This window comes from Oenanthe melanoleuca, chromosome 5 (assembly GCF_029582105.1).
Source record: "Oenanthe melanoleuca isolate GR-GAL-2019-014 chromosome 5, OMel1.0, whole genome shotgun sequence".
Classification (NCBI taxonomy): Eukaryota; Metazoa; Chordata; class Aves; order Passeriformes; family Muscicapidae; genus Oenanthe; species Oenanthe melanoleuca.
In genome coordinates, this window is record NC_079339.1 from 22,336,268 (window position 1) to 22,479,694 (window position 143,427).

The 143,427-nt window shown below is 43.1% G+C and overlaps 3 protein-coding genes across 6 annotated transcripts; 2 read left to right on the forward strand and 1 right to left on the reverse strand.

Annotated features, from left to right (window-relative positions):
• Positions 1-1,088: 1,088 nt before the first annotated feature.
• PRDM11 (PR/SET domain 11) lies at positions 1,089-49,423 on the forward strand. Of its 4 annotated transcripts, none has more exons than XM_056494017.1 (8): positions 1,089-1,756; positions 18,718-18,836; positions 19,219-19,322; positions 20,211-20,473; positions 21,255-21,322; positions 35,602-35,786; positions 38,877-39,527; positions 40,372-49,423. In XM_056494017.1, exons 1-8 carry the CDS (start codon positions 1,532-1,534, stop codon positions 42,534-42,536), a joined length of 3,780 nt encoding a protein of 1,259 aa, XP_056349992.1. In that variant the 5' UTR covers positions 1,089-1,531; the 3' UTR covers positions 42,537-49,423. The 4 variants fall into 4 exon arrangements, with proteins under 4 accessions (XP_056349992.1, XP_056349993.1, XP_056349994.1 ...); XM_056494018.1 differs by having other exon boundaries at positions 39,264-39,527; XM_056494019.1 differs by lacking the exon at positions 38,877-39,527.
• A 2,909-nt stretch (positions 49,424-52,332) lies between these two features.
• On the reverse strand, positions 52,333-71,921 carry SYT13 (synaptotagmin 13). The gene is made up of 6 exons (XM_056493772.1): positions 71,392-71,921; positions 66,102-66,324; positions 64,164-64,298; positions 62,509-62,822; positions 58,530-58,659; positions 52,333-57,995 (listed from the first exon to the last, which is right to left on the reverse strand). The coding sequence occupies exons 1-6, from the start codon at positions 71,572-71,574 to the stop codon at positions 57,691-57,693; spliced, it is 1,290 nt and encodes a 429-aa protein (XP_056349747.1). The 5' UTR covers positions 71,575-71,921; the 3' UTR covers positions 52,333-57,690.
• A 17,049-nt stretch (positions 71,922-88,970) lies between these two features.
• LOC130254079 (astacin-like metalloendopeptidase) lies at positions 88,971-98,813 on the forward strand. The gene is made up of 13 exons (XM_056493305.1): positions 88,971-89,057; positions 89,274-89,298; positions 91,502-91,518; positions 91,902-91,926; positions 92,757-92,828; positions 93,333-93,467; positions 94,083-94,200; positions 94,956-95,134; positions 95,258-95,342; positions 95,734-95,861; positions 96,814-96,929; positions 97,321-97,546; positions 98,599-98,813. The coding sequence occupies exons 1-13, from the start codon at positions 88,971-88,973 to the stop codon at positions 98,631-98,633; spliced, it is 1,248 nt and encodes a 415-aa protein (XP_056349280.1). The 3' UTR covers positions 98,634-98,813.
• Positions 98,814-143,427: the final 44,614 nt, after the last annotated feature.

A 143,427-nucleotide genomic window follows, 5' to 3' on the forward strand; every position in this document is an offset into this window, starting at 1 on the left:
TAATATTTCTGAGGAGTCTGAAGGTGCTGACAGCTTATGGTCCTTCCAAGGCAAGTGCAAGTGCCTCAAAGTCCATCTATCTGCAATTACTGGAAGGGGTAAAATGACACCGCACGCTTTTCCTCTGAGCAGGAATCATCTTCCCAGAGGTTAGAAATGGGGAACAAAAACCAAACTACAGCTGGAGATCTGATGACTGATACTCACTTGAACTTCTGAATAACCATCTGTGCCACACTGGCTGCTTTTGCAAAGAGAGCTTATTTGGAACCCGGGCTGATTACCTTCCTTGTTGTTTTGCCAGACAATTTAAATTAAGTGATACATCAAGACCTAACCCTGAAGTTCTGCCACCCCACATCACTCAGTGAGAGCAGTGGAAGCAGCTCAAGGATGGCAGAAGCAGGCCTCTGCTTTGCTTAGGCTACACACCTTTGTACTTACTGTCCTCATTCCGTTTTTCTCTTATTTACACCAGCTTTGTACAGTAGGCACTTCAGGGTGCAGATTTATCAACAGAGAATTTATTTCTCAGGACTGCAGAAACTGGTGTTTCTCAGGGCTACAGAAAAAGGAAAGTAGTTCCAAGAATCCAAGCAGGCACATTGTCACCAGAGCCCTGTTTGCATACACGTCCATTGTCAACCGAAGGAACTGGAAAACGATGGCTATTTATCCATTCCTCTCTTTACCCCCCGTTGTGCCTCTTTTGGCAAAGCAGCTGAAGAGTTTGCATTGTCTCAAGTTTAACGCTTGCAGATGGTTTTATTTAGAATTTGTTTTATTGCTGAGACACGCTTCCTCTGTTTATTAAATTGCGCCTACTTTTTGTCATCCCTCACGTTGCCCTCAATTTCTGCTCGGAGCTCGGGGGCAGGGTTTGTTGTTACTGTTGCTGTAGCGGGTTACTTTTTGGGGGTGTAATTCGAAACACGACGGAGCTCCGAGGAAACACGGAAACACGTTTTCCCGGGAGCAGCCGGAGTTGCGGGGTGCTGCGGGGGGACCGGCACACGGCGGGCACGGCGGGCACGGTGACGGCTGGAGCCGAGCCCCGGCGGGGCGGCCCCGAGGGCGGCCGGGTCCGGGCTCGGCGGGCAGGTGTGACCGGGCGGGCCCGGGCCGGGGCTCCCCCGCGCGGTGCTGGCGGCCGCCCGGGCCGGCTCGTCCCGCGACCCCCCCGAGCCCCGGGGCCGATCGCCGGCGGCTCCGCGCGGCTCGCAGGCTCCGGAGCAGGAGGTGGGAACCGCGGGCGGCTCGGGCTTGCTCGGCTTCTTCTGCGCTTGGCTTTTGGTGGTTTTCCCCCCGCTTGCTGTATGCGGCTTTTGGGGTTTGTTTTTTTTTTAATTATTATTTTGTTCCCCCCTCCTCTTCTCCCACCGCGGGTATTCGGAAGCGAAGCGGGAATGCCGCGGCCCCGGGAGAGCCTCGGCGGGCCGGGCCGGGCCGGGCCGGGCGGGCCGGCGGCGCCTCCCCCCGGTTCGGGGGGTCCCCGGGCTCGGCCCCCGAACGCCCCTCTCTTCCGTTCTCCATGTCATTTCCTGTGCTAATAAGATGGTGGTCACGGCCGGGAGGGAGGGAGCCGCCGCCGCCGCCTCCGCCGAGCCCGGCCCGGCCCCGGGAGCCGTCCTCGCCTGGGACTAGCCAGCGGGGCCGGCGGGGTGGGAGGGCGCAGCCAGCCGGGCTCCCCCCGCCCCTCCCGGGCGGAGCGGGCCCCCCGACGCCGAGGCGGGCTCCCCGCGCCCGCAGCGCCGAGGTGAGTCAGCCTCGCTGGTAGCCAAGGTGGCCACGAAAATGGCTGCGGAGCGCGGGGGGGAAACCCGTCCGAGCCCGGGGGGGAGGTCCGGCCGAGGGGTGCCCGCAGCGGGCGGGGCGGCGGCGAAGGCCCGCGGGCGCAGGTATCGCCTTCCCTACCCCCCCCCAGCCCCGTTCCCCGCCCGCGCCGCTTCTCCCCGCTCGGGGCGGGCTGCGCGGGGCCCGGCCCGGCCCCGCCGCTCCCGCCGCGCCGCGGCTGCGCCCGCCCGGCCCCCCCGCCCCGCCGCGACTGACGCGGCCGCCGGCCAATGGGCGCCCAGCGGGGGCGGGCGGGCGCCACATTGGAACGCGGGGCGGGGCCGCGGGCTCCGGGGCGGCGGCACCGGCACCGGGACCGCCACCAGCGCCCGCGGGACACGGGGACCCTGCGGGACACGGGGATCCCCGGGACACGGGGACCCTGCGGGACACGGGCACCCCGGGACATGGGCACCCCGGGACATGGGCACCCGCCTGCAGCATCGCCCGCACCCCGTGCCCAGCGCCAGGCTGAGCTGCCCTTGCGCCGCTCAGCCGGGATGCTCTCTTAACTCGCGCAGAAAAACTCCAGATGTGCGTTCTTGGGTCTTCCCTCTGTGCGTTAGGTTTTCTGGTTTTTTTTGTCTTTGTTTTTGTTTTTCTTGTTTTGTTTTGTTTTTCCCAAGTTACAAAATTTCTCAAGTTTTTTTGCAAGTGGTCGTAATGTATGCGATAGCATATATTTCAGAGTGAAATGGAAGATGCCTCCAGAGTCTCTTTTCAAATCCCTGAAAAAAAAAAAAAAAAAGCTGGCCTGTGGGCAAAACTGTTGGCTCGGTGTTGCTTCCTCTTTTTCCTGTGATTAATGCCTCTCATTAGTGGGAGGAGAACTGGCAGAACCAGCTTAAAAAAGTACCAACCTAACCGTAAGATAGGATTGTTTTCCAGCACTGCAGGTGCGTGCAGCGGTTTGTTGAGCAGCAAAGGAGCCCCAGCCCGAAATATCCAGCATCCCCTTGGATCTGGTCCTGCCAGCAAGGTTTAACTCCCTGTGAGACTGGCAGAGCACAAGCTTGCTGCTGGGCTGGGCTTCATGTCCCCTAAATTTCTGTTTGTCTAGTGACCAAGATTATTAACAGTGAAAGTGGAAAGGGAAATGAGTGTCCTGACTTCCTAATGAATTGTGTATAAACCCCACAGCAGACAAGCATGCCTCATAAGGATGGTGTGCTTTTGCTTTTCAAGTGCAAGCTGCAGTCAGAACAGTGTTGAGATGATGGGTGTTTGCTTCTTGCAAGTGGTGCTTTTGGACCAAAGGTGCTCCTTGCTCTAGAAGGAGTAGTTTAACACAGGGCTGGGTGGCGTGGAGCTCTTGAGTACATGCAGCCTGCAAAGAGTTCAAATGTTGGTGTGGCCAAGGACTGTGTTAGCAGAGGAGGGGTTGGCTGCTGGAGCCACTCACCAGGGGGATTTGAGGTAGCCATGGGAGATGCCAGGGTTTGGCTCTTGGCTAAATGCTGAATTGGCCGGTCTCACTGCAGCATGGATGATCAGGACCAGGGCAAGTCGTGAGGCATGTCAAAGGCTGCTGCTCCTTCCAGCTGTTTGTGAGCATGAAGGAGGTCCTGAGCCTCCTGTCTTGGTTCTGGCTTTGGTGCATCTCTGGTTTTCTGGTTTTGGGATACTGCCCTGTTGTTCCTCTAGCATCTTTGTGGACCATGCATGAAACAATGTGCTCTCTGGTGCAGTTTATGGGGGCTCTCATTGTGAGCCTTGTTGGTCACTGATAGCAATTACTTGTACTTTTTTAACAAGTAAATGAGAAGAGTATTGTGAGGGTAATACCCAATTTTAAATAAGGATGGCAAAAGCAAGGACTTCTTTAAAGCCTGGTTTTCGTGAACTGAAGCAAAGTTCATCTTACTGGGATGGGGGAAGCTTGTTGCTTGTATTCCTTGCTGGAAAGTGATGGAGCTGCTTTAAACTACTAGGAGCAGTGTAAAGGTTGTGAACACTGCAGGAGGGCTCCTGCATTGCAGCAGGCTGGCTTTGTGATCAGGGGATACAGGCATTGTGGTGAGTAGAAGTCGCCACTCTGAGTCAGGAATCAAAGTGTGTATTTTAATGAGAAATACAAGCCCAGGCAAGAGAGGTCTTTGGTCTTTTTATAGAGAGTACTTTATCCTTCTGTGTTGTTTTTTAATACTCTTTTCTTTTCATATATTTTTTTCTCATGCTGGTTAATTCCCAAGTGGAGTTGTGGGGGGTTTTAAGTTGTTATTTGTTTTTTTTTTTCCATGTCCATTTTTGCAAGAGAAGTATATGCTTTTGCCTAGTTCTTTATTCTTAAAGTTGCTGTTAGCAGGGCCTATCTCTTGCTTGTTCATCTATAAATGCTACTAAACCACTTCCAGAGCTCTTAAATTGCTGCCTAATATTTGTGACATTTGGTGCAGTGTATTTAAAATCGTTATTGCCAATTCAGAGGTGTCACATGGATATGAAAATTTGCATGGAGAAACTAAACGTAGTCCCAAAGACAAAATGGTTTGGGTTTGTTTTTTGTTTGATAATCAACTAGTAATGCTGTAGATTAATTTGGGGGCTTCCAGAACAAAGAACAAAGCTGTTAAAACTTGATCTGAAGATACAAGACTGGGTACCAGTGAGAAGTAATGTCTTTTGTTTCCAGTGGAATGAGTGCAGGTAGGAACTTCTCATGCCTCCTCTGCACTGGGAATATATGTATCTGAGACATGTGATTTTCCCAAGTAAAGCCAAAGCAGGCAAATACCACTTTAATTTTTGGTTTACATCACAGCTTTCTGGTGTTTTAAGAAATCTGGAGTCAGCTGGTTGGGCATCAGGGTTTTCTTGATGTATCTTCTTGCATCAGTGCTGAGTTGTCTGATGTGTTCTCTCACCTGGGGCTGAGAGCTGCTTGAGGCACAGGCCTAGCTGGTGAAGGGAGTCAGGATGTGCAGTATCAGCTGGCATTGAGCAGGTGGCAGAATTCCTGCTGGCCTGCAGCTGGGCAGCCCTGCTGTGGGGTGCTGGTTTGCTGTTCCCGTTTCATCCTTGCCACGCTCTGGCGTTTCTCATTGTCAGCGCTCCTGCCTGAGCTCCCTTGCAGAGGGTGAAGTTTCTTGGAGCAGAGCTGCAGACAGTTTTAGTGCCTCCTCTTGCACTGACTCCTCTGCAGTAGTGGAGTAAAGAAGGCTTTAATTTCACAGGGTTTTCTCTTCTCCCTGTGACCTCTTCTTTGCTACCAAAGATGTTTTTAAATAAAACCTCTAGAGAAATGTTCTTTCTAAAGCTGCATAGTAAAATGTGGCTTTTCAGGAATTCCTGCTAGTTAAACTTGTCTGAGCAAGTGGATTCCAGTAGCAAGTTCAACCACCCCAAGAAAAGCAGAGGACAAGGTGAGAGGCTCGTGCTGCCCTGTATGGCATCTTCAGAAAGAAGATGAGGGGAAGTGCTTTGGAAGGGAAGGATTTTTCAGGTACAAGAGACCAAAGAACATTGGAAAATAGAGCTGTCCTGTGGCATCTTTGAAAGGTAGAGGCAGCCATGGTGGATGGAGGAGAAACCTGTTGAGGAGGGCAACACCAGTATTCCGTGTTAGAGAAGTTTTTCTTTATAATGTCCACCACATGAGGGACAATACTGATAGAAAAGAGTGGGAGAATTGAGATGAAAAAATCAGGGGTGAAGGAGAAAAATTTGACTTGGGCAGCTAGAATCACATTTTCCATGTGATATTTTAGAAGTCTGGTCACTGTCCTCAGCACGTAGGCTTTGAAGTTCAGCTAGAAGTGAAGGTGGTACTAGCACAGGCATTTTTCCAACTTCCATCCTGAGCTCTTCACCTAAGTGCAAGAACATATGTTTCTGCAGAGACAGTCAAACAATTACAGATACTGTCACTTGAAGCTTTGCTGTTGTGTTTCTTGGTCATCACTCCATTTGTGGGGGCAGGATGGCTTGTATCCTTCGGAGCTGTTGCTGAAAGGGCACTTCTCTCTGCAAGGCTGGGGGCAGTACTCTGGCAGTTCTGTGGCTCAGAGCAGCTCCTCTGCTGTCAGAAGGTAAAAGCATTATAGATACAGTTTAAGGTTTAAGCTGCAGAAGCTGGCAGCCTCGGGCAGTCCATCAGTAATGCATACTGCAGAACTGTTTCAGTGCAGTCCCTTGCTCGTGGACTGCCGTCGGTAAGGGGCCCGTCAGAAGGGTCTGTCATAAACCAAGTTGTCCAATTTGAGCATGCTCTGATAAATGGCTTCCTTTCACTGCCCCCTTTCTTCTCCCTTCCTTAGGCTTTGGCTTTTCAGCAAGCCTAGTTTTGCTTTGCCTGTAGTGACTTGTCCCAGAGGAGGGACTGCTGTTCCAAAGTCTTGGCATCACGCCCTGCTGGGGCTGCCACTCCCAGCACTCACCTTGCTGCCTGTGCTGCTGTCAGCTGGGGCTGGCTTCTGCCCGTGGAAACCTGGCTGTGGGTAGTGGGGAGATGTCTAAGGACAGAGTGGTAACAGTTCATGGGAGGTGATGAGAGGGATTATCCCACGTGGCAGCTCTGGGGTTGCTGTAATTAGCTTCCCTGAGAGCCAGCAGTGCTCCTGCCCTGCGCAGTGGGGAGCTGAGGCACTGAGCATCCTGTGCTGGTCCCCGGGCCAGGTCATCTCTGTGAGCTGCAGGGACTGGCTCTGGGCTCCTGACCAGGGACCAGGGCATCTGGGGCACACAGCTCCAATGGTCCTCCACTAACACCCTTCCAGAGTGTTGAAGGTCACTAATTGGAGCTGATATTGGTCAGGCCCATCAGTCATTTGCAGGCTGATTATCAATATGAAATATTTTCCTGTGCGTTCCTTTTTTAGTACAATGAAGCTTTGTTTCGAAAATGTATCATATAAACTGCATCATAATAGGCTAGGTGGTCCTTCAAACTGGAAGTCCTGCAGATTCAAAACTAAGTGTTCACAGCATCTTCCTTGAAAGATGTCCTAAGTTTGACCCAGTATATTCCTCTTTACGCTTTTATTTGTACAAACCTTGACTTCCTCATGTCTGTCTGTATTAAGGGGATTTGCTGTTGTTTGGGTTTTTAAATTTCTTTTCTTCTGATGCTGCTGGAGTACTTCATGTGGTCTGCTGCTTTCTTTGACTTGGAGACTCCTTGCTTGGAAATGCTGATGAGAATGCTAAATACACCACAGTTTGCAGAATCCAGTCCTTTTATCAATGCAGGGAAAATTAATGAAAACACTTGGAAACTGACTGACGGAGAAATCAATACTGATGACACAGAAGCAATAAAATATGTTCTGTAGTTGTCATATTTCACACCTAGGCTTGCCAGTTATCTTTTCCAATATCAAATTAGTTTTAATCTGCTTTTGAAGACTAGAAGCTTTTAAATTACTAATTTTCTCTTCCCTTTGTGATTATAAAGACAATATTATTATGGATGGTATGTTTGTAAGTTGCTTTTTTCCTTGAAAATTCTCACTCAGGTAGTCAGGGGCTGCTGTGTGGGTGTAGAGGTGCCTGATCTTCAGTGCCAAGTCCCACCAGGTTATGCTGCATTGCTGTTGCAAAGGTGGTACCTCCAGAACTGCAGATCTGCTGATTGCATCTCCTGGATGTGCTGAGACAGATGCTAATGTGTCCTTTCCAGCTGTAATGGAGTTAACTGGTGATTGGCTGGGTGTTTTTTTTTTTAGCCAAGTCTCATTCCTGGTCAGGTGTTGAGGTGTTGCTTTTTAATTCTTCTAGGATAGTTGGTGAATGTAGTCCCTTAGTGACTTGCACATGTGAAGTCATTCTGATGTGGTCTCTCTGCTTTTTTGGACTGGAATTGAACAAATTCTTGGGCTCTTTCCATGCTAATTCTGCTAATCAGTGTTCTCTAGATATCCATAGTGTAAAGGACCAGGTATTTCTGTGCAACCCAGTATCTTTATGTAGAAGATGCACTTAAGGTTGCACGTATAGACCAGAAGCGCTTGGCCCCTGCTAGAATTTTTCTTCTAGTTAGCTGTGTTGGGATATACAGTGTCTGAACACCCTTCTCTCTGTATGGAAGGGAATGTGCAGATCAGATGTGGTGGTGGTGAATTCAGCACACGGATATCTGGTTTCTTGGCAGATCTGACTCTGGGAGTATCTGGACTGCTGCCTGCCCCAAGGAAAAGGGGGTCGGTGTGACCCATGCTCAACCACTACTCATCCAAGCCATGTAACATGAGTCCCTAACCTGCAGACAGATTTACCAGCTCTGAATAATGTCTGTTGTGCTGTGAGATCTTATCTTCCTAATGGCCTGCAAGAGGGTACAAATGAGGAGAAATAAATACTGCTCTTGCTTTTGCTTCCTCTGCATTTTGTGGAACAGTTGATGTGTTCTCACTTTCCTGCTGTGTTTGTTAGTGCTTTTAAAGGACTGAGCTAGTTTGCCAGAATTTTGGGAACAAGTGAAAGTAAGATCTGCTCCTACCTTCTCATTTTCTCCTACATACTCTTTCCTTTTGCTGAACAAGTAAAAAGAAAGGAGCTGCGTGCTGTATCCTGAAGTCCAAGTAGAGTGAAACCACTGTAACAAACATAGAGGAACAGTCCTGTAACGTCCAGGATAGAAACAGGCACCAACTATATAAATGGTGCCATAGCAGGATTTTAGCTTTATTTTACATCTGTACTCAAAAATCTCAATGGAATGGGGATTCCTGTGCACCTGAAACTGCCTGCCTAGAGTTATTGGTGTTCCAGAGGCTTTACAGTTTTATGTTTGATTCTTGAAGCTTTTGCGTTGGGTAGTGGGAGGGGGCATTGTTCAGTAACCAAGTGCCTCCTTGAAGTCCAGAGGTCTCTTGGAGGAGTGGAAGTTTCTCATGAGCCTTTGGGATAAAGAGCTTTGGGTTGTAATTTGTAAGTAATACAGTCTGCCCAAGAAACTTTCTGTCATGTGACTGTATCAAAAGTGAAATTGTGTTTTGTGATTCCTGGTAGAATTTAGCAGCAGTCTTACAGAAAATTGCTTGTGTCTGTAAGGGCAGACCAGCGCACGGTCATTGCTGTTGAGTGTGGTAAAGGGGAGCTCTGGCAAAATGCACTGAGTTTTTTCTGAGTTGTTGGGGCAGTTTTAGTGCATAGCTTTGCCGTGGCTCACAGACATGTCCATCCATTTGGTCTTCTGACACCACTAAGCACTCACCAGAGGAAGAAAAAGACAGCACACTGCAGGTAATCTTTCTTTTTGAAAGAAAGGAAAAGCTGGAACTTCTGGAAACGTGTTGAGTGAAAGGCTGTCTTGTTAGAAGATGGATGTGCTTTCAGAGGGGCTAATTTTGACACTAAGGAAATACATGTAGAGCTGGTTGCTGGCCAGGTGCCAGTGACTGAAGGGCACTGGAGGCTGAAATGCCAGGTAGTGCTGGCACTTCAGCCCATGACGGTTGGGTTGCATGAATTATCTCTCTGCCTTCCAGCTAATTTTATCCTGTTGATTTTTCATGAATCATTTCCCATCTCTGTGGGTTAGAAATTAAAGTGGAAGTTTGCTAGCCAGAATAGCCACATCTGCTATTTAGAAACTAATGTCTGGGGTTTGCTTCCTGCCCACCCCCACGCCTTCCCTTCCCTTTCCCTTTTCACCTCCATCATTGGTGAAATACATGAATCACTAGTGTTGCTCACTCACAAAAATGTTTAGGCTGACCAGGCTGCACAGGTGTAGGGGAGTTCTGGGTGCACATGCCCCACTGTGGGCAGTGGGGATGGCAGGCAGATGCTCAGTGCTATGTGGCAGGGTCCCAGGTGCACAGTGATGCAGGCAGGACCTGACCAGGGCATCTTGAATTTTCTGCACTTGCTTTATAAAACGTTCAAGGCAATCCAGTGTCTTTTCCCTCTCAACACAGCAGAAGAGCAGGAGTGTGACAGTGGCTCAGCCTGTCGTGTGCCTACCAAGCACTTCTTCTCTCCGGCTTTTTTGTCTGTCCATGAATGAGAATAAAAGGCCATTTGGGCAGTAAATTTACATCTCTGCTTCCCTTTGTTGAGCTGTGTGCCCTTGAGTGCCGTTGTGGCTGACAGCTAGGCCAGCAGCAAGGGAAGGATAAGGTCATTATCCAGAAGTTGAGCACTATACAAGTCGGGATCCAGGGACCCACATGGGAGTTGAGTAGCGTGTGGTCCTGTCAGTGAGCAGTTTTGCTGGCAGCTGTGCTAAGGAAAAAAGCACATTCCCTTGAAATATAGTGAGTGCTAGGTGAATGAGAGGAGGTCTCTAGCTTGCTCATGTTCACTTTTAATCACTCTTGGTGGATCACAGCAAGTGCAAGGGACTGAATGAGTGATTGTGTTGGGACAGTTTTGAAAATTGCTAAGTGCATGGCCCAGGAAAATATAAGCTGGGTAGCATGACTCCAATCCTGGGTTAATGTAAAGTTATTCATGCCTGAAAATTGGTGTCATGGAAAGTCTTCTGTACTTCTTAAAAAGGTCTGTTTTTGTTCTTTGAGAAGCTAACTGTTGGCTTAAAGAGACATCTCTAGATGTGATATATATTTACATATAAAAGGCAGCTAACTCTGTGTATGAGAACCCAATTAATATCCAATGCCAGAGAATATCAATAAAATATATTTGGCTTAGGAAGTGAAGGTAGTGATTGATAGAACCAGCACCCAATAAATAAACTGAAGTGGCATTATAAACAGTAAGGAGGATGAAGGATACTCTAAGCTAAAGGACAGTACTGGCACACTAATAAATCAGCTGTTTGAGGATTAACTTTAAGATGAACGTAGAAAATATCTTTTCAGCATCAAAAGATCACGGTTCTGGCATTGCCACCTTAGACGAGGGCAGCAAATAATCCAGCTATTTTAAGCTGGAGCTTGATCATTTTACAGAAGAGTCTCTGCAACTTGATATGTGGAGGCTGTGTTTTCAAAGTAGACTTGATGACCCTTCTGTTCAGATAAGGGGAAGGGAGAAGCCAGTTCTGCCTGACACTTACTCAGGGATGCAGAAGAAGACATGACTCATCACTGGCAAAATGTGTAGATGAAACATGTTTGTTGAATTGTAGCTGTTGATAGGGGCAGGACGGTGCAATGCAGTTTGTTTGGTAAATGAGGTTATTGAAACTGAATCATTTTCACTCAGACAAGTGGAGATTTATGAAGCTGGAAAGGCATGTCCTGAACGTGATCTGTGAAGGGAGGCCGTGTCCTGAGCCATGTGAGAACATGGGGATCAGAATGGGCAGGCAGCTCTGGGGAGCTTTCTGTGCCAGGTCCTAGCTGGAAAAGACAACCATGATTTTGGACACAAACAGGGTGCTGATGAATCAGGGTGAGGAGGTCATTTTGTGTCTGTAAACCTTATATTTACTTCAGACTCAGTCTTACATCAGTGTGGGTTTCTAGTGCCAGCATCTTGAAGTAATACAGAGAAAATTGGAAGAGTTACACAGAAGAATGATACAAATTGTTGGAAAGCTGAGAAGATACTGCATGGGTAGATATCCAGGGCTCTGCTATGTATGTGGTTTTATTCAGTGCTTATCACTGTTGCTATCCAAACACCTTTCACTAGTGCCTTAAGAAAGAAGGCTTACAGCTGCCACTTAGTTGTACTCTTATTCTGTCCTTAGGGAGAAAAATGGTGAAATAACATCTAGTTTTAGTACTGGGGTTTTGTGTCTGTTTGTTTTAACTTTATAAATGTAGGTATATATTTATGTTGAAGCCAAAGGCAAAGAAGGGCAACTGGCAGTTCTGACCAAAGATGGTGAGGTTTATTGCAGCCATTAACCTGGGAAGCAATTCTTTCCAGTTGCTCAATGTCTCAGCATGCTGGGTATTTCAGCCTTTCCCATCAGATTCCAGGACCCTTTGAAAGAACTGTTGCCTGGTGCCCAGAACTAAAAAGAATCACATATGACTTGCCTGTGGTGGGGATTAACAACTGACATGAACTCATGAAATGTTGGCTTCTCTTCCTCTTGCTAATCTCAGATGGAGGTTTTGTCCTTTTTGTAGGCTAAAAGAAAAGGAGTGGATCGTACAGGATGTCAGATGGTCCTAATTTTCATTTCTACCCTTAAACTGTGAATCTGTGAGATCAATGCAGGGAGCTGATTACAGGAAAAATGAGAAGTTTCCTTGTATTTTAAAATGCAAGTCACCTTTCAGCTGCAGTAAGTACCTGCCTTGGTTCTGTGGCATGTTACACTGTTTCAGAGGCTTTTAAGCTGCTACATTGTCAACATCCTGCTTGTTTGAGTCCTTATTCAACACTTAACATGGAGAGGTTGGATCGAGTAATACCTGCTTTGCATAGGCTGTGCTTGATCCATGACAGTGCATAGACCAGCACATGGATCCTTTCCTGCTCTGAGATCAACAGAGGGCAAATCCTGAGACCACAACACAGAGTTTTATGACGAGTCTTGTAGTGTTATCAGTATGTTCCATCTTCACTAGAAGCCATCATAAGACAAACTTAAGACTGGTTCAGGGGTTATTTCAGAGGTTTTCTGTCTTCTTTCTACTCTGAAACGTGTCTGTCATGAAGCAGATCATGGAGGGTTTAACATGTTGTACCAATGAACCGTGTAAGAATGATAGTGTAAACTCATCTCACATCCATTTGAGACTACAGGAGGAGTTCCAGGTTGGCAAACTGGAATTTCCCTGTTCCCAACTTGTCTGCAGTGAGGATGGCAGTGGGAATTTGATGAAGTGGTGCCCCATCCTGTTTGTCATGTCATTTGTTGGTCTTGGGCAAGTTGAAACCACTGGTAACTCTCAGCCCTCCCTGCTGTAAAACAAGTTTAAATCTTGTGATTTTGAAGCTTGCTCTCCAAGCTTCTTCAGAAAGCTGCAGAAAAACTGGCGGTATTTCCAGGTATCGTTCTTGTAGTCCTGACCTTCTTCATTGTTTTCAGAATTTGAAACTCAAGCAAAATATTTCATACTTCTGGTGAATTTATGGCTGGTGAGTGTAGTGGGGTAACTGACAATGAGTTAAACAAGTCCTGGTCACATCTGCTCAATGCGTGTCATATAATTCTCACTAATTGAGTTGGAATTTGTGACTGCTTCAGCTTGTTGCCAGGTGTGCTGGCTGCGTTCAGCCTTGCTCTTTGGCCATCAGAGGAGAGCCCTGGCCTTGCAGCAGGCTGGGAGGCAGGTCATGGGGGCTTGTCCTGCTGCCACCAGCCTTTGCTGTGCTGGGACACTGCTCCACTGCTTCGTGCACAGAAATGTACTTTGTGGAGAAAGTGCTGTGGCAAAGCAATTATCCCAGTGGAGCATTGGCTTCTATCTGACTGTGGGCAGTGCTCCTCCTCTGAGCAAAGTGGCTCTCCCTCTTATTTGTGGGCTCTTGGATCTCTCAGAGTTTGTGCTGGCTGTAAGCATGAGCTGCATAGCCAGCTGATACTTATTGAAGTGACCTGAAGTGGTTGGCATGGCCGAGGACCTTGGTAAGGGCATTCACCTCAGGGAGAATGGTCAGCCTGGGTCTTCCATGGCAGTATGGGGGGCAGCTCAGAGCCTTGAATGCTGTGCTTTATGCCCTGTTCTCAGTTGTCAGTAGCTGACTGTTCTGGATTACTATTTCTGGTAATAATATGCAACTGTAGAAAAAGTGTATGAACTCATGTCCGTCTTTCACCATGGGCCTGCGCTTGAAATTGTGGTACAAGCTATGCAAGATCTGCTTTAAAAGAAGAGGGGATGACCTCCAGAAGGCCAGCAGTGAGAAGCTGAGTGAAGGAGCTGTGTGCTGAGGAGGGGATGGATTCCTATATGGCTGTTTCACATGAAGGAATGTCCCAGTCTGGGAAGCCTGCCAGTAAAATGTAAAATTAAAGCTCTGTTTTGGAGGCTGATCCATGCAGATAAGAGCCTGTGACTGTTAACTAATAACTACAAGAGGGGCAGTGATAAAGGCAGCATACTTGAGGACAGGAATTCACAGGTTCGTTCATGCTTAACCCCATTTGGAGTTTAGTTCCTGCATTGGAGATTAACAGCTCAGATGTTCTTGTGTTTTCTACTTCCCTGATTTTGAGCAATATGACAAAGCCACTGGAGATCTCAACATGTGTCATGCACAAACGGGACAGGTCCTTGCCTACCCAGAAGAGGTTATGTGGCACTGCATGTGAACCCAGGGATGATCCAGGGATGCCTTTTGGGCTTTGTAGCAGTCGTGCTGATGTCCTGGATTTGCTGAGGACCACTGTGCACAACTGCCTTTGCTGTCCAAAGCACTTGGTGTTGTGTGCAAACAGTGCCTGGGCCATCACAGCGTCCCTCTCAGCGAGGGATTGGCCTTGCTGACATGCTGCTGGGACATTGCAGTAGGCTGTGTGCCCACTGAACATAACATTGGGAGGCTAAATGTCCTGTTGGGCACAGGGACACACACAGGTGAGGCCAAGTACCCCCTGGGAATTCCCTCAGCAGTAACCAAGGAGCCTGCTGTGCTAATGCTTACATGGTACTTCTCCATATCTTCTGAAATCTTCAGAGGCTCTTCATGTTTAGGTGCTAGAACAAACACAATTATAAAAACTGCCAGAAAGTCTCTAAAACAATGAATTGGAGGGAGTAAAAACTGCAGAATGTAAACTAGACTCTTGTAGCTGTGGAAAGCTAAAGAAGGAGGAGAAATGGCAAGAAAGAGAAACTAATGAGCAGTGAAATTACAAAAAATTAAGCACCACTTTGAATACATCAGAAGCTAAAAGAGTGCTAAAAGCACAGTCATCTGCTGGGGTCTGGAACTGGAGAAATGTCATGTTTCTTTCCTGGAAGGAAAGCTAGAAGGTGGTACTGGTTACAGCAGCAGTGTAATGCTGTCTGTTGTAGCAGTAGCTTGGGAAATTAGCTACTACAGCAGTACATTTTAAAGTTTGCTATTCTGGCTTACTTACGTCCAGGAATTTTAAAAGCCCTGGCTGAGCAGTGCTCTCTGAGCCATAAATGCTAATTTAAAAATAATTTTTAAAAAAAGCATGCATAATGAGTTAGACTTAATAAAATGTTGTGTGTTACTCATAAGCGAGCAGGCCAATTTCAAGTTTAAGTGGGCAAATTAGACTTGGCTACCCACAGTCTGATGTTCACTTCCAGTAAAATAATGTAATAGCTGATATGGATCAGATTGGTCATGATTTAAGGGGGTCTTGTAATAGTCAGTCTGCACAGGTTTTTTTTAAATTGTTCTTTCCTAACATAGTATGATTTTCTGGTGTTGCTATAATTTTACTTGATAAAGGTAAAACTGTTGGTAAGCCTAGCATGTTTAATGCACTGAAGTTGTGCAACAAGTCATGGGAATAAATAGGTGGGATGATTCAGTGTGTCACACATGCACTGTTGGAGTGAGTCCAGATGAGGCAGGGCTGTGAAGATGATCTGGGGGCTGGAGCACCTCTCCTGTGAAGACAGAGACTTAGGATTGTTCAGCCTGGAGATGAGCAGGCTCCAGGGAGACCTGATCGCTGCCTTTCAGTACTTGAAAGGAGCTTTTAGGAAAGCTGGGGATAGACTTTTTAGCTGGGCCTGTGGCAATAGGACAAGGGGGAATGGCTTTAAACTGAAAGAGGGTAGATTTGGATTAGATACTAGAAAAAATTTCTTTACTGTGAGGGTGATATGGCACTGGAACACAGAGAAGGTGTGGCTGCCCCATCTTTGGAAATGTTCAAGGCGAAATTGGATGGTACCTTGAGCAGCTTGGTCCAGGGATGTTGTCTCTGCAGTGGAATTGGAACTAGATGATCTTTAAGGTCCCTGCCAACCCAAGCCATTCTGTGATTCAGTGCACAAAAGGAGACCTGACTAAATAAAGGGTCACAGTGTGACAACAAAAGGACCCCCATTTCTAGTAGTCTCAGCTGGGAATGTTTGGTTTTTTTGGCTCAATGCTAATCAAGAGGCAGAAATCAGTCTCTTCTCTCTATTAACAAGTTATAGGATGAGATGAAATGCCTTCAGGTTGCACCAGGGTAAATTTAGACTGGAAATTGCACAAGAGTTATCAAGCATTAAAACAAATTGCCCAGGGAAATAGCTGAGTCCCCAACCCTGGGAGGTATTTAAAAGACGTGTAGCTATGGCACTTAGACATATGGTTTAGTGGTGGACTTGGCAATGCTAACTTCATGGTTGGACTTGATGATTTTAAAGGTCATTTCCAGCCTAAATTATTCTATGATTTAGTGGTAGACTTGGCAGAGCTAGATTTACGTTGGACACGATGATCTTAAAGGTCATTTGCAGCCTAAATTATTCTCTTGATTCTAAGATTGTTGGTGTCCTGGGTGAAAAAGCAGAAAATTGATTTGGATTATGTTTGTGGGCAACATAAAATCTGGGCAAGTCACAAGTAGTGAAAAGAGGTGAGTTAATGGTGAACTTGGGGTTGTTTGTGTGCTGGGTGAAACAACAAGGAGTTGTGTGACACTCAGAGCAGTCACCTACTCCCAGAGCAGGTGGGAGGGCTGGCAGGATGTGTGGTGGTGGCCTGGGAGCTGCTGCAGGAGCAAGGGCTCTTACAGCAGCATGGTGGTTCACTGAAAACAGAGCCCAGCTGGGCACAGTGACCAGAAAGTAAATGCAGCACTTGGACACAAACACAGCAGTCCTGAGCAGGGGCACGGAGGGCGTTATCTCAGTACAAGGTGCTGCTCCTGCCAGTGTGCTGCACAGGAATGTTGCTGTGATAAGTTGGAGGGAGTTCAGGGAGGACCAGGAGAGGGGAGGGCTGCATAATGTGCTGTACAGTAAAAGCTGTATAGACCTTTGTGTGTAAAGTAAATGCAGTGTTTCTTTCTTTTTTTTCCCCCATCTTGTTTGGAGCTATGCAGTAGCTTAACCAGAACTGAAGGAAGCAGAGTGACCTTCCTTGGCAGGAGGTCAGACTGTGACATTACAGGATTTCTCTCACTCTGTAAGAGATGCTATGGGGCAAGAGTGGGAAAGGAGAAGTCATTTTATCTTTAGAGGCAAATGTATGCATCTCTTCCTACTGAATGATTGGGGGATATGGGTGTTTTAACTTCAGGTGTCCTGTCTGCCAGGCTTCCAGAACAGGTGGTTGTTCTGACTGAGAGCACCTGCCCCCCAGCCAGCATCCACCTTTCCTGTGACAATGCAGCCCCCACAGCTAACCAGCTCTGGGGCAGCACCTATCTCTTCCTGTCTCTTTTTCCCACTCCCCATCTTCAGCTGCTTTACTGCATACTTTGCAGGAAAGACTTTCTTCTCTGAGAAGGGCAGGTAGGCCCTGATTGCAGCACTGGCTGGTGCATGGGTACAGGACTGCAGAGCTTTCCTCTTGCTCCAGAGAGCGCAGACAAGGGACTCAGCCTGCCAAAATAATGAGCCCTTCTTTGGCATTACTATTGCTTTCCTTCTGAATGGCTGTGGTAATTCTAAAAGAAAATGTGCCTTGTTTTGGACATCCTGTAAAGGCTTTAAAGTGCATGTGTTTGCATGTGTCTCGTTGTATTTACACTGAGGCTTTGCTTTCAGACCACTGTATGAGTATTAAGTAACACTTCTTGATAAAGGCTTGATAAACATCCTTCAGGCTGCACATTAGCATGTGAGATTTTCAATTGGAAAAACGAATTGTTTGTCCCCTGGCACAAAGAGGAGCCAGAAAGGTTGGGAATGGCATTCCTTCTTGTGGTAAATAGGGCAGAAATGCACACCAGACTTCCATGGTGTTCAGGCCTGTACAAGCATGTGTGGAATAAGAAAATTCCTGTCTTCAGGGGTTTGTGACATTAGAACATGAATTTAGAAATGCCCTGAGCCAATTCACTATGGGGATGGGCTCTTCTACCAGTTTCCCTGACAGAAGTGGTCTGATGAGCTGCAGAGGCCCCTCTCAGCCCTGCAAGTATGCAGCATAACAGCGTGTCATTGGGCAGTGGACATGGAATCAGGGGATTTGGGGTGAGCAGCTATGAAATCAGTCTGATCTGGTATGGTACCTGTGTGCAGACAGTTTGTGTGCCTTAGAGAAAGTCTAAAGATGAATGCAAATGAAGACATGAGCAGCACTCTTAATTTATTCCTTTTCTCAAGTTGAGATGCTCTTACGCTTAGTGCCCTTCCAAAAATCTAAATTAAATCCATTCCAAATAATTATCACTTGACATATCTATATTTTCTCTTCAGCACCACCCCTGACAGGAGGGGGAAGGAAGCATTGCTGTTTTGGAGCTTGCTGTCCTTAAACATCATTAAGTGATTGATGATTCTGTGAAGTGCCTCCTGGCTCTTGTGTTGGGCAGAGGGAGGTGGGGCTCAGCTCTGGCTGCTGCAAAGGAAGATCATGAGCATGGTTTGTGCAATATTGATGGAGTCCCAAAGGGCACTGTAGGCTTCCAGAGCACATGGAAGGCTCTTTCTGCAGTAGTGCACTGGACTCTGGTCCCAGATGGACACTGCCATATGTAAGGTTTGTAGGTGGGTCCTGGTTCAGTACCCCAGTCTGCATTCCTCTTTCTTGTCCTTCTGCCCCAAAGACTGCTCTGAGGTAGTGTGCTCCTAGTCCCCATAATATATCACACCCATCACTCTTAAATTCCATGTGCAGTTGGAAGTCCCATGTGTGTTTTTAATGGGCTCTGTGAGGCATACTTCAGATTCTCCATGCCTCAGGTTGCTCAGATGTCTCATGCTCTTCACCTGACCTGCAGCTGAACTGCTCTCCCCTCCCCAGTGCAGGAAGAGGTTTCCACATGCACGTGTGGGTGCCCTGGTGCATGGTGGCAGCTCTGGTGCTGGAGGGAGCCTGATCTGCTGCTGCATCCTGGCCTGGGGGAGAAGGCTGTGCTTCCTGGGGGAGCAGGGTTGTCATTTCTCACTACTCATATTTCTGCACCCTTCCTTCATTGTGTTTCAGAACATGAGTGAGAACTTGAAGGACTGTTTGATCCAGACCCAGGCTTCCCTAGGGGACATGGTGACGATAAAAACAGAGGCCTGCTCTCCACACCGAGACCAGGAGTATGGACAGCCTTGGTAGGTGGCTGAGCTTTGGTCTGATGTGCTCTAACCCCTTCTCTCCACCTACCTCCCAGCTTAAAAGTGGTTTTGAGGAATGTCATTGAGCTGCCTGAAGTTACTAAAGCTCTTCCTTGTGAGGTCTGCCTTGGGGTGTTTGACAGGGGTGGGCACCTACTCATGTGCACTTATCTAGCTGAAGCCACCTTCTGCTGTGGGCTTTAGCCTTAAGGATCTGATATATCAGCTTTTGGCAGGTTGGGTTGGCAAGTTTAGTTATTTCTCTGCTACAGTTGTGAGACTGAAGGAGTTGATCCTGCCCCATTGCTTCAGCTTCTCTCTGTGTGCAGGCCCAGCATCTTGCTAGGTTAACATCATCCTTCTGTTGTTCCCTCCTCAGCTCTGGAAGGCCTGACCCACAGTCCATGGAGATGGAACCCAAGAAACTGAAAGGGAAGCGGGATGTAATCATGACCAAGAGCTTTCAGCAAGTGGATTTCTGGTGTAAGTGTCTTGTGAGTGAGGGAAAAGCACCACTGCTGCTTGTGTAGATTTTGGTCTTCCCTGTCAGTTTGGAGCAGGAAGCAGGGGAAAAAAGAGCTGGGGAGAAGAAATACAACACATTGTCACCTGAAAAGACTGGCATGGTTGGTAGGGAAATAGTTGCACAAAAGCAGCTTGTCCATGAAGGGCCTAGTCAGAAGTAGGGAGGTAGGAGGAAAGCAAGTTGTAAACATGAAAATGGGCATTGGAAAACCCCAAGAGTCTGGAAAACCCAACGACTTGAATTCAGAAACTGCAAAGGGAGCATTGGCAGATGACAACTCTTCCCTTCATATTCTGGAAAGACAACTGGTGCCATTTATGTTGGCATACTTACAATTTATCAACTGGTAGACCTGCATCTCTGTGTGGACTCAGGACAGGAGCCTGGGATGCTGTCTCTCTCCCATAGAATGAAGGCTATGTGATGAGGGTATTTGTTTTCAGGAATCCTTGTTTTAGCTCTCCTTTTGTGTGTGGGGAGTCAGGCCTTTTGGCTGGAGGACTTGCTGCTAACCAGGGATGTGCAGGGAGCCTCAGCCTGTGTCTCTGCAGGTGGTGATGGGGCCTTTCTGTGTATGTTCAGCCATCAGTGGCAAATGCATGCAGGGCACCAGGGCTCACACAGGTGCAGGGGAAAGAGCAGGTAGGGCCAGTGTGGTTTGGGGCAGGACCCTTGTTGAGAGGCGTGGCAGAACAAGGGAGCAGCCAGAGAAGCATCTGTGTAGGCTGTAGGGAAGGGGCTCAGCTAGGACAGGGAGCTGTCCTGAGTGCTGTGCAGCCCGTGTGCTGTGTGAGCCTGTGCATCATGTCTGCCCTGCCTAACCCCTGTTTCCTTCACATCTGCAGTCTGTGAGTCCTGCCAGGAGTACTTTGTGGATGAGTGTCCAAACCATGGCCCCCCAGTGTTCGTGTCTGACACGCCAGTGCCCGTTGGCATTCCGGACCGGGCAGCGCTGACCATCCCGCCCGGAATGGAGGTGGTTAGAGAGCCCAGTGGGGAGAACGACGTGCGCTGTATGGGCGAGGTGATCCCCAAAGGTCACATCTTTGGGCCCTATGAGGGGCAGATCTCTAGCCAGGACAGGTCTGCAGGATTCTTCTCGTGGCTGGTGAGTTTCCCCAACTAAGTGACACCTCAGCCTTGCAGCTCAGAGCTGGGGGAGCTACGGGCCTGTGGAACCAAACCTTAGCCGTCCTTCCCCTTCTCTGCTAGCCACATGGGCACTACATCAGCATCGATCTGCTGTAAATATTAGCAGCTGAAGGGTATGCATAGATGATCTAGAGATTACAGAGCTCTCTCGTGGACCTCTAGCACTCCCTCACAACCTGCCTGAGCAGAGGAGGTGGCTAAGAGGCCAGAAAAGAGATCCAGTCCATCAGGCACTGATCTACATTCACATTCCAGCACCAAAACTTTTTTCCCCTCATACTACACGACTTGGTTAGCATATGAGATAGGGAGGTCACTGGATCAACGTGTTAATTATGAGAATTGCAATGTAGGACTTGAGTTATTATTAAGGAAAAAATTGACAGCTGCTGATATGAAATGCTCCTCACACTTTTCCATCTGGAAAATAAATGTGTGTCTCAGTCCTGTCCCAGAAGGGGAGTTAATCTTTTAAATCCCTGGATTGTTAATGATTTTGTCAGCTGCATCCATAGTTACAGATATTTGTACATAGAAAAATGGCTGTCAGTCAGTTCAGAGTAGTCTCTATGTGCTCCAGGTCAGCAGCCTGTAGTACCAGGAGAGCTGAGATTCACAGCATAGGGTTTCACACCATGACTTAGAGCCAGAACTGAAGCAGTGATTTGAGATTCATAGACCTTCTCCTGCCTGGACCAGCTGGTTGACTGTGCTGCATCCCTTCTCTTGTTCCACAGATCGTTGATAAGAACAACCGCTACAAATCCATTGATGGGACAGATGAAACCAAAGCAAACTGGATGAGGTGAGTCCAGTTCTCTTCTGCCTTCCCTCCAGGGATTCTGTCTTCCAGAGAGAGGCCATCAAATACTCCTTATTGTTTGCTGTGTTGGAAATCCAAACCAAAATGTCACCTCCCATTTTGCAAATGCTGTGCTTGTACTCTTTCAGTATTTATTGTAATATGAGTATCTTTGATGTCAGATTCAAAGAAAGGGTCTAAAAAAGACAAGGATATGTATATGGAGGATTGCTATTTTCTGGAATGAGGATGAATGTTAAAGATGATCCTATTTATCTGCTCTTACAAGCACTGACAGGTCTCTCTCCATTCTTTTACTCATTTTTTTGTGTTATGTTCAAATATTTGCAAAATGCTTTGCATTATCCTTAAGGTAACATTTGATTCTGTTTGAGTTTTTTTTGGGTTTTTTTTTGTCCCTACTCATTTGACAGCTACTGGAAGAGGTGCTTTTTTTCCTTTCTGTGTGGGTTTCATTTGAGGCAGCTGTGGGTGCTGGCTGCGGGTGTGCAGTGCCAGCTGTGCTGTGTGAGGAGCTGGGCGGCTGAAGCAGAGCTGTGTGCTTGTGCTCCCTCTGCCGGCAGCGCTGCTGGCTCTGCTCTGCTCTGCTCTGCTCTGCCCCGGGAGCTGCAGCAGGAAGGGACCCTGGGGGACAGGGGGCAGTGCTCAATTACTGGCATATCTGTATCTGCAAAACGTAGCTCACCAAGCCCTTGTGTGTGTGGTGAGTCATCAGAACAGGGCTTTGCTGCACAGTGAGGCCAGCCCTGCTTCTGCAGGGAGCTTTGGAAGCAGTTGTTATCAAGAAGGCATTTCCTACAGTAAAGCAGCATGGGATTACCTAGTTTGCTGGCCTGGATGTCCTGGATTTTCAGTTGTCCTTCATTAAGGGAATAAAAAGTATAAAGTAGAGGTAAATGCAAGATTAACCTAACTGGTCATATCTGGTTTTGCATCACTTCTGGCCATTTCAGTCTTCACATGGATAGCAGCTGTTTGGCATTTATGTTTATAAAGTTCAGCAAAGGATTTCATTTTTCTGTAAGGATTCCAGCTGTTGCTCACTGCTGGATGAGATAAAATACTAGACCAGGGCTGAGGTTGGAGTCATTGCTTCAAAGAGAAGCAGTGGTACAATGAAGTAGGTAGGCAGACATATATCTAGAAGTAAAGAATGCAGTGTTCAAAAATCTACATAGATCTGGATCTTTGTGATCTACATGGTAGCAAAGCCAGGGCAACACAGTCTTGGAAAGATTCTATGATGAGCTCTTCTTCCTACTGCCATGAACTTGAGCTTGATGTTTGGATTTAAGTGGGTACTACTTGTGGTCCTAACACCAAAGAGCAGAATATTTTTGCCTAATCTTGTATTTGCCATGGTTCAGTCTGAGTGTGAGTGTGGTTTGGGTCATTGTGTACAGCCTTGTAAGTCATGGAGATTACGACTTTGTGGAAAGGGGATGTTTGTGACCCCTCAAGGGAAGGGTGTATCAAAGGGTCTCTGCAGGCTACACTGGTCTTACTGACCTTTCTGATTTTACTCTTGAAAAGTGCTTATGACCAGTAGTATTATGTAGAGTCTGACTGACAGTTCAAGTGGCAATAGAAGTCCTCAAAAAGCCTTGATTTTGTTTATTAGCATTTTTTTAGACTAAGGTGTGCTCAATATTCTGTGCTAGAACATCACCTGACACCGAGATCACACACAGAAACCACTCTTGACTTCCAGGACGCTGTAGACAGCGCTCTTTTTGTTTTTCAGATGGTGCTCTTTGCTATCACTCACAGATGGAGTGCTTTGCAAAGCAGATCTACTCACCTTCTGGGTAGGTGGGTATGGCATGGGAGGGCAGCTTGGGCTGACTCCTCTCTCTTCTTGTAGATCTGGCTATTGTTTTTGTTGTTTGAATACCACATCTGAGTCCATTTTCATGTTGCCTGAGGACACTATGTACACAGCAGCACTTGCTGGTTTAATTTCAAGTGCCTGTTTACTCAAGGCAGTGGATGACAGGGAGGAAGGAGTAACAAGTGCAGCAGATGGCATGGCAATGATAACATCCTCTTGCCTTTCCTCTCATCAGTTAGTCAGTCGAAAGACTCCTGATGCTGGGAGCATGTTCTCCTAAGCTGGCTGCTGGCACGTGGCTAATGCTCCCTTCTTCTCTGTCCAGAGTAAAGCCCTGCAGTTTGCAATACTTCATGAAACTCCATGACTTCAGCATATGCAAACATCTTCCTCTGTTTTTATTTTTCTGGGGGCTGATTACTGTGGATAGCAGCAAGCAAAATTAATGCTTTCTTAGACAAAAGCCATAAATTTCTCCTGGTGGCAGTTCTTGGGGCTTCTGAAGGGTTGCAGAGGACCATCCATTTTCCTGGTAGCTTCTGAGGAAATTCTCTTATTCAGCTGCTGGTATCCTTTAAAAATAATGGATCTCACAAAAACCAGAAAGTAATTCAGAAAGTCCAGGAAAGTCCATCCTTCTGTATATGTATCACTTGGCTCAGAACGAGATGTAGGATAGAAACTGGTGGTGCCTAACTGAACTGTTGAAGTGTAGTGCCTCATATTTGGGGTTTCCAGGATGTTTTGAGCATTTGTAGTCTGTAGCCCTTCTTACATGTGAGTACTTGAATTCTTAGGCTTGTGGCACAGTATAAATTCATCCTTTGCCTTAGCCAATGTGAAAAGGCTGAAGCAAGACTTTCTCACTGCTTTCTACTTTGCCTTTCTTACTGCCCCCTTTCCTCTCCAAACATAGTAACAGAGATCATGGGGAGCCACCCTGTCCTGTAAATCTTCTTGTATCTCCTTATAATGGAGGCATCTCTGTTTTGATTTTCATACAATAATAGAGCTTGGAAGGGAGCTCTGGTCAAGTGTTCCAATAGCCTGCTTAAGCAGGACTAACTTTGACTAGTAGATCTTTTAAGTACGGAGCTGCTGTTCCAACTTTACAGGACTTTCTAAAAATAAGCATTTAAAAAACAGTCAGGGTTACTGTGACTGCCTTTGTGTCTAGGGGGAATAAAAGCCACCAGCCTATGAATGTCATTTTGTGAACATCATAAACTGATTTCTGCTACCTTGCAGCAAGCGGAGCAAATGTTCTTATCAATTAAGTCAAATTTATGCAGAGTGAAGGAATCCTAAATTACTGTGGGACTGTGATCCTTGCAGAAAAAAAAAGCCAAACCAAAAACTACTGCAAAGCCCTGGGAAAAATTACATGTTTGTTTCTTGTAGGCCAAGAAAAGTGGACTTGATTGATATTTTTGTGCCCACTGTTCAATGTGTCTTGCACTTTCAGATTGACCTGGGCTGAGGTGTGAATACACAACCTCACAGCTGGGGCTGCTCTGGAGCCTGCTAAAACCTCATGGCATCACCAGAGAGGTACTTGTAAATATCAGTGACTGCCTCTAGGGACATACGGCATGCTGGAGGAGAAAAAGATCCCTCTGATAGTAATGCTGTCTGCATTTTTATAAGGAGGAGGTTGATGTGCCTGCCTAATATTAATTGAATTTGTGATTAAAACTAGCCAGAGCTCATTACTCAATGTGTGGCAAGGTTGCTATTGGAATATGTAAATTAGATTGTTTTGACCCAAATTGTGCTGGAGCATATGAGTGGAAGCACTGGAATCTGAATATCCAGGCCTGTGCTAAGCTGTCCTAAGTGCAGTTGATGGGATATCCTGTCTGGGAAGAGCAAAGAGGGCTCTAATTCCCCATTGGTGCAGCTGTGATGGTGACAGCAGCTGTGAGTTTGGCAGAGAAGAAGGGACACTGGGTTTTGTGACCCCATGGCTCCAGAGAGTGCTGTTCTGTTCTGCAAGTTCACCCCTACCCACAGCACTTTGCAGAATGCTGTTACTCTTCTTCACCAGAGCAGCTTGTCAGTGGAGGTTTGTTGCCACCTCCTGGAGGCACCGATAACACTGTGAAGCCATGCATACCCGATGAGGAGATACGCCAAGCCCAGTTACACTGAATGCAATAGAAGTCAAACTGTAAATATTCCCTTGCTCAATGTTTTGTGCAGCCTTATCCCTAATTCTTGTGTTCAGCTGTGAGAACTCCTTTCTCCTTTTAAGTTTGAGTTTTTTTGTTGGGGTTTTTTGAGATTCAGGGTAGCAGATGCTTTGCTGGCTCTCCATCATTTCATTACCATCCTCTCTAAATGCTCCTTCTTTCTCTCTATGAATGATGCTCTACCAAGACACTATGTCAATAATTTATGTTTGTTACCATGAAATGCATCTGTGCACTTAGGTCCCAGCTCTCCCTGATGTGGCCTGGATTTGAGCAGCTTCTCCTACTGGTTTTCCAGCTTTAACCAAACTGACACTTGCCCCAATGGCAGAGGTAGTGTCAGTGAGATTGATTAAACAACAGTGTTAATGGCATTAGGAAGGAACTAAAATGACATGGGTCAGTGCCTTTCTGTAGGTTCAGACAATCTCTTTTCTCCTTTTGTATTGAATAGATCTACTACCTTTTTTTTTTTTTTTCCAATAACAAAACATAGTTAAGAGTAATGTTTTGTTTATTTTTATAGTTTGCTTTGACTGTGGCTAGAGAAATTAACACACACCCCCTTTGGAGAAAAGTGCTCGTTCTCAGGGTGGCTGCCTCTGTTTCTCACTGGGCTGAGGCTACAAGTTGTTCATTTGAAGCACCAGAAACTGGGTGCAGGCTCATGTTGGTGGCAGTGACGGAAAGCCTAGCCAGGAAAAACAAGTGGGTGGCCTCATTCCTTTTGAGAACAATGGGAAATGGCAGCCATTTCTGGGTGAAACAAGAGCTTGCTGTGAAGCAGACAGATGCTGGATTTAGAGTATCCCAATGCTGAAAAAAGAGATCTTTTCCTTAGGGAAAGCCAGTTGCAGAAATTACCCACCAGTCTAGTCAAAACCTACCTAACCTAAAAAAGTCCAATTTGATGTAGTATTTTCATGACATCCTGCAAGTTGTAAGAGAAGGGGTGGTGTAAAAGTTTCTGTTGCATGTTGTGCCAGGTAGAAGAGTAAGATACGTTTCAGGCCTCTAAATTTCCAGCAGTGTCACATTAGAAGCTAATTCACCACTGTGATTGCAAGTTTTCACGTTTTTTTGTGTGCACAAACTGTGGCAAGTGATGTGAGGCTGAACTGAAAATCTCCTATGTAAGTCATGGCATCAGACGATGTGTAAAATTTAATTTTAACTTTAAAGCTGAGAAGGCTCCTTCACACTAGTGTTGCTTGGTATTTTTTTTTTTCTTAAGCTTGAAAATTGCCTTCTAAAACCAAAACAGCTGCCTTTTCCTGGTGAGAGGTTGTGGTGGGTCGGGGGAGCTGGATCCCACCAAACTCCTCTGCCCCAGTACTGCACTGGCCAAGTGGTTGGATGCAGGGGGTTGCTTTGAGCTGATTTCCTTTTACCCAATTGTGCTTTGTGGGATGCTCAACCCAAGGAACATGGCTGAACGAAAGAGGAAGCCCAAGTTTTCCAAGGAAGAGCTGGACATTCTGGTCACTGAGGTGACCCGAAATGAAGCTGTGCTGTTTGGGAGGGAGACAGCGCGCCTATGCCATGCTGACAGGGACAAGATCTGGGAAGGCATAGCCAGGCAGATCACATCAGTCAGCCAGGTGCCCAGGTCTGTGAAGGACATTAAGCACAGATGGGACGACATGAAGAGGAGGACCAAGGACAAGCTGGCGTTGATGCAGAGGTCCCTCTCCAGCCCCGGCGGCGCGGGGCGGCCCTCGGCCATCGTCCTGACCGCCCGCGAGAGAGCCATCGAGTCAGCGCTGCACTCCTCCCGCCAGAGGCACGGCTGCCAGAGGGCCAGCCTGGACCTGGCTGACAGCCCATCAGCGAGCTGTGAGTATCACTGCCTTAACACCCTCTGCCTGTGCTTGCATATCTGTTTGACACCCGAAGAGCATGGTGTGTTGTGTGAGATGCTGGGCTGCCTGTCGAGACAGGTCTTTCTGCTGTGGTTGGTTTCTGCTCTGGTGGTTGTGGAGTGTTGAGTTGAGTTGTTTCCAAATTAAGATCATCTTTATCTGTTTATCTAGTTCTTTTCCATACTGTTGTCTGCGGGTAGATAGTGGATTATAAGTATGAATTAATCCTACAAGTGAGAGAGCATCTGTAGTTGAAGTATGACTGCCTCCAGTCTGTGGAAAAACTGCTTGCAAAGGATTAGGAGATATTCACCCTGACAAAACAGCAATGCTGCCAAACTGAGAGGTGTCTGCCTGTCACCAGTGGATCACTTCCAAGAGAGCTTTGGGGGTCTCAGTGATCACTGGTGTTCATTGCTGAGGTTGGGCCACTAATGATTTCTCAGTAGTGGTCTGAAGGATTGGCATGAACACTGTGAAAAAGGTAGACAATAATGACTCCTTCTTCACTGGTTTTAAAGAAACTGCTGGCCCTGCTTTTGAAGTTAATCTTCTTACACCACAAGTCTCAGACACCTTCCAGTGCTAAAACACAAGCTGCTTTGTGCAGGTTCTTTCTACAGTTTTGTACACACAGTTTTCTTCTGTGGAGGGGCAGCTTCTTGTTTGTGAGCTTTTAGGGATACCACGGAGAGAAAGAGGTGATAACTTCTTGGGAAGTGAGTCAACTAACCTCATGGGTGGCGCTGTCCTCCCACACTAGGTCTGATCTCATATCGGAAGTTATTAGTGGAAAAGCAAGGACAAAAGTCTTCCAGAACTGATGAAAGGGACTTGGTCACTCTTTGCATCTGTCTTGGAAGCCAGTTGCACTATTTCAGAGGTAAAAAGAATACAGGCTATGCAAGGAAACAGTGGGCAGCTGCACCAGGTGAAAGCTTGTCTCTTCTTACTCTTCACATGCCCATACCTGTGAACTGGCACATCACTAGATACTTATCAGACTAATAAGAATTTTTCCATGGCATTTTGCTTTAGTTTTGATTTTGCATCAGGTGCATTTGCCTGAATAACATAGAGTCCTGTTACTGCTATGTCTTACTGCCTGATTGTCTTAGTGATGCCAAGCCATGAGTGGCTTTGCAGAGCACACTTTGAGAGCAGCAAATACATCTATGCACTTCTCAGTGCAGAGGATGCAAGAAATGAAATGGATTCATATTCTAGTAATGAACAGTGCTCTGTACAGAATACCTCTCAGGTTTCTCATGGCTGAGCTTGTCACCCAGATGCTAACATTGCTGCACTCGTGCGTTGAGTTACGTGTCAGAAGCTACAGGCTCGTCTGAACTGGCAGACCTGGGGGAGGGGAAAACCCTTTTCCATGTTCTTTGAGAAACCCTGCAACAGAGGCTGGCATTGAGAGGGATTTCACATTACTAACTCATGCTTCCTCTTGTGTTTAAGCTGATGAAGATGAAGAGATGCCAGGCCCTTCCCAGGAGCAGCGCTTCCCCTCTCTGCAGCGGGCCGGCGCCGGTGTCAGCGCGCTCCCCAGGCCCTCCTTGCTGGGCGCCCGGTGCCTGTCGGAGCCCTCGGAAGGCGGCAGCCACAGGCAGGAGCTGCGCTGTCCATCCCCGCGCGCCTCGGCCCGCAGAGCCCCGCGCCCCCGCGCCAGGAGCCCGCCCCTCTCTGCCTTCGACCGCCAGCTTCTCCATTCCCATGCACAGCAAACAGACCTGCTCCGGCACTTCTGCCGGGAGCTGGTGGCCATCCACAGGGACATGGCAGACAGCATGCATGCCGTCAGCCAGAGCGTGGCTGGCCTCACCAGCCAGGTCAGCCAGATGTGTCAGACCCTGGCAGAAATCCGGGATGGGGTCCGGGCTTTCCATAGGATACAAGATCCTAGTGTCGTGCCAGGGTCCTGTCTGCAAACACCTTACTCTAAACAGCCCCCTGAGCCCAGTGCAGAGTCTGACCAGAACTCTCTAAAGTGGACGGCTCCTGCACGGGCCACCAGGTCACGAAAGAGAAAACATCATTTTTAGTCTGTAAACAAGAATGCCCCTTCCTGAGCTGCTGCATGTTCACATGGCTTCTCCATGTGTATCACTATTCTGTGGGAAAGGTCAGCAGGTGACCCAACCCATCCATCCATCCATCCATCCATCCATCCATCCATCCATCCATCCCCCTGCTGGCTAACAGAGCAGTATGAATATGGTAGCTAATCCCAGGACTGGCCCTCTGCAATGGCAAAGAGGAATCTCAAATACTGTAGAGCTTGGAATGTAGAACATCTTTGGGTTCATAGAGATTAAGAGTTTTCACTGGCTTCCCCATGCTTTAAATGCTGTATAAACTAAGAGGTGCAATACAAATCATTATCTGGATCTCTTCCTATGCCTGTGAAATATTATATACTGAAACAGCATGCTCCAGAGATCCCTTTGCAATCAACTCACAAATTTATCCTGCTACTGCATTCCCATCATCTTCCTGAGTATTAGTATATGCAGTATGTGCAGAAATACAGCCTTACTACTCTAAAAACTCTTACTGATCATTGCTTTTATCTTTCATTCAGCAATAGTGGGCTATCTGGGGTTTACTGTGACTTACACACAGCTTTGGGGAGAGGAGTGTGAAAGCACAGCTTGTGCAAGGAAGGGAAGAAGGCACAATTCTGAGGACAGGTTTGAGAACCAGGGGGTTTTAGATTGATGAAAAGGGGTTGCAGAGATATAGGCCTGGATCCTGCAGTGGCACATACACTTGTGTTAAGGAGTTCAACTTCTGTTTGCTCCATTCTGAAGCTCCTACCTTTCACAATTGCAGTTAAAATGAAATTATTTCGTCATATGACAACATTTAAAGATCATTGTATCATATTATTTTCTTGCATGTTGTCAAATCTTCAGTTTTGAACCACCTCACCCCTTCAAAATGCCAGAGACTGAACAGAAACCAGAAAAGGTGTAGGGACTGCTTCTGACCTCAGTCCAACTTGGTTTTGTTTTACTGTAATTCCGTCAGCCTCAGTACAGGTACTTTGCACGTAGTTTTTTTTAGGGTGGGATTTGTACTGTGTTCTCCTGTCATGAAGAGTTTACAGTCTAAATTCACAGCTACATAGGTTAAAATCTTAGACATGTTGGTTTTATACTGGTTTCTTTCTCCATCTAGATGCAAGAATGAACTGTTACAACATTTGAATTGCTCCAGAACTGTGTGAGGTTCCCAAGTACAACACTGATTCTGGAGCTAGGCTTTAATAGTGTCACTTCAGGTGGTGATAATGTATGTGGTAGCTCTTTTATACTATGTCTGTTTTCTCCTTAATTTGCACCTTTGCATCTAGCATGCTTCCCCCAGGTCTGGAAAAACCCAGATCATTATCCTGATAAACTTCAGCAGGGAAAAGGGTCAAGGTGTTAACCACACTGCAAACCGTGCTCTCCAGGCTGTCCGATTGTATTTGGAGGTTGCAGGAAACTATTCCAGTTAATATGAGTGTTCATCATCACGCCATGGCTGGGCTTCAGACTTGGCAAAAAAGTTACAGAAACTTCAGTGAAACTGAATACAGACAGTGTGGTGTAGCAGAAGGATGGCATGTTTTGTGTGGTCTTCAAGGGTCATCTTTAACCTGTCTGTCTCACCTCTGAAAATATAGTGCACTAGCTTCTTTCCTGAAAAGTTCATTGTATATCTGCTGTGTCAGGCATTCATGACATGCTTTTCCTTTTTTTTTTTTTTTTTTTTAAGATTCTAAAACAAGTAATTTATTTTTAGTGGTGCAATAAAAGGTTGCTCAAGGAAGTAGTGGTCTGGCAAGGAAAAAAGCCACATTTCTGAGGAATGACCTGACTGATTTCATTCAGAGGACATTCCTTTTAGTGCTGGTTCCTGACCAGGGCAGAACTCAGTGAGGATGTCCTTTTACCTCTGTTGAAATATTTGTATTCTGCAAAAGTCACAGTCTCCCTTCAGATGAAGGGGAGATTGGGGAATCTGGCAGAAGTGGATCTAATTTATGAATCTTAGAGAGCTGAAAAAAGGGTGGTATGTGTTAAAAGCTTTCTGAGTCAGTATAGCGCTGCTGCTGTATATTAATATTAGTATTTTATATTTTTTATATTTGGTCTTTACTGATGTCCTCCCATGGATATAGTGATAAGATTAGCTCCTTTGCTGTCATCCAGGGGGATCCCTTCTGAGAGCCCTCAGGTCTGCAAAGGAGGAGACTCCTGCAGGTGCTGGGCACTGGAGGGAGTTAGCATCATTGCTGCCATCAGTTTGCCCACACATATGTATTTAGAGAGAGAATCCTGGTGCAGGATGCACAGCCATCAGTGCAAATCCCCAGAGGCTGGGCACTGGTCAGGAGAAAGGACCTTTTACTGTAAACTGCTTGATGTCTCCCCTAGTTTCCTCTGTGGACTATTACAGATGGGCCCAGCTCTGGGGATGTATCTCCTGCCCCATGTAGACCCCTCGGTGGAGTGGCTTTTCTGTACTGGCTTGCAAAGGATACTGCACCTGTCATGTTAACTGCCTGTTGAAGTAAGTGTCTGTGTCTAAGCAAACTGCTGTGTTCAACCCCAGTATTTCCATGTCTTGTACATGCTGAAAAAATTCTCTCTTTAAAAGTATTTTTGTTAAGAATGCAATAAATATATAACACTTTTAACAGAGCTGCTGTTGAGTCGTTTGTTTCTCTCTACAATTTTTGCCTGAACTGATAAGAAGCCTGTCACAGATGTGGGTCTCCTGGAGACACTTGGCATCAGAGCACTGAGGCAGGGTTTATGGAAATGGCATCCCATGGCATTAGCCTGGCTGGTGGCTGCTCTCTTGCATGGGATCTCCTGCCCTGGCTCTGTGCCCAAAGTTGGTTTGGGAAAGGCCAGTGGCCTTTCCCTGCAGTGCACTGTCCTGGCAGCACCCTTGAGAGCAGCCAGAGGGTGAGGTGTGGAGTGGGCAGCAGGGAGCCATGAGGCAAGTCCAGGGCAGTAGTGGAGAGGAGAAGGGGAGAAATCTCCCTCCAGCTGCAGAGGTCTTCTCCTTCTTCACCGTCCTCTGGATCCTCACCAGAGGCTGTTCTCCTCCTGGGGAGGAATGATCCCAGCTGCAGAAAAATACCTTGACATTTTTCTGGACATGCTCACTCAGCCATCCCAAAATGGGAATTTGATGTCCTGAGTGGACTGTGGCTTAGGAAGAATGAAACAATTTTAATTTGGTGCTGTCTAGAGAGTCTGTGGGAAAGATCCTTCAGGGCAAGGAGCTGTGCCTCTGACAGCTGTGGGATTGATCCCAGCCCCAATACCTGCAGCTGGGTCAGAAGTGGTCTCCACTGGTGCAGTGTCTGGTCCTGAGTAGCCTGGTCAGCATCTGTGGTGTTCCAGAGGCTGGCCTGTCCCAAGGACTAGACAGGACTTTAAATGATGGATTTGTGGCTGGTGACAATGCCTCTGCAGGAGCAGGTGCAGCTCATGGTGTCTGGGTCTGCAGTGCTTGGGTCAGCCTAACTATGCCTGTCCTGGGTGTCCAAACCAAGGTAGCCTCCTTACTTCATCCAGATGGAGTATTTGGCATTTGGAAGGGGACTGGACAGCATGCAGCCTTCGCAGGAAGGATTGGGTTGATCAGGATGTGAGCACTTTGGCCTTGGCACGTATGTCAGTGAAGGCAGATCCTGCAGTCTCTCCTCAGCAGATAGTTTGTGCCCCTGGTTCACCAAGCTGGCTGCCCTTTTGTGGAATGACTTTCTCCATCCTTGGAAAGCATCTGCCTCAGCTGTGGTGTGCAGTGGCACTAAGTGTCTCAGACCAGCAGTTGGAATGTGGGGTTTGTGCAGTCCTTTGTAAGCTGTGTCTTTTGTGCCTCTGGGGAAACTCGAGCCTGGGGTTTGGCAGCACTCGTTCAAAATTGTTTCTTTTATGTGGATGATCTCATCCCATTTACCTGACTTCAGGGAAGTATCACAAGTGGATAGCTTCCTCACTAGGAGCCTAAACCACTTGCTAGCTGGGTGCAGCTGTGAGGAAAGATGTTTGTGGCTGGATTATCCCAGAACTCTCTGCTGGGGGCTCCTGATGAGACTGGCTGTGCCAGTGGCTGCTGGGGGCTGCATGAGCAGTCAGGCAGCATTTGCTGCATTGTTGCAGCAGTGCTGCAGCTCATTCCCTCCAGCCTGTGCTCTCCTCCCAGCTCCCTGCTGGGGTGGCCAGAGCTACAGGATGTGGGCAGTAGAGCTGAAGGATACTCAGGCAGAAATGCAGAGGGCTGTAGAGGCAGAAGGAGAGCAGTGAACAGAAAAAGCTCATGCTCATGCTTAACAAAATACTTTATAATAAAAGTGAGCCCTAATGGGAATAGTTAACTTCCCATTCAAAGTTGTATTTTCTACACCTCACTGTCAAATGCAGTTTGCTGAAAATGCACTAGACCATCCTGCCACTGCTGCATGAATTCCTCGGTGCCACTGGCTGTGGACATGCAGGTCATGCATGTTTTATTACGGATCTCTGAGTGACTTTAGGTTATTAAATCTTCACAAGGGCAGCCTGATCTGTTGTGGACAGTGGGATGCAGAGCAGGGTCTCTCCTTAGCTGGTGCTGGAAAGCATCCTGACATTTTTCTTGGACTGGAGAGAGCATCCTCTAGGATTTCCTGTGTTGCAAGGCATCAGACTAACCACAGCACATTGGTCTATCTCAAGGGTTGTGTATCATGGCTAGCTGGAGGGCTGATGCACCTTTTGAGGAGTGGTCACTAACACCCAAAAGTAACAGCCTGGCAGCTGTGTGCTGTTGCAGGACTTCCTTCCCACCACACTGGTCCGGGTCTCTCTTCCTTCTCAAATATACAAACTGGTACTTTAAAAGTTCCTTTTATGATCAGAAGTAAGAGAATAAAAGCCAATTTTGGCAGTACCAGTCTGCTGTTTAAATAATTAAGATGGCAGAGAATCCCAGGTAGCACACATGAGGAAAAATACAACCGCTTGCAGGCACATGCACAGTTGCTTAACATTAAAACCAGAATTGCTTGAGCCTCAGGCAGTCTGAAACACTGCCACTGCAGACATGTTTTCTGTGTTTTGTGGGAAGGTTCACCGAGTTTGTGACCTTATTTGCGTAGGTTAGTGGGATCACGTGCAGGTGGACTTGTGTCTTTATCTGTGCATTCACACGGCTAGAGAAGGTAGACTATTCAAAAAATTTGACAGATTTCTTAAGCCAAAGAAATGCCTGTATATACATTAGGGAACTTGGGCAAGGACTAATAGCAGCAGATGTCAGAGGAGCAGTATGCTCCCCTGCAGCCTCCCTGCTTTTGCTGTGGTTGCTGCAGCAAGGACTGCTGAACAATAGAGGGAAATGGCAAAAGAGAGAAACAAGTTTTAGCTATGAGCTGTTCAGGTCTGCTTTGGGGTCTGCACGTGCTGTGATGAGACCTCCTTCCTGGGTAGGTGTTGTAAGCTCATGCTGGTGGCAGCTGGAACCAGTATTACCAAGCCTTTTTCATGTTCTAGCAGGAACATGAGGAGTATGAGAGCAAATAATGTGACCCTAGCAATAGATCTCTGTCTTAGCAAGTTGCATACAGGGCCAGTTGCTTGGTGTAGGAATAAATATGTTTCTACTGAGCTGAAATGTATCTGTTTTAAATCATTCCCTGAAAGGGATCTTTTTGTCAGCACTGCCAGGAAATCCCCACAATACGGTGCTGGGGTTTCCATTTTCAGAGCTGAATTTTTATTTTATGTCACATCCTGCTGAACTCCAAAGAGCAAAACTTTCCAATACTGGCATGTCCTTGAACAAACAGCACTTACTCCCATGCTTATTAGGTATCCATGTTTCTGTCCTTAGAATCTCAAATTCTGCTTGTCTGAGAGGAGAGGAGCAAGCAAATCTATTACCAACTAAAAAAGGAAGGCAGTGTTTTGGGGAAGCAGGCAGGCAGAGGAACCCTGCCGCATTCCAGATATTCCTGAGAGCAACGAAGGGAGCCCTGGGATGTGAAGTGACAGTGGGGAGTCCAGAAGCCCTTTCCATCACTAGGCAAAGATACTTCTGACTGGGAGAGCCTGTCACCCTTGCTGGCAGACATCCCTTCAGACTGGATGTGCATTTGTGTCATCCCTTCCCCAGCAAGAAAGAGCCCCACTGGTTTAGTGTTCCCCGGGTGTCCATGCTCGTTTGCACACCATTGCTTGTAACTCCATGCTTTCCAGCCTGGCTGTGTTGATGGCTCTCTCTGAAGGTCATTCTGGCTTCTTCATGGTTGTCATTCTGATGCAAGGGGGGGCTCAGGAGAGAGGTTTGTGCTTCACACCTGCCTTGTCCCCTTGCCCTCAGGTACGTCATCATCTCCCGGGAGGAGAGGGAGCAGAACCTGCTGGCCTTTCAGCACAGCGAGAGGATTTACTTCCGCGCCTGCCGTGACATCCACCCTGGGGAGAAGCTGCGAGTCTGGTACAGTGAGGATTACATGAAGAGGTTGCATAGTATGTCCCAGGAAACCATCAACAATTTCACAAGTGGTGAGTCCCTTTCCATTCTATCCTCTCTCCTGATCCCCTTGGGCTGCCCCACAGTTGGGCTGGAAGTGGTGGGTGAAGCAGGTTTTGCACAGGCTGTGTGAGGAGAACTGCATTTCTAGAAGCAGAGCATCTCCGAGTGAGAGCCCCCAGCTCTGCCTGGCATAGATGGATGGGTGTACAAGGAGAGTAAGATACCCACAGTCATGGAGATCATGAAAGAAAGATTTGTGCTGTGATGTGTCATGTCATGTTGTGTTGTGCCATGCTGTGTGTGTGTGTGCTGCAAGAGCCTGATGCAATGCCCAGGGACCACAGAGCACCCCTGCCACAAGACTTTCTGGCCTGAAGACTGCCAAGCTGATGATCCTACAAGACAGCATTAGGTTTTTCTTCTGAACATGCTGCTCTCTCTGTGCAGCCTGTGTGAGGGAGCTCTGGCTGGTTTTGTGTCCATATGAATGAGATTTCCTTGGTGTGTTTGAATGTCCATTTTCCTCGTTTAATTTATCTCCTCTTTCTTCAGAAAGATAATTTGGGATCAGCGCGACATCAGCTCCTTAGTCTCACAACCTTAGAATGTGTATGCAACGTACAGGAGGCTTTGTACTTGCCAGACTGATTATTCCTTGGATAAAAATTGTTATCTTGTCTAAAGAATAGCAATGTTGAAACAAACCCAGCAGTCCTTTGGGCCCACGTATTGTCAAGAGTATAGGAAGCTTTAGAGGAAAGCAAAAATTCTTAATGTATCTGGTCATCTGTATGGTGCTGATACCTGAAGTTAATTAGGAGCATTGCTTTCCAGGCTAGATGCAGAATGGCAGGGCCTCAGAGGGGCAGCCACACTAAATATAACTTTGTAATTACAATTTCTGAGTATATTATTACACAGCTACTGTTGCTGCCTTGACTTGGTAAAAGGTGTCTCCTCTTCAGTCATGGGGTGGATGAGATGTCCTGAAAAAGCTGGTTATCTCTATCACCTTAGGATTGTTATGCACTTGCAGTGTTACATCTTGGTGGCTGTACTTGGGCAATTCCCACTTCTGAATTAACATTGGTATGAATTTACTTTTTTATGTTAATGAGCACCAGTGAGTGATTAAGTGTAGGCTGCAGTGATTTTGCTGCAATAACATGCACACATTAGTCATCTAGATGGCTTAGTGCTTTCTGAAAGTACAGCAAGAGACAGTCTGGGCCCCTGGAGCAGCTGCTCTACAGAGGCACCAAGGCTATGAGCTATTGCCCTGCCATGCAGACATGCCTTTAGTCCTGGTTTGTCATGGTGTCATGGTTTATGGGAGCTGAAATGGTAACTCACAGCCTGCTCTGTGCTACACGTGTGCTAAAGACTCTCAGGACTCTCCAGAACCTGCCTCTGTGCCTAGAACAGCCTAATGTGCCCTCAGGTAGAAACTCCTGCAGCTATGGAGACCTTTCCAGAAACCCCCTGACATCATGGTGAGCTCATCCTGCTGCAAGCTGGGCTCAGCCTGCCTTCACCCAAAGGGGCACTGAGATGTTATTAAAACTGAGCATCACCTGGGCCATTGCTAGACTTGTGAGAGACATTGAAGCCTCAGCTGGGAGGGCACTGGGAGGTGGTCAGGAAACAGCACAAAAATCTGTTGAATCACTTTCTATTTAAAATATTTCAAATCCTTGCAGAGTGTTAAATGAAGTGGCACACTTTATGAACTCACAGAATGGTTCCTGGGTTTTGTTTCTGTTGGTAGTTTCAGACCAGCCTCATCATTGGAGTTGAGACCAATAATATGAGGGATTATCTTGTGATTTCTAGCTTTTCCATAGGGCTGAAGCACTCGGCTGGTTGGGGGAAAAAATCACCGAGAAAGAAGAACCAGTTCTCTAGATCCCTACTTCTCACAGTAATTGCTGTGGTCCGTTACAGGGGAAATACTAAGAGAGAGATTGAAAGCTTTGTCCCTAAAAATTCTCATCTATGTGTTGAAAATGAAATCTGTTGTTATGGATTCACTAAAGAAGTGGCTGGGTTTTCCAGCCAGCATCCAAACCCATTGCAAAAATCCCATCCATTCAGGCTAGCCCTTTGTACAGTGCCTTACTCTAACTTTCGAGTCTTGCATCTTTTCTGCATTCTTAGCATTGCTCTCCTTAGAGAGGGAATGGTAGCTTTTGCTCCATAACTCTTATGAAAGCATGAATACACTTTAAGCAAACAAAACCAAAAATCAGCATAAAGCAGCGTCTTGTTTGGGAAGCCATCAATGCTTGAAGTTATTTACAAGATAGAAGAGTGATGGAAATTGAGCCAAACCTATCGTCTTTTGAATTTCCAGGTAAGGAAATCTGGCTATTCCCTTTATTTTAAGCAATTAATAATTTGTGTGAGGTTGCTTTTAATATTTTTTTTTTGATTACTGAATGGTCATGCTCTCAGACTCCACCAGGACAAGCTAGATGTCCCATCCTTGGAGGGTGTTCACCCCTTGTAGCTCAGTTGACAATGTATACCTTAGGTTTTAAGTGTGCAAGTTGTTTTTACTCCTTTACCTTTGCCTTTCTGGAGCAGCCTCCAAACTGAATGAGAGTAAAGGGGCTTGCAAATTTTGTGCCATGGCATGCACAGGCACTGGGGTTGTCGTGAAATGGTGTAAATGTCTCACTGCACTGCTGTACACTTGATACCTTTTACCAAGTCAAAACAGGCACAGGACTTCCAGCCAGCCAAAATGCCTCTTAGGCTCTGGGTATAGTTTCCACCATGATCAGTCATTCACTTCATAGTCCTCTTCCAATGCAGGTTGGTTATACCTTTAGGTTAAACAAGCTGCCTGTAGTTTCTCTTCTCTTTGAAGTGTGTGGGTTCTACTCTGCTGTGGTTACCCAGGACTGTCTCTGTTTTTGCAGACATGCCCATTAGCAGGGCTTCTCCTCTTGCAAGCCTCGGTTTCCACTGATTTGTGTCAGTTCCCTGGCTTGTAACATAACATGCAGGCCTGCAGGGATTCAGTCTGCCTTTTTGTTCTTTTTTGTTTGAGTTTGAGATTGAGGGATGTTGCTCGGTTCCCAGTGATAATCCCCACCCCTCATTTTCCATTCTAGGAGATAAAATGTTACAGAATGACAAGTCAGAAAAGAATGTAGAAAATCAAGAGGATGCAAGGGGAGCACTCCAGTTCACTACCTTAAAGCAGGGGAAGAGCCCCTACAAGCGCAGCTGTGACGAGGGGGAATCCCACCCCCAAACAAAGAAAAAAAAAATTGACCTCATCTTCAAAGATGTCCTGGAGGCTTCTTTGGAGTCTGCCAAGTTTGAAGAGAGCCAGTTAGCAACAAGTACACCACTTTCCCTCAGAAGAGCATCTAAATACCAGGCTGAAGACATCTTTGAGCAGTGTGGCAGTGCCATGCAGCATGGCTCCCTGAGCCTCAGCAGAAACCAGAGTGAGAGGGAATGGAGGGTCCCTCACAGCTCCTCTTTCATTTCAGCCAAGGAGATGAGCATCCTTGAAGATGAGGAAGAAGAGCCCCTGTCACTTAAAGCAGACAGCCCAACCGAGCTGTCACTGGCCTCTGCACAAGGCAACTCCCATGAAATGCCCACCACATCCTTCTGCCCCAACTGCATCCGGCTGAAGAAGAAAATCCGGGAGCTGCAGGCTGAGCTAGACATGCTGAGATCTGGCAAGTTACCCGAGGCACCCGTGTTACCGCCCCAGGTACCTGAGCTCCAAGAGTTCTCAGACCCCACAGGTAAGCCTTGCCCAGTTAGAGCATTCTCCAAACCCTGCCTAAGGAGAGTAGTGAGAGGCCTGTGTGCTCTGTACCCATCTAAAGCATTTTGCTCTGAGTATTCAGGTGAACCTGTAGTTCCATGGAAGGTTCTTTGTCAGGTTTTGTGACTGGGTGTTTTGCGACAGGAGCTGATGCTGTGGGTACAGTGGAAAACACTGTCTGGGAAAGACTCTGTATGACAATTTGCTCTATTTGTTGCCATTGTAATTGATAATGCACTGCCAATAAAAAAGACATTCCATTGCAGACAGTTTGTTTGCTGTATTTTTGATGCATTCTCTTTCAGCGGAAGCCCCTCCACAGTGCCTCACATGCTACCAAGAAAGTATGAATGACTCTGTGGTAACGCTGAAATGTGCTCTCTTTGTGTATGAAACTATGTCCTGCTGTGTCCCTTGTTGGAAATCTCTCTCTGTTTCCTCCACTGCCTTAACACAACCACGTATCTCTTTCTGAAGATATATTTCATTTCCTCCAGGAACACTCTGTCAAGCAGCAAGGAGCCTTCAGTAAAAGGAATATTTGGGTCACACAGCATGTTGTTCAAGTGGCCAGGATGTAGTGTCCTTTTTTGCTGTTCATTGTGGCATGTTGGCGACAAAGTTCTTATGAAGAGATATTGATTTCTTTTCCTTTCAAAGTCATGATTCAAATTCTATCCATAATGTATTGTGGGCAGGAGAAGAGTGGTTGTGGCCAGCTCTTTGGGCAGTGTTCTACTGTCACCAGTAGGATGCTTCTCTAGCTCAGCAACTTTGTAAATACTATATTTTTTTTCCTTTTTTTTATTTTTTTGTTACAGCTTCAGAAAGCATCATCTCAGTTCCCACCATCATGGAGGATGATGACCAAGAGGTGGATTCTGCTGATGAATCAGTTTCCAATGACATGATTGCTGCTACAGATGAGCCTTCCAAGATGTCTTCTGCGACGGGCCGGAGGATACGGCGCTTCAAGCAAGAGTGGCTTAAAAAGTTTTGGTTTCTGCGGTACTCCCCGACACTGAATGAGATGTGGTGCCATGTCTGTAGGCAGTACACAGTGCAGTCTTCTCGGACTTCAGCCTTCATCATTGGCTCTAAGCAGTTCAAGATACACACGATAAAGCTGCACAGCCAGAGCAACCTCCACAAGAAGTGCCTGCAGCTTTACAAGCTCAGGATGCACCCAGAGAAGACAGAAGAGATGTGCCGAAATATGACCCTGCTCTTCAATACAGCCTACCACCTGGCCCTGGAGGGCAGGCCCTACTATGACTTTCGGCCTCTGGCAGAACTACTGAGAAAGTGTGAACTCAAGGTGGTGGATCAGTACATGAACGAAGGAGACTGCCAGATCTTGATCCACCATATCGCCCGGGCTCTCCGAGAGGACCTGGTTGAGCGCATCCGGCAGTCTCCCTTCCTCAGCATCATTCTGGATGGGCAGAGCGACGACCTGCTTGCAGATACAGTTGCGGTCTATGTGCAGTACACGAGCAGTGATGGGCCTCCAGCAACTGAGTTCCTGTCTCTTCAGGAGCTCGGCTTCTCTACAACAGACAGTTACCTCCAAGCATTAGACCGGGCTTTTTCCAGCCTGGGAATACGATTGCAGGATGAGAAGCCAACTATCGGCTTGGGAGTTGATGGTGCTAACATTACCGCCAGCCTGAGGGCCAACTTGTTCATGACAATCAGAAAGACCTTGCCCTGGCTTCTCTGCCTTCCCTTTATGGTGCACAGGCCCCACCTGGAGATTTTGGATGCCATTAGTGGGAAGGAACTACCCTGTCTGGAGGAGCTAGAAAACAACTTGAAGCAACTGCTGAGTTTCTATCGTTATTCTCCCCGACTCATGTGCGAGCTGAGGCTCACTGCTGCCACTCTGTGTGAGGAGACCGAGTTCCTGGGGGACATCCGAGCAGTGAAATGGATCATTGGGGAGCAGAACGTGCTCAACGCTCTCATCAAGGATTACCTTGAGGTTGTGGCCCATCTCAAAGATATCAGTGGCCAGACTCAAAGGGCAGATGCTTCTGCCATTGCCTTGGCCCTCCTGCAGTTCCTGATGGACTACCAGTCGATTAAACTCATCTACTTCCTGCTGGATGTGATTGCTGTGCTCTCACGCCTTGCCTACGTCTTCCAAGGGGAGTACCTTCTTGTGTCGCAGGTGGACGATAAGATAGAGGAGGCCATCCAGGAGATCAGCCGGCTAGCAGACTCCCCTGGGGAGTACTTGCAGGAGTTTGAGGAAAACTTCCGTGAAAGCTTTAATGGCATTGCTGTGAAAAATCTACGGGTGGCTGAAGCCAAATTCCAGTCGATTAGAGAAAAGATCTGCCAGAAGACCCAGGTGATCCTAGCCCAAAGGTTTGATTCCCGCAGCCGGACATTTGTGAAAGCCTGTCAGGTATTTGACCTTGCAGCTTGGCCCAGAAGCACTGATGAGCTCATGAGCTATGGGAAGGAGGATATGGTACAAATATTTGAACACCTGGAGACAGTCCCATCGTTTTCCAGGGAGGTTTGCAGAGAGGGGATGGACACCCGAGGGAGTCTGCTGATGGAGTGGCGAGAACTCAAGGTGGATTATTATACCAAAAATGGTTTTAAAGACTTGCTCAGTCACATTTGTAAATACAAACAGAGATTTCCCCTCCTAAATAAAATAGTTCAGATCCTCAAAGTCCTTCCCACCTCTTCGGCCTGCTGTGAGAAGGGGCGCACCGCCCTGCAGAGAGTGCGCAAGAACAACCGCTCTCGGCTCACGCTGGAGCAGCTCAGCGACCTGTTGACGATTGCTGTTAACGGGCCGCCCATTGCCAACTTCGATTGCAAAAGGGCCCTCGACAGCTGGTTCGAGGAGAAGTCGGGCAATAGCTACGCGCTCTCGGCCGAAATGCTGAGCAGGATGACATCTCTCGAGCAGAAGCCGATGTTGCAGAGCATGGACCATGGCTCTGAGTTTTACCCTGATATTTAGGAAGGAATGCCTCAGATCAGATAATTTTTTTAATCTATACTCTAAACTTTGATATATTATATAAAATATATATATTATCTATATTAAGGAAAAACCCACACTGAAAATTTAAAAGTTAAGACGATGTGCGTCTGATAGAAGCTAAGCAGAATTTTAAAGATTGAGACAATGTTTAGACATTTACTGGTGTCTCCAACCATGGCAGCTGCAATGTAGGTGGCAACATTTCATTCTTTAGAAGCATGTGCTGGGGCCATACTCTACATGTTCAAACCTAACAACCTATAAGCTAGACAACGGGTCTTTGTCAGCCTCATCCTCCCAGCAGTTTCCTTTGTATGTGTTGTCGGTTTGCTGGGTTGTTTTTTGTTTTGTTTTGTTTTGGGTTTGTCTGTTTGTTTGTTTGTTTGTTTGTTTGTTTGTTTGTTTTCTCCTTGGTTTCAATCTCTGCCTCTCTTTCCATTGTTCAGCCCAGTTATTGAGCCATTTCAGCCTTTTGTTGGCAACAGTCAGATTTCTGATTTCCGACAGAGCATCCCGTGTGTTTATGTTGCCCCCAGCTCCACCCAGTTCTCTTCAGTTGAGTGGAAGCTTTCTTCACTCAAAAGATTACTGACAGGAGAGAAGGGCTGGGGGAATTATTTTGGGTTTTCATTCTGATTCAGAAACAGATGCCTCCACTAAACTGTGATGCCCCTTTCTCAGTTCTCCCTACCTTTGGGCTGTAGAGTAATACTTGGCTTTCAGCTCCTTTTATGATAACCGTAGTACCAGTCTATCATACGTATGTTATAACATGATGTCATGTGCAGACTATAAAATAGCAAAATAGAGAAGGCAGGGGGAAATTTTTGCATTTATATTTTTATATTGTATGAGATAAATATATATATATATATACAACTATTCATTCAAAACCAGGGCTGCTGTGGAAGCTAGACAGCCAATGAGTCAAGAGCCACCTCTGGGCGGAGATTCAAAGGCTTAAAAAATTATATTCTAATTTACATTATTTATACTATGTCTTTATAATCCTAGATTGTTGTGGGGTTTTTGTTTTGTTTTGTTTTGTTTGGAATGACTGAAAGAAAAACCTGCTGCAGTTTGGTGGCAGGAGCTATCAATGCAAGATTATCTTGGATTATATTCATGTGTGATGTCCTACAAAGGTTCACTTACTCTCTTGTGACCAAGGTAACATGTTCCACAGCACAGCAGACTGATGACAGCAGGAAGAAGGGATGCTCTGCTTCTTCCTGCAAAACATTTCTTCCTTTCTTGAAGGAATGCAGAATCCAGCTGAATTGTGAATGGGGGACTTGCACCTTCCATCACAAAGAGATTGTTTTGTGGGCTTGGGGCTCTACTTTGTTTTATTCTTTTAAAGTAAACAAGCTCCAGGCATCCACACAATATCACTTCAGGTTAGAAAAGAGAAAAAATAAAAACACAAAAAAACCCCAACCAACCAACCAAAAAAAAACATCACACAAACAAAAAAGGTGCAAAAACTCCACAGATGCTAGTGCCTTGCCCTGCTGATGTGGCATGGACAGCACCAACCTGACCAGATCATCGTGGGAGTGAGACATGTTGTCCAAAAGGTGTCCAAGCCAACATGTTCTCACTTCCCAGAGGGATGAGCTTTGTGCCAAGCTGTGTTGTTTGGAAACATGATGGTGGTATCAGCAACACTGAACCTTTCCTTTCTCCTGTTACCCCCCCTGCCCTTGGTCTTGGTGCTAAGATATCTCTAGAACCGTTGCTGCTAGTTGATAGCTTTTCATTTATATAAATATATATATATATATATATATAATATTATTTTATTTTTTAAACTTTTTTGTTTGTTTTCAATGGAGATGTAGCATGTTTGGAACCGATCTCTCTCTGAGTCACTTTCACTGCCAGGGTTCACACACTGTCTTCCCCAGGAAAACACACACTTCTACCTAGGTCTCACTCACCTCCTGCTAACCCTTTTGCCTTCAGCAGAACTTCACAGCCAGCACTGGCAGAGGTGTGCAGCCAAGCCACTACAGACTGGTTCAGCTTTCAGACCCCACAGGAGCAGCTAGCTGGTGTTGGTCAGGGTTTTGGAAGTGTTTGCCTCTGTCCCTGTGGGATGAGGAGGGACTGAGCCCACCCAAAGCACGAGTGGTGGCCTGTCCTTGTGTCCTGACACTGCCCCTTCACTATCAAACAGGGCATTTCAGTCAGATGGTGCAGGTGGAGCAGAGCAGACCCTGTGAATGTAGCAGCCAGGGCTGGTCAGCACCCTCTGTAGCACTTAGCCCTTGCCTTACCTCTGACAGCAGGTGCAGCCTGGGGCTGGCTCGGGCAGGAGAGGGCACCTGTGCCAGGGCCACCCCCCTGCTGCCTCACTGCCGCCAGGGGTGCAGGCGTGGGTGCTCTGCCTTGTGGTCCTCACGGCAATGTCACCAGCTAGGTCAGGGCATCACACAGTTCCAACGCAGGGGCAGTGATGCAACACGCCTAGCAAGCATGAAAAATGGCTTTGTTGATCCTTTCATCCAGAGGAGTAAGAATTAAACTAGAAAGCCTCTGCCAGCTGTGCAGCCTTGGGTGGTTGTTTGCCTGGCCATAAAGTAGGGACCTCTTTATACAAGCTGCTTGTAGCTCTCTAGATGTGGTGAATTGGCTCTGCTCAGGGTGCTGCCACAAAGCTCTGGAACTGCTGCCTGCCAGGGAGGTGGCAGGCTCCCTTCCATTTAAAACTTGAGGAGATGTAAAGAGATAAAAAACTGCTGCTCCATTAGCTTCTGACTGGAGATGGGCAAGGTGAACATAGATCATAGAACCTGTAGAACTCCATAGCTCTTCGTGGGTGGAGAGGAAAAATCACCTGCCTTTCTGTTTGCAGCAACAAAAGGGCTTGGCATAGAGGCCCATCAAAGTGCCTGGCCCGCGTGAAGGGAAGGAACATTTGGGGACAGTTTCCAGACACCTTTGGAGAGAGGAATGCTCCCCCAGGGCTTGTGCTGAGCAGCCAGAGAGGCCTGTTTACAACTCCTGATCCAAGCCTCCTAACTTTGGTCACTGGGGAGGAAATGGCAAGGTAAGAGTTGCCAGAGGCCTGTTCAGAAACTATTCTTCCAATTTGTCACTCCTTCCCTTTGGTTCACTTGCAAATCCTGCTTTCATCAGTGACACCTTTTGCTGGCAGCTCTTACTTCTAATGGTGCAATGAAATGTGCAGCTGTGGTGATTTTCTCTGGCAGCCAGCTGACACAGGCAGAGCACTTGTTCCTTTAGCAAATAACTTTGCTTGCAAACAGTGATTCCGTGCCACTGGCTGTTGTGGATACCCATGACAGAAAAGGTCAGAGACACCTTACATTGGTGATGGGGATAGACAAGAGCTTGGCAGAGCAGCTGGCCCTGCCCAGCCCCCATCCCAGCTCCTCCAACACAATTCCCTGTTACCTGCACATCAGAAAATAAGCCTGGCCTTTGTCCTAGGGTAATGCAGGTGCTTTGCAGGCTTTCCCTCCAGGTTAACCTGCCTGTCTCATATCTGTAGCTCTTACTTTCATGGGTGGTCTGTGGATAGAAACATGACTACCAGCATAGACAAGATAGGGAGGAGGGAGGAATATCAGTGCAAAGCACCCCTGGCTTCCCAGGGCTCCCAAGCCTTTCCCTTGTCTGGGCCCAGCCTGGTGGTAGTGAGGCCAGGAGGCAGCAGCAGGCATGGGGAGGGCTTAGCAGGGTGCTGAGGGAGGCTTCATGGCTCCAAGATTGCCGTTCATCAGGTTTAATCAATGCCTTTCCTGCTGTGCTGAGAGAGCAAGAGGAGTTGTTTTGAATGTGTTGCTCACAGCATCTTGAATTGGTTAGGCTGCAAAGACAGAGGGTTCAGTTTTTCTTGAATGAGCTCTTTATTGTCTCCTTCCCCTGCATCTTAGCTATGGCATCTGACTGTGAATAATGCACACTTCTCCAGACCCTCGGGTTTATATTTCTAGCCCGTGGGATTTTTGGTTGCCAATTTCCCTTCCCCACTTTTTGCTCAGGCTCCTTGCCTCTTTTACCTTGCTGTGAAGCAGAAATCTGTGAAGCACATTTAGACATGTCCTTCTGCAGGGCTCACCTGTGTCCACAGGGGTCCAGGCCCTCCAGCCACGAGACTGACCTCAGCAGGGATAATCCTCACAAGAGACCAAAGCTCTTCCCATACCAGCAAAAGCACACAAAGTTACGGGGGCTGCGAGGGTCCTCGTGTGGCGTCTGCCTCGGGTCTCGAGCCAGCTGCAGCAGTGTCCCTCGTGCTGGTCACACTTTTGCTGGTATGACTGTTCAGACGTGATTCAGGCTCATCTCTTTCTCACAGCACAAACACAACCAGATGGCCCGCGGGGTCTTTGGAGTCCCCCTCCCTTCTTATCTCATGAGGATTGCTGTTTGTTTGACCAGTGCCTGGACAGCTGGCTTGCAAGTAAGCAGCAACAGCCTCTGCTTTTGCAGATTCCCCTCTCAGCCCTGTTAAAAGAGGTCTTAAAAGCAGAGAAATGGTACGTTAATCCCCCAGCCATTGTATCCAATGCAGTAATGCCTATGCAATTCCTGTCTCCCTTGGAGACACGTATGATGTGTGTGCATGTAAGCTAGTGTATGTATACAGTACATATGCATATGGTCTATATATTGTATATACGCACATCCCAGTACATATACACACAGTACAAAAGATTAAAATCACATGCTTATATATCTATAAATGAAATCCTATATATTTATATATTTCTATGTTTTCGATAGATATAAAGATATAATATAGAGATAGACTCAACCACCCTTGTGTAAGGCTGGCCCTGTGTTCTAGCACAAGGCATGGAACACTGAAGACTTTGGACTTTGGGATGGTTTTAGCCATACACTGAGGCCTACATTTACATGTATAGCACTCTATGGAGAGGGGCTTGGCTGTGTTTAGGGCAAGGGGTTTCCTTGCTGGCATGCTAACCAAGTGATAAATAAGGTTTGTTTAATAGTGGAATGTCTTGGTAGGGAGAATGCTTGAGTGTCCTTCTGAGAAAGCCTCTTGCTGAGGTCCTGTGTGTTCACTCTTGGACAGACACATATCCCACCCTCATATGCACTTTTGTCTCTGCATGGATGTGGTTAGCAACTGCTGGCACTGGTGCTGCGGAAAGGTGGCGTTTTGCTGTTGCACCTGGCATTCCTCAGCAATCACCAGCACACTGCCAGGGACACCTGTGCTGGCCAGCACTCACACAGCACCAGCGAGAGCGTGGGTGCAGTGTGGGCATGGGTCAGTGACACAGCTGTGGCGCTGGGATAAAGGCAGCAGGAGAGCCAAGGCGGGTGTGAGTTGAGAAAGGGCTATGGCCACGCAGCTGGAGGTGGCAGGGATAGTGTATGGAGCTGGAGCAGTGCAAACAGGAAGGAACCGTGAAGTCGCAGTGGTCAGGATGGGAGTGTGCGATCCCAGCTGGGGGCCGCATTCAGCTCCGTTGGGTCAGGCTGCCGCTGTCCTGCTGCAGGAGCTCTGCTCCCTCAGGTCTCACAGCCCCTGAGCAGCCTGCCTGGCCAGGGGCCCAGGGAGGCTTTCTGGAGGAAAGGGAATGATTGATTGTATGGAAGACATGGTCAGTGTCGCACTGTGCCTTTGGGCCCCAGCACACAGCGCTCGGACCTTGCCAGGCTGAAGCACCGAAGGGTGCAGCCCTCTCACCCTGCCCACGCAGACACCTTCATTTCCATGCTGGATGGAGGTGGATCTGGGCAGCGATCAGCCCTCCCCGAGTATCTGCCGATGCCTGTGGGATGGACAGCTTTGTCATCCCTCCGTCCCTCCCTTCACACACTCGCAGGTCACTGGCCCTGCCGCATCCTGAAGCTTTGGCTGGCACCTGAGAGGTGCCTCTGGCCGGCCTGGCAGCAGGTGGTCAGTCAGCGAGCTGCTTCCCCACAGGGGTTGGAGGGAAGCATGGAGGTTTGCCTTTGCAGCTCCATGCCAGGCCTGGCACCGCCGCACTCCTCGCCATTGGTTTTTATTTGTTGGCTCGGGTCGGGAGAAGGGCGAGTTGTGCTTCCCACCCGCCAACCCTGGTACCGCAGCAGCAGACGCTGTGCGAGCTGCCGCAGGCCCTCACACACCTCAGTGCCCTCTCCAGGCCTCTCTCCTCCACACAACTGGTAATCCACCTCAGCCGCGCTGCCCGGCGGCGGCTCCCGCTCCGTGCCCGGCGGGAGCTCCGGGCACCCGCTCCTCACAAACCTCAGACAGTCGTGTCGCTCCGGCCCCTCGCTCCATGCCACTGCCGCTCGCCCGGGCCGGCCCGCCGGCGCTGACCCGCCGAGGGGCTCCCGTGCACTGCACCTCACTCAGATAAGCTCGCTGGGCTACGCGGGGGAGCCACGTCTCGTTTGCTGTAATGTCCCCGACGCTACAGGAGGGCTACGGAGTTCCTGCCAGTCATGGCGTCCTCACAGACTCACCTGACAGTTAGCAAAAATGCATTTCTACTTCCTGAGAACGAGGTTTTGTCTCAAACCTCTCCATACCCGCATCCAAGCACAGCCCTGCTGAACTGTTTCAAGTGATCTCTCACCCACCCGCTCACCCACCACACACACATATGAAATGAGAGAAAAATATCTAGACGTCTATTACTATATATGTATTAATATGTTAATATCACTCTTTTGGAGACATTAAAATGTTATTACTTTACAGACTATGCTTTATAGTACCTGTGTGAAAGGACCTAGGACACTGGATACGAATAGAGCTATGTTGATATATCATAGTATGTACACGAGAACTTTCCTTTTGTCATATTATCCTTGTAATGTAAAATGATTGTTAATAAAAAAAAAACAAAAAACATTTAAATTTATCAGCTTGCCTTGCTAATTCTTTAAATTGTTCTTGGAGGTTAATATCATTTTAAAGGCCAGGTGAAGGGCATCTAAAGATGCAACTTTTAAAACAGTTCAATTCCATCCTTCCTTCTTCCCTTCCCTTCCCTTCCCTTCCCTTCCCTTCCCTTCCCTTCCCTTCCCTTCCCTTCCCTTCCCTTCCCTTCCCTTCCCTTCCCTTCCCTTCCCTTCCCTTCCCTTCCCTTCCCTTCCCTTCCCTTCCCTTCCCTTCCCTTCCCTTCCCTTCCCTTCCCTTCCCTTCCCTTCCCTTCCCTTCCCTTCCCTTCCCTTCCCTTCCCTTCCCTTTCCTTTCCTGAAGCTCAGGTTTGCACAGCAGGGACAATCTTGCAAAGGTTGAGTCCATCCCTGGGTGACAGCTATAGCTACATATATATAGCTATATTATATACTGTATATATATATAGTAATATAACAATATTGTCAATAGGTGCAATAGGAAAGGTTGTTTTAGTGATTTCCTCATAGTCCATTTCATTGACCAGACCGCATATTACACACAGTTTGTCATTTTCTGGCAGCTTTCACTTCAGTGATTTAGAATTGCTTATTTTTGAGCAGTAAGCAGGCCCAGTGAAATCCTGGTGGTTGTCAGGGCTTAGCTTCAGTTGGGTTTCCTGGGCACCTGTCAGTCAGCAGTGAAAACCTCTTCTCTGGGGTTTTTCCCTTTGCTAGTCAATTGACAGCATGAAGGCAGGACAATGCTTCACTTTCAGCAGCTCAACCATGTGTAAAGAGTCAGAACTGCTTGTGAAATGCATTGCTGCATTGTAATTCGTCTCCTACAGGCAATTTTGTGCTGTGGACTCTTGTCAGTGACTGGCCTCCTTGCTGGTGACTTCAAACCGAAGACTTAAAAGCAAGATCCCTTCAAGCAAAGTGCACTATCTGAGCTTTTATCAGGAATGGAAGCTTGCACAAAATTCATCTGATCTTTGGCTAAAAGTACCCTTCACTTTTAGGACCAGTGATTCTCATGTCAATATGAGAGAAAAGGAAATTGAAAAATTTCTCAGTGATGGTTGTCATAGCATTAAGGCCTGACACACACTTCCCCAGCTCTGCTGGTGTCCTGGATATGCTCCATGGAGATGAGTGTTGTTAGATGCTAGTGTTAGAAACTTCATTTAGCAAAAAACTGAACATGTTTCTTCCTGGAAGCAGGAGGTGTGGAGCCTGTGATGCCAGGAGCTTGCAGGCATAACCTGCAAGGGGGATTTGCAGCGCTTCCTGGGGCCTGTCTTCCCCATCTTACTGTCCTGAGGCAGAAGGAAAAGCACAGCAGCGAGCACATGGGTGGGTTTAAGTGCCCCCAAGGTGTTTAATCAGAGGGCAGAGCAGGTGTCTGGCAGTGCCAGGTGCAGCTCTGTGGTGGCACAGAGGCTGTTTCTGGCAGAGCTGTTGCCATACGCCACACAAAGGGAGCCACAGCTCATTTACAAAGGGCTCTAAAAATATCTGCTGGATAATCAAAGGCTCCCACAGCACAGCATATGTGCTAGCTAGATTTTCTGACTCTCTAAAGTCCCCTGTTTGAAGTTGTTTTGATCAAGGAGAAAAACAAGTGTGCTGTCTGCATGGCTGCCAGACACCCCGTTTCTGGGGACACTGGTACCTCTGGAGGCACACAGGGGTGGCAGAGAGGGATGGGGAGCCATGGGCTGCAGAGGGTCAGGAGTGGCAGAGCTGCACCCCAGGCCACCACTGCACTTTGTGGTGTTCAGGAGAGCTGTGCTGTGTTGGTTTTAGGTGGGACCCGTTTTCTCTTTTTTTGGCTTGGTTTATTCCACATTCAGTGATCACTAAGGGTTCAGGGAAGTGGAGGAATCAGCTGCAGACATTCAGGACTAGCACTGGCAATGACTCTGTTCTAGGTGCTGGATTAGGTGCTACTCTCTCTTGGCAGACAGGATTACAGGTAGTCCCAGTTTAATTTTTAAATAGCATAAGGGAGAATAGCTTCTAATAAATTTGAAGTAACAATGAACAGCAGGGTCAAGTGAAGAATGGTTCTGTGGCAGCTATTGCTGCTTTTCAGCATGCTGAGCTGGGAATTACTGAGAAACTCTGTGTGAATCCCCTAGGTGGGAAGGATTTCCTGGCAGATGCACCACTTGTATTCAGCTCACTGTGCAGCAAAAATAAAGCTTTTTCCTTCATCTCTACAGCAAATTCTTCAGTGCCATCAGCCTCGCTGTGCAGCTGACAGGCACCCCTCTTTGGAAGCCAGCAACAGCCTGGGGCTCTGCAGACTGGCTTTGTTTTCTATTCTTGTGCTTTAACACTGACTGTGATGGGTGAGAGTGCCCCCAAACTGTCAGTGAGGTAGATACTTCCCACTCCTGCTCCAAAAATCTCTTTTCTTTTACTTTTATGTGCAGGTTTTGATCTGTGTGTCTTGTTAGGAACCAGCTAATTCTAGTGATCGTATTAGGTCAGCCAAGCATACTTTCCTCCTCACAAATGCACAGATTTACAGAGTATCATCAACACTAACTTGAAAGTACTGAGATTGGCAAAAAACAAAATAATAATTAAAAAACCCTAAATTCACTTCTTAGTTTTGTTTCAGAGATGGAGCCAGGATCTGGAAAGAATCTGTTTCCCAGACCCCGTTCTCTGATCTTGAAACTGGAAAGCCTTGAGAGCTTTTTTGCTGGACCTTGCTGAAAAATCCAATAGATTTCTCGTGCTTGCCCAGGCAGGGCTCTACTGCTGACTGCTCCCCTTCTCATTGCACACCCATCCTTTGATGACACCCTTCAGAGCATCTTCTGTTGACTCATGTCAGCACTCTCTGCCCCTGACATGAGCTGCAAGAAGAGAGGACTTGCTGTAGAGTAAACAATGCAGACACAGCATTGGTACAGCTTGGGATTATTTACTTGCAGTGTTTTACATGTTGTGCTGTACTATTAGACACAATGACTGAGCATCATGCTCTGTTTTTGTGCGTTGGATTGTGAGAACAATATAGAGTCTTGACAAACAATATCTGGCTCTGTACAATAAACACACTGGGACACCAAAGGACCAAGTAAGCAGAAAAGCCCCCTCATGCTGGAAGGCCACAAATCACTATTTCACTTTGCTAATTTCTTGTGCATATTGAAACCAGAAGAAATAATATTAAGTGTTGAGTGTTACTATTCACTCATCATGCTTATCTTGGAACGAATTAACCAAATACATCGTAACACCTTGTTAAATTCTGATACACATAAAAATGCTGTCAAAGCTCCGTCCTTTAATTCAAACTGACCTTCAAAAGAGTGCAAGAAGCATGGTCCAAGCCACTTTAGCTTCCAGTTCTTATTAAATGTCATTGTAGTCAACTCATCTTAGACATCAAGAAAATCTGGGCAAACCTTGGACCATAATTCTAGATCCCAAATGACCTACTTCATTCTGGGGAAAGAGTGGTTTTGAATGCTATTGCCAGATAATACTGATGACAGATGCTAGCAAAATACAAGGTACAGCTGTTAGAGGTGTTGAAAGCCCATCAGTACCTGGGAGAATAGCTGAGCCTGAAAATTTTCTCAGTCCTGTTGAAGGGAATTTTCCATTACTTTCTGATGTATAACCTCTTTGCAAAGCAAACACGTTTCTTACAACCATGCAAGGATATTTGGGACAACGATTGAGGGGAAAACCCTGCACTGAAAAATGTTACCCTTAGGAGGCACCAGCTGTATCTACTCCCCTTACAACTGGGGAAGAGTGCTGAGGGTCGTAGTGAGTCTAAAACATCTCAGATATTTTAGTAACTATTGATGATTTGTGCTTATTAATCCTTCTGCTGTAGGACAAATTGCTTAAAATCAAACTAGATCATTTCTGGGGAGGAGGGCAGGTTGAGGCAAAACAGCAGATGGCTGCAGTCTATATTTTAACAAAGGAGCTCAATGCCATCTCCTCTGGCCTCTCAGCCCCCTCCTCTGAGCACAGGCCACCTCAGGAGACCACCTTTCCCAGGAAAACTGGGTAATATATGGGAGCTGCATTTCTCAGGCTGTTTTACAGTAATCTTGTTATTTGGGCTTTGTCACTGGGTGAGGGACTGTGAATCCCTGTCCTTAAACTCACAATTCTGGCCTTTAGTGAAAAGGATCATTCATTCTGACCAGATAGATGCCTGACACCATCTTTTTTTTTTCCTTCTCCTTACTTATTCTCTGCAGTCTCTTGGTTTCCAGCTTCTTCATGTTAATGCTTATAGCAGGCAAAATAATCAGTCCAGCCACTAACTACCCACAGGGGACCCTTGTGGCTGCTTTTGGGCACACATATATCTTAGGAACATTAATTGCCATAACTAGGGTGGTTTTTTTGCTTCTTCTCTCATGATGCATTTTATTAGCAGCATCCTTTAATTTAATACACAGTGATGCTTGCTGATGCTACTGCATTTTCAGCTTCAGGAGCTGAAAACCGAGGGTGTGTCTGGCTCTGTCCTTATTGCACTTCAGAGATACTTTGTCAGCTCAAGTTGGCATTTCCAAACACTTCGGATTTATCTTCAGGACGTTGTCACCTACCCAGCCATTCCCATCCACGTGTGTGCTGGCACAGTCTGTCACCGGGGGTGCTGGGGCTCAGGGACACACAGGTGTTGCTGCAGCTGGGAGGGATGAGGGCAGGCGCTGGAATGCGATGACACAGCTCCTGCTCGGGGCTGGGCTGGGTGTCCCTGCCCCTCGGGTACCACACGTACACTGCATTCCTAGTGCACAGCATTCCTTGTCCCGTTACGTGCCCGCTGTCAGCCTCCTCCTCCCTGGGACACCTGGCAGCCTTTGTTGATGGCCAGGAGCATTAGCCAACAAGAATGATCCATCCGGGGAAGATGTATGCATTTTCACTCTCTTTCTTTCTTTCCTATTAAATCCCACTGCAGCAAAGGAGGAAACAATGCCGTTCGTTAACACTGATGGCACCTCTTTGCTCCTAAGACAGATTTGTGGTTAAGTGCTGTGTATACACTTATTTGTCTGCTGTAAAAGAGGACATTGTTTTGCCAGAGCTAAGTCACATTCTGAGGATTTGTGCTTTTAAGTGCCATAGGACTGAAATCTATTACAGGGTGTGCCAGAATCACCAGGGCACAGGCAGATAATGCTGTTTACAATCAGTCATCAAGATGCTATAAAAGGCTCAGTGAGACAAGCAGGATGCAGAGCTAGAGGAGTTGGCAGCAAGGCAAATATTTGGCCCTTCAGGCTTTCCATTGCCAGCCAAATAGCATCATACTGTGAAGTTATCCTTCTTATCATTATCCCCCCAAAAAAATCACAGTGCTGCCTGGAACCTATATGTGGATTAGACCAACATTCCAATAAATTCTGCACTTATATGAAAATGATTATTCCAAGCCTAAAGATATATCTACAGGCAAATCAGGATCACAGTAAGCATTAAGAATTCACTATCAACTAGACCCCTGTGTCCAGTTTACTCACAGTGTCCTAGAGCTTTTTGTTAATAAACAAAACCCCACAGAGCAAAACAAGAAACCAATTTTCTTTTTTGTTTACATGCCCTCTAGCCAATAGATCAATATCAGAGATTAAAATATTGGGTGTAAGATTCATGGGCATGCTTAGCTTTTCTGTCTGTCTGGTTGCTCAAAGTTGATTTTATTGCTCTTTTCAAAATGATCCTGTAACTCCTGGCTACACTACCCACAAAAGAAATAGTAGTGTAAAGACAACAGTTTTCAGTGAGCATCAGCTTTGTCAGTTTCTTCACAGAATCACAGCATTGCTGAGGATATAAAGGGCCTCTGGAGATCATATTGTCCAAACTCACCCCTGCTCAAAGTGGGATAAACTAGAGCAGGTTGTTCATGCTGTATCACATCAGATTTTCGCTGTCTCCAAGCATGGGGACCCCCAACAACCTTTCCTGCCAACTTGCTCCAGTATTTGATTATACTCACAGTAAAAGAAGGGGTTTTATTCTTGGTATTTTTTGTGTGTTCAAGTGGAATTTCCTACATTGCAACTTGTGACCTTGACTCCTGTCCTGTCACTGGACACCAGTGAAAAGAGTCTCCATCTTCCTTTGTCCTCTCCCAGGTCAGGTATCTGTGCACATTGACTTAAAGAGTTCCAGCTCTCTCAGCCTCTCCTCTTACAGAAGGTGCTCCAGTCCCTTAAACATCTTCATGGCCATTTGCTGCACTCTTTCCAGAAACTCCATATCTTTCTTGCACTGAGGAGTCCAGCAACAGACACAGCACTCCAGAAGTGCCCTCACTGGTGCTGAGTTGAAAGGAAGGATCACTCTCCTGTGACCTGCTGGCGTTGCCTAACACAGCACAAGGCACTGTTGTCCTGCTCTGCTGCAAGACCACACTGCTGGCTCGTGTTCAACTTGGTGCCCACCAGGACACCCAGGTCCTTTTCTGGGTGGTCCTTTACAGATGGTCAGCACCTGTTCTTCCTCAGGTGCAGAACTTGCCACTTCTTCTTGTTGAATTTCAGGAGGTTCCTGTTAGCTCATTCCTCCAGCCTTTCTCTCAGCATCCCTCTGAATGTCAGCACAACTGCCTTGTGCATCAATCCTTACTCCTAGTTTTGCATCATCTGCAAACCTGCCAAGGCCACACTCTACCAGTCACCACTAGTTACTGACCTCCAGCTGAACTTCATTTCCTTGCTCATAACCTGTTGTGTCTGGTGCTTCAGCCAGTTTTCAGACACTGGTTTTGGTGCTTTCCCTTTGCCAACAGGATGGCAGCCTCCCCTTGACCACCTGCTAGACTTATTTGACTGCACCATCAGAATGGGATGGACACTAGTTAAAGCTTAGCTTAATATTTTGATTTAAACAAGGGGAAATCTGTCCCTGCAAACATGAAGCTCTCTGAGATTTTCAGGGCTACAAATTGTATGGTTCTGTTTCCAAATTTTTGGATGCCTTGTCCCCACGGTTGTGTCTACTTGTCAAGTTGTGTCTACTACTTGAAAAAAAGTAGTAGGACAAGCACTGTGCTTATAGGGTCATGACATCCTCACTGCCAATGCCAGACTTTCAGTCCATCTAGAGACACAAAAAAAACCCACAGTCAAAAGTCACATTTAAACCACGTCAAATCTTGAAAGTGCACATGAAACAAACAGCCCAGAGAGCCTGTCTGGTTGGTGAATTCCTTCTGTCTGGAAGTGATGAAATACATGGCAGTTAATAAGGGTTGTCTTTGAGTAAGTAATGTTAGTGTGAGGATTTGAGGGCAATAGTTAACTGTCAAACCAAAACCATCTATCAGCTGTTAAGTTATGGAATGATCCCACTTCTTTTTCCTAATTTTAGATGTTGCTTGGAATATAATTAGCACATTTGAAACTTGGGAAAAACCCAAACAGAAAAGATGGCAGTAAACAGAAAGATTTGGTCCAAGTTTTTGGAGGTAACATCAACAATAACTTTTTGTCCATTTTTAGGATCTTCCTGGGTGACACCACAGAAAGATAAATGATATGGGTATTCTGCTAAAGGGTCCTGAAATATTCATATTTTCAGCAGTTTTCATGAATCCTAAATACGAGTATTAACTCTCCAGGAAACAAAAGTAAAGGAAGGTGTTTGACTTCTTGCTTGGCAGTGTGTGCTTCAAAGGCTGTACAGGATGAGGTGTTGACTGTCACTCCCTTTCTTCTTCCTCTATTCTCTCCTTTCATTCTGTATCTTTTTCTAGGTAACCATTACTGCACTTTGGCTTCAGTCTCTTTTTCATGCTGACTCTTTGTGCCTGCCATGACAGTCATTTCTCTGATCTTCATTTCTCAGTCTTGTAAAGTATTATGAAAAGCAGTGACTGATAGAACAGTTGCATGTCTGTGTTTTTGGAGCCAACACTCATCAAGGGACTTGGGTGACAGCACTAGATGCCAATGAAGGGCTTACATTTCCATGATAACTTTGCTCTTCTTAGCTCCCCTCTGCTCCTCAACAGAAACAGGGACCTCTCAGAAGAGACAGTGGGCAGGCCAGGCAATCCCTTGTTTGAGATAACTACTTGATTAGGTGAGAGATTGTCCTTTAAATACATTTTTCAGGCAGTTTCTTGCCTGGCTAGAATGGGCAGGAAGATCAGAGAAAGGTGGTGCAGTGAGAGTGCTGTGCAGAGTAATTTCATGGAGGTGGAGGTGGAAGGTGAAATCCAGCTTATTCCCCCAGGCTCTGAGGCCCAGTGGGAATCTTGCCAGTAACCATGATGATCCTACATGTGGAGCTGGTGCCACATGGCTATCTGTTTCCTGGGGTTCCTCAGCATTTCTTCCCAGTGGTTCTTCTCTGTGCCTGTGGCATGTAAGCCCAGACTGCACTTGCCGAGCACATGGCTCTGGCCAGCTCCATCCTGGCTCAGCATTTCCAGCTCCACGCTGGAGGCACGCAGGAGCTCGTGAGGCACCTCAAACATGATCATCTCGTTCCACACTGGGTTGATCTTGTGCTTTGCACGTTTGGTCTGCTTCTTCTTCAGCTTCAGTGACTGATGCCTCAGTGTCACCTTGACAGAAACATCTGTGTAGGGAGGGGAGAGACACCATGTCAATGAGCATGCAACAAATGGACTAGACTAGACTAGGATAGGCTGAGTTGGAAGGGACCCATCAGGATCATGGAATCCAACTCCTGGCCCTGTACACCCCAAAAATCACACACAATGAAATCTCCCCTCAACCTCTTCTCTGGGCTGAACACAGCAAGTGACTTCAGCCACTCTTCATACTGCTTCCCCTTCAGACCCTTCACCATCCTCATGGCCCTCCTTTGGACAATCTGTAATATCTTAATGTTTCTTTATATTGTGATGCCTGAATCTCCACCCAAAAATGCAAGAGAATTTACACTAGTGCTATCAAACTGTGAGAGCAGAGAAGAAATATTGATTGATCAGGGGGCATTTGCTTTTCACTTTTTATAAATTATTCAAATCTCTTTGTCTTTCTAAGCCAGACATCTATTTTTTTTCTCCTGCCAAACTTCTCCCTTCCCACTTTCTTTCTAGATTTACATAACAGCAGAAACAACAATATTCCTTGCTATAACACTCACCACTGCCAAGTAGATCTTTCAGCTGCTTGGAATGGAGGTTTTTAGCCTTAATAATCACCACCAGCAGGCGATTAGCTGCTGGCAGGTAGCTAATAGAGAGCAGAACCTCCCCATGGCCTGTGGATGGCTCCTGGAAATGGAGACACAGAGAGGGTTAATTTTTTATATAATCTTGGCCAGAACATTAAGGAAAAAACAGTAGAAGACTGATGGGGGAAGGTCATGGACCAACCAAATTGTGTCTCTGTCTTTGTGCAGAAGATCTTTCCAGTTGGATGAGAATAAACCTGGCAAAGATGCCTAAGAGGTTCCTCCACTCATAAGGCTCTGATAATGTGAGTTACTGAATCCTCATGTCACTGGAAACCAACTGCTTCCTGACATCAACTTTTAATAAAATATTTAGTCAGAAGAAGATTTGGGGCTGACATGCAATGCAAATAGCCAGAAATTCCTATTTTGAGAGACAGCATAACTGCCCTGTATTTATATTCCCTGCCCCCTTTACTGCTTTTCATAATTCACTTTTGATTTCAGGTGCTCCATTTCCCACAAGGCTCTGACTAGGCTCAGCCTCCAGCCTGCACTCCCAGCAGGAGTGTAGGGCTCCCTGGGAAAGCAGAGGTGGTGCTTGGAGCTGGGTCTGACTGCAGCTGGAGCTACACCTTCCCTGACACTCTATTTGGTATGAGAAAAAGCCCAGCCAAGCTGAAATCCTCCACGAGCTGGGCACAGCACATTACTCTTCCTTCCCACCTGCCTTCCATCAGGACTGTGAGCAGCTCTCCCTGCTTCCCCTGTGGGAGTGTCCCTTTCCCTTTCCCTTTCCCTTTCCCTTTCCCTTTCCCTTTCCCTTTCCCTTTCCCTTTCCCTTTCCCTTTCCTTTCTTCCATCTGCCCTGGACAAGCAGCCCTTGGGGGGAAAGCCTAGGGACACAGTCACACCACCACTGCCATCCTGTAAGAAAGTAATGCCATTTCCTTCTCAGGAGCCAGCAGGGAAGGAGAGAAATCCCACAGCATTGTGTGCAGAGCTGACAGCCCATGGCAAGGAGCAAAAGGGGAGTAGTTATTCTCTCAGTAAGTGGGAGCTTGTGACAGAAATCTGGTTTAGTGTGAGGTTAATGATCCAGAGAGTCCCAGAAAGCCAATGCCAATTCAACAGACTCATTCTGGCCTCCTTAGCATGTTCTACATCCTCAAGGATAGACAGCCCTTCTCCAGGCTATTTCTGTGCTCTGCAGTGTCATGCTACGAGAGCCATAAATATTTCAAATTAAGTTTTCAACCAGTTACTCAGAACAGGAAAGGACAGGCCCCTGTATGCTCTCCCTGAGCTGATTGACTCTCCAGAAAATATGGCTGTCATCACTGTCTGGTTTGAATGACTAATTTGTCCTGCACAAACTAGGTGGAAGGCCATCAGCAAGGAAGCCTGAAATTCAATCCCAAGCCAGCCAAGTAAATCTTTTTTTCATGCACTCAGGTAGCAATGAAGGGCTCGTGTGCATTTCAGTTATAAGAATCCTGACTTAAATTGAAGTGGACCTTAGAAAAGCCACACCTGAGAAGAGGCAGTTTCCTGTATGCCCACTACAAAAGAATTGGAACCTGAGGGACAAACCCAAGCACCACCTCAGTGCAAACCCAGAATTTAGGCATGCCATAAGCTGCTTTTGTTTATTTACCCCCACTACATCTCAGCAGGTCCCATTCTATAGCTCTTGGCTAGAATTTGGTTCCTGTAGCTACAGGAACCTGTAGAGGCAGTGGAGATTGGGAGGGGTGGGGCTCTGCAGACGTGCACACATGCACAAACACACACATTGTGCTCAGATCACATCTTGTACTTACGACTTTCTAGCTCCTAGAGTGCTGATCGAGTTTTGGCCAGCCTGTATCCACATGAAAACAAAACCTACAATGGTTGGTCTCTGCTGGAGTTTTGTATGAGCAAACCAAACCAGAGGTACTTTTCCTTCCCCTCTGGGCTTTGTTTTCTTTGTTTCTTTTTCCCTATTAAATCCATAACCTACATTTTGTGCTGAAATCCTGCAAATTCATACAGCCATCAGACTTTCTTTTAGCTTTCAGTCTTTCTTTCTATGCAATATGAATAAAAAGCAACAAGGGGTCATCAGTGAATTACGTGCAGGGCACCACGAAATCACAAAGGGAAGTTGCTATGCAAAGACACACTGTCATCAGCCCACTATCATCACTGTCATTAGCAAAGCAGTGGGAGGGAAGGAAGACAAGATAAGGGTATCAGTCTACAGTATCTAGGCTTTGCATTGCTCACAGGACCAGTGAATTCCTGAATGCTAATTGCACTACCTGGCTAGCTGTAAGCTCCACTCTGGGCTCCTGCCCTTGTGTGTGGGAGAATTACTGGGAAGGCAAGAACGAAATTTCTGCCCTTCCTGGCATTTCAAGGAAATGTCACACTTTCGACAAAGCTCAGTAACTTTGTTCCGGGATGAATGCTGTCAAAAATAGCTCCTCTTTTTTGATCAGCTCTTCCTCACTCCCTCCCTCTCTGCTTCTCAATGAATGATTCAGGATCTGTGTACATAAGCTATCTGTGCGATGGTTGGCTCTCTCAGGTCCCAGATGACGCAAATTCAGCTTTCACTGCACATCCTCAGCTCAAACTGGGGCACTGTTCAGCAGTACTGCTGGTGTTAACCTTGTGCTGTCAGCCTGGAGAAGAAATGAATGCTGTCCTGCTTCTCTGTGTGGTTGTGAAGCTGGACCAAGGTAGAATTCCCTGTATATCAGGACTCCATCAGGTGCACTGGAGTGACAACTTATTGCTGTTCCTTGGGTACTGCTAAAAAAGCAGATGCTTCAGTATGGGGGAAGAGGAGGAGGGTTACAGCTATTACCCAAATATTAAGTCTCATGCTTGAAGTTTATTAAACTCATTAATACCACCCATTTGTTTCTGCTGCCTCTGTCTCTGACAGATGTTTTTAGTGTGGACAGTCCTGTTAGAATTAAAGTGATTATCAGATAAATCAGCACTACTGGAAATCAGAAATACTAACTCTGTGCTCTGTGTCTGTGGCCAGCTCAGTGGAGAGCCCTCAGCCCTGAAGGTGATGGGCAGTAATTTGTTTCATCATGCTTAGTGATGGTGCTGGTGTTGTTTTGCATTGCTCAGCCCTACCATACAAGAGGTGCCACTTGTTGTGATGAGCAAGCAGCAGCAGTAGCAGCATCCTGCTGCCATGTTAAGTGAATTGCTGCTGCTAGAAAAACAACCTAGTTCATGGCAGGGAAAAGGCTCCTGAGGAAATGTGCAAGAAATTAGTGCACATGAAGCATCCCCTGTACCCACTTCAGGAGCTGTTGGAATTCTTCCCTTCATTTTTCCTGTCTGTGCAGCTGGCAAGATGTGGATAAGGAAGGAAGGTTTTGATGCTTAAGGAAACCAACACAATGCAATGAACGATATTTTGACATCTCCCAGAACAAGCAGCACTGGACTGATTCCAGTAAGTGTAAGTGTCCCTCAGTCCAGCATTGCAGTCCCAACAATGTATTTCACTCCTACCTTAAGGCTCCCTGGGGTGCCACCATATGCCCTTACCACACCCAGCTTTGCAGAGTCCCTCCATTGGGCTCTGCAGGCACTCTGATATTTCAGCTCTTGCCACTCTGGTCCTCTATCACTAATTCTCAGCTCACACACCTTTTTCTAGACATAGCATTTGAATTACAGATGCCAGTGTCAAATTGTCATGTAATTGGTGAGGAGTTGAGAGAGTTGTGACACATTAACAGCTGGGAGCAATAGACAGAAGGGCTTCTGATATGATGAGACCAACACAGAGCTGTGCTGAGTGATCTCTGCAGTCACACATCACCCAAACAAAGCCACCCACCCCCATGCAGCTCTCTAGGAAAAGGGCTTCTCTTGTCCAAACTCTTATTCAGTAGGGTTTCTGAACTAGTGACACAGACTGAGTCCATACCTTCTCTGGGCTCTTCAGCCTTTCCCACTGGGCCTTCCCAAAGGATTCCTCCATTTCAGCAAGGTTCAGTTTGAGTTCCCCCACGATGCTGTGCCTGGAGAACTTGTCACAGTTTCTCAGGGTGAGAGTCAGTGTCCCTCCTGGCATCTCCTCCTCTGGCAGTGGGAATTGCAGCACCTCCTCCCAAAGGGTGTGCAGTACCTTCTTCTTCAGCTCTGTCTGGGCCTCAACAATACCAGACTTGCTCTCCAGTGTGCCCAGTACGTAGCAATGGCAGCCAGCATCTTGGTCCCCACTCATTCTGCCATGCATAGCTGGAAAAGATGGATAGTAAGGACCTCTCCCAAAAGACAGCCCTGAAATATCTGTGGCTAAATTGCTTGTTTCATGAGAGCCATGAAATAAAACAGCTGCATAGACATTGACCCCTGTTCCTGCCTTCATGGGGGCAGATTTAGCTGTGACCCCATGCTGTGGTGTTTTCCTCAGGCTGCACAATGTCCCTGTCCTTGTGCCACTGCAGAGGATGCTGGCACTGTTTGGGAGAGCAACAGCTGAGTTCAAGGAAACACATTCTGTTGAAAGATGCAGAATAGCACTGAAATGAGGCAGCATGAAACAGGGATTGGCAGATCTCATTTACTTTTACCTTGGCACACAAAAAATGCTTCTTACAATGACTTTAAAAGCAGGAAGGTCAGTCAGAGACATCAGAGATGGGATAGAGCTTCCCTTGGCACACATCCATCCCTCCAGGCCAATGTGGGATTATGTCTAAGGGTTATTGCATTCTGCTGGTCAGCCTCTGGTAAATGACTCCATCAGAAGCCATCCCACAGCCCAAAAGACCTGTGTCAAGAGACATCCATCCCTAATTTTATATCTCTCATAAATTTTTATGCTGAAAAGCCTAGAGTGAGGATGGCATTTCACACTCCTCTGCAGCTGCACCAACAGAATCGCACTGCCTTCTCTGGCAGCAAGAGGAACACACCCTCCTCCAAGGAGTCATTGAATATCACGGCTTTGAGGGAAAAACTCTTGTCCAATCCAAGGACAGCTGCTCCTGAGCTGCCAGGACCTGTGGGTCACAGGGCTCTCCTCAGGGAGCAGAGCCAGGTCCTGTGCACAGAGTGCCAGGGTGGCAGCCAGCCAGCGTGGGTGTCCATCCTGAAGGAAAACTGTGGGATTGCTGCTGGCAGCAGGGCCACAGCAGTGGCTGCCATTCAGCACCTTTCAATTCTCGCCTCAGAGGGTGTGATTTGATTAGGTTTCCACAGAGATCTCCACTGTGCATGAATTATTCAGTCAGCTTATTTTACTCTCCCAGAGGAGCTGATGATGCTCCAGCCCCGAGTGGAGGAGCTGTTACAGTTGTCAGTGTGACACAGAGCCTGGCTGCCTGGCCAGGTACTGCCAGGGGGACTTTTCTCAGAATAAGTCTGGTGTCTGCAGCTCAGGAGGAGAAGGCAGTAGGGAGTGGATCGGGTTGAAGAATGAAAGGTGTAGCGAGGAAAGAGGTAGAACCCTATTGCTTTTGGCGCCAGAGGGAAGCAATACAGAGCAACACAGAGGAACACAGAGGAACACAGAGGAACACAGAGGAACACAGAGGAACACAGAGCAGCGGGAGCAATGGGAGCAGGCGCTGGTACCTTGCAGCAGTTCCAGGCGCAGCAGGCCGCGCCGGGGCTCGTAGCGCAGGCAGAAGTGCAGCTCCGGGGGCTGCCGGCCGCCGCCCGCCCGCTCGGGCTGCAGGGGCTCCGTCACACACACGTCCTTCACCAGCCCTGAAACCCAGCACAGCCTCAGAAGCAGCTCTCCCCTCCCCAGAAGATCCGCCTTCTCTTCCCTTCCATCGCCATGCATGCTTTTTGCTCTGTCCGCTTGTGCGTTCGGCTCGTTCTACAGCGTTAGGACAAGCCGTGTTCTCTCCACCGCCTTGTGCTCTATGGTGGTTCACACACTTGTCTCTTACCTTATGGCTAGTGTCTAAACAACCCTCATTGCTTGTTATATTGTTTTATATTCTTTTAACTGGCATTATTAAATTAAATCTTATGTTCTCTGCAATGAGAACGTGAGTCTGCTCTTGAACTGCTGCGCAGCTCTGCGCTAAGTCAGACCTCTCTAAACATTTTGGTCTTTTTTTTTATTATTTTTTTATTCTTATTTTAACAATGAACTCTATCATGCAAAAGACATCCATTTCCATAGCACCTGACCAGGTTGAAGGCAATCCATGAGTCAGTTTCTCCATGCATGATTCTGGAGCTGAGTATGTATTTCATACTAACATAAAGCAAGTTGTAAGACTAAAAGAGAAGACTAGAAGAGATTTTAGTCATTCAAAGCTGTTATCTGCAAGGTCAGTTCTGATTCACACAGAAAACAATAGTGGGACCAGCACACTTCCTCTTAAAAATCTCAGCCACAGTTCAGACCAGTTCATTGTGGCATCAAAAGGAGAATGCAACAATTCTTGCTTAATTTTAGCAACACTTGAGCTATAAAATCAAGCAGAACAGGAAGGAAACTTGCTTGTGCCATTAGCAGTCAGAGAGGCTCTTATACCAAGACTTATATAAAGCTTTAGCCTAAATGCAGCCATCATTTTTCATCCTTTCCACCCTATAATCTTTTCCCTGATACCTAAGGATGTGGCTCAGACAGTTTATTCCTCCAGTGCATCTGCTTCCCATGGTACTTTCTTTTCCATACTCACAAGCCTCAGATTTGAGGGGTGAAGGCAAAAATGTAATCTCAAAAAATTAAAAAGAACTAAAAGGAGTACTCAATAAAAATAATGGCAGATGGCATTGTGTCTCTGGCAAATCTTCAGGAGGGTTTTATTAAAGTGGTAACCATAAGAGTAAATTATCCTGTTAAAAAAAGGCTGTGAAGTTAAAAATCAGTATGGAAGAAACCCAGACATGCATATAATTAAGACTGCATTTTCTCTCAGGCTCCAGAAATCTTATTTTTCAGGATCTGGAGTGTTACCCTTTGGGCTGGCTGGGAAACAGGGATTCAGTTTGGCAAAAACATTTGAGGTTGCAACCTTCAGTTTCACTGCACATTACAGTAAGCCAAGAACATCTAACCAAACCATGGCAATAGAGGAGCAGAGAAAATCAGAAGCTTTGACCCCCACTGTCTCTGACAAGGACAGTTGTTGGACAGCTAGATTTTGACCTGGAGGAGATACTCTGCCTAATTTTGGCCAGCTATTCCACACATACTCTGGCTACTGCTCTCAGCACAACTACACTAAATGTGTTTTTCTGCAAAATGTCTGCTACCAGGGAGACAGATTCTTCAAAACAAAATATGTTTAGGTAAAAAAAAAAAAAATTACAGCAAGATACAACTACAGCTTTGTTATCAGAATGTCAATATGTGCTACATGACTACCTTGCACCAAACAAATGTATCGAAAACAAAACTCAGAATGCTCATGATAAGAATGCAAAAAGCATCCCATGTCTTCACTTCCATATGTATTTATCTAGCAACAATCACATTATGCTTAGAACTATTACAGATCTACACCCACTAAAGCAATTGTTAGTTTGAAGAGCAAAAGCTCCTACCATTTTGAGGGAGAACAAACAGCTCTTCATTGACCTGTATCTTCATCCTGTTCTCATCCAAAGCAGTATGTTTGCCAGTAGCTGGTTCTTCTGTTGTCTTCAGAGAGTACTGTGTGTAGTTAACAATTTCAGGTGAAGTTACTTCTGGTTTGGGGCCATAAATGTTGGGAAACTTCAGAAGTGCTCGAGGCTGGACTGGCTCTGCAGTTTTCTTGACGTTGAACTGAAAATTAAAACCTTGTTTATTACTTTGCACTAATTACACTAATTCCTACAATTCTCTTAACATTAGGTGAGCTGAGACTGGAAAAAAGCATGGTCTCTGGTCAATCCTACCATCATTTTTTCTTGGCTTCTAGAAACTGCTGCCTGTATATCTGGAGACTTTTCTGACAGCCCTGATACCTTCTACTTGGTGTGTTTCTTTTCAGATTTAGTTCTCTACAGATGTTTGATTACTCTAAGAAAAATATATGTTCTTATAATTTGATTTGTCCTCTGTTCTAGTTAATGTTTTCATAAGTTAATCCTTTCATTTTAGTAAAGAAATTAACCATGAAGTTAATTTTGCTTTAAGATATGGTAATTTTTACCTTGATGTTTGAAATCAAATCCAAGAGCAAGAGGCTACAGCCATCTCACAGTATTCAGAATATTTTATGTGAGTATACAATAAGCATTAAGAGTGTGAAGATATAATTAAGACCTGGAGCAAGTATGATCATAGTGCAATAAGACTGAGGAGAGCAGGTTGGACAAATGAGCCCTGGACTGGCAAACCAAGAGTAGTTGATTCAGTGAACATCTGCCAGCCTCTTGGTTCTGTGGACCAGAGCTCCCTCCATCTGACTGTCAGACACATTTCCACTTTATTGTACCAGGACTGAAATTTGGATTTATGTCTGATATTGTTCTTAACACTTCAATTCCTTGCTGTATCATGAACATGGGATGAGCAGAAGAACCTGCAAGATGTTCAGGTAGTCCAAGCAAATGCTGGCAGAAAAGGCACTACTACTTTCCCAAAACAAAAAAAAAAAATAAAAAAAAAAATAAAAAAAAAAAAAAATTTAGTGGAATAGAACAGTTATCTTCTGCTTATGTCCCAAGAAAGAATCCTGCCTTCTTACAACTGAAATCATTCCTGATTAATTTATATTTGGATTCATCAATGGGGAAGAACAAAAGCTGACTAGCAAATGACCCCAACCCTTGTAACAGATTTTATTAATGTTTCCAAAGCATGAAAGACAAAAACCAGTAAAATAGCTGGTTGATTTTGGTTGATTATTGTGCAGTGGGATTATCTCTAACCTACTGTCTGCAAACTAATTTTTGTCAAGATTGAGGGTGAGACAGAAAAGTTTCATAACTGTAATTAAAGTTTTGCATGAGTCTTACTGTTTCCTGTTAATAATGAATGTAGACTGTGCCCTGAAGCTCTTGTCTGTGTTGGGATTCCCTGGTCCCAGCTCATATGTGCAGAGGAAGCATACCTACCTCTCAAGAAAAAGAGCTGAAGAAAGAGGGCTGTCTTGGATGTCAGCCTAGTCATATGCTGCTTGTGGAGATCCTGGTTGCCTACACTTGTCAGTGGTAGGGAACTAATTAGGTCAGTGACTCCATCTTCTCAAGGCAGCCAGTGTACCAGTGCTTAGGAAGTCTACTGTGCAACACAGCATTTTGCCTTGTCTAATTTTAAGGACTTTGAAAGACAAGTGGGCTGAGAAAGAAAGATGTCATTGTGTGCCATCCTCACCTAGCACTCAGTTGAGTTTAGATGTTATGGAAATTACACAGGGTGGGGCTGAAAGATCCCTCTTACAGAGATGTGAGCCTCATAAGTCCTAAAATACCTCGGAAATGTGAAGTCACTCATCCAAACTTTAAATGCAGTTTTCCATTCTAAAATTAAAGCAAACCAACCAGGCAGTGGGGAAGCAGTGGGCAGCAGCTGGACAAGGCAGGTTGCTTTTGTTGTGCAGAGGCATTACATCCAGCACACACAGTGCCTGACGTGGTGGTCAGCCTCTGCTGTCCTCTCTCTGGAGCTGCTGTGTCAGGTGCTGTCCTACCACTCACTGGCCACACTCCAGAGCCTCCTGCCTGAATAGCTCATGCTGCCAGCACACAAAGCATTTCCAGATCCTTTGGGATGAAAAACACCACTTGAATCTGAGGTATTGTTAGTACAGTCTTTTCTTCCTCTTGCTATAAGCCAGGTATTCAGCAAAAAAAATCCATCAGCACACAGCATCTGAGAACTCCATTGGGTCTAAATATTCCCCTTGTCTGTCTGCTCTGCAGAATTAGAGACGAGAGACATATGCAAGCACAGTGGGACTAGCCCACCCCCTCTTCCAACTGCATCTGCCTCTGTTTATTATTTTGCTGCCAGCTCTTTTCCCTAGTGCTGTGTGCTAATCCAGTTACATAGCAGTGCCCTATGGAAGTTCCCTTTGCAACTCAGCAGTTCTGTCTTAAACAGAGACATGAGCAGAAGAGTTCTGGTAGTTCTGCAAAAATGCATGAGAGCAAGTAAACCAAAAGGAGCAAGGGGGCTGCAAATGATCCTTCTGTGTCCCTGCCCGTGTCACTCAAAGCACCAGACTCTTGCCATTGCTGGATGTGTTTAGGAATCTTCATTCTGCAGGCTGTGCTGAGACTTTGCACATTTACAGCAGTTTCTCATTGTTTTGTAGGTGTGTGTTTGTGTTTGAACTCTTCCTCCTCGTGTATGCAGGGCATGTCCATGGGGAGCCTCTGCCTACAGCAAACACGAGCATCACTGCCATGGGAGACATGCCAAGTGAATAAAATGCAGACTTGCTACATCTTTCTTTTGTCATCTGTGTTTATCAGAATCAGAGGCCCTGACAGGTTTCAATAATTTAATGTGTCCAACACTGACTAGGACATACTGTGTACTAATGTAGTCAGAAAAAAAGTCCCGACAGAACAATTTATAAACATAGAGATAATTAAATTTCACAAGCTCAGAACTCAAATTGAGATTCATTTCCTGAAGGTATAGAGACTGATTCTGAATCAGTGACAGCATAGGAGAATTCATGTTGCTGGCAAGAAAATTATTTTAATTGGAAAGAATTGCTAAACATATGGAATATGCAAACTAAGAACATTTTGCACTTTCTGTGACAGAATGTTCACTCGGCTGCTGTAATATGTCTAGATTTCTTTAAAAAAAACCCATAAAACCAGTACATTGGAAATAATACTTCAAATTAAAAAGTCTACAATGCTGAAAGAATGCAATCACTCAGGTAATAATGTTACATTTAGGGCAGGCTGAATAATTTTATCCCCTGTTGGTCAAATACTGGATTAAGTCATGGCAAAACTTGATGGATGTATTGTGAGGACCATAGCTGAATAGCTTCTGGGTACTGGAGGCTTAACTGAACAATATGGAGACTAATGGCTTATTTCAGTCCTGCAAACAGGATAGCACCCCCATGGATAAGATCCAGGATGGATTAACACTTTCCCAAGATGTTTCCCAAAAGGCTGTATAAAATTAAAAAAGCCCGTATAAAATTAAAAAAGCCCAGTCCAAGGGTGGAGTTAAACTGAAGATTTGAGATGTTTTTGGGCTTGGAGATGATAACATCAAGCTTTCACAGAAGGAGCCTGATGGTAAAGTTGTCTGTGGGTTGTGTTGCTGCAGACAACAGCTAGAAAAATTGCTATGCAATGTGATACGGCTGTCAAAGTTGCGCATTTTTCATTCATGTGAACAGTAAACTTGGAAAAATCTCCACATTGTTGTACATTCTTATACACACATGTCAGCAAATCCCCTGGATGGGGTAGAAAAGACAAGAAAGGAGCTGAAAGGGACATAACTAAGCTATCAAGGTAAAATTCATCCTAGGAAAATGCAAACAGGCACTAGGATATATTCTCATGGAGGGAAGCTCAGAATTAGCAGCAATCTCTTGAGAAGTCTCCTAAACTCCATGCAGAAGTTAATCCATGGCCAGTGGAACCATCCTCCTACACCTCTCCCCCCACCTCCAGCAAACACAAGACCTGGTAATGCCATTTTCTGTATCTGCACCAGTTCTTATAATACTGTTTGTAGATTTGGTCATCTTTCCTCAGCATAAACTGCAATCAGGAATGTGAAGATGCCAAGGTTTTTTCCCTACTAATAGCCTAAGAGTGGGAGCCAGAGAAAGACTGAATATTTAATTACAAACATCACAGAGGAGTTCAATTAAGACTGTTGCTACACTCTTTAGGAATACAAAAATAACAGTCAGCTCAAATAATTGAAGGGCAAACAAAGACTATTATACAATGGACCACAGGCCTTTGGAATGGGCTACCATGGCATAACACTTGGGAGAATGGCCAGGTGAAAGTGAAAAGGACACAGGCACATACAAATATCAGGAACAACACCCAACAGGTAATACTTTCAGAGACTGACCAGTGCTATAGCTCATGATAAAAACCACATTCAACCAAGGAAATCATCAAACTTCCCTTTGAATAAGAGATTCCCATTAGGTATATTAAAAGCATTCTATAATTCCCCTAGCTCCCTCTTGCACTGAGCTCAGGAGTAAATCAGGCTGTTTGGATTCTAACAAAAATGAAGGAGCACAAGGAATGCCTGACACTATCCATACTCCACATTGCTTTTACACTAAATGAAAAAGAAATTCACAGTGTGATGAGATTGTGCAGTCATCACAATCTAGATTCTCACTTGCTTTTTATTATGATTTCAATGCCTTGTTTTAACTTCACACATAATTAATCCTCTCAGTTAGAGGGGCAGAGGGAGGAGGAGGGAAGGTTTTCACAAGAAACCAGCTGTTGACAGGGAACTATCCTGCAGGAACTATGAGATATTGTGAATAGAATTAAATAGCTGCTATACAAGATCTCAGCAGGAGCCATCTCCCCTTCACAATGCTGCGTGCCACCTGGTACAGTCCAGTCTTCTCAGGAAATTATTTCTCTTTTGATCTATCCTAACAGCTAAGCAGCATTTCCAGTCCTCACCCCGTTTCTGCCATTAGCAGCTTTCTCTTTGGCTTGGTGGCAGCTGTCTCCTGCTCCTGTAATTCTGTGGTACCCAGCTCATCTCTGTTTTTCCCTCACTCCTCCTCCCACTGGCATGTTGTTATAGCCTGAACACAGTGAGCAGATAAACAGGCAGCATAAATCACATGCTGAGTAGCCTAACAGGGAAGTTGCATTCCCACCCTCTGCATTTAAAGAAAAATCACAGAGTAAATTAGAGGCTGTGTCTTACTTGCTGGACTGGCTGAAGCACACTGGGCTTAGCATTTTCCGTCTCCTCCTCGTGGTCCTTGTCTGAGAGTCCTTTCCCAGGCTGCTTGCATTTGCAGAAGCAGGTGAGACCGCAGAGGGCAAGGATGCTAGTTGCAGTCCCTAAGGTAGCCCCCAGGGCTATAACTGGAGCAGACAAAACCATTGTCCTGGGCTGCACAGGAGCAGAAGGCACAGAGACCCTGTGGCTCTTTCCTCCCTGGGAGAGCAGCTCTCCCACATCCACTCCGATTCCTAGCCTGGCTTCATTCTCCCTGGAAGTCTGAAAGCATTTCTCTTGTGCAGCAAAGGGACCAATCTAGACACACAGATAAATCATCCCACCTTTGCTAGGCAACAAGGCTACCTTTCTATCCTGCTGATGGAGTTGCTGCTCCAGGTCAGGGAGAGGAAATAGTAATTGTGGTGCCTGCAATCTCCATGTAGCTGCAAACAGGCAGTTTTCATTGAAGCCTGTTCTCCAGCTCCACTGGGAAAAGTCTGATGTGTGATAGAGAGGAAAGACGTCAGCAGAAGGGGCTGGCCTTGCTGGCTAACTCACAGAAAGTGCATTCAAATGTTTGATCATCTCTCTAGCAACATTTCTCGGGGTTGGCTTGCTGATATACTCAAGGGGTTGCATTTTTTTGTCTTAAGGAAAAGGCAGTGACTGCCAAAAGCTGCTGGCCTGAGAAGCCCTGTTATGCACTGCATGATAACTCTGTAGTCACAGTAAGACCTTTGTACAAGTCAGACAAAACTTTCTCATCCTTCAGAGACTGCAGAGCAAACACAGGCAAGAATTAAGCACTGTGCCTCACCACCTGCCCCTCAAAGCACAGGGTCTGAACCTTTTGGAGCTGCTTTCTGCAGGAGGAACACAGACCAGCACCTCTATTTAAAAAGAGAGCAGAAAATCCTACCAAACAAGACACACTAGTGCATATGCTGCTTCCTCTGGAGAAAATGAGAAAGCAAACAACATATGCTAGATATTAGTCATAGTGCTCACCACACTGGTGTCAGGCAGTGGGCTGCTGAGCACAGGAGAGGAGCCTGCATGAATAGACTTGAAGAGCTGGATGTCTGTCCCAGTTTCCTCTTGAGGTGATGGAATGATTATCTTTCTCTGATTCATTTATTTTTGCCTTATTTCTCAGAATGCCCAGCCTGGAGAAGAGGATAATAAATGCCATTATTTGGTATCTCATTACATGTACTACCCTTGCCTGGGTACTTCACAAAGAGAATCTAGTGGCCAGAAGGTGATTGTAATTCTGGTCACTGTATCTCTCAGCCAGAGTGAAAATAGTAAGCAAAATGCAAAATATTCAAAACAATACCCACATCTACTGATTCTACTGGGAGTTTGTCATTCTGTTTTGGAATATAGTTGATACTTGTGGATCAGGAAAACAAATTAACTATGTACAGAGAATTGCTTAGAAATTCAGGGATTTTGATCCTTCTGTAGCTCAGGTTTTGCATAGATTTTTCTTGACTTTTTTTTCTTTGATGTTTCACATCTTACTCATCACAACTCACTCAGCCTTTGTTCCTTGATGACATGTTCACCTCCTTGGTACAAAACTTCCCTCACACATCTGAGTCTCAGTTTAATTGCTAGATTCCTCTGTAGCACTGCAACATCCTAATTCCCTTTTTCCTCACCCTACCTGGCTTGTCAGACATGTCTCACCCCTCACTGCCAAGCCTCCTGAGCCCCCATCAAGGATCAAATCCCAATGGACTCCTTAAGCACAGGCAGTTCCCTAATAAACTGCTGAGCCTGTGGAAATTGGTCTTTCAGCTCAGCCCACAGAAGGATAACCTTGAGCTTTGTCTTCCATCTACAAGAACAAAAATTGGGCACACAGGCTGGACCACTGGCACACCTCTCCCTGTGCTCAGCAGTGGGAGGAACATCACACAGGGGAGGTTGAGAAATCTGACTAAACAATCCCTTTGCTTCTTGCTCTTTGTGTCTCAGGAGATTCCAAAGTCTTGAGCAGCATCCTTGTGCTTACCTCTTCTGATGTGAGTTGTCTCTGCCACCAGTAGACTGCTCCAATCATTTTTTGACTTATTTAACAGCTGTTTCATTCAGCCCAGAGTTATCAAGTGACATTGTAATCATGGTGCCATGAGGTGTCATATTGAGCTTGAAGAATGAACCACATTGTTACAGACTTCTACCACCACTCAAGAGAGGCAGAAGAGTCTGAAAGATGACAAAAAAGATGGATACACTCTTTAGATGCCTTTGATTTCCTCCACAGGGTGGGTTCTTCCTAAAATGCTGATGAAATCTAACAGAGCTAGGTCAGAGACCCCAGGGATTTGGAAACCACATGAAAAGGAAGAAGGTTTGTTAAGGGTAGGATGCAGTGAGAAAGAATTGGAGTGGAGAAGGCATTCAGTCCACTCCTGAGGTTCAGTCTTGATGTGTTTCCCACAAGCTGTTCTGAGAATTATGCAAAGACTGCTTACAACATGCTGTAGAAGTAAGGTCACACCAAAGTTTCTCTGCAAGACAATAATTTAATAGCATAATATCTGAGATATTTTCTGCCTGCTTATATAGGAAGATTAAGTTTTCCTTGCCAGAAATTGTATTTGATTTGAAATGTAATAGGTGCAGAATCATTGTCAGATATATTTTTTAATAGTAAAAGCCAAGCAACAGCCTTTTGCTGCTATTGCTAGGAAAACAAAGAAGCTCTCCCCAGACATTGAATATTATCAGTATATGAGCTTCTACAAGTGACAGGTCAAAGATTTCAGATTTTTGTGTGTGTACTGATGCATGTACAGATACATAATTTAACTGTAGCTTTGGCATGTACTGCCACTGCATGGTTGTTTATTTTTAGCACATTCTGTTCTAAAAGAAATTGGGCCATAAATGTGTTTCAAAGTAGTCTTTAAATTTGCTTGTTTCAACACCCAATAATTAAATCACTTATTTTTCTTTAAAGCAGCAGAAGGATGAAAAGGTAGTGACCTTTCTCACTGGGCATTCACACTGATAGTGTCCAGAATCACAAAGCTTTTTTATCTGTCACATCTGCCATTAGAAAGGGACTTGCCAAGGTAGAAAGATGAAAGTCTGTTTTTGCAATCCAGATTTTAGGGCAGGTTCAGGCCTGAAAACATGTTTCACAGCCATCCTATCCACATATTTTCTCTAGACTCTGATGGAAGGCATGTGTAAGAATGGCAAAAGGATATACAGAGTTTCCAGATTCTGCTATTTCAGACAGGAATACTCTGTGATGACCAAATATAAGGTACCAGTACACCTTTGGTGCCTACAGATTCTTTGTTTCTGCTGTGAGCTCTTCTGCTGACATTTTGGGCCTTTCTGTTTGTTGGCTGTATAAAAGAGGCTTACTCTGAATGTAGTGCAGATCACATGGAGAATTACAAGAGCTTTTGCATTGCCTAGCTGTAGTTCATGCTTTAACAGAAAAGAAAAAAAAACCCACACACAAAAAAACCCCCAACCTCCCCCCCTTAATATAATTACCTACCACTTGAATAAGCAGGTGGGATTTTCAACCTTTATTTTGACAATTGAAGACACACATCAAAGTTCCAGAATCCAGAAGGAAAAGCTGCCATCCATGTGAATGAAAGATGTTTGCACACTTCTTTCCCTGACTCAGCCTTCTCCACTCCATCAGGGGCTGCTATCAGAGACACTGTTTCTCACTGAGGCATTTCACCAGGAGAAGTGTGACTTAACAGATGGAAATGGGAAAAAAAAGTTGTTTGGGATTTTTTTTTTTTTTCAGGGAAATCCTTGTGACAGTCAGATTTAGCCTGAAGGTGTAAACTCATGTTTTCACTTGTATTGACTTGTTATGTGATTCTGAAATGGAACAGTTTGAACAGAATGACAGTCTAAAATAACTTTCCAGATCATAGCAAGGTGTTTATATCATCCACTTCAGGCACTGAAATAGTCAGTTAGTAACAGAAGACCACACAGGGCTGTCGTGTGTTTTGTTTAATAAGTAAATGAAAGATTGTGAAAACAAAAGTGAAGGTAAAAGCCTTGTGCTTGCAATGACTGCATCTAACTCTTTCTGCTTTTGTGTGCTGTTGCCTCAGCTTGTAAAAGCTTTAAGAAAGAAATTCTGTCTTCCTCTAAGTGGTGAAGTATTCCTCCACCAGATGGTGAAGAATTAACAAACCACTGAAATAATCCTTTGCAGCACTATTAAGACAAAGCAGTTCTCTCTACATATTCATATGCAAAAAAAAAAAAAAAAAATTAAAGAAAGGAGATCTGTGAGAGGAATGTGGGCTTGGTCCCTCCATCACTGACACAGAAACAGACCTGTAGATATAAATCAAGTAAATTAAGTAATTAAGGGAAGAACAAAGAATCAGTTTCTAAAAGGAAGCTATACAATGATCAGCCTCAACAAAACGAGCTTCAGGGTGTGGTGTTAATCTGATGTTAGTGGAAGCTGCAGACTTGCAGGGGCACCTGCCAGCTGTGTGTGCAGTCTTCTGCCACATTTCTCCTCTCAGGATGATGATAAGGATTTAGCACCATGGAGGGTCCAGCTGGCTGTAGGGGCACTACACTGTCCTGAGATGAAAATCTGTGGAATTCAGCAGATCTATGGAAAAACTATGGCTGGCTACCTGTTTCAGGAGGCTGCCATGTACCCCCTGTCAGCAGCAGCTACTGTAAACCTGACTGTTGTACATCTCTTGCATCCCTTGCACAACTGGATGAATACTGCCAGAGGGTGGATGACTCAGTACTAGAAAGTAGAGAGAAGGGGCCAAAAATCAAAAACTGGGGGGGAATAGGAATAGGAATAGGAATAGGAATAGGAATAGGAATAGGAATAGGAATAGGAATAGGAAGGGTCTTTATCATGAGAATTGGGCATTGGTGTGACTGCTCTAGCAGGAAGCTACACTATCAGAAAGTAAGGAAAATTAGAGGGAGTTCAGGAAAGCACCACATGAATGAATTAATTAAGGGGTGTGAGGCAATGGATCAGAGTGTGCCTCAAGAAGAACAGTCTCTTTATTGATTAACAGGCTAAGGGGTGTGTTGTCCAAATCCTTAAGGGACCCAGCTGTGGAATAAACCTTGGATGACAGAGTTCTCTCCTGTTGACCAAACTGTGTGTTACCAGGAGCTAATGGCCAGAAGCTGATGCCAGATAAACCCAGAATGCAGATTTCCAACAAATGGCATAATAATAATAATAAATAAGACATAAAATAATAATAATCTCTGATAGATTGCAGAGGGCCATTCATCAGGGGCAGCTCTGAAATCAGGACTAGTGTTGTGCAGATTGTTTTAATGGGATTATTTTTGTTCAGCTGTGGTTACACTGATGTTGAACCACCAATGACACCAGTGATGTGCTGTCCCCTGTTGTTCCATATGTATATGGGGACCACGTGGGGTGTGAAGAGACTATTGCTGTATGAGGCAAGTTTGCAAAAAATCACAAATCCTCTGAGAGTATCAAAGGGCCAGCTGCAAAGAGAAAAGCAGCTTTAGGATGTCACATCACAGTGCAGCAGAAAAACAATATCTGTGCATTACAGCTTTAGTGTCAGCTGAGTGTCTCAGCCACTCAGTAATGCAGATTCAGAAAGAAATTGTCAGCTCCAGCCCAGGACAGACCCAGGTGAAAGAAGGAAAAAAGTATCACTGGAAATGCAACTGAAAGGAGAGTGTTGCTCAGGAAAGTGGCAGACAAAACATTAAGTGTGAGCCCAATTAGCAGGAGGCATTAAGCAGATGAGTAAATGCTTTCCTATATGGGGGATGGTATCCTGCTGAGAGCAGATAACAGCTCAGATAGATATCCTGCTTCTCCACTGAACTCTGCGAATTTGCTATTGAAAATCCAGGAAAATAGAGCTTGTTTTGTGCCTAACTCATTTTTAATGTGAGAACTGGCTCTTGATCGACTGGAGAGGCAGAGCTTATTTCTGGGCAGGTAGTTCCATTGCAAGTGTATGTTTATTTCCACTAGATTTTTTTTTTTTTTTTTTTTAAATAACCACAGGAGATTTGGGAAACCTCAAAGCCTTTCGAAGTGCCAGAGTGCACACTGTGTATTTGCAATAAACGGCTGCCTCCTAGAGGTGACAATATTTTTCTTACAGTTTCGAGTTTATAACGTACCAGAGTTTCAACCTTTTGCAACACCAATGCTGCAAAGGATCCTTTGCAGGGAAAATCTTTGGATCTCGTACTTTTAGTTAAAATTATATCTCCAGCTATGTTAAGGCTGCAAAGCCAGGAAATTCAAGAATTATGGTTGCCTCTAAAGCCTTAGCTCTATCCACTTTTGTGCCAGCCTTGTCTTTAAACCCTTAAGTACAGGATAACACCATTTTATTTGCAAATGAACTGTGAATAGTTTGCTGATAAGATGCACTCTGATAATGAATCAGGGTTATATACTGAACACATCTGGGTTTTATATGTGTCTCCCTCCAAAAATGAGTGAAACTGGTTCTGTGTAAAGGAATGAAAGAGCAGATTACGACTTCTCAGCCCAAAAAAGAGATACTGCAAGGGAAGAAGAAAGAGGTCCCTAAAATCCTGAAACTATCTAGGGGTCAGCTTCCCAATTCCAGTATGAGAACTACAGGGAAGATTCAAGTAGGACTCATGTTCAAATCAAGGGGAGAGTATCCTATATGTTTGTCCTATTCTTGTGTGCTTTTCTAGGCAGAGAGAGACCACAGGGTCAGAGAGGCCTGTGGTTATTCTAGCAAACACCACATGCCACACAAATTGTATTTCCTACGTCTTTTAGGCAAAACCCTGAGAATCAGCTTGGTTTTTGGGAACGTTGTTTTCAGTCACTGACTCATGTGAAGCTGCAGTTTGTCAGCAGCTGTTGGTCTCTTACTGTTTCCTTCCCTGTTTCCTTTGAATCCCAGTGAAATTTTTCATGTATCCCCTCCATCTGTCAAAGAGGCACAGGCAGGAAGGCACAGTGAGCAGACTGGGAGCTGATCTGCTCCATGTAGTCATTCACTAGGTTTTTTGGGGTCTTTTGCTGGCTACCTCAATCAGTAGAAGTTGCAAGTACCTCAGCAGTGGTAATTCCTAGCATCTAATGGTGAATCACTTTTAGTCCTTATAATATCAAAAACAGTACAGGAACATTTTTCCCTAAGATGACGTTGTTTGATCCTGTTCCTTGACACAGAGAACAAAGAGGAGGAAATAACTGAAGATAAGAAAGATTCACATCTTCTAGTTCCACACTTGAGAAATCATATTCTATTCACATTCACCTCTAGCAATGCCTTGTGACCCATAAGATTTTGTCAGGCTTTGGAATATTTTCACTGCTATTATACAAATTTCAGCCAGCCACTCTGATAGAATGAGTTGGCACATAAGATCATGAAGTGAGACCTTCCAGTCAAGAGAAAAACACCCTCTACAAAAACAGACTTTTCAGAAAACAGCCTCCAGCTATCAGGAGAGATGCCTTTAACTGAGTAAGCATTTTACTGACTGAGTTAAGGGCAAGAGTGGTGTGGATCTGTGCTTAGAGTATCCTTACCTCCCTACTGCTGTGATCACTCTGGCCTCCATGCCTTCCTTTGAGATAGTTCAGACAGGCAGTTGATTTTGGTTTTTGCAGAAATATATGCTACATTTAGCTTTTCAGACAGATCACAGTGGGATCTGACCTCATCTGGTCAAGTTTGATAGGTGTTTGCTGCTCAGAATTGGTGGTGTCCAGTGAGAAATAGAGCAGTGGGTGTTTCACATTTTACACTCCTGCCAGCACTGTTATTGACAGCTTTGCAGTCAGGCCTAATCTAAATGATCTTGAGATAGCCACCACCTTCAGGATTTAGGCACTTCTCTGGTGGAAATCACAGGGGCATTGCCTGTGATTGCCCCAGAGGGCTGCACTTGCTTTCAATCTTCAAAGTCTTTGGGGCAAAACCTTCCCATAACATAAGACTGAAAAATTACATCCAAATTTGAAAGGAGCCCTCCCATGTGTGCTTCTTTCAGCAGGTCTAGGAAATAGTTTCCTTAATTTTCTCAGCTGCCCAAATTACACTTCAGAAGACTGTCCTCTCCCCAGTGGCTTGAAGCCCTGTGTCCTCAGCTGTTCCTTAGCTGCTGTCAGAACTCTGCAATAAATAATTTTTGAACTGCAAATCTGCAAAGTGGTCCAGAGGCTCTTCCCTAGGAGGAAACCTGACACAGCAGTGATGAAGAACAAAACCTTTAGTGTAAATTCTCTTCCTTGACTCAGTTGTTTCCACACTGGTTTCCAGAGTCTCAGCTTCACTGCTCTGCTTACTCTGGCCAGCTCACTCCATCCTTTTTTCCTGGACTTTCAAAACTCAGTTGTATCCTCCCTCTGCTTTTGTAAACCTTTCCCTTCTCTTTCTCTTTTTCCTTTTATCTGTTCATTTTTTAAGTCTTCCTTTCCCTCACCATGTGAGAATCCACTATCTGTTCAGAGAATAGATGATTCTTCTTTCTCTGTACCTTATCTCCCCTTAGTCTTTTCCTGATCCATTCCCACTGTCATATTTCATAAATAGATTACAGATCCCATACCAGCATCTGATCTGTTCTCTTACAATGTGAAATGTCAGGCTGACACTGATGTCTTTTCCCAAGACACTTCAAATGAGCTTAAACCTAGCATGGTCATATTAAAGCTCATAATTTTCCCATGCAAGTTGTCTTTGCTATCCAACATCCCCTCTCACACCACTACATATCCAAAGCCCTCATCACTCAAGCCCATACATCTTGGATGTCCCCAGCATGGCATACACATATCACATCAGCAGCAGTTTGCACTTTCTGCATCACTGTCAGGCTCTTCTTGTCTGTACAGCCTAACTCCTCTGAAGTACCAGTTCCACTGAAGGTGTTTCATGGCATTATCAGACAAAAATGTGTGATAAAGTTTAAATCATGCTGAAGCTGTGCTTCAGAAGCTTTAGAAGAGAAAGGGGGTTTGTTCCAATAAAGTTTAAATTTTGCAGCTCACCTAAATTGTGGCAAAATGCCTGAATCTCGTGTCAAAATTTCTGTTGGAAGTTGTGACATACTTGGTACCAGACAGCAGGAGGGAAAGGTCAGCCCCTGTCTGTGGAACAGGGACAGTTGTGTAATCCTCAGTGCTTGCATGGCAGGTGTGTAGGAGAGATGGCTGCCTACAGCATCTTACCCAGTCTGGCTTTCTCTGCACAGATCAGGAAATGATGGGGGCATGGAAACCACACTATGACTCACACTTTACTTTTTTTTATAACAGCCATGTAGATGGTCTAAACATTCTGAAAATCTAGGTAACTTTGTTCCAGACACAGTGGAATGCACAGTCATACTAATGGCCCTTGAGAAAGGTCCCAAACCTGCTTTGTGTCATGTCACAGCCAGAGAAAAGACAAGACCCCAGTCCCTGCCAAATGTGGTGCCACATACACACATTGCAATTTAGGAAATACTGCTCCATGAAAGGCTTCTTTAAACCACCCTAGCATAACCATGTGCTGCAGTAACCATACACTAGAATATGAAAAAATATCATTGTCTCCTAGCAGCTCATAATTTGGGACAAGTATCTTCAGTGCCAGCAAGGACCACTCCTGTTCATTTTGGTCTGTGAGTGCTTTAGTCCAGTGCACCCATGAGCAGACATGCATGTGGTCCTGCTTCTCTGAGGACCAGTAGGTCAGCAGGCCTGCTGCCCACTTAGTTTAATGATTGGGCAAAAAAAATGAGAATTTTTCTGGTTTATTGGGTAAAAAGGCTGACTTGACCGTTTGATACATGTATTTCTTTTTCTAGATGCATTTTACTGTTCTTTTCAGTTATGTCATCACACGAACCAGCACCTTAGTCCTTGTTCTTCCAACAGATCTTAAGATATCAGAATTGCAATGGTCTGAGGCTACAGCCATAATTCATTTACTGGCAGGCAACAGAGAGTGCCTCTATGGCCCTCATAAATTCTTGGAGAGACGAGCTCTACATTCTCTTCTCCTTTTTATGATGTTTCAAAACAAGTATTACATGGGCCTCTCTCTTCAAGATCAGAAGAGATTATCAGAATAAAGTAATAAATACTCCACCCTTCTCTCATTTGCAGAGACTAACCACTTTGAATATTTCACATCATTCACTACTTGAATTTCCTCCAAGAAAAATTGACTTATTTAAAGGAGGAATACAAATGTCCACACAGAACCTGTTTATGACACTCTTATCAGAGATAGAAGGCAAATGCTTGTGCAAAGGATAGAAGCAGACCTCCAAGTAGAAGATTTCTTAGAGTGCCTTGACCTTGATTTGTTGCTGAACTCATACTGCATCATGTGCAGATTTACAACAGAACCATCTCTGTAAAAAACAGAGCTGCAGTTCAAATCTTCCAGTACAAATAAATGGTTTTCCTGCATACAAACCTGTGAACTGAGAGCCAAACCTGAGTCCACTGAGGAGAATTGAAACTATTGAAGCAAAGGTGAATCTAAAGCCAAAAGGCCAGACTCAAAGGCCCTAACATTAAAGCTTGGCCATGCACATTTCTATCAGCTAGTTAGGTAAATCTAGAATGAATTATATATGAAAACATAGATAGGCTTTTCTCTTTAGCTGAAGATCTCAAGGCAGCCTGTCTAATTTATTTCTACTGCACTTACTCTGAGGAGAGGGATGTGTTCACTGAGCAGCAGAGGGAACCCTGGTAAGGACTTCAGAAATTGTAATTGTGGGTAATGTGTCAATGTGCCTTTAACATGTTCAGTGACTAATGGGATAGTCTCTGCAGATGAGTGGGAAAGAAAGGCCCCTGTGGAAGTTTTTTCTTTAATGTAATCACAGCTGAAAGCCAAGATTAATGTAACCACAGCTCCCTGGGGAAGCATCATGGATAGATAATTCATGATTGGGTAGCAGCCATCCTCTGTTTCCTGTTAGGTCCACTCTTCTCCAAAGGAATGGTGAAAGCAACAGACTGGCACCCTCGTGCTCCAGGATCCTTCCAGACCCAATGGCAAAAAATCCTGGATTTCCTGGTGACCCAAATAAAACCAGTAGTGGAAGGGGGAAGAGAGGTGCAGACATAAATGTACACATTCTGCTCCTCCTGCTGCAAAATAGGGTAAAAAAATTCTTTCATTTTCCAGATGGAATTGCTGGAAAGGTAAATCCATGTTGGTGCATTTTTTTAATGTACTTTTAACAGGAGCCCTAGCATGGCATGAACAGGTATCCCTCAGAGACAGAGGGGATTAAGGGTGGTTTTCCTGTTAAATGGTTAAGTCATGAGTCGCAGTGGCAGATGTTCAAACCTGAATTATTTCCTTGTAAAAACTGAAGCCCAGGGATGAGAGGTGACAGGGTGGCCAGCCCAGGCTGAGGCTGTGCTGTGCAAACCACCCCAGTGGGTGTTTGATAAGACAAAGCAGGAAAGCCTTCAGCCTCCCACCCTTCCTCCCCTTCCAGGATGCTCCAGCATCCCTTGCATCAAACCTGCTTGTCCAGTCAGTCTCCCAGCTCTGTGCTGTCCCACCTGGGGGGCTGGCAGACCCTGCTGGTCCAGTCTGGACCCTCAGCCCCCAGGCCAGACCATGTCCCTCGGTGTGAGGCACACCAGGCTTTGGCCATGTGCTCCCAGCACACCCAGAGCAAAGCACAGCTGGCTGTCCTGCCCAGGAACCCAGCTGCACCAGTTCCTGTGCTCACAGCTGCAGAGGTCACTGGCTGCTTCTGTGGAGGCAAACGACTCCTGGAACATGCAAGCAGATTCTTTGTTTTAATAACTTTGAAGTTTATTATCAGGTAATCTTTCCAATGTTAATATTTAGCCACTAGAATCTGCCTGGATAGCAGCTTAAAACAAGACAGGGGCTGTAAGAGATGAGCTTTAACTTTTCCTAAAGTACTTTTCTGTGGATCCAGGTAAAATCAGAAGTAGCAGAGTGTCCAAACTCTGCTCAGGAGACATGAGAGGAACTACAAATTTTCCTCCCAGAAGAGGAAGCAAATCCATAAGCTAAGCTGGCGAATGGGTGCGATTCCCATTGTGCAGGGAACTGGCATTAGAGAAGAACAGTAAGAGCCAAACAGGTTTCTCTAGACTGCCATTGAAATATTAAAAAATCCTGCTTAGAGGATGGTTGGGAAGCAAATATATGAATGAAAAGCAAAGGTATTGAGACAAACAGCACAGAGAGCACAGACAGCCTTTCTGATGAGGGACAAAGGAAAAGAAGTCAGTGCAGTGATATTTTAGTGAGGACAGTGCCCAGTCACTACTGGGCTCTTTATCAGACAGGGCTGTGTACCACAGAGGCAGAGATGTGCTTTCCATTCCAGCACACACAGGAGCTCCCATGCCCTCATCTGAGAGGAGACATGAGACATTCCCTGCCTTGGTTAAACTGCCAGGCAAGCACTCACAAGGGTAACTTGTGGCATGTTACTGTAAGAAAAGCTTCCCTGGCATTGCATAACCTGTCACAAGGAGATCTCCCAGCTGGGGCAGCACTGGGTGTCTCCCTCCAGAGACCAGAAATGACCCCAGGCACTGCTCAAACAGCTTGCACCTTACCCCATCACATGGATTCCTTTGCAATCAGCATAACATTGCTCTGCAGGCTGGAAACATCGTGTAAACCCTTTGATCCATCCTTTCTTCACCTCAGGGCAGCAGACAAATCAGATGGCTTCTCCTGATAAAAGGAAAGAATTTGTTGTTTTTTTCAAGGCAATCAGAAGTTCATTACTAGAATTGTCCAAATTAAAGTTCCAGTTTCATCACTTCCATTCTCCTTCCCTCAGCCCAAATAGCCACTGGATCACACACACATCATTACAAAAGCTAGTTTAACTAGTAAATTATGCTTTGCTAAATTTGGCCTTGAAATATGATTTTGAAATAAAAATCAACATGTTTTCAACTTTTATTTTAGAAGTTACAACGTTTTTACTATTCCAACTTGGTTTTTTACTATTTATTTTCTAACTCCATATTTTCCTTTTGTAAAGAAGAATGCATCACAAAAAATATTTTTTTCTTCATTGCCCTTCTTCTGATGACAGACCAAAGCTCAAAGTTTCTAGGTTTGGCTTTTTGAATAGAAAAGTGAGTAACCAATAGCAAGCCAATATTCATCATTTTAGGTCTGAGCTCTTTCAATAAACAGTCAGGGCTAGGACTGCAGCTGGAGCTGGTCTTTAATATCATGGAGGATGTGTCAGTGTTCTGCTAAAGAACCTGCAAATCATGTGGATTCATTGCTCCAGATGGTGTCAGCAGTAACATGGAAGCCCCCAAAAATGGAAAGCAAAACAGAAAATGGAACAACTCCAGGTCTTCTCTGGGGGGTAGGATCCAAAGAAGAAATGTGGAGAGGGACATGAAGAATGAGTAAATCTATGAATGCAACAAGTATGGTCGTGGGCACTGAGAAACAGCTTCTAACTCCACTTTGTCTAGAGCTGTCTTTTATAACACACATCAGTCTTCAGTACAGGGACTTGAAGTCTGTGCTGGTTACTTGTGAAGCCCTCAGGAGCTGCCAGCACTTCAATAATACACTCAACCTGCAAGGTGCAGTACTGGCTGGCATGAATTCCACTCAAATTGTCCACTCCTAATCACTGCACTGCCTAAAAGGTACAGGCAAATTGGAAGGAATTAAAATATACTTGTAGAATCAAGAAGAGTGGAATTATTAGACTAAAGGGCTGAAAGTCCTTTAAGCCAGCACAGAGAAAGCTTGTGTGAGGACTGATTTATATCTGAAAAGTGTCTGATCATAAAGACACCACAGAAAAGGAAGTGATTTCTGTGTGATTAGGGCACTTGGAATTAGTGAGAGGGAGACAAAAAGCACTGAGCTGAAAGCACTGCACAGGAGCAGGCTGTGCAGAGGGTGGGGGTTCAGAATTCATGAATCCAGAGCTCAGCAGAAACCAGAAATCCTTTTCCAAATGAAAGTGAGCCAAAACCCTGGAATGCTGCACAAAGCAGACATTCCTGGGAAATGATACTGAGCAATTCTACCTAAAACAATATGTCCCTATATATGTCATTAACCCCAGACTGCATTTGTAATTCTGTGGTGTTTATCCATGTGATGCCAATCCACAGCAATTTCAGTTATGTCTTGTGGTCCACACCATTGATTCATGGTTGGTTTTGGTAAAGCCAGATGATTTTAAACTTTCAAGATTAGTTAGTATCTTACCACAAATCTGTTATGGTAACTATCACATAACTTCCACAAACTGTTCAACATAAATGTTTTTATTAGTTCCTGGAATTATTTCTTTCCTGCATTTGATAGCACACCAATTAGTAGCAATTAGTGCAATTTCTTTCCATAATTAAATCTTAATGGTTTACATTATATTTAGGGAGCTGTTTACAGTGAAAGACTCCAAAGAGAATAACACATGAGACTAAATGACATATTACTGATAAAATCTGAAAGATTTCTGCAGCACTGTTGTACCTTTCATGCATCTGCTGTTTTTATTTTGACTATATATACTTGCAGTGAATTCCCATATCAACAGAAGGGAAAATAATTTTTTTTAAATTGGTATGTCTATATATTATTTTCTTGCTTATGCCTACAGAATTCTGCAAACAAGTCTATGTCCTCAGGCATAACTCCAAGTTTTTTAATGGTCATTTAGGAGCTGTGCTATTTTTTGATGAGACACTTCTTATGGACTATGACACTGTTCAAATACTTTTGGACATTTTGTTGTTGATTTTGGACATCTGCACATGTTCAAAATCTGTAGAATCCCTACAGTCCACCAGAAACTGGGATATACTGACAGGAGAACTCGGGTGGGAGAAAACTTCCCACATGATTTTCTTGTATACATGACAACTTCTCTTTGTGAAGTCCTTGTTTGGTTCCTAAGGGTTCAAAACAGCTTCTGTGGCATTTTCTCTATAGGAGGTACCAGCTTTATTGTATCTAGTAAAATTATGTCCTGTTTTTGCAATATCTCAATAAATTAGAGTGTTTTTTGATAGTGAAAACAGGACTGCTGACAATTCCTTCTCCATAAGTACCACCCTTTGGAAAATACCCAAATATTGAATTAAATGCAAGGCACAAGGTGATAAGATCTTCAGAACTGGCAGGAACCATGAGTACCAACACTCCTCCTCACTCTGTTGTGTGTACTTTGCCAGCTGCAACATTTTCAGCCACATCCCTGATCCCCAAAAGCCACCTCCCCCATCAGAACAATTTGTTAGCTTATGGAAAACATGGCAAGCAGCAATCTGTTTCATGAACTGTTTAGTATGCCAGCATAATGACATGTCCAGGATAAAATGTGCTGCATCCTTTTTGCCTCACTCTTTCCTGACCACAGCCAGCTAATCCGTCATTCAGGAGTAGTATTTTCCCAATAAAATCCTACAAAGATGCTGAGATTATCAACCTTCTTATCTTGCTTTTCAAGTTTGTTTTATGTCCTCACTACCTCTGACTTTTCTTTTTCCTCCTGGACTGGTTTTCCCTTAGAGGGGTCTGATTTTTCCTTTCCCCCCCTAAACTGTGATGAAAGCAGATTGTGTTCCAGCCCCACTTTGCAGGGTGGTTTTGGTATGGTTTTTGCATGCCAAGGTATCTGGCATCATGGACTTTGGTTTTGTCCTTGTGTTGAGTGACAAACATGGAGAACCATTCTCCCACTGCAGACCAGAGCTGCACAGCTCTGCTTGAGCACCAGGAAGATTTTAATCCCTCTGCAAGACAAATATTAAAAGAAGACACTTAGCATTGCTTATTGAGAAGATTTGTGTGCACAAAGGGCACACAAGAGGATTAACATGCTGACAAAGGCTGCTTGATGCTCTTTCATGGTCACAAGGGCCATGTGCCACCCTGCTGTTCACTAACCAGTGCCTAGGGCAGACCTTCCTTCAGCCAGTGTGGCAGACATGAAAAAGGAAAAATGATATCCCCCTATAGTGCTTCCTGTGGGGGTGATAAAAGTTTATCCCTGGACTTTGCCAATCCAGACTTTCTTAAGATAGCAGTGTGCACTGTGAGCTTTCCATCTGAAATGAAGAGAAATCCCCTCCAACACAATTCAGATTTCATTTCCATCTAATTCCTACTCTTGACTGGGTATGATTTGGAGACAAATAGATGGAAAGCCTTCTGCTGCTTCTTGATTCATTTACCAACATGGAGAGTCTCTAGAACATCTTATTCAATACAGAGATAAGAATTAAGTGGGTTTAAAACTTACTCTGAGGGTATCTGAGCACTAGCATGGTCTAGAGACAGAATCAATGCATTTTATAATTGTTTCCTTTCCTATGCATGGAAAATGTACTTTACACAAACCAAAAGTGTATCAGAGACCAGATGCTTTCCCAGCTACAGCAGCTTCAGCAAATGGTTCACTAAGCAGAGCTTTGCTGTGGGAAGAGGTTGCTGTGATAAGAGGCTCAGTGGCTGCTGGTTTGCCTCCTACAAGCATTTCTTGTAGATCTAGATCTGCTCACTGCTTCCTCTGGACAAGTGCACTCCAGCAAAGCAAACCTGTTAATCATTCTCAAAATGAGTAAGTAAGTGCTGCTTGTGCTGCTGCTATCTTTTCCCCTTCTCTGATTGCTGGTCACAAAACTCATAGGGGCACCTGTAGCTGTCAGAGTGCCAGAAATAATGGAAAACAAGGGACACTCCTGATGAGCTGAAACACCAAGAAATACATAGGAAAAACCAAAAATCTGTGCTTATAGAGCCATGGGGGGTCTCAGGGAAGACACAGCCATAAGCTCACTGGGTGAGCCATGTGTTCTGTGTTTCAAAGCAGCACAAAACTGTGATGGCCTGTAATCTCAGTGCCATAAAGAAGTCACCTACTCTCTGAAATCCCAACAATCCTGTTCTCTGGAGAGTTATCCAGGAAAAGCACATCACCTGTGTGGTGACAGTCACAGTGAGCATTCCAGGAGAGATCCCCAAGAAGCAGAGGAGGTGCATGGCAGCAGGGGTGACAGTCACAGTGAACATTTTGGGAGATCCCCAAGAAGCAGAGGAGGTGCATGGCAGCAGGGGTGACAGTCACAGTGAACACTTTGGGAGATCCCCAAGAAGCAGGAGGATGGTGCAAGGTGCAGGGCAGCAGGGGTGACAGTCACAGTGAGCACTTTGGGAGATCCCCAAGAAGCAGGAGGATGGTGCAAGGTGCATGGCAGCAGGGTGACAGTCACAGTGAACACTTTGGGAGATCCCCAAGAAGCAGGAGGATGGTGCAAGGTGCAGGGCAGCAGGAGGGTGAGGCTGGGCAGCTGCAGGCAGCAGCAGGGATGGCTCCGGGGATGCTGCAGGTCAGGGGCCAGCAGCAGCGCAGCCCCGGCGATGCCCGGGGCTAAACCGGCTGTGCAGGCGGCAGCAGCAGCAGCAGCTCTTCCTGCAGGGGTTCCCATTGGCCGGGCAGCGTGTCCCGGCCCGGGCAGAGCCGGCTCGGCGCTATATCAGGCGGCAGCTGCCGGGCAGCAGTGTCCCTGCACCATGGCGCTGCGCGGGCTCCTGCCGCTCCCCGCATCCCTGCTCCTCTCTGCCCTCCTGCTCCACGCCACCCTGGCCTTCCCTGTTCAGGTGAGAGCAGCTCCCTGCAATCCGCCTCCACCTGAGCCCTTCTGCCTGGAGACAAGCTGCCAAGCCCACTCTGATAAATTCTCTGCAAGAAAATATTAGCGATGTAATAAAGGCAAAATAACGATTTAGTTCCTCCGCTCATTCTGATTTTGGTACTATTGTTGCTGCATTTGTCAGCTATGGAAGAATAATGCCTTTTACCTGTTGGTTTTGCAGGAGAGCTATGAAAACAGCACAACAAGTAAGTAGGATTTATATTGTATTTTAAAAACAACTGTTATTTCTTGAGTGTTTACTACATACTTGGTTTTGACTTGTTTTTAGAGCATGTGAAAGCACAGACAGGCCTTTTGAATAAGGCTATGTTTCATAACTTGTTATTGAGCTGAGTGCAGATGTGCTTTTATAAAGATGTGCTTTACACAGACTTTTGGGGCATAGTTTATTAGGTTAATTTAGATGTGCTTTCACAGGCTTGAAAATAAATTTTTAATTAGACACCTTGATACCTTTTCATTGAGTTGAATGTTATAATAAGACTGCTAATCACTTGCCTCCTTGACTACCTTGGTGCAGCTGTATGAAAAATAGATGTCAGACATCAAAGAAAGCTTTGCTTTGTTCTGGTTTGGAACAGAGCCTTAGCTGAACAGCTTTTGTTAACTTGCAATATAGGAGGAGATAATTGTAGACCTTCAGAGGTCAATGAAAAGAAAACTGTAGGCAGACTTTAAGTACAGCAAGAAACTAACAGGTTGGGTGTAATGTGTGTAAAAACTAAGACACCTTGGAAAAATTTGCTTGACATAGAGCAAGTCAGTGACAAAAGAAAATTGACAAATTCTGGTTTTGAACTGTCATTTATGGCATGGGGAAAAGGGGCCAAGGGACATGCTTACTTAAGTTTAAGGTAGTCAGTTGCTCGGACTCAAAGTTGGATGTTTATTGAGACATTTGAATAAAATGAGCTTTAATTTATCATTGCCACTGGTTTTTTGTACCTTTTGAGACATCTTTCAGTATTTAGAGTTTAGGGAAAATGTGAGCAATATAATTTTGAAAGCCCTATCACACCAGATGTTAATTTCATCAAGGAGATGGCCAATGCCTTCTGTGGTGTCTCATCTGGGTTTTAAAAAGAAGTTGCAGGTTTTATGTGCCTAGGAATCTGGAGCCTAATTTCCACTGACTTTGACTACTCAATTAATCTAGTGCCTCTTGGGTGCATAAATTCTAGATCCAGACAACCCATCTCAAAAATGTTCTTCCCTGCAGAATGTTTTTAGATGCCATGGATCTCTCTGACGCAGCTGGTGGGAACTGACTGAATTTTTTTATGATAAAGCACCATCATTACAGTGGACTTCCACTGCCATATAACTGAAGTAACAGCCTGAAAACACAGACTGAAGCCTTTTTGGCTCAATAAAAGCAGTTCTGTTGTGGGTGCTAGATAGTCTGAAAAGGAAGATATCTCCTCATTATGTTTGAACAATACTTATGAAAGGGGAATGGTGCTGCAAGGTGTGATAGAGCTTGGCATATCTTTTATTGAAAAAATTATAGTAAAATTTGGGACACATTTTGGGCTTGGAAAGAATAACTTTTTACATGAGTGTTCACTGTTTCAGTGTTGAATAGGAAAATTGTTTCATACTTTGACAAGGAAGACTGCAATTATTAGGAAACTGGAAGAGACTGCCAGATAGGCTTGCAACATATCCATCATACTTAAGAACAGGTCAAACAAACTGTGGTCAGGAACAATACAGATAAAACTCTTTCTGCCTTAGGGAAAGCAGACAAACTGATGACCTCTGAAGATCCTTCCAATTTTAAAACTTTTTTTATATTATAACAATGAAGATAGAAATGTATACATCAGGTCAGATTTTCACTTCTGGTTTGTATCTAGAATCTCATATTTGGTAAAAATCAGAAGGCATCACAGTAGAAAGGCACCTTAGGACTCAGAATGCTACCAAGCTGCTGTCAGGAACATACTGAAGCTGGGGTTATTTTCCCCATGCTAAATTATAGGCTCCATCACATGTTTTTTTTTGACACTGTAAAAACAGAGGATATTGTTGAGCTGGTTAGCCTGCACCTGTTGCAGAGAAATCTGGGGACAAAGCACATTTTTGTCACTGGTTTATTTTGTAATTTTCCACACAGAAACAGATAAAATGCTTTGCTGATTCTTAGATGGTAAATGATTAGGATTCTAGCACTATCTACTAGGAGTTTTCATAGTTATTTGATTAACTATCTTTTTATTTTCTGTGCCTGTGCATCAGTTGGTGCACTCCTTTCCCCTCCACTCAAAGGGATCAGCCAAAGGCATTCCCATGGCTGGAAGTCCATGCTGTTGAACACTGTGGATTTGCATTCAGAATCTAATGCTTGTCCCTTTTTGTTTGTTTGTTTGTTTTTGCTTTTTGCAGCAACAGAACCTACTGAGGTAAGGAAAGCTAATTCAGCTCTTCTGATCACTTTGGGGTTTGACATTGTGGAAAGTAAAGTCAGGACTCTTGTACTCCCCCTGTATCTACACCTGTGCAGCAAAGTTTTCTCTGCTCAACCATGCACCAGAGTGTGCATGAAACTTATTCCACACTTCATATTACACCTGCCTTTTTGATATTCCTATTTGCCATGGTACCATAGAGGAATATCTACAGCCCCATGGTACTTCTTTACACATGGCACAGTATGTAACAGCTGCATAGGTGAAAGATCCTTCCAATGGTAGCCTGGACACTGCTGATAATTTACATGTTTTATCATTTAATGTTAATTTAGTACTATAAACTGTGAGATAATATTAATGTATCATTCTTGCAGGTTACTACACAAGAAGATATATCTGGTATGTATTAGTCTATCTACAAGTACATATTTGAGGGGATATACTGATTGTTATCTACTCAGTTATTCCAGAAAACAACACTTGCTTAACACAAATTAACCTTTATGAGGACTTTTAAATGAATGTACTCACCACATTGTTTCATGAAGAGCAAAGTCTCTTGGTTTTGGCTAATTCCTTGGCCTTGCTAAAAACTTCAGCTGCTAAAAATAACTTTGCTTAAGTCGTGTCCTGAATTAAGCCACTTCTAAAGGTTAGAAGAGGCACAGAGGTCACGTGTTTCTGCTTTTAATTGGTGTCAAGACTTGCTGCATAATGTGCAGAGTTGGCTGATTTTGCTAGCAAGGCCCATGAGTCCCTGATGATGGGCTTAGCTGGGGACATCAGTCCAACCCATGGAACAGGAATGCAGCTCCAATTTTATTGATCTTGAGGGTTTTTCGAGAGGTCTTCATGTCCAGCAAGAAGTAGCAGGACTGCTCTCTGTCCATTTTTGCTTCTGGTATCTTATGCTGGGGATTTGACTGTGAGATGTTCATAAAGAAGTAAAACTGTGCCATCTCAGGCCTAAAAATATGACTGCTAGGGGAAAAAAAGGGGAGAGAATGAAATAATTGAAGGATAATGGCTCTTGGGACTAGATTAATGCCAAAATAACCACAGCTGGGAGGTTCTCAAGAGTTTGTCAGTGAACAAACTTCTACACGAGTGAACATGCCTCTAGTCCCTAAATATGTGTCACTGGAAAAATCATGCATCATCAGAGTAAGAAATCAGGATGTATATTTTCTCTGGGAATGAGAAAGTGATACTCTTGTGTTTCTGCACAGAATCTCCTTCACCTACAGAGATTGATGAGGAGGACGAAGATATTTTTAACAAAATTCTGAAAGTTAACAAAGGTATTGCCACCAAATTCCTGTCTATAAGGGGCTTGTCTTTGTTGCTTTTTTGGGGTGATGTTTTACCACAGTCTGTGCAAATGTTCCTCCCATCTTACACACCACCAGGTAAGATCACACACCACTGGGATTATGGTGTGATCTGCCCTGTGGGCTCTCAAAACTCTTGTGTCAGTACTGAAGATGCTCCCAGGTGTGAAGGCAACTGAAAACTGTTCTGACAGTTTATTCAGCTTTAGCTTTCAACATCTTTGTCATTCTTTGGGCATAAAGAGAAAAATGTGGGTGTTTGTATGCTGTGTTATTTAACTGCCTTTTTCTGGAAAGAAGCTGTGCTGGCATTCAGCCATCATATGGTTTGCAGTACAGACTCCTAGATAAGCTGCAGTCAGTTCCGTGCTCCCTGCTCCAGACTTCCTCTTCTGTCATCTTTCCAAACATTCCCTGGTCTATCACTTGCAGCAATTTAAGCCTGAAATGTTTCCACGCCTCCTGTGTCCCCAGCCAGCTCTCAGCTCCTGCAGGAGGGTGACATAGTCCCCCGGAGGAGCCGCAGTGCCATCAACTGTCGCCACTGCAGCTGGCCCCGCTCCGGCGACGGGATCGTCCGCATCCCCTACGAGCTGGATCCTGCCTACGGTGGGTCCACCGCTTTTAAATGGGTTTGTCCAGTACCTTCAGAGAGAAGCTTACATTCAGTGAGCACACAAACAGTTGGATAAATCAGTTCTAAGGATTTACTTGTGCTGTGCAAGCACAGATAAGTCTTAAGTTACAAGGAAGATATAAACCAGAAATAAGTCAAATTTCATTGAGACGTTTTGCTTGCATCATGTTTTGGGACTGGTTTCTTGGAGACACAATAACCATTCCTTACAATTGTGTCTTCCAGAATACCTGCCTTTATAAGGTTCATGACTATTACAGTGGAGTTCAGTGGTTTGCTTTTCATCAGCAAAACAGCTTCCCATAATTGTCTCCAAGTGTCCAATAAGATACATCAAAAATCACCACTATAGTTAAGAACAAGTTGTTGAAAAAAGAGGCACTGAATCTATTTGGACAAATATCTGGATAAAGAGGATCTTGTGCCAGGCTGTTGAAATCTTAAACAAAATTCAGTACTGAGCAAAAAAATCAAGAAAGAACATAGTCTAATGTTTCTGTCCCTCATTTACCCTGTTTTTGAGAATATGAGGTTTGAGATGTTAATGTCTGCTTGTGATGCCTAAAAATTAACCCTTTTGTCCCCAGAGGAGGGCCATGTGAAAGGGATTCATGATGCCATGGCAGAATTTGAAGCACTGACTTGCATTAACTTTGTGAAGCGCAAGACAGAGCGTGACTACCTCAGTATTAGATCTGCTGATGGGTGAGTTGAATTGATAAATTCAAAAGTTATTTCTACTCTGTTTTTCAGTCCTTTTCTACACTGATTCTGTGTGACCTCAGAGAGGCTTTTTTTTTATCACAGTGCCAAGGTATCTTCCTTGGATGCCTTGCTAGTGCAAGGGCTCATCAGCTACATCAGGAGCTCACTGCAGACACTGAAACAATACAAATTGTGGAAAAGCACCAGTAAGGGGGAAAGAATGTCTGAGCTCATGTTTTCTGTGTGGTACAGTGCACACTTCAGCACAACATTTATTGAATACTGTAGGTCCTGTCTACAAAAGTAAACCAATTTCAACTTGAGAAATAAACAGTTCTCTGAAATATGCTGTTGTTCATCAAGCTCAGAGTTAGAGCTTATAAGAAAATTGTACAACACTAAGCTTGAAAGTGTTATCTCCATCTTAGCTCTAGTTCTAATTTGTCTTTAGAATTTTGAAAAAAAAAAAAAAAAGAAGTTATTTCAAGGGAGTTAAAGTCACAGTAAAAATCAAAATTCAGGAGCCTCTGTGCTAACAAAAATCTTCCAGAAAGATTTAGCAATGATCATACGCTTTGTTCTCTTATATGCCATGTCCATGGTCACTTTTGCCTCTGTATTCTGACTATCACAGTGGAGAGAAAGAAATCCTTCCCACAGGAGGTGTGTGAAGCAAGGTTCTCTGTTCTGCCTCTTTGCCTGCCTGCCAATAAAAATCCCATAAGTCTTCTGTTGTTGTTCAATGCCTCTCTCAGCTGCTGGTCCAACTATGGGAAAGTAGGAGGTGGGCAGACTGTCTCTGTGATGAAAGCAGGCTGCATGTGGAAAGGAGTAATTCAGCATGAGCTGGAGCATGCTCTGGGCTTTTTGCATGAACACTCTCGAAGTGACAGAGATAAACACGTAAAGATCATGTGGGAGTACATCAGTCCTGGTAAGTACTTTAGCTCCTCAATGTAGGAAGTGGTGTAGACACATCCTGCTGCTCCCAGCTCTCCCTTCTCCCCTGAAGGAGTAGGTGTGAAGCATTCTCTAAATACAATATCATCTATTACAGCTGACAGACCAGACTTCAGGAAGTTTGAAAACTCCAATAACCTGGATCTTCCATATGACTATTCCTCAGTCATGCACTATGGCCCGTAAGTAGCAGCATGGCATTGCTATTTTAGGGACTCAAATCTTACATTAGAATTAGTTTCTATCATAACTCTCTCCTCTCTACCAGTTTCCCCAATTCCCCTTCTGAGAAAAACACAGAGTCTGTTCAGACAAGCTGCTCCCTAGGACTGGAATACACTATCCCTTACCTTTCCATTAGGGAACCCTCCACTGCTGGGTTTGGGAGCAAAGGAGGGATTCTGGACATTGACTCTGCTTATTGGTGGACATCTCAATGAGACCTGTTTAAACAGCACTATTAGTCACAGCAACAGCTTATGTACAATTCTTGTTGTCCCTCCAAAGCGTCCTACCGAATCCTGAAAGAAGTTGTGGTGCTTAGAGAACATTGTTTCTCATGGGTCTTTTCAGATACACATTCAGCAATACCACTGGGAAAGCAACTATTGTACCAATTCCTGATGGATCAGTACATATTGGACAGAGACAAGGGATGAGCAACTTGGATGTGGCCAAAATCAACAAACTTTACAACTGCAGTAAGTATCCCAAAGCCACCCTGTTATCTCCAACTCAGATTTGGGCACATTGCAGAGACAGCAGTTTTTCATCAGGCTGTGAGACTATTCTCCTTGATTCCTGGTACCCACTGGGGTTACTCTGTGAGGAAATGCAGAGATGAAGCTGGAGGCACATTGTGATTAGTGAGAAAATGGAAACTGCCTCTAAATTAAATAAAAAACATTTGCTATTAGCTTAAGTGGCTGCTGTGCAACTGGACTAACTGCATACTCATTTAAACTTCAATGGAGTAATTCAGTTTCTTGCAGTGCAGCAGACAACTATAAATCCCAAAAGAGCCAGACATCACCACTCCTCATGGCAACTGGTGTTTAAGAGCCAAATAGAAAACAGTTGTGTGCTCCTTTGAACTTCAACAGTTTCCTGTTGCCTTGTCCAGTTTTCAAAAGTTTGTCATTCTAAGTTTGTATTTTTAAACTCTTTATGTGTAACCTCTGCTAGAAGAAAGTTTTATATACAATCACAGAAATGTATTCAATCAGGGGAAAAAAACCTGATGAAAATATTACCTTTTGCATCCCAAGTGTTCCTCCTGAGCTTAGAATTTAAGCAGTGCAGAGGCATCATATTTGTGCTCAACTCTTCTGATCACTTAACTTCCCCTTCTGAATGGAAAACAGTGGCACCAACTGCAGTGAATTGAAACTTCTCACACTCTTTACAGAGTTGCAGGAAGAGACTTCTTGCTAAAAGACAGGCTAATCAATAAAAATTGAATGCTTTTCAGAGCACTACTTTACTTTCCTCTTTGATGCATTATGTGAAAATTAGGACAGCATGATTCCTTCTTTTAATCAAGACGTACCAGTTCCCTGAAATGAATGCTGACAGATCAGAAAACAGATCAGTCCATTCTGAAGAGATGATAGTGTGAATGACTGAATCCTGAAGGAAGCCTTTTTTCCTCAGGTCGCTGCAGCACCATTCTTGATGGGCCTTCTGGGTCACTGAGATCTGCCAACTACCCAAGGAATTACTCAGATAACACCAACTGTGTCTGGCTCATCCGAACCCGAGGCAAAAAGGTAACCACAGGTTAAGAGTGGTCTTGAAATGTGGCTGAACTTATTTCCATCTTGTGCTTTGTACAGCAGTTGCCAGATGAGATCTTGAGGAAAGTTTCAGACTAGGCTCCACTTCTAATGTTCTTAAGCCAGGAATAGGCAAAGACAATGCAGAGTTGAGATTTTGGAAAACCTCCACATGTTGGGCTTCAGGTTTGCAAAATGAAGACAAAGCTCCCTGAGCATGGGAGCATTCAGTGGTTAGATCTGAACCCCACAGCTTCAGGGGAAGGGAGGCAAACTGGGAAGGCAGTGAGTCCATGCTTGGCTACAGTTTAGATTCTGTTTTAATGGACATTCCATGAAAGAAATATGCTCATACATTAAAAGGTGATTTTCTCTTCCCCTACAGGTTTCCCTGCACTTTCAAGCCTTTCAGCTGCAGGAAACAACAAGCTGTCAGGGTGATTATGTTAAAGTTTATGATGGATCCAGCAAGTCTTCTCCAGTTCTAATGGACAAGACCTGTGGATCAAAGTTACCCAATGGCATAGTTGCTTCTAGTAATCTTTTGCTTGTGGAGTTCATCACAGATGGTGCCCATACAGCTTCTGGTTTCCAAGCCATCTTTACTGCTGGTAAGTCTGAGAACAAGGAGAATGGCAAGGAAAACAGTCCATGTCAAATCAACTTTTCTATTCACTCGGGAAAAACATTTACAAACTGTTCTCCATGAGGGTCATCACTTCTTTCCTTGCTTTGACATAAGGGATCAGTTCTATACTGACTCCATTTATTCATTCATGCAGATGGGGCCAAACTAAGGTGATTCACTGTTCACCTTCCCTCTCAGATATTTGTCATTCCAAGGCATGTGCCAATAAGGGTAATAAGTTTAATGACCCTGCTAGTGTTACTAGCACAGTACAAAGAAAATAAATATATTTTATATATATATATATATATATTTATATATATATATATATATATATATATATATACATTCCCAGAGAAAATATAAAGAATATATTCAAAGAGCATTTGAATCATTTGAATGTATCATTCCCCTGGAAAAGGTAAAGTTTTTAATCACACAGTTCAGAGGGTGAGACAGATCTACAGTGAATGAGGTCACCCAGCCCCAGGACAAGAAGAGAGGCAGCATTTCCATGGTCAGGATTCCTGGAACCTTTCCAGCTAGAGTACATTTTCTTCAGACCCATTTAATTAAGAGCTAAGGCCACAACTAAGCAATTAAGTGACCACAGGCTTTGAGTTAGCATGTAGCAGCTGGAATAAAGGAATTCCTGTGTGTAACTGCAGCCTACAGCAACTGCACAAGAGTGCACTTGTGTTGGTGGGAAAGGAAGCTTGGCTGTGTGATGCAGCCTTGGAACTGCCATGGGATAAGAACAAGCACACAGAGTTGGTATGAACCCACTGAAATGCATTAACTTGACCATATACTCAAACCAAACCAGCAATTCTGCATTGTCTCTTTGTGTACTGCCACTGCTGCTGTGGAAGGAAAGAAAAATAATAGAATTCCCTGTGCCACATTGATGTGTCCACAAATACAAAGCAATCTTAGCTGCCAGATAAAATGTGATTTAGCATGTACATATTTTAGAGATGCTACAGTTTGTTCAGAGACCTCTGAAAGCTAAGTATTCTCTCATTTCATTTACAGTGAGGACCCAAAGAAGATTTAGCATCCACAACTGACTTAATGAAGAAGAACCTATTCTGTGAATATTGAAATTATTTGTTTCCTACTTTGTTCCTATCTTGGCTTGGATCAGTATGAAATTTAATTCTATTAAGAATCAAAGTTTTCATCTTCCTGTAAAAGTTTATTCCCCAAGCCATATAACTGTACAAATTCCATACATTTGGAGTGCTTGTCCTTTTGTCTGCACAGTTAAGTTATTGCCTCTTTCTATTTAACAATTGAATAAAAAGCTTCATTAAAAAAAAAAGTTTCCATTTTTCTTTTCCAGTAGTCACTTCCAGGCAAACACACTATCAATGTGGTCTGACTTCTTAGCCCCCTTCACTCAGTCATGTCTCTCATGTCATGAGAGTCAGGAATGTCTCTCAAGTGTACCACAGACATCATCATGAGTTTAGTTAGTTGGCTGAAGAGACAGCTCTAAACTTTAAAAAATCATTTTATGGTCTTCTCAGTCCTGAGCATGAAAAGGTCTTGGACAGAGTCCTACTCCAGCCTAACATTTCAGCTTCCAAAAATGACTTTTCCCAATTCTGTTATATCCTTAAATCACAAGCAAGGTGGACAAGACAAATGCACTTCCAGGAAAGGACTGGTGCCTCCTGTTGCAGATTTCCTTGCTCAGTTCTGCCAGGCAGGAGACAGCCAAGGGTGCTTGTTTGCCACAAGCCTTTTGTGGTCCCATAGAAATGATTAATCCTATCACAGGACAAGACATGGACTAGATAATGCTACCAGGGTTCATGCACATGTTCAGAGAAGAAATTTTTTTGCCAAGAAAGTAGCTAAGCTCTTCTCTTGTGATCTCATAAGAGAGCTGTAGGAGTGTCACAACTCCTGGAGTGTTGATTTTATGGCCTTGCCTGCAATCACATTTTTAAAATTATACTCTCTTGACCAAAACCAGCCTGTAAGAGATCTGAGAACAAAATAGGCTGCTATTTTAATTTGTAGCATAGACAGATAGCTAACTATATTATTAACCATTTAATACTTGTATTTTTAAGTCTGAAAAAAAGGAAATACTTTTCCTATTCTTACTTTGTAACACTAGAAAACTTGACATTTTTCTCACAGAAATACATTTTTAGAAAAGAACAATGGGAAAATAATTTGAATCTCAGAGTAAAATTTATATGGAAGATGAAAAAATGTTTTTTTATTCTTTTATTTTATTAAAGGAGGCACCAAAAAACTTAATCTGAAAGAATTTGCTCAAAGGCCTGTCTGTGATTATACCATATATGAAGAATCAGTCAGCTCTTGAGAGAAGTTTTAATTCCATTGAAGGTTGCTTCCTTACCCACAGAGGCTGTGCAAATGCCTCTGAACACAGCAATCCTGAGCCTGCCTTAGAAGAGGCATTTCTTCAGCTCTTCAGACACTGCAAGATGGGTTCTGCTTCTCATGTGTGTTTGAGTTACTCTGAGCAATCAAGTGCTGCTATCAGCACATCATGAAAGGAGTAGTCCTTCTAAAACGCTGTTAAAAATGCAGGTCTAGGAAAAAAAAATTTGCCAGTTTTGATTCCTGAGCCCCTGCAAAACAAAATGGAGGAAATAATAGTGCAAAGCCAGTGGGTGAGGACTGACATCCTAGCACTATTTTTGAGAGGAATTTCAGGTGTGATTAAGGTGTTCTACACGATGATGCAAACACAGGTGATTCAGATACTTACCCTAGAAGGAGGAATAATGATTTCAGTAAGAGTTGTGAAATATTGTTGGCAATGGCTGAGAAATTAATAAAGTTGTGATCATATGTGTATTGTTGAAATTGCTAGGATAGACAAGAAGTTTTCTTTGTAGGAAAACTGAGCAATCTGTGCCAAGAAACAATTAGACCCAGTTGATGTTAAGAGCCTGCAGTTTTTCCTTTTAAGTCCACTGAAAGAGGAGCCAGTGCAAGTGGGGGTTTCTCTCCAGCTCTAGGGACACAGACAGGGCTGCAGGACTGCCTGAGTGTCAGCCCAGGCGTGGTTTCATGGGGCTACCACTGAATGGGTCCAGCTTGCTTCAAACACTCATTGTCTCTCTTACACACAGAGTATGCCTGCATCCTCTTCCTCATCCCTGACTATCCCCAGAAGAGATGTCAGATAATGCAGCACCATCATCTTCAGAGACACTATCTTGCTGAAGAAAACACCTGATGAGTGATGAGCAAGAGAATATTTCAGCAGGGAGAGCAGCATCACGAATCAAGCTGGGAGTTGTCCTGGATCCATTAGCAGATATGTGCTCAGTCTCCCCTGGGACAGTAGTGAGTGTCTCCCTCAGGCAGTTCTAGGCTGGAAGCTACAATGGCAGGACTGAGCCCCAGGCATATTGAGAGGCTCCCCTGCACGTTTATATTTCTGGGCTGCTACCCAAGAGGTGTGAAGCTGAGACTTCTGAACCAAAACCACTTTGGGAATGTGGAAAAGTTCATGTATGCAAAGCCTCCCAGGGATGCAGCAGAACATCTCCTGTAGGACACTGGCTCTTCCCCCAAACTACATCCACAGCAATCCAGCTGGGCCAGTCTTTGTGAAATGAAGCACAAAGATTTCCTGGAGTGATGTGGGGATGGAAGAGTGCACGTGGGGGAAATGACTGGAAGGAGCAGCCAAACAGGGGTGACAAGAACAGCCTGAATTGATAACAGGACACAGTTCCATGGCACAGCACCCAGGAGGATCCTGGAGGAATGCACTATGGCATGACCACAGGGTCAATATCCCGTTCAGCAGCAGCACAGAAGACCTGTCAGTGGAAAATCCTGCACTCACCTGCCAGCAGCTGCAGCTGCTGAGTGTGCCTTCCCTTCTTCCCATTTCCACAGCAGGAAAAGAGATGTATCCTTTCAGCAATGACAAACAACCAAAACCCACAACCTTCCATTTTCCCCTTCAATTGTAGCACATACAGTCATTCATAACAACTATTCTGAATCTCATTCAAGTTTCAAAGTAATTGGTATCATCCTTGACCAGGAGAATCCAGGAAAACAGTTACAACTCAAAGAACAATCAGAAGTTCATTAAACAGTAATATCATCCTACAACTTCAATGAATGCTTGTCCTTTTACATGAAGTGATGGATACAGGAGTGAGAGACCAAACAATGGAAATGAAAAGAAAGCATTTTTATTTAGCATTAGTGGGCAAAACAGGTATTGCCTGAATTTGCCTGTTTTATATCTCTCAGGAAAACTGTAAAGCCAGTATCAGAAGGAAGAGGCAGATACAGCCCAGTGATCACCAGGGAAGTTGACAGTGACCAGGGAGACCCAAGGTCAAACACTGGAACTGTCCCACAGTCCAGGATGGATAGGGTCCATGGCCAAGAAGAGGCACAGCTGTGACAACACTGGAGGGGGACACAGCTCCCGTACAGAGCCAGAGACTGGAGGTGCTGCTCTGACTGCAGTGAGGCTGCTGGGCACATGGCTGGGAGGCTGGAAGGTGCTCCTTGGCAAAGATACCGGGGCAATTAAGGAATCAGTGCACTCAGGGAGCTGCAAGCAGGAAATAAAATGGTATTGGGAATGTTGCTGCTCTTTTGGTTTAGGACAGACTTAGGATGGTTCTGCAGTAGGTACCAAGGTAACCAGACAGCAAGTACCACAGAGACTCATGAACATGGAACTGTCAAACCACCTGCACAATGAAAGCACTTAAATCTCAGGAGGATCTGTAGGTAAATGTTTTGTTCATTATAATGCCTTCTATTCTTCTCAAAACTCAGTCTGCACTACAGACCAGAGTTGTGGGGCCTGGGTTTAGTCAGTAACTATATGACAGGAGTTATTTTTTATGATAGTTTATTTTTTAACTCTCCACCTGTATTGAGAGTTAAAATGTGAACATCATTAGGCCATGTCTGTTTCTTCCATCATCTTGCTGCTGCCTTGTCCTGCTGGCAGCTCATGTTCAATATTATTTGTTTTGACTCTTATATCAAGCCACTTGATGGCACAATCTTTTGGTTTTTTTTCCAGTTCTCTGTCTTGGTGCTGTACTTCCATTTCATTTTCTTCTAGAATATCTTTTTGGATGCTTTTAATCTATAGCTATTACCTTTTACATCATTGTGTTATGGGATTGTAATGATTGTATTCAGTTGTCTGTACATAATCAATTTAAATTGAAAGAAAGAAACTCAGAGAGAACATTCACACAAGGAGATAGGTGTTTATAATTATTTTCAGTTTACTTTTAAGCTTCTGTTTGCTATATATTTTATTGTTCTTATTGTGCATGGCAAACTTAGAGAAAGTTTCTGTTGGACTTAGCCAAAAGGAGTTAAGAATCTTGTGTGTTTTAGGAAGGTGCATGATAGTCTTAATAAAAAGATTCAACAGTAATTTATTTAGCAGTAAGCAGTAGAAAAATGGCACAAAGGTTTCAACTTCTAATATCAATAGTTCTTTGTTGTGTTATACTTTGCCTTCACTAGCTTGTATAGATCCACCTCTCAGATGCACATATGAGTGTTGGTAATTAGATTTCTTACTATATTTAGATGTAATTTATTGCATTTGTAAATTATCCCTTGAATTAATGGCATGAGAACATAGGAGTGTGGAGCAGAAGTGTTAAGTCAGGGGTAACTGATGGACCTGGCTTGTGGAAACCCACCATCGACATTACATTTTATTGCAAACTCATGTGAGGGGAGTAAAAGGACAAGCTGTTTACAGGAACATGAAAAGCTGTATGAAATCCCAAAACCTGATTCAAGTAAGGTATTGCAGGATTGGTCTGAGATATATTATTAGACCTAAAACATGACTCATTCACAGGAGTGGAACACTGAATGCCCCAAAGGGAGAAAAAAATGGATGCTGTGGTTACACTTAAACTCCCAAATGTCATCCTTTTAATCTCCTGGAATTAAAACAGCTGTTCATAGTAATGAAGCTGTGCAAGAAAGTTTAAAATATTCCTTTCTGAATGAAACCAAGCTGTAATTTTTTTAGTCAGTAAAATCACTGGTCTTTCTACAAACAGATTAAACAGCCTGTTAAATCTGCTCTGGTTTTGATCCTGCCTCTTTCCATGGTATTTAGCAAGGTATTTTTGCAGCTATAACTCAAAGTGTGTTTGAGACAATGGGATTCAGACTCCTCTTTGCATTGGTATCAGAAGACTTTATTTTTAGCCAAATGTGAGCCATTTCTAACAGCAATCTAGAGTTGCTTTTTGTACCTAAGCAATACTAAGATCTCAGCTGATAGACATCACTCCAGTTTAAAGTGTTCCAGAGTTTATCAGCTAGTAATGTTTATTTTTAGCATCTGTATGTGCTGGATTTGTGCATGATAAACCAGATATATGGGAAATGGATACCTAGTATTGTTTGGTTTGAGAATAAATATTTATAAAATAATGTAAATGAAAGAAAAGTAAGAGTCCACTTAAACTCAGCCCCCAAATCTTTTGGTATTACCCCAAAACCTTAAAAGTTATACTCTGCATAATAAAATGGAGCTGCCAGTAGAAATCTTTGCAAAACTAAATGCATTAGTTTGCTTTGGTCTGAAGTCTGTTATCTGGTTCTGTTTCCACAGTCCTGATAGGGGAACTGAAATTTAGATTTCACACAATATCTTACCTCAGCTGACATGTGAGAAAATCTATTCCAGTAGAGATAATAGCATTCAAGTGGTTTTCAAAATAGAAAAAAACCATCCCCTTCCTTACAGGATATACAATCCTTCTCTCCCTAGAACATTATTTAGGACAAAGCTACCCCAGTGGGTAATGTCATGCCCAAACCAACAGTGTAAAATGAGATAGACTTGCAAGTTACAGCAATTTAAAAATCCTTCATTCTCCCATTTAAATAAATTGTACAATGAAATGTTAATACTCAGTTACATTAAAGTTTTTGCTACTCTTGCCAATCTACTTAGTAATCACAAAATAAGAGGCTATTTCTGGAGGATAATTTATTCAGTACATTATTTTCTTTCTTCTGTTGACAAAATGCTCAGAAAAATCCTCACAATAACTTTATTGCCTGAGTTTGTAAATTTATTTGGTAAACGTTTTCCCGTGAATATTTTATGAACAATTTGTTGTGGATATTCATGATTCAAATTACAGCATTAATTCAGTGCCTAAGTAGTATGGTTTCTGCATTGTAATTGTCACTTGTGCAACTTACCCACACATTTCCCATTTAGAATGTAAAGTGTGAATAATCACATTCAAACATACATTTTGTGACTATTTAGGCTTTCAAATTTAAATTTATTTTTGAAAGTTAAAGTAAGCCCTTTTTTCCTCTAACAGATATTAGTGTGTTTTTTTTCAGTTGCTTATACAGCCCTTGTAATTGAATTTTGCTGACCTAAATTCCCCCTGTATTTTCAGCAGTTTCAGCCTCTTTCCTTCTTATCATTTTCTAGACTTCTATAGTGTCCAGTAACTGAAAATAAGTTTTCTTTGTGTATAATATGATTTGGAGAGATTGATTACTTGATTTAGTTATTGATTACTTCACTTCTGAAATTTTGGCAGCAAAAACATCAGAGAGTACTATCAGCACTGTTTTGGAGTAGATGAATGGGTTTTTTTAATCCTTGATCAAAATCTCTTCTTCTGACATCTCAATTGACATATTAACTGTCTCTTCTTGTCATTTGTGGAGATAACATCAGTTTGATGAATCTCACATCTATACAGCAGAGCTGGGCATGTTGCCAAGCTCCACACAAATACATAATTTCACTACTTTTAATTGGATTATTATTTATTCCACGACTGTGGGAGCAATTTCTCTCTGTAACATTTCCTGTAAGTACAGAAGTTGTGTTTTCTTCTCCTGAACATGTAGAAATACTCTGGTTTTTCTGATGAGATCCTTCTTCTTCCAGAGTCAGAGCCAACCTTACTGCAGAGATTCTACAATGTCTGAAAAGGATCAATTCTTGGAGGAAGAGCAGCTATTTCAAACTCCACTTGGGCAAAACCAAAGTGACACTATCCAATACTCATTTTCTCCAGGGAGCACTTTTTTTTCTCTTAGTCTAAAAGCCTGATCTCTGAGAATTGTCTCACACAACAGCCAGCTTTAAAGGGCAGAATGTTGGGGTGTTGAATACTGGATTGCAAAATTCTTCACAGCTCTGCAATCTGTATCCAGAGGAGTAAATATGTAAGCCACCACAGAAAATTATACATTCATAGAGAGCAGGGGTTTTTTGGGGATGATCTCTATAGCCCTTTCAGGAAACTATTTACTGTATTTACAGAATGATATGACACAATTTTTTACTGCCATTTTTAAGGGTTAGGATTTTCATTACGAGCCATTCTGTAACAATCATTTACACACAACTTCTCCTCAGATATTTGGAGGAATCCCTAAGTCTCATGCTCTTTATAGGAGTATTATAAGGAAGTTAATACAATAGTGACATACAGGAACTGATTATCCTGGTTCTAGAGATAAATCCAGTGCATTCACTACATCTGTTACTCATTTATTCAGCACTGGGTACACCCCTTTATACCATAGCTGGTCCAATACTGGCCCCAGGTTAGAGTTCTCCAGCACTGGCTCAAATCTGGTTTTGCACTCCACAATTCAATACACTTCACTGTCTTTAAGAATTAATTCCCCAAAGTAGTACCTTGAGTATTTGAGGTTTTTTTTTTTTTTGTTCTTGTTGCACTCTTGCAATTCCTTATTGTAATTTCATTTCTTTTTTATGCATGTCATACTTCTCCTGCATTTTTGTTTCTCTGTGTGCAAAACCCACAAAGACAAAAATGACAGCTCCAGCAATTTCCTAGGTCCTGTTTCCAGAGCAATCTCATCCAAATAGTGATGTCACTGGGCAGTTTAGTTTGCTGTTTGGGAGAGCAGATCTTACATTTCTTCAGGGGACAAAAAGATATTCCAGATTTTTTCATCACCCTTTATATGAGAGAAAAACTGAGGTGAGAGAGAGAGAAGGTGTAGCTGTACTACAATGTGTCCTATTAACAATTATGCTATTGGAATTAGTAAGTGCCATCTGATGAATAAAGACAATATACCTGACAAGTCAAATTTACAAATGAACACAACTAAAAGATAAGGAGGTATTTAATTAGTTATATTTAACCTCTGAAATCTGCTATTTCTTTATTTAGTTCTGTGTCTTCTGAAAAAAGTTCTGCAGTTGATTCAATCGATTGGGGTTTTTTTATTTATTTTTATTTTTCCATTGACTGAGTAGGTTTTTAAGTCAAGAAAATAATTATTGAGATTACCAGAAGCAATGAAGAGTTGTAAGTAGCAGAAGCAATACAAACAGTGGAAGTAACCTAAAAGAAAAAGGAAAATTAAAATAGGATATACATACTACTTACTGTTTTGGGCTTGTATAACTTGCATTTTTGTGTGGTCTAGCTGACAGAGTTGTATCTTCTCTTTTAGTGATTGATGTAATTTAAAAAAGGCATTCCAAAGAATGTAGCATTTTTAAGAGCTTGAGAGAGCTCTTATTTTCCCAACTTACAACTTAAAATCTACACATTTTTACTAAAACCCATGTAGGTTATTTTACAGAGTTTTACTGCCAGTAACTCTTTTTCAAATAGCAGCTTATACAGTTATTGGTGCTTGGCATGTCATGATCTTTAAAGAATTCATGGGAATTTTGCTTGTTTATGGAGAAAAGTATAGAACATCAGCTGCTGGAAGTGAAACAAAACCAAAAATTCCTTCACAGGTGATTGACTTGACAGCTTGCACACATTTGCTTGCTGTTCCTTAATTCTGCCTCCTGGCCCCACAGCAGCACGTGCCCAGCAAAATGTAAACCACCCATGTTTCATCCCCTGGAAGCTGCACAGTTCAGTGCTCCATGGAAGGAGAAGTAAATGCTATATTTGTATATGCACTGGTGCTGCACAGCCAAATCAACTGCTGTGTCAAGAGTAGGTGGGTCAGCCAAGCATCTGCAGAGGGAAAAGCAGGCATGGCTGTTGCTGAGATACCACAACACAAAAAGTACTGCAAATTGAGATTCTATGTGAACCTACCACAGCACATCTACAGTAATCTTGGCATGCAGAAAAAATAATGGACATCCTACATGCACAGCAAGTTTAGCTAAAAAGTGATGTGAGGCAGGGACACCCTGATGGGAAAAAACAGGCAGCAGGGAGAGATCACTAAAGTGAGCTCATTTTGGTTTTGCTCTGAATGTGGAATTGGTGGAATTGGCTTGACACTTGCTGAAAAATTACAGCTTGTATCAGGTATGAGTATGTGAATGTTAGTGTCTGGGTATGGGGAACTGTCCTGAAATCATTAATCCAGACCTGGGTTTGAATGAACAGCTGAGTTTCCTGAAAAGCATGCTTGTTTTAGTTGACTGGAAAATGGTAAGTGATTTCAGATTTGGAACCAATTTTCAGCAAGAGGCATTGCCATTTGTATTTGAAAGCAATGTAAATATCACTGCACTTTATGAGCCAATAGGTGATGCTATTTCAGTAATTGAAAATTTAGGAAATCTGCCTAACATCCTCAAGCTACTTCTGCTTAAAATAGACAGGGCTTGTTCCAGCTGCAGAAATTGGAGAGTGATCTATTTTATCTTGGATTGTTAGTGTAGATTATATGGATAGTAAAAGTATGACTTATTCTTTAGAGGAAAATTATTACTCAGTAGTCTGAAGTCTTGAAAAGCAGAACTAAGATTCTCCAGTTGTTTAAATTCTCTGGCCTGACTTGCATTTTCCTCAGATTGATTTTGGTATAAAGCAATAAACTCAAGCATAGAACAAATGCTTTAAATTAAACAAATCATTTAACATTTTGAAGATGTCCTGGCTGCTGGCTTGCAAAATGGAAAATGCTTTAATTGCATTACAGCTTTTAAAGAACATAATGGAAGCATTAAGCAAGTTCTCCAGAGCAAGAGTGAGCTACCTAATCCTGAATTTTAAATTGTCAGTCTTGTCCAAGTGAAGGTGTGCACACCTTTAGATGCCAATTTATACATGGTAGTAGAAAATGTAGTCTCAAGTTGGGGCATGGAGGGGAGTGTGTGTGTGTATTTTGTGCAGCAGAGAGAGAGAGTAGAAACATGAAGGTTCTGGAAAAGGGGACCTGGATATAGGAACAAATTGAGCATCCTTGGATGTGCAGTTGTTAATGATGATGATTACCTGGGTCACAAATTAATGATGCTGAGGATTCAGAGGTTGTGAAGAGTCAGCTCAGGTCTGTGGAGTCTGTCAGCTTGGATGCAGTGTGGTACAGAGCTGTGGAGGGGCCAGCTTGAGAGTGTGATCATTTTTAGTCTGTGGTTGAAACTCCAGGTAGACCTCAGGTAGCAATTGTCTGATCTTAGCCTCTGCAAATCCTTTTAGGATTATGCCATGCTCCTCATTATCTCCTGTCATACCTAGAACACCTGGTTTGCTCCAGGTATCTGCCTCTGTGGCTAGGGAACTGATTGTGCACTCATTCCTTCAATTTGTTAGCTGTGTCACAGTGTTGGAGGAAAAATATCTCCCTGCCTTACAGAACTTGGTCATTGTTGTTTTAAAGAACTGCTAAGTAATGTTTAGCAATTTTATGGCAGAGACTGGGATGAAATCTCTTTCTCAGAGTAGGAACACACCCCACCCTTCTCCTCAGGCCACACCATGATCTCAGAAATGCTCTTTGGTCTTGGCCTTGATGAGCAGCATCTGTGCTCAGCTCTGAGCTTGTCAGAAGCAGCATTTGCTCCCAGGAACTTGGGAGCTGGCTACAGAGCTTCTGTCTCTTAACAAACAGCTTTGGAAACTTTCTTTTCTTGCATGAATAGCACCTAAGTGGAATAACATTGTGGTCAGGATGGAAAATCCCTGTGGCTAAAGCATTTGGCATGGGAGCCTGTGAGCAGTGAGACCCTTTGTGCCCCCTGGGCTGCAGTGGGCTGTAACCACAATTCTCTCCTCACTGGGACAGCTCTCAGAACCAGCAAACTCTCAAATGTGATGTACTTGGAGTGCTGCCACTGAGTGCCCATCATGGAGCCTGGGCTGAAACCCTGACTCATGGAGAAGGTGCAAAGGACTCTGATGTGAGTATTTCACCGAATTCAAGGGCAATTTTCACAGGTACCTGCCTTGTACATACTCCTTTAGGGCTCTGCATGTGTGCAGGTGTGAATATGCTGCAGCAAAAATGCTGTGAATGTTGCTTTCTGAGCTTCTTTAGAGCTTTAAATCTAAGTAACTATGAGTTACTGTTGTGCAACAGTAAATTTTATAAGAATATTTTGTTAAATTGTTTAAATTGAGTTATTGAGTGCTGTTAAGTTGAAGTGCTGTTAAAACCTTTAGGCCTAAACTGCTGGTCAAGCTCAGGACTAAGTTTAGCAAGGAGACCTGCCCTGAACCTTGTGATGCAATGAGAAGGTCTCCTTGTTCCTTTTCGTCCTTCAGCATTTCTATTCTTATCCTTTTCCATGCCCAGCCTCTGTATAGATAATGTTTGGTTGACTTTAGTTTTAGATTGGTTTTTTTTTTAGATTTCAGTAATTTTTCTCTGGGTCCTACTCTAGTAAGTAGTAGAGTGGGATTGCCAGCAAACCTTGTTGTACTCTCACTTTAATATCAAATCTGCTTTGCTGGTGATTCTTTGAACAACCTAAACCACTAATTTAGGTCACAAATCATAAGACTATCTGTTATTTCCAGCACTATCTGCTTGCCCTTTTCTCCAACACCCCTCTTGCAGTGATTTCTGCACTGCATAACCTTAACCTGTCTGTAGGGAGGAGAGACCAGGAACAAAAGGCATATGAGCTGCAGTTACTTTTATGTCATTTATGTCACTTGTACTCATGTGGGTGGCAAGGTTTTGGTAGCAGGGCAGGGAGGGGCTGCAGGGTGGCCCCTGTGGGAAGAGGTCAGGGCTGGGCATAAGCTGGTGGCACCTCTCTGGAAATGTATTTTATAAAGAGTATAAAATGTTAAATGGAGAGAGGAGAAGGAAGCAAAAAGGATGAGGAACAAGACAGGGGACACCAAGATCAGAGGAGTTGCTCTGTGAAGAAGAATAGTCACTGCTATTCTTCCAAGGAAGACCCACAGCAGAGCAGATGGATGATCCTGAAGGAACTGCAGGTTGTGGAGACCAATAGAGCACAAGCTCACTTTTAACTGCACTACCAGGTTACAGTTTATGGAGAAACTCAGCATTCTTAGGGCTGAGGGCTTCAGAGCCAAGCAATGACACTTTTAGACTTACATCAGTCCCTTAGGAGCTCTATAGCCCATGCTACCAATACAGTAAAAACATTATGAGGTTTGCTGTGATTCCACTCTTTTGACAACAGGTTCAAGGCTGCGCTGTCTTATGATTGCATCACATAAAACAAATCTGGAAATAAAATGTCAGTGCTAGTTTCTAACTCTTTTTAACCTCAAATACCTTCAAGACTGACATTTGCCAGCTACAAGCTGCTGTCACAAAATCAGTCATTTTTAGAAGTAAAGCAGTTTTCAAAAAAAGCAAATTGAAGGTGAGAATTACGTAACATTACCTTTAGTTCACATAAAAAATCTTGTCTGTCTATCCTAAATATTTAATTATTTCTGTTATCAAAGTGATCTCATGCTGATTGTAGTACAGAGAACCTTGCCAAAAAAAAAAAAAAATCAAGATGAATCAGAAAATGACCTGAAACTGAACTCTCCAAATTAGAAACAAATCAATCTGCTAGATGCCAAAGGTAAGTCAGAAATCTGATGGAATCAGCAATAAATCTATTTGTTGCTCAGGCTTGGTAAAAGGGTACCTCAGGAGCACTTTCAGGTGAAAAGAAAGGTAGAAATTTGCTTAGTCTCTGCAAATGCAAGAGTGTGCTCACTCTATCTTATTTATTCTGCTCTTAGAACTGACATGTAAAGGGATCAAATCTGAAAATCATCCTCATCTTTATATTTGAACTCATTATTTTTCTTTCCAGCAATAAATCTGTAGAATATGTGGTTTGTATATGCAGGGAGGTGACATAAAAAGCCAAAGCTCAATCAGGGTTGAAACTGGTCAGTGTTGAGTCAGATATGAAGGGCTTTTAAAATAGTCTAATAGCAAGAGGAGGGGTCTAAAGAAAACTTTGGACTGATACTTGTTGAAGGTGATCACCTGGCTGAGAGCTGGATTGTTCCATGTTAAGAAGCAATCCTACTTCTCTTTATGGAGCAGAAGTTCAAATAAATTAATTTTTGAAGTTTGCAGACTTTTCATAATTGGTAATGACATATTTTGCCATACTAGAAATAAGATTACAGAAATGACATGATCTAGAAAATCAAATGTAATGAATTGCTAAGTACAGACCAAATTCATCTTTGATTCTTTACAGTTTAACCTTGAATTTATTCGGCCTTTTTGGGTCCAAGTGAGGGTGGTATAAACAAAAGAGCAGCTGTGGTGGAGTCTGACAGAGTGGCTGCAGTGTGATTCCGATGGGGAATTTTCCAGAGCACGCCCAGGGCTGGCAGCGGCAGGAAGGACAGACCCCTGCAGATGGCAGCAGAGCTTTAAACTTCAGAGCTGAAACCAGCGCGGTGCGAGTGCAGCCCGAGACACAACCCCTGAGTAGAGCCCATTTCCATGGGCTATTACAGTGATATCTTCTGCTTCTAGTCTGCATGTTACTGATGCTTTCTTTTTTTTTTTTTTTTTTTTTTTTTTTTTTTTTACGTTTTCATAACCATCAAATAGCAGAAAGATGTTTTTTGAGCCTTTTGGAATCACTGCAATGTCCCAATGCAGACATCTCCAACCACACTATTTCATATATTGCAGGTGGGGGAGTTTTTTCCTAAATATTTTTCATCCTTTAGGTTTAGACCAAGAACTTCACCTAGCTGAACTGGAATGGCACACTAATACTTCTATAATAGCCAGTTTAGTCATAGCAAAATTTAAGTGAGTGTTAAAAAAATCCTTTCAGGTGGCAAATACCAGCTCTAAAGACACTGCCTCAGAATAAACATATGAGTTCAAACACATGGAAAGTTATCCCTGCAAACCTACACGGACATGAAAATGTTACTTTTACTAACTCTGTGGTCCTAAGGTGACTTCTTGAGCCTGTCATGCTGCATAGGTTATTTCTTCCTTGCTCCAATGTCTTTATCTCCTTTTCTTTCCTTGTTTTCTCACCAATACTAATCCATCTTGTAGTTTGTGTCAATAATCTTTACATCTTCATCATCTCCTTTCAATTTCTAACATTCAGTTTAAGTAAGATAGAAACAATCCACAAGAGTAATGATCAAATAGAGCCTAGTGTGGGTAAACACATATTTTTTATGCCTCTATTTTGTGGTAGTCCCTCTAAATTGAAGGAATATTTGGTACCCAATATGTTTTTGCTGCATTTAAATATTTTGGCTGTTCCTCCTCTCTTTCCACTGGCATTGCTTTATCTCTCTGCTTATATAGTAATTTATTCAGGGCAATGAAGATGTCTTCTTACCTTATGTACAAAGTATCTGCATATCATCCTTGACTGAATGATGGATTGTTAGCAAATGGCTGTCTATTTTGACACAGTTTCCTGTCTGGTTCATCAAAAATACAAAGTATGAAATAGTTTTCTGGCAGGCTAGGTAAGGATAGGCTATGAAGCTTCAATACGTTTTTGTTTCCAAAATGTAGATGCTTCAAGAACAATTTTGAAGCACATGTTTGGGGCAGCTCTGTTGTGTTGTTCAGAAGGTTTATTTCTCCAAAAAGGGTAAACTTTTGCCTAGTCTGGATATGGGATTTTTGTTAGTGTTCCATTTCCTGTCCTGGAATTTTGTATAATGTTACTGGATGCTAAAGATTCTTGTGTTTTAACAGTAGGGAAAACTGATCTCTGTAAAGGCTTTAGGATGCTTCTAGATGGAAGGTGCTATGTAAATTGTTGGCAGTTTTATTATTTCATATAGTGTGAACTGATGGAAGACAGGAAAGGAGTGGCAGCTACCTCTCAATATAATATACAGCTTGCCTTAGGTAGCTCCATTCTGTTTACTGAACACTTCATTCAGTCCCAGTGGAAAGCCAGTGGTGGATCTGCTGTGCTCATACAGCCCAAAGAAGCTGCCATGTCTCTGAATGGCTGGCTACCCCCGATGGGAAACAGCAGAGAAGTAATGTGAGAAACAGTTCTGCTGAAAATAACTTCAGTTATCATCACTGGAGGGTGTGGATTCATTCCTGACACTGCTCTGTTTCCCCTACAGCAAATCTCCTCTTCTATAGTGGTGGGTTGGTGCCACGACTCTCTTGGGCATTCCCACTTCCTTTTTTTTTTTTACTGCAGGAGCAGCATAAGAGAACAGGATAAAGAGGAAGGGAGAAGCTGCTTCATGAAATATATCATTATATGACAAAACTACTGAGTAAATAGGATGCTACTACTATTAATACTACTACTACTAATAATAATTTTAAAAAGTGCAGCTTCTTACATTCTTTTTCTGAAATCTGTAATTCAGAAAAATTGTTTCCAGTTTGTTTCTGTGAGAGACAGTGAAGGAGAGAGAACATAACACTCTACTGTATCATAGCCACTTTGCTCAAAATTTAGCAGGGAAATACAAACTAAAGCCAGAGCCATACTCACTGTGGTTGAAAATCTGCATAGGACCAGCATTGTGACCCAAAAGAAGGCACCAGTACCACCTCTGAGAAACAGCTAGCCTTTGGGCAAACCTGAATACTCACCCATTAATCAGTCAATTAATACAAAATCAGATAAATGTAGAATTTGAGCGAATAAAAACATGCTGTGATAAGAAATTGTACAACTGCCTGGACTGAAAACTGGTCACAGTCTATAGCAGAAGTAAAAACCTGTTTCAGGTGAAAAGGTGGAAGGAGCAGACAAGAGTCTAGATAAATTGGTTGGTTTTACACTAGGGAGTTGAGTAAACCAGTACAGAGCAAACAAAATTCATGCTGCATCCAGACAACAACAACAAAAGTCTTTCAACAGGAAGCAGAATTTGCTTCCACTGTCTGTGAACAAAGTGTTTAATCTAATCCTGAGGAAATGAAACACCTTGCAAATGTACCCAGTAGTAATGCATGGTCTAAAGATGTTAATTTGAAACCACCTGTTAGTGTGGGAAAGAGTATACACTGAAATATCTGAGACAGCCTCTGAAAAGTTGTCAAATTCTCACAGTCTAATTTTGCAGATAGATGTTTGTGTACAGAGGTATCCTTTTATATATATAAAAATGATTTTATATATCCATATAGTGCATTTATATATGTGTATATGTGTTTTTGTGTGTATTTACACATAAATATAGAGAGATATTTTTTATGTCACTGGATATTTTGTAAAATAACTGGGAGCAGCCTCAAAGGGCATCACATTCAAAGCTGAGATCAAGAAATGAAGGACAGTAGTACAATATCAATGTGTACATTTTTATCTATGATTTTCAAAATTATGGGAAGAGCCTCCCAGATTACAGTGGTGATTGGCTTCATTAGGGGCACCAGCTCAGAAGCACTGAGTGTGCTGAAGTTTGGCTTTCACTAAATTGCTTTCTGAGCTCTGGAACTCAGAAGCAATTTAGTGTGCACAGCAACGGATATTGTGAAAATTATTGCTGGGCAAGGAAACAGCACTATTGGTAGCTTAGTAATTTGGTGATTCTTTTAAATGACTGAGAACATTTAGAATTTATTTTTGGGGAAGTATGTGAAAAACTACCCTTATTGTGAGGTAGTCAATGAACTGATTCCACAGATGGGAGGTAGCCTGTTTAAATAATAAGAAATAAAATCCTGAGAAGAAGCAGTTTTCAGTGTGCATTTCCAACCCAAGGTGACCCTGATGGTGGCCATATGGAATGCTACAAAAGCTGTAATGCAAATATTGTTAAAAGGAATGCTGTGCCCAGTGGATGGTTCCACTTTCTGAAAGGGCATATGGTTACTCACTGAGGGCATATCACCACTCACTAAACACAGAATTACAAACAAATTACTGGACTGTTGGCCTCATGTGCACTTCTCAAAGCTCATGGGTTTGTGTTTCCAGAGTTTTGATGAATTCAATACTGAAATAGAAACTGCTGGATCCAAAGAACTTGTATCCAAATGCTGGCCAAGTTTGGTAATGTTCACACTTAGAAAACTGATGCAGACCAAGCCTTCAATGCTGAAAGCTGCTATCTGTTGAGTGGAAAGGTGTGAGATTTGTCTGAACCACACAGTTGAAATGCTGCTCTGGTACAGCACTGAGAAATTGCTTTGCCTACATCTTACTGGACTTGTATAAGCATCATTAGGATGTTTAAATATTTAATGGAACCTTTTGGTGAAAAAATGTGTTGGCATAAAAGGGAAAGTGGACAGGCTGAAAAACATTTAAAATAAAATTAATGACTGTGAGCATTAAGAAAAGTATTCATCATGCCAAAATGGCACCAGTTTAAATTGAAAATTATTTAAAATGTATTTGGTGGGAAGAAATCTGCTGCAGGTTTTGGAATGCAAAACCTGGCACAGAAATGAGCTGGGAGTCCTCAGATAGAAGCCACTATATAACTGGGGAACAGATGCATTTCTGCCTTGCATATTCTGCCAGGCATATTCAGGTTTGCTGCTGCAGGCATGTACAGGAGGTTTCCAAGTATCAAAAGACTGAGTCTTACATCACCACTTTGCAAAAGAGGTAAAGTGGATAATAGTGCCTGGGCCAGAAAAGGAATGGGCAGGAAGTTACAGAGCCATTGAGGAAGAAGAATGGACCATGGTCCTGTAAGCATCCAGTTGTAAAACATGGTATTTGTTAATTCCTGAAGTGCTGTCCTCTGTGCAATCTGGTACATTGATCTGACCATTCACAAGCAGCAGGGACAAAGGCTGCCTGCCTCCCTCCTTCTCTCTTGGCAGGATGCATTGCAGTTTTCCTGATGGAGCTAGTATCAATCTACTGGTGAATGGTACTTTAGTGAAGAGTTTCACATCAAGTTTTTCTTCAACAAAGAAAAGCTTGAGATTTAGGTTTGGTGAAAGCATGAGTACTTCCATGTGAAACTGGGAAAAGTTAGCATCTTGTCACCTCTCTGAAGTGATTTTAGCTATCCTGAAGGCAGATAATTTTAATTAAAATTTAATATTGCATTATAATAAATATTACATTGCATCCCTAAACAAACCTGTTTCCCTGCTGACCTATCACCTTCTCACTGCTGTATTCTTGCAGTTTTCCCTAGGAGGTGCTGGTTTTCACTATGATCCCAGCAGGAAAAGGGCTCAGACTCTGCAAAGTATCTCTTGAAACACTTTTCATTTACACTAACACAGGAAAGAGAGGATGGTACAGGTAGTTTTACATCCCCTTAGATGCTGGGAGCCCTGAGCTGCACAGCATCAACAGAGCTGCAATCAGAGCACAGCACACTGTGCAGATCCCATCCGTGGGAAGGTCATACAGCATTTTGGCCTTTGAGCTCTTGCAGGACTTTGTCAAAAGAAAACGATTCTATTCATCATTTCTACTGTCAAGCAGAAAGTTCTCATGAGAACTTGTGGCTGCACTTTCCAGATGAAGGCAAGGACAGGCAGGTGGTGCAGCTGCTGTGGCTGAGCTGGGTCTGCCCACAGGCCCCTGTCACCATCAGCTGATGGGTCTGTCTGTGGCACAGGGACATGCACAGCATGACTGTGTCCTGAAGGACAAGCTGTAAGTGGAACTCAGCACACACAGCCCTGTGCCTAACTGTGAAGGGCTGCACTATGGTCCTCTAGCTCCAATCATTCTGCTGAGCATAATTCAGGGAACAGCTAATTGCATACTTCCCTCCCTCTCTCATACATCTCATCCTTTTACATAATTTTCAGGGATTTAACTGTCCTTAGGAACATGTGCATTTCCCCCCCACCCTTTGTTAAACAAGGCTTTAGAACAATTGCAGTAGGCAGACTCTTGAAGAATTAATTCTAGGTTTTACAATGTGTGTGGTGCAAGCCTGGACAAATTGTTCTCAATTTTAGTCAGTTTAGGAAAGTTCCCAGAATGGCTGAGCTTATCAGATTTAACTTAATACTGAACCTTAGTGATTAATCTTATTCAAGGGTGTGCCAGACAAACTGGCACCAAATACTCATTCATGCAGGTGCTGTAGAATACTTTTCCTTATTATAGAAATTTTGCATCTTTGATACTGGGGGGGTTTTGTTTGTTTTGTTTGATTGGTCAGTTTTTGAGATGATCTGTCTCAATTAAACTAAGCTGTTCCTCTTGTTTTCCACTATCCTTTATTGTCTTCTTCCTTACCAGATGGCAAAGATTTTGCTGCCTTTTTATGCCCAGATGCACTAGACCAGTCCTTCATATTGTTCTAGTTCTGTCTTTCTGTCCTTTTTTCAAGTAAATTTGTCTTTCTTTGGTCCTTGAAATATTTGTGGAATTGTCCAGGTTTACACTGTTCTCCATTTCCTATCCATATCTGCTTTTTTCATTGCAGCTTTCAGATGGGGACTTGTTAGTGCCAAGGAATTGAATCTGACAAGAAAACTGACAGGATAAGAGAAGCAGTTATGCAATTGAAAAGGAACATTTCTAAAACTGAGCTTTTGGTTTCCTGATTTTTTTTTACCTTGGCAGCTTCTAACCAAAAAAGTGAAAATGTAACAAAACCACAAAATTGATCATTAAAAATTCAGTTTCTTACAGTTCAGCCTCTAAATATTAAGTTCCAAGCCATGCTTCTACTTGAGACTTTTCTTCCCTCTAATTGCTAGTTTCTGTGGTATCTTGATTATTAAACTCCTGAGGTGCTAAGCCTTTTTTTTTTTTTTTTTTTTAATTTCAGTTAACTCCTCTTTTACAGTAGTGCAAGAATGAGTCATTTGCTGAAAACCAGACATATCTCTGTATCCTATTGCAGTTCTGTTTTACAGCAGTATATATAAAATACATATACATATGCGATGGTTCTTGGGTTTATTTTATTTTACGTTCTTCACAGGTAAATTAGCAGTGTTCATTTTTCTTATTTAACAAAATCTTCCTCAGTGAGAAGATTCCAGGAAATGAAAACACTAGAGAGTGTGTCTCTCTTAAGAGTTGTTTGCTGAAATTTCCTAACCATGCTAGAATCTTGTCTACAATCTTCATCTTACCCCACAGGTGTTCTGGAAAAATTCCTGGTGGGAATCTGGGCTTGTGATAGCTCTTAGCTTATACTAACAATTATTATTAACAATTGTTTTTAATTCCCATTATAATAATTTTAAGTATAGGCAAGCCAATATAGAAGCTCAGCTGGAAACATTAGAGAAAAAAATATTAGAATAAACAGAGTTCTGACAGTTGCTGATGTTTTACATGGGGGGTCACTTAGCTCCACTTTCAGCTACTTTGCTCTAAATGTGATTTACTGCCTGCAGCACTGCTTACAGTCATGCTCTCTTCTTTGAGATTAACTGCTGTTAGCATCAATTTATTTTAAATTTATTTAAATTAAATTTAAATTTTACTTTAAAATTATCATTAGAGATGGAAGAAAAACAGTTTAAAGGAATTACATTAATACCTCCTACTTCCATGAAAATACAGTAATTTGGCAGTCAGGCTTTTACAGAGTAATAAGGATTAAAAATCAGTGTTACTGTGTAACCTGAACCTCTCTTAAAAGGAAAGAGAACAATTCTCTGAGTCCAGTCTGTCTATGAGATGTTTTCAATATAAGTACTTGGTTCAACTGATATCTCCATAAATATTTTCTGGTCACTCTGGCCTGTGATAAAATTTCCTTCAAACCATCAGTATGAGGAAGAGTTAAATCTCAAGTTTGTGAGCTAAACATCAGAGAAATTGCTACAAGTAGGAACATGAGTTTATAATTGTCAGTGCTTCAGGAAAGGTAGAGAAGACACTGGTTTGATGAGCTGAATTATCAAACCAGCCAGAAAATAGCCAGCCTGGGGCTGTCCCTTCAGAGCCACAAGAATGGCCAAAGGCATCCTTGAAGGGAGCTGGGAGTGTTTAGCCTGGAGAAGGGAAGACTCAAGGAACTTCTTATCAAAATGTGTAAATATCTGAGGGGAGGGTGTTAAAAGGATGCACCCAGACTCCTCTTGGTGCCTAGTGACCAGAAGCAATGAGCAAAAAGCATGAGACAGTAAAATATGACACCTCTCTGCTGTAGCTGAACATTGGACATGTTTCCCAGGGAGGCTGTGGAGTCTCCATCCGTGGAAATATTCAAAACTCAATGCAGTCAAATAATCAAACTGGATGCAGTCTTGGGCAACTTGCTGTAGCTTACCCAGCTTGGCAAGCACAGAGGGTCTCTTCCATTCTCACTTCTGAGCAAAATAAACACTGAGTACTCATCTTATGTCTGAATATTTCTTGGCCCTTAGATCCCTTCCTAACAGCTTTCATTCTGAGTCTAGAGCCTGATGTGCTCTTCCTTTTCTTACACACATTCCCATATTCCTTAAGTGCTGAATCTACCCCCAGACTAGCCTGCAGAATTTGGCAGGGGCAGTGCCACACATTTGTTTCTGGCATCACAAAAGTGCTGCCTGTTTTCCTTGAGAGCTGTGTCTCCAAGGGACTCCAGCAGACCATTATCAGAGATCTCAGCCTTTGGAAGGCTGTGGTTAATGCAGGAGGACACCTTCACTGGGCACCTCTGTCAGGTTTGCCCTCTTTCTAGCCTGATTGCTTTCTGCCAAGAGAAACTCCTTTTCTTTGGAGTGTGCATCGTAGCCTGAAGATGAAATTCTATGATTTCCCTGAAACCTTGTCACTTTGCCCTCTCATCTCCCTGAACTTTTCCATTCATCAAACCTAGACTCAAGGGACAATAGTTTGTCACTGAGTCCCTTAAGCTGTCTGAGCTGTTTATGCCACTTGCCAATGGAGTAAGTTATGATATATGGAGTTTTAAAGGGTTTTGACAATCAAGAGGTGACCACTGAGAATCCCATCATTTTCTCCATTCACAGATGAAGTTGCAGTCCAGATGAACTGCTCTTTGTCTTTTCATGCCTAGCTTTGCTCTGGTCCTCATACTGGACATTGCTCAACATTCCCCAAAGGATTGTCACAGCCAATAATGTGCTGTGATGATATATACTGCAGAGAATGATACTTGGTCACAGTCCAACAAGTCTATCTAGATCAAAAGTAGAATGAACAAGTAGCTGATTTCTAAACCTCTGAATTTCTGTCAGGCTTTGAATAGATTGCTTGAAGTAGCCTTGAGAGAATAGGAATAAAAGAGGAATGTTTTTTGGTATTCATAAGGATGGCAACATAGTAAAAACTTAGGAATAGGGTGAAAAGTTCTCATTCTTGAGAGGTTCACTAAACAAACTCAAGGATTTGCTAGAAGAATTTGTCCTGTGGAAGCATTTCTGAATTGCATTCTGATACAGCAGGAAAGCCATTAAAAGCCCTAGGGAGCAAGAGAAACTGACTGTGCTACTTTGTGTACACAAGGAACTTTGTGGTGAAGCTTACTCCCCTAAATCCTTCACTGCTAGGTAGCAATAGGACAAATTTGTCAAGAGAAATTAGTCCTTGCCTAGAAAATAGCCTGTTACTTGAAGTAATGTTAGCTGCAAAGTCCGTACTCATGATAAGTTTACTAAATGTTTTAATGGGTCTTGTGCCAATAATGAGCTTAAAAAATATATGACTTGTACCTTGTAATGTAATGCTTTGCCCAAGTGCATTGATTTCCTTTCCATTTCAAAGTGTCAGGAATTTCTAATGTAATGGGCTTGTTTGCAAGCTGTGCAAGCTTTCTGAGAGATGAAAAGGTTGTGACTGCACAAATGTGAATTATTCAGTGTGAACAAACTTCTGTGCTAAGCAAACTAAAGTAGTCACTCTGCCACTCTGTTTTATTCCTCCTGTATTTTAGGCCTCTTCAAAGGAGAGCACTTCTCTGCTTTGCTATTGCCCTTTAATGATGCTAAGGTTATTGAGGAAGACAGAAGCCATAGGGATGCTAATTGCTTGCTCAGACATCTATCTCACATCTCCATCCTACTCAAGGTGGTCAGGAGAGAAGCATTTTTAGCAACTTGTACAAATATTCTACCATTTAGAGACATCCAGCACATAGCCCAATAGCTGGACAATCTGCTTTAATGAGAGACTTGTATGACTGCAAGGAATTCATCCCCATGCAGGTTTTTCCCTGACATTTTTTATTTACTTCTTCCCACAAGAAGATTATCCATTTAATTATTGGGGTTGTTTCTGTTGGGTTTTTTTGGTATCATTGTGCATTTTGAATGATTTCAAAATTCCTCTTTATTTCTGAATTCCATTTTTGCTAAGTAAAACGAAAAAATATTTCCCCAAAGAGAAAGCCTATTTTTTTCTGCTGTAAGTTCTATTTCAATACCTCTTAGTATACAGAAATATTACACAAAAATTTTTAGAGCATAAGATTGGAAAACTTCAGAATTCATTGCTAATTTCTACAGCCTCATGTTTTTCTGGTTACAGCTGAAGTAAATTAAAGGACAGAACTGTACACTTAAATCAAGAGAATTTGTGTAATAGATAAATTCGGTATTGCCCACATTTACATGGGTGATAAATGCAATGCATCTTCACTTAGGAATGTCTTGTATTCCTACCTAATGCAGCTCTCCCTTCTCATCTGTGACAAAACCACCTGTGCTTGTCCCCTCACTGAGCTCAGTCTGAGACACCCATCCTGATCTAAACATGTTTGTGCTAGCCTGGACCACCATAATGGAAGTAGGTCAGGAAAGCAGGAATATGGCACCACTCAGAGGGTGGCAATCTAAACAAGAATATACACAGAACAGTGTAGTATTTATTTTTTTCACTGAGACCTAGTTGGATGTCATATAGGAAAGGAAGTGCTGAAAAAGAGTGAGAAGGAACAGAACCTGAAGAAATCATCCCTGCTAAATCACAGTGCCTCAGTAAAATGTGTGGCAATGTGGCAGAGGAGGATTTATTTAATAAGACTAATTTCTATCTGCTTTTATTTTTAAAATTTATTGATTCTTTGCATCTTAGCTCTGAAGGTCCTAAAATAAAAGTAGAAATACAAATCAGAAAGCTTCAGAAAGTTACTCATGACAGAAATATGTTGTGACATACTAAATTACAGACACAAGGCAGTTCTACAGTTTTCTGAATGTCCTGATAAACAGAGTCCCCTTGAACTCAGAATTTAATACACCAGAATAGCAGACAGTAAATCTTGGAGTCAAGATTGCAGGACAGACTACTAAAATGAGAAGTTCTGTTTTGGAAAGCAGTGGATAACATGATTCAGAACTACACAGTTGCCTCCTTTAGCCAAAGGAGGCAGAAATGCAATCTGTAACATATCTACAGTGGAAAAACCAACATAAATAGAGTGTTGTTAGTACAACAAAAAGCAATAAAAGAAAATTAACACTTTTAGGGCCGCTTGTCTGCCTTGTATGTATATGATCTTAGGATAAGAGAACTTTTCCATCTAACTGAGAAAACTATACTGTAGGCAGCAATTAAATAAAACTTTTACTGAAGATGTTCATTAACTGCTGGAAAAACTTTATGAATGTGCTAAATTCATCTCCCTGAGGCCTTTAAATATAGACAAGATCTTCACACAGAGCATACACCCAGCTCTGCTGGTGAACATATCTTTCTTAAAGGATTTAGTTGATAAAATTCAGTGGTTTATGAGAGGCAAAGTATGGTGAGATTATTGCAAGAGACTTCTGGCCTGAAAAGCTACAGCACTTCTTGGGGAATTTTATCTACAGAGCCACAGTAAATCCATGCTCGTGTGAGGAATTCTGAATGACACAGTCATATGGATTTCATTTGCTGTGATGCACTGTGTAAGGCAGACAAGTTGTTCACAATTGTTTCAGAAACAAAACCAAATATGCTGATTGAATTTGTGTTTACACAATGCTTACTTTCACTGTCAAACAAGAAAAGATTTGTTTTTATTGTAGTCTGGCTTCTAACACAAACTCTTCAGGGGAGGTATAGCCATGATACATACAGGAGACATTAACACAGGAGAAAGTTACCTGAATATGACTACTTTATTTTTCTTACAGCAATATGCCATATATATTTATCACATTACACCAGTAAAGAAAATTTACTAAGGAAAATAATTCTTAATATGGCTTCATTCATTCACTTTTGGCAGAGATTTCAGATTTTTTCTTTTGTAGAGAGTGTGTGCCATTTATTACAATAGAAGACAACTTGCGTTTCAAAATTAGAAAAAAAGTAGTAAGATTTGTTAAGTAAAATTGAAACAAACAGAAGTATCCCTTCCTGTTGCTATTTAACTTCATGCAGTGGAGATACATAAATGAAGAAAGGTTGTTGAACTGGAATTCAATAGAATCAGACAAAAGTCTGTTGAGTGCTGGATTGTGTTCTGTGTTTTAAAAATAAATCATTAGGACTGAAAATATTTTGTCAGTTTTCTTGCTATGTATTAGTCAAACAACAAAACTATTTCTGAAATTTAGTTTTAGTATACATTTCAATGAATCTCTGATGTCAATGAATGCGTGATGCTTTCTACTTTTGAATTAACCAACCATTGTTTGAAAAATGCTTGCAGTATCAGTGGAGGAATCAGAAATACAATGCAGAAACAAAGGTTGAAATGATAATTTCTACTGAATAGGTTTAAGAAAAGGCAGTTCTTTTTCTTAGCTATTCACATAAGCAGATACCATCATAACATGAAAACAACTGAATAGATAAGAAAAAAAGATTAGAGCCTTTTAGGTTAGTGACCAACCTTTATAGAGGAATGGTAAGATATATCTTTACATGTCACTTTTCTCGTGTCATGATGGTTTTTAAAAAAAAAAAGCTTTTTGTAACCTAAGAGTATTAGGTTACACCTAACATTGTTAGATGCATAATTATAAAATTATTGCAATGCATTTTGTTTCCTGTGTAGTGACAGATAAAGCAGAATGTATGTGGCTCTCAGACAGCATGTTCCTTGGTCCCAGACACTCTTAATAACCCTCACCTTCTATAGAAATAGATGTAAGGCACCTTCTTTCTCCAGTCCATTTTGGATTGAAAATGCTACTAAATGTGTCACTGAGTCCTTTGTAGCCTCCCTTCTTTCCCTGCTCTTAAGAATGACTGAGACTTAAATGCCCATTTTTTACTCTTTGTGCAATATTAAATTCATCCATTTACAGTCAGGCATTAGCATGAAACAGGCATCTTTTCAGCAAAGAGACTGAACACCAAAAGGGTAAAATGCTCACATTTCTTTCTGTCACAGACCAGAGCTCAAACTCATCCCCCAAGCCAGTGAGGTGGGTTTGCTCTGGGCCATTACAGCCTTTGGTGCAGTCAGGGCCCTGGGAGAGCCATGCAGCAGTCCTGTCCCAAAGGCCTGAAAGTGGCATGTTCCAGCACAATTCCCAGTCCAGGAAATCTAGGAATCAGGAGCCTGAGGTGTTATTTTCAACAGCTTAGCCATGGCCACTGTTTTTGAGATATCTCCATAAAATCCTTATTTTCTGTTGGATGCTTTTGCTGCACCAAACTTCAAGGATGAGGAGGTTATGAAATCAATGCAAAACTTGAAGGATGGAAATGAATGAAAAATTTCTTCTACCAGTGACTGATTTCCACATAGAGTTCTCTCTGGTCTGGGTGACAGTCTGCAATGGAAATACGAAATAGGTCAAAGAAAGAAGCTGGTGTCCATATGCACGCACTTTAGTTCTGAGATGTGAGAAAAAGATGTGCTGCTTGTTGCCTGTATTTTATCAGATTCTCTGGATTTTTCAAAAGCCATCTGTGTACACAAGAAAAGGCATGTTGGTGCATGTACAGTAACTATTTGTTGATGGTTTGGTGTGAGTGAACAGACTTACTTATGACCTGCTTCATCTGTTTAATCTTAACTTATTTGTGATTCAAAGAAAATCAACTTTTGGAAAAGAAATAAGAATATCATACAGTGTGCTGTGTTGATTTTTCTTGTTAAGACTTTAATAACCAAGGGCTCTTCTTAGCTAAAATGTTGCAGCTCTTTGAAATCCTCACTGGAAGCGTGCTGTGTGTCCCTTGGTGATCACGGTGGAATTAACTGCAGTCTGCAGCCCGACCTGTCTCTGCTTGTGCTTGGAATCACAGTGTGAACAGCAGCTTGCCTTTGAGGTAGCTGTTCTTTAGCAGTGTTAAATGGGATGTGCTGTGGCATAATAATTAGTTCAGAAAATTTGAATTCCTTTTAAGATTGATTCGTTCCCTGCTGCCTAAACTTTATGGAATGAACTAGGATTTATCCACTTTTGTCTTCTACTGGTGTTGTTTACACTGCTGAACTCACATCCTATCTTATTCTGCCAGTCTTGCTAATCCTTCCATCTGAGTCGTGTGATGAGTAGGAAACATGAGAATCTATTGGATGCTGGATTTTATAGATTTTATTACCTGGTACAATTTTAGTCTTTGGAATTATGATTACTGTATAACTAAATATCTGAAAAGGAATGTTGTATCACACTACTTCAGTGATTCTTCCTAGGGAAATTACACTCCCATCCTACATCATTTGAAACCATTCAGAAAATCTTCTAAGAACTCATAGAAATGTAACACTTTCAGAGGTTTATTTTATCTAGTAAGATGTTTTGATCTAGTTTCCCTCATTCTGTGCCTTTGTAAGGTGTTGTATCTATTCCTGTAGTTGGGGACCTAACACTAAGTTTGAGATAATAATGAAATATTATAATGGAACTTAAAAGACTTCATGCAGAGATTAGCATGGCATCATTACCACTGGGTTATGAGAAACCTTTTGCAATGAAGATGTATAGAGACTCAGGACTGTGACTGCATCATTGGGGAAAACTCTGCAGTGTGACTGTCCTAATGGCTGAAACTGCCTCCTCTGGCATTTTGCTTGCAGAGGAGGTAGGAAACTGTTGGATTAATCATTAAAACTGTCAAGAGTTTTAATGATGCCACTGGCTGGCAGGGAAGGCATGCTCCAGGCTCTTGGATGCAAGAAGGAATACCTCATGTTTCCAAGTCACTGACCTTATTTCAGCTATTGTCTGTTAGAAGGGGAACTGGCTTTTGACAGCTTTCTTTCATCTGAGCACAGGATGACTTGGATTGCAGTAAAGCAAAATCTTCTTTCTAAGTGACCATTCAGAGTGCTGGCTGAGAAACCTGAAATGCCTTTGTGTAAGCAATGAAAGGATGGTCCAGAGCAGCTCTCTGGACAAAGGCTCTGCCTTTGAAGGAAGTTATATACAGGGAACAGAATCCAAAATGCTGTTTTTCAGATTCAGGAGGCAGGGGAGCAGTCCTTACAAGAATTTTCCTAAAGAACTAAGCACAGTACAACAAAGGATGTAGGGCAAACTACACAGACAGGAAACTCTTCTTTGTTTCTAAATGTTTAGAGAGCAGTAGCTCAAGGAAACCTCAGTTAAAAGCAGAACACCATTTAAGATACTCATGCATGGTCCCAGAACTTCAGATCCAAATCAGACATGCCAGATGCTTGGGTTCATAATCTGGATATTGTCTCCTTGGAGTGTTAAAGGAATTCACAGGGCATACTGAGTTTGTGTCTGCTCACTAAAGGAGAGATTCTGAGCTCTGGTCATTAAAGGGGTAACATTTTGGGTGTAAATTTATTGTAAAGTGACACGTGTTTTCTTTCTGAGCCTGCAACCATGGGTCCACCAGTGGCTGAAAACTGTGACTCTCTTGTTCCTTATTTTGATGAATTAGTTGTATAACTCTCTATTTTTATATACATCTATCTTTCTGACCCTTAGGTATAAATTTTTTTAAAATAATGTTAAACAAATCTACAGTTTCAAAGTCAAGTCCTCAAATGTTAGGAAGCTTATTAGGCCAAGTTCTATAGGAAAGCTTGATTTTTCATGAGTGCACATATTAAAATAGAGATGGCATACTATACACTGCCAAGCAAAGATTTTAGTGATATTTTCATGAGGTATTTGAGTTTGTTTTCATTTTTTTCCCATATCATTTTAGTGATGGAAAAGGAAGGAAAAATAAAGTGAAAGAAAAAGAAAAAGAGAGATAATGGGACTGAGGTCTGATGGTAGGAGGAGGCACACAAAAAGGAATATGCAGATTGAAAAGAAATGGAAAAATACAGCCAGTGATAAAGGTAACTTGTTTTTCTATTGGATAATACTGAACAACAATATGTTAAAAACTAGTGGAAAGTTTTATTAATAAAGTTAGTTTAATTTTTACTTCCTGATTCTGAATAAAATAGACAAATAATAGAAAGTCATTGCTGAAAATCACTATTTTCCTAATTAACACCATTTAGAACAATCATTACTCTCTGGATTAAATCCCTATGCTGAGAAAGAGAGAAATTCAGGAGAGATCATTAGCAAAAAGTAGTTAACCATGTACCTCTGAAATGAGCTGCAGTAACTGACCCCTAGAGCTATGAAGATCTATTATCACATCTAAAATGAGAGAGAATAGAATCCCTCTGCCCCCCATTATTCTTATTTTAAATGGGTTTACAAATACACTGATTAGCTGCCCCAGTTTTACTTGTGCATGTTACAATGTATGATGTGCTTTGATTGCAAAACTGTGAGTCCTATTGATGTCAGCAAAGTGGTATTAAAGCACAAACATCTGCATTGCTGTGGCATGAGAGTGCAATATGATCATTATTATTAAAATAATAATGGATCTTCCAACAGATCAAGCAAGGAAACTGCCCTTTCACAAAAGGAAAAGTACAAAAGCACTGGGTCCTAGATGCTCAGGAGAAACAGAGGTTCTGTAATGTGCCCTAATGAAACAGGGGCCACAGCAAAATCCAAGCCTAAATATTTAGTTTTGTAAAATTGGACTGGAGAGTCTCAAGAGACAAGTATCAACAGTAATAGAACACTCCTCATTGCTTATTTCATTCAAGTTTGGCACTGGACAAAGCATATTGTACATTAATTGAATTGATGGCTGGCTTGAGAACCTGGTGAGATTTTATCCAATCTATTTTATTGCCACTCAGTGATGCTGAAAATTTTAAAAAAAATAATTTTAGTGGGTCACATAATGTAAAAACATCTGAATGGACCAAGTGTGACCCTCTTAGCAGCACTGAAAATGTCCAATTTTGCATCTGCACTTTCCTAAAGCTGCATCTACTACACTAGACATGTGTGTGCAGTTCTAGTGGCTGCAGCTCTGATGCCAAAGTGCTCATGTCAACACAGCATCCAAAGTGGTTTTAAATGCTAGAATATATTTCCAAGCATCTTTTTTGTTTTTATAGGCCCCTCTTAGATGTTTAATATCTAATTTAATAGTCTGCTACCAGTGCTCCAGACAACTTGCTTAAGATCAAAGGGAGAACATCTTCACTGCAGCATGGGCTGCAGGTAAGAGCTCCCTAATATTTACTGTTTTATTTATCTTTGCAGGCTTGTTTTTATATCATATATTCACACCATCCAAGAAATTTCCTGTTATATTGAAAAAAATTGCTGACTAGATCATGAAATCTGAACAAAGGAGAATTATTTAAGATTGTAAAACAAACACCACAAGCTCTTAGTAAACTATTTTTCCCAAGTTAAGGACATTTAAAAAAAAGAATCAGTTTTGTAAGTAGGTTTGTCTCTCTTCATATTGTATTTTCTTTGAGTATTATTGAAGTGCACAGATACCATTGAAGTGCACAGATACCATTAAAAAGTTCACTTGCTATTGAAGCAGGTAAGAGTCTCAAACTGAGATTTGCAGGAATTTGTCTTGGTTTCTCCTTGAGGAAATTGTCATGTACTGATAAGTGATGGCTTCTCATTGTAGACTTTGGGATGATCTGCTCTTTCAAACCACTTTGATGTTTGAACATCTTGGAGAGAATTTAAGAAGGGCTGTAGCACACCCAGTGTTTTCATCTTAGACAGAGCTCTTCTTTAAAAAAGGCCCCATGTCAGTAATTTTACTTCAGAAGCCTGTTCTCCATTGCAGTTTCACTTGGGAATCTGTTAGTGCTGCTGTCCCTGGAGGTTTGTTGCAGTGATGACTGCCCAGTAACCCAGAGATGATCAGCCTCACACAGTAAACATCAGTGGCACACTGCTCACAGAGGCCCCTGAGCCCCATGGAAATAACAATTTCTCCTGATCATTGCTGGATTTCATAACCACAGAAAAGTAGGGAAATTATTCTTAGGGAAAATCCCAGGCAAATTGTTGAGGACTATTGTAGGAGAAATAATCAGCTATATGTTTTGTCATAGAGTCAGAAAACTTGCAGTGGTGGAAATTATCAAGGCAGGGTCTGTTATTTTCCATGATGGGTCCAAGGAATCAGGCAGAATGGTGAATACATTTCTGTGTCTTCATTAAATCCCACTTCTTGGTGATCTAAGCATTATTATTTTTATAATGCTAAGAACAAATAGCAATAATAATGATACAGTTTAAAAGTCTTGAATGTGAATGTCTAAACTTTCCAGATGGAATAGACTATGCTGAATAGACATCCTGAGGATTTTTGAAACTGAAGTGTGTACAAATTTTAGTAGTATTTTTTTTAAGCACAGACCTATTTTTTAAAAGTACACTTCAGGATAGAGTTCTTAAAGTTTCCATCTTGTTTAGCAATATGTTTCAATGAAATATTGTTTTACTTTGTGTAAAAGATATGGTCCACAATATTTTGGTAAACTGCACCAGTGATATCAGTCAGTAGTCCCCAGTAACTTTAGTCACAGAGATAAAACATACTTTGGAAATTACTGTAATTCTGCAATAATTTCATGTAGGGAAAATAATTTTTGTTGAGAATGAGTGAACCTTGTTAGACTAAATAGAACTGACCCAAATACTTCTTCCTACTCAAAACAGAACTAAAACCTTGAAATTTGCACACATAGAGGGAAATTCTGGTAAAAATATTTCAAGTTTTTTCATGTTGTTAGTTCTGTAATTCAAAAACGTGGAAGAACTGAATTTCCCAAAATGCTAAAGCAGGGCAAGATCTGATGGTGTTTCTGTCTGGACTGTGGGCAGGAAAGACTGAGGATATTGTGAATTTGCCTTCTGGAGGCTGGTGCTGCCTTGCTCCCTAGAGTGCTGTAAGGAGGGTTTAAAGTGAAGGCTCTGACACTTTCATGGGGCAATATTTCACAAGTCAGTAAATATAGCTGCCAAAATTCTTTTGTGATATTCAACCTAAATATCAAACCTATCAATTCAAACCTAGTCTGTTATTTTGGCTTTACCTGCATAAATAGTTGAAAAAGAGAAAAGGATGAAAATGAAAATGCAAAAGAAAAACCAAAGGAGGAAAATAAATGAAAAGTGAAACATGCAGAGATGTGTTTCTTTTGACTAGTTTTGATAGAACTTGTTATTTTGGGATGTGTAAAAAAAAAAAGAATTTACAAAAAATAAAAGAATCACTGAATACAAGGTGGGACACATGGAGCAATTTGCTGAGCTTTAGGTTGTCATTTTCTTCTGCACTGCATTGAGAAAAAGAAAGAGGTAAAATAAAGAGATCAGAGAGATTTGCAGCTATGTCACAATTGCTAAGTACCTCAGTGGGTTTCTTTCCCCAATGTCTTTTATATGCAATAAAATCTTACTCATTTTTTCTTCATAACAAAATTTTCCTTTGAGCCTCTCTCCTACCGTCACTAAACCTCAACTGATCTTATATTCTTTTCAAGAGGGTTTTGCCAGTGGCTTTTACTTTTTTGAGATATTGTATTGAAATCAAGTTTCTGCCAGGCTTCTGGGGTCTAGAGAGACTGAAGGGAAATATTTATCTTTTCCTCTCCCTTCCCATACCTTACCTTTCTTTTAGAAAAGCCAGGTCCATCTGATCTGGAAACTGCTGAGAGACATGGGGGTTATTTCACCCAACAACCAAAATCTGAAAATGCTAGTGTGTGTTGGTGTGTAACCTTTGCAATCACATCAAGAAACAGTGGAAATAAAAAGAATCCTGATATTCACTATTAGAATATTGAATGTTCTAGTTAATATGAGAGAGATTCTTCTTTCTCTTGGAGTTGTATGACTTTTTTTTTTGAGGACTTTTACCATAAAGAACTATGAATAATCCTGATGTTATGGTACAGGAAATTGGACTGACATCCAGTTTGTAGTGCTTGTTTGCAGTGCTGTCCATATCAGGTGAAATGTCCAGGACAAGTGCTTCTCCCTGGAGTTTTGCAGGATGAAGGAGCAGTTTGCAAGATTTTACACTTTCTGCTGGCACTGTCCTCTCCAGAGAAACCTTCATGCCACAACCAAAAAGGGAGAATACAAAGCTGTCTGTCTCCTCTCCCCTTCCTCAAAGCAAAAAATCACACCAAGCTGGTTACTGGTGTGCACTCTGAATCTGTGGTGTCATTTAGTGTCTCCTTTCAGTGAATATTTCTCGATGGTTGAGATTAAAGTGTTCCAAATGAGCATTTTATTTGGTTCTAATGAGGCTGCTTCAGAATGTTAATTTCCCATTCACTGGACTCTTCAAAGAGCTCAGCATGGCTGCAGAGTACTGAGGACATACCTCAAGCTGCTGCAAAATTAACTTAGGAATTATAAAAGCAGTAAGTGCATGATTACTATTTTTCTTAATACATAAAAGAAGGAGGATGTATAATTGGCAGTTTAACAAGCTGGCAGCAGCAAATTAAAACTTAATGTGATTATGAAATGACAATTACTGTTAGTAATTAATTGGTATCACCTTTCTGTAGCCCCGTTCAGTACTCTTTGTGCAAAGCTTATATCAGTGAGAGAATAATTAGGTAATTAGATGAAAAATTGGGAGTGTGTGAGCTTACAAAATGCTGTAAAATTTCTCTTTCTTTTCTGTGGGATGTATGTAATTTGAGATTGTTAGAAGCAGTACTTGTACCCCATAAATATTCATCCAAAAGGACTAAAGAGCTTTGGAACTGCATGACATTGCAGATATTATTGTATCTGTAATTAAAATGAACTGCATTCATACTAAACTGGGAAAGGTTGGTAGGAGAGTATCCCTAAACTGCAATTCTTAGTAAAGAGTAGTGTAGTTAGCAGTGTAAACACTAAAAATCACAGAAATGTGATTTTTGCAAAGGATAGGAAACTACTGAAGCTGACATGATGTCTTTCCTGATTTTTAATTACTCTGAGTAGTCAGAAACAGTTTTTACATGTCATGTGCAGCACTTCTAGCAGAGAATTCCTCTGCTGGAAGTAGAGGACTGTGGTGGGACAATGTCTTGGAAAAGACAAGTGCAGTGTCTTGAATAATCTTTGTTCTTTGGAATCCCAAACCTCACCAGTTTGGAATGATTTAGATTTTTATCTCATGGTTTAACCCCTGGTGGAAACTAAGCCTCCCTCCCAGTGGGGTGGGAAGAGAACCAGAAAAGTAGAAGTGAGGAAACTGGTGGGTTGAAATTAAGATAGTTTAAAGGAAAAGCAAGAGCTGCACATGCAAGCAAAGGAAACTGGTGAGTTAATTCACTGTGGGAGGCAGGTGCTCAGCCATGCCCAGGAGAGCAGGGCTCCATCAGGTGCTCTGGTTACTGGGGAAAACAAGCACCACCAGTCCAAGCAAGCCACCTTCCCCTCTTCTTCCCCCAGCTTTATATTCTGGGCATGTTGCCCCATGTCTGTGGTCACAGTCCCTTTGGTCAGTCGGGGTCAGCAGTCCCAGCTGTGTCCCCTCCCAGCCCTTTGTGCCCCCAGCCTGCTGCTGAGAGGGGTGAGAAGCAGAAAAGCCCTTTGCTCTGTGCCAGCAATGCTCAGCAGTGACAAACACATCCCTGTGCTGCCCTCAATGTTTCTAGCACATACAGACCCATACCAGATGCCGTGAAGAAAATTAACTCTATCTCAACCAAAACCAGCACAGAAGGCAAGCAGTCAAATGTGACCTACACCCATCTTCTGCCTTTTCCCTTTACAGGTCTGAAACAGTGTGATTTGAACTACTTTGCCAGAGGCCAAACAGCACTGTACTTCCCTGAAATGGGTTCAGATTTCTTTGTTTCCTCACCTGACAGAAACTAGACACAGCTCCAGCAGATCAGCTTTCCTGTGCTCGCTGTATGTTCACATGAACTGGGTAATGCTGCTGACTCCAAACACTAAAATAACTTAAGTAGACCTTCATTAATTAGTTCTTAAAAACAGAACAAATTTTCGAGATTTTTTTTTTTCCCCTGCAACTTCATGGGCAAGCAGGTTATCTTTTCTTTTATTGTTTCTTCTTTTAACATCAAAATTTGCGTTCTAAAATATTGATTTACCTTCAGAATCTAGGGCTTTGAGTGAGGTATAAAAAAATTCAGTGTATGGAATTGTTATGATGAGTTGACCTCAGCCAGCAACTCAGCACCACACAGCAGATTGTTCATTTCTGACACTTTACAGAACTAAGAAAGAAAAGTACAGTTATCTATCTGGACAAAGATCTTTTTGAAGCTGATAAATAAAGTAATAAGTAGAACTGTTACTACAGAAAAACAGTGTTGAAATGTCCTAAGCTACAAATAAAGAAACAAAAATAAGGATTTTTAGCTAAGATCCCACAAAGAGCTTCCCTATAACCATGGCTATTTACCAGCAGTCGTGCTATTTTTAGCAATAGGGGAAGCTGAAAGGTGACAGAAAGTTTTCAAAATGAACAATTTCTATGAGCACCTGATCCAGGTCTTCCATGCTGCACAGAGTGATACAGACATTGGGGACGGAGAAAGGAGAATGCAGGGCTGGTAAATCCCAGTTTCTCCTTCATGCATAAAGGGAGTGCTGATAATTCTGCTTTCTGGTGTTCAGGTGCTTCAACAAAAATAATTCATCCATGTGCTCCATTAGTTTCCAAAATATTACACTAAGAACTTCCTTTTTTTATTTCTGGTTACCAAGAGAAAACTCAGTTTTTTTAGCTTTGCCAAAACAAATGAAGTTTTGAATTCCTTTGAAAAAGAACTTTTCATTCTGTCGAAAGACAGATATTTCTCTAATGAGAACTGATTAGAAATTTACAATCTAAGTTTGTGTCATCTAGGTACTTGACTACAGTTTGGGCCATTTTTGAGAGAAACTGATTAAACCTACTTTAAAATATGGTTATGGAATTTTCTGACATTTTCTTGGAGATATTCTGTGCAGGATGTCTCAGTGAAACAGCATTCACCCCCTGAATTCCCTTTCAGCCTGAATTATCCTATAATTATAGATTATTCATCCTATGACTTCATTTTATATATACATCTTTTGCTCTAAATAAAGAAGTGAAAGCCTGCTTAAAACTGCACTGCCATGGTTGAAATTTTTAGATTGGTGCTGATGGAAAAAGAGGAAAAGAATATTTGTGAAAAAAGAAAAAGAGACAAACATGGACATAAGCTGAACAGGAGTTTTATGTTCCAAAGGAGAGACTAAGGAGAGGGTTTTAAGTACAGTTTGCAATGGGACTTAGCAAGAACTTTAGCATATATTTGTTGATTTTTAGTGTCTGCTGCATACTTGGTTTTCTTGCACAGAGGGTATAGGGAAGGTGTGCAATGATATGACTGTGTAATCAAACAGCAGCTCTGAGCTAATTGTGAGCTGAGATGATAGTTTGGGAAAAGAGGCAGAGATAAGAGCCAGTTAATTATGATTTATACAGCAGAAGGCTGTCTCAGGGAGGCACTGATCAGGAGGTGAAGTTCATAGCCTTGAAACAAAGACTTGAAACAAAGAAAGGAATTGTTCCCAGTAAGTTCTTGTCAAGCACTACCATTCCACTTTGCTTTGGAAACTTCTCCATCCACCATGCCTTTGTGCCACCTACCCCTGACAGACAGCTGAGATACAGCTGCCACCAAAACCCAGCTGATGAATTACCCAAGGTTTGTATACATTTGTCTAAAGCACCCATAAAGCTGGCATAAAATGTTGAGTAAATCACTTCTGAGATTTGTAGCACATCTTGCTTCTTTCTGAGTTTCATTTGGAAAGTATAAAGAAACTGTCTTCAACAGAAGTTGACGTGAAATCTTCTGGTTTTTGCAGAATGAGTGGTGACAGCCAGAACATAACACATCTCTTGGAGTTCAAAGTGTCTGCACTACAATTAATTACTGACTGTGCTGCTCATTTTGCATGAACCTCCTCTCAGTAATTGAGCACATCACTGGGGGAGACAAAGTTGTAGCTTGCTGCTGCTGACTATTTGGCTGTGTCTAGTCTGCAAAACTGAGTCTGTCACTCTTTTAATCCTGTTTGGTTTATTTTGTACAGAGCTTTTTCTTCAATATCTGCTTTTCTCAGCAAGGGAGCACCATGTTTTTCACTGTGTTTTTCAAAGAATTCAGTTCAAAGATCTTGCTCTTCTTCAGCAGTTCCATTGCCTTTCTGAATAATTCCCTTACCAGGGTTCAGGGAGAGATTTGCACTGGTTACCAATCTGAGAACTAATTGGATCTTTAGTTTTAGAATGCAACTCATATTGCATCAATAACAAGAGGATATTTATACTTACATAGTACTTATCATCCTAGAGGAGCCTTTGTCACAATGGTAGGACAATGGCTTGACCCAAGGAAAGAATAATCAAAGATACCTCTCTTGCAAAAAAAACAAAAAAAAAATCACACCCACCCAGATCATAAGGAAGAATCATAATGCTTAACCTTGCAGTTTTCTCTTTTGACTCCATGAACCCTGAATTACTATTTGTTGTACTACAGCTCTGAGAGGAATAGCAGAGAGGGCTCTTGCCCATTATGGTTACTGGGACTTTAACTACATTGATGCTATATAGAAGTCAGGCATAAATTCTTTTGTTTTCATTTTAAAAAAGAAGTTACTTCTGTGTTTTGTGAAAGAAAGAGTTCCCACATGCTGATGTGCTCTGGATCTGCTACCACAGTAAGATACTGAAGGATAGATGAATAAAAAATGCTTGACCAGCTGCTCTTGCTGGGGCAGTCCAGGACACATGTAGACACAGATTTCTAACTACTTGGGAAACTTTAAGGTTAAACAAGGAGATAACTGTTAGTTTAATGCCTCTAAGTTTGAAAAGCAGCTATCTGTGTATATTTTGAATTGAGGCTTCAGATTCAGGAGCCTTGCTTCTGTGTCAAGCCTTGCCTCAGGCACTGAAATCCTCAGCGGGAGCTCTCCCCAGAGCCCCAGCTGGAACACATCAGCAGGGATCAGTTGTACTCAGAAGCACCACAGCACATGATCCCACTTGCTGCAGGCAGAAATCATTTCACTTGCTGTTGAAATGAGCTGCTCTAGAACAGGCAGATGAAGAAGATGCTTAAGACAAAGTAGTGTTTATGGTGAGTTTACATGGGGTTTAGGCAGGGATCCTTTCCTACATGCACTGAAATGTGCTCTTGCACCCCAGAAAGGCAACTCATACCAAAAGCAGCGTGGCCAGCAGGCTGAGGGAGGTGATCCTGCCCCCCTGCTCTTCTGAGACTCCACCTGGAGTGCTGTGTCCAGCCCTGCAGCCCCCAGCATAGGAGAGACATGGACATCTTGGAGCAGATGGACAACAGGGCCACAAAGGTGATCAGAGGGGTGGAACACCACTCCTATGAAGTCAGCCTGAGAGAGTTGGGATTGCTCATCCCAGAAAAGAGAAGGCTTTTTGGGGGACACCTTTATTGCGTCCTTCCAATACTTAAAGATGGATTTTATAAAATACTTTTTAGCAGGGTCTGTCGTGATAGGACAAGAGATTGTTTTTTAAAGATAAAATAGGTAAATTTAGACTAGACATAAGGTAGAAATTCTCTACTGTGGTGTTGTTGGACACTGCTGGGAACCAGGGAAAAAGCAGCCTTGAAGCCTTGGGTTTCTCAGTCTGCTCAAGGACAAGGAATTATAACAATGATTAAACACCTGCTGGAGATGTGATGTTTTGCAGAAAGCATGTTTTCAAAGAGGTGTTGCCTTCTTGGACCTATGAGCCTTTTCTATTCTGTATGGCACAAACTACCCTATATAACTGCAGTGTTTCTTTATATTTCTCTTTTTCTGCTTCTCCATTACATGAAGAACTATGTTGCATTATCCTTTTTGCCACTCCTATAGCCAAAATGAAACACTGTGGGGATGGTGAGGCACTGGCACAGGCTGCCCAGAGAAGTTGTGGATATCACATTCCTGGCAGTGTTCAAGGCCAAGCTGGATGAAGCTCTGAGCAACCTGGTCTAGTGGAAGGTGCCCCTGCCTGCAGCAGAGGAGTTAGAGCTGGGTCACCTTTCAAACCCAAATATTCTATGAGTCTATGACTCTAAACCAGCTAAAATCTGAAATAAAATAGTGAGGGTTTTATGTCTTTGATTTTTCTAATTTATCTCATAAAGGCTTTTAAGAAGTGTTACAAGTTTCAATGCTAACAAAGTTTTACCCCATGGTAACTTTCTTGTCCATCCTTCTTATCTTGGCTTTTTATATTTACCTTTATATTCCTATGTCTGTAGTGAGTTTAGCAAAGAAATCATAAGCTTGTGGTGGCAGCAGCTATAACAAAGTGTCATAATGGATCAAAAGGAATGGAGCAGTATACTGAGAAAAGGCTCTTTGTACCCTCTTACACTTCCTATTCCTCCTGAAAGAATCCAGTCTAAGGCAGGGAAGAAATTCTCTGGTGCATGTGATGCCCTTGTTGAGAGTTAGATTCTCCTGACCTGACCACCAAGCACTTCCACCCACAGAAATTTCTATTGAGAAATTAAAGTGATATGAATTCTGTTTTATTTCTCTTTCTGGAATAACATCAAGTGACTTAATATCTTACAGAGTCAATCCAAACTTGTTAGTTCTTTAAGAAGCCCTTCTTGGATGACAGCCCAGGATAGCACTATTTTCCAGGGCCAAGAAATAAAGCTTAAATAATTTAAAGTGTGAAAGATAGAAAAAAAAGTGTTCACATTCTGCCCTATAAATACAAAAAATATTATCAGGCTTTCAGCCAAATGCCATGGTACACTAGAAATGCTTATGCCACATGTGCATAATAATTCTTGTTAATGCTAAATGGAATTGTTGTTACTGATCATATTTAGTTTGGAAGAGATCAGCAGTGAGTAACTGTGCTCTGTAAAATGCTCAGTCTTATTCTGGAATTCAAATGATAGTTAAAGGTTTTCAGGTGCTGGTTTTTTGTGTGTGATTTTTTTTTTCCACTGGAAAAAGCAGTTAGCCAAAAAAGTCAATTTCCTTTTATCAAGCATTTCTCTAAAAACTCTTTCAGTTTATGTGCACAGTTAAATATTCTCTAGCTCAGGGTAATCTAATAGCCCACTGCTAGGATATAGAATCTGGGTTAATTACATGGAAGATGAAGACCACAGCTTCAAACTTTTTGTAGTAATTGATGTGACCTATGTTCCATGCAGGTGCCATACCCACCACATTTTCTGAAAACTTATTCTGCTGTCAGCCTTTAGCAAAATGTTTTTCTAGCTCATTCTGCTGGTAGTGATTCCTCCCATCAAGAGGAAATTCTTCTGAAACTTTATCCTCTTGTTTTGCAGTGCCAGTTTCTGACCCTGGATTGGAATAAATAGGTGTTGTGTGCCCAGTGAAATAGAATAGGGAAAGAATTCCATCTGAGATATTTGGATGAAGCTGGAATAACAGAAGTGTAATGATTGTGCTTAAATGAAGTACAATGGTATGAGTTTAAGGACAAGGACAGAATTTACTGCTGGTAACTACAGCAGGTTAAATGACCAAGATTGAAGACACTAGTTCAGCCTTTTCATACTTTCTACATGCTCTGTGACAATTTGTGTAGCCTGGGTCTCCATATCCCAAATTCCCTGTGCCCTAAGCTGCAGTAAACACAAGAATGGTCTCACCAGGCTGAAACCTATCCCCAAATCCTGCATCCTTGCTCCCAGCTGAGGGTTTCCTATGCATCTGATTTGTGCCTTCTCTACTCCATGGCACTCCTTGCACTCACAAGGCTCTTTTCTCATTATTGGCAAATTCTGCACCTGAGAGTCTCAGCAGCATAACTTCAGTGGAGCTGCCCCTTTGCCTGCAGCTTTCCCATCACCAGCAAGTGTTCCTACTCTCTAAGATGACCTAATCTTGCTATGGTTGTGATGCAACTATATTATCCATTTTCCCCTTGTCTTGTCATTGCTGAAAATGAGTCTGGTTGAACAGGAATGAACAGGAATGAGATAAACCCGCTCACCTATCCTGTCAGAGGACTGCTGCCACCGTGTCCATGGCTGCAATGCCTTTTTTAATCCACTAGCCTTTTCTTCTTTTGTCCCCAGTGGCTCCACCTCAAGGCTGTGCAGTTCCTGTGATCACTAGAAAGGAGACAAGTTCTATAAATAGTGAGAAGGGAAGGAAAGAGAAGAGGAGGAGATAACAATGGATGACTTTTTTTCTCTTCTTTCTCCCATACTAACAACTTCAGTTTTAAGGAATATTGCTCAGTTTGCTGAAAGATGGCTACTAGCCATCTGAGAAGGAGGAGACCTGATTTTTCCTATGTATTAGATCAGGTACTTCCAGCAGAGGTAGAAAAGAACTAATATCACTTTGCAAGGCTCTGCTCAGTAGAGTACAGCCATGTCCCCCATGTTGAAAAGGGGGGTCCAGGCTGGAGGAAGTGTGAGGAAGGAATTGTTGTGTGGTCAGGGAGGTGCCCATGCTGGACAGGAGGGAGGGAGGAGGCTCTGTGCACCGTGCAGCACTGCACAGAGAGCTGCAGCTCTAAATTTAAAACCAATAGGATGGTGTCAGCATCTTCTTGCAGCCAACTTATCTGTGCTGAGTGGCAGCACTAATTAGCACAGGAGCCCTGCTGTGCTAGTGCAAATGTGCAGGACTAAGCAAGTATGGGTGGGCTGAGCCAGGGGAAGGCACTGCTCTGCTCCAGGCTACCCCCAGTGCATGGCTTACATCCTGAAAGAGCTTGGCTTGCACAGCCTGTGTGGGGAGACACTGCAGGGAGAATCATTTGCTCTTCATAACTTAGGTGGCAAGGCATTACAGAAGGAGGGAGAGGAAGTGAGCTGAAGGGCAGGCTTGCACAAAAACAAACTGGGAACTATTTTTTAAAAAATTATTATTTAATTTTGTATTTTAAAAGGTGATTAGGGAGCTGCAGATGGTGATATTGGTGATTTTTTCAGAATAAGTATAAATATAAGAACTTCAGGGGGAAAACATTAAGAAATATTAAAATGAAAGGACAGAATACTTCAGCAATGGTTCTGTTCACTTTAAAGGTGCTTAGTAAAGTCTGAAACAGCTGTGCCAGGTGCCCTGATAGAAGTCTGAATCTTGCTGTATCAAAGGTTTGTTTCTGTTCTCCCCTTCTCCCCACCTTTAAGTAGTTTTTAGCTCATCCAGCTCGACAGATAGCTTTCCTGAACAGAACTGACAGCAGCTTTTGACATTATAGTGGTTTCTGCAGTGAGCATCCAGTGTGAAACAATCCTGAAATATGAATGCAGTGGTTCTCTATTTGTCTCTTTTGAAAGTAATGCTAATTGAAATTTTTACTTGAACATTTAATGGCTAATTATTGAAGAGATAAATGGGAAAAAATATTGTGTTTGAAACCCAGACAGGAAATTGCCCCGGGGAGGAAAATGAAAAGGGTAAAAAGCAGCAATGATGGGAGAAGGGGAGAGTGGAAGGGGAAAGTGTAGCACTGTTAATGGTCCAAAAGGCCATCTCATTTTCATCCTCAGTGCTGTAGTGAGGCACTTAAAGCATTAGAAACAAAGTGAAGTTTCACAGTTAAACATTAGAAATAGAATGAAATTACACAGTTCTGCAAGAATGAGAGTAATTCACCTTTGTGTAGCCTGTTGAAATCTCTAGACCTAGTTTTGTACCAAATCCAGCAGAAAATAATTGAAATATTTGAAATTTGGGATTTTGTGTTGTGTTTGTCACTGAGAGTGGACATCCTCTGCTCTTTGAAAAGCTGAAGTTTGTTGCTCCTTTCCCAGTGGTTTTCCAGGGAATATTGCAAAGGTTCTGGCATTTCACTTGATCTGAAACCTTTCATTGGAGTCAGACATGAGGCTGAAAGATGCCTTTGATCATCCAAGGTCAAATTCCCAGAAGAAATGCAGCCTTCACTCTGTGCACTTAGTCCTAGAGCAGATCTCTTCTGTCCATGCTGACAATCAGAAATAAAACAGTTTACTTGGTGTTTAAAATCCATACCAAAAATTGATACACATTGTAGCATTTAATGTGTGACCATAAATTAATTTGGAGAAGGGAGAGTGATAATCCACCTGAGATAGTTTTCTATGGACTACCACAACCTCATTTTGATGCAGGTTTGATTCAATTTTCAAATCTTGAAATCAATGATGATTTATTTCAGATACTGTGTAAACCAAGACTTGATTATTTTCTACACATCAATTAGGACAGAGAGCTGAAAAGAGGAATTCTCTTATTAAAAATTAATTCTTGCCTTCACAATTATTGAATCTCTGTTTGAAAAAGAAAAGAAAAAGAGCATAATCAAACAATTACCTTTTAATAACCAAAGATAACTGTGAAGGAGCTAAATCATGCACCTGATCTCTCAGCCAAAAGTAACAGTTGGAAGATATGCTTTCTCCAGAATAGAGAAAAGGACATTTCAGAATTAGTGTTACTTCCACCTTTTCGCCTCTTTTCCCCTTTGTCAAGAAAAACAAAACAAGACCAGATCTACAGAAATATAAAAGTATGGAGCTGACAGAAACCTGCTTTAAAGCAAAACAGAAGCAAAGAAGAAACTCTAGAGTGTTATAATTCAAGTGTTATTTCTATGCTTCTTTCCCACAGTGGTTAAGTCTTTATCAAAACTTTGGTAAGAATTATCTATGAAAATCAAACTGGAAGTGATGCTGAGGTATGTGGTTCTCTCTGCAGGTTTATAATTTGAATTAATAGGACCTTGGTCAATAAGCAAGTAAGAGTGACTTGAAAGCTGCAGATTACATCTGTGAAAGAAAAGGATGACAGGTAAAGAGTTGTTTGCCTGCAGCTGGTCATGGACTATTAGTGGTCTTGTTAAAACTCTGTCCTTGGTGAGTCTGGCAGCCCTCTGTATGTGGGGAAATAATTAAGTTCATTTAAAGTTTGATAGCTAGAAAATTAGCATGCAGAACCTAGAAAATATTGAAGAGGACACCCAGATTACACAGCAGATTTCACTATCTGTGTTTTCCTCCACGTCTGGGTATGCATGTTCTGTTTTTCAAAGTGTGGAAGTGAAACAAACTGAGACCTGCTCATTACAAAATACTATCAGGATAAGTAAAAGACTGCACCCAGGTTATTTTTTCTGGATAGCAAAGGCAGGAAAAATTCTAACTCTTCCCTGTCAGACTAGGTTCATGGATTATCATCATAAAAACCACAGTAGTTCACTACTTCAGATATCCAAATTAATGTGTTCTGATCACTGAATGCAATTCTGCTTCCCCAACAAAGCAGGTCTTAAACAATTACACCCTCAATTCTTCACATGGATACTTTCCTGCAGTTTGATTGAATAGCTCCTTCTCTTTCTAGCAGGAAAACGCTTAAAAACTGATTGTAAAAAGTTCCACTAAAAAGCATTTGAAATCACTTGCAACTTTCTTCTCTTGTTTTCAATATATGATAATTTCCTTTTTGCTTGGAAACACCTAATTTCAAATTCATTCTGTATTGGTTAGTAACAGACATTGTATGATAATTCTTTGTTCTCTTTCCCCATGAACAGAAAAAATAAGATGTGGTAAGGAA

What these genes read in the sequence shown, in the direction of transcription:
- PRDM11 (XM_056494017.1), top strand. Translation starts at nt 1,532, where the DNA reads ATGTCATTTCCTGTGCTAATAAGATGGTGGTCACGGCCGGGAGGGAGG. An exon ending in CAGGATTCTTCTCGTGGCTG is followed by an intron (nt 20,474 to 21,254) that starts GTGAGTTTCCCC and finishes CTTGTTCCACAG; the next exon opens with ATCGTTGATAAGAACAACCG. An exon ending in AGAGTTCTCAGACCCCACAG is followed by an intron (nt 39,528 to 40,371) that starts GTAAGCCTTGCC and finishes TTTTTGTTACAG; the next exon opens with CTTCAGAAAGCATCATCTCA.
- SYT13 (XM_056493772.1), bottom strand. Translation starts at nt 71,574, where the DNA reads ATGGTTTTGTCTGCTCCAGTTATAGCCCTGGGGGCTACCTTAGGGACT. An exon ending in TGCTTCAGCCAGTCCAGCAA is followed by an intron (nt 66,325 to 71,391) that starts GTAAGACACAGC and finishes TTTAATTTTCAG; the next exon opens with TTCAACGTCAAGAAAACTGC. An exon ending in GAAAGATCTACTTGGCAGTG is followed by an intron (nt 57,996 to 58,529) that starts GTGAGTGTTATA and finishes CTCCCTACACAG; the next exon opens with ATGTTTCTGTCAAGGTGACA.
- LOC130254079 (XM_056493305.1), top strand. Translation starts at nt 88,971, where the DNA reads ATGGCGCTGCGCGGGCTCCTGCCGCTCCCCGCATCCCTGCTCCTCTCT. An exon ending in CGAGCTGGATCCTGCCTACG is followed by an intron (nt 93,468 to 94,082) that starts GTGGGTCCACCG and finishes TTTTGTCCCCAG; the next exon opens with AGGAGGGCCATGTGAAAGGG. An exon ending in CCAAGCCATCTTTACTGCTG is followed by an intron (nt 97,547 to 98,598) that starts GTAAGTCTGAGA and finishes TTTCATTTACAG; the next exon opens with TGAGGACCCAAAGAAGATTT.